We start from the raw sequence: 105,464 nt of genomic DNA, 5'->3' as shown, positions 1-105,464 counted from the left end.
ACAGTTGTTGCAGTGTCCTTCCTTGCCCTAGTCCCTGTGTAATAGGGAAAAACCTTTGTATTCTATACAAGTTAATCAGTAAAGGGATGTTGCCTATAAGCTTAAATTAAACACTCTGGCCCATCTCTGGGAACCCTGTCTCCCAGGTAGGTAACAAGCATTAAGCTAAAATACCCTTGTTTAGCTCACAGGAATCATCCTGACCAGGCCCACCTGTGAATGACTGCAGGGAGGAAGAAAGTAACACATCCCCACCGGAGGCTGACGGGAGGCGGGAAACATTTGACTCGACTCCCTCTCCTTTTAGTTGAAAGAAACCTGAGTTCCAACTCAGGCAAGATGTTTTTTGGGGACACAAGCCCACCCTCTTCTCGGTCTGTTGGCTTCCCTACCAAAGTCGCCATTCTTTGCCCCAGCAACTCGTCTCTCGATTTATTGGCTTGCCCTGCAGCAAGCAGTAGGAGCTTGGACTTGGAAACAAATGTTGGCCAGCCAGCCAGCCAGGAGCCTTGCTACTCGTGGCTTGCCGGCCCTGGTTGGAAATATTCAGATAAGGCCCTAACAGCTGCCGGGACCACTTGTCCTGAGCATCTACCCTTCAAAATTCCCCAAAGCAGCACCAGCAGCACCAGCTACCCCAGCGCTTGGCAGTTGGAGGAAGGAATCGACGTTTGGGAACTGATGGGCTCGATACAGTAGGGTAAGTCGCTCCCCTGTGTACAGCTGGGAATTTTATTTCCCTTCCGTTTGGGGCTCTTTCTCCGGAATAAGCCAACTTGTTTGAGGTACCCTGTTGGAGATAGTTGCATTTCCTCTCTGTTTGAGGCTTTTTCCCCAGAATAAGTCAGTTTGTTTGGGGTGCCCTGTTGGAGAGAGGAAAGAGTTGTTGGACTTTTCCCTGATTTGTGAACTGGTTTGTTTGTTTGTTTGTATGCTAGCATTTGTGTGTGCAGTTTGTGTTTTGTTTCTGTTGAACTTCTGTCTTTAAAAATGGGGAATGTTTCAACTATCCCTGAAGTGCTGTGAGGCACATTTTGGGTAAGTGATCTGATTACAGCCATGAACCCATGGGTGAGAGGAAGATGATATTTTATTGTAACCGTGTGTGGCCAGAGTACCTGTTAGGATCTGCACAAGGGGTTTAGGCAGGGTTACCTTGGGACCCTGTGCACCATGCGCTGCTACCCTTGCTGTGTTAATTCTGTCATTTGTGGCCTCCTGTGTCCTTGGTATATGTAAAACCCGAAGACCAAACCTGAGGGTTCATTTAGGATTTTCTGTTTGTCCTTTGGGTTTTTTCATTTCATTTTGCTTGGTACTGTTTCTCCATTTAGAGTTTTTTGATATTTAAAATTGATATCAAATCAGTTTTTTGATATTTAAAATTTTTACTGAAGTCAAATGGAGGAAAGGAACAAAACACCCTGTCTGTTCTTGGCTAAAAGTGGGACATTCCCAGGAAGAAGAGAAAGGTTCCACTTGGTTCCCCAAATCACCAAATGCTACAGATAGAAATAGAAGTGCCTTTTCCATAAATATTAGTAAAAAGGGTTGAGCCATCTAGACACGTGACCTTGATTTGTCCCATCTGCCAGAAACCCAATTTGAATCCAACCTCTTTTGTAACTGATGGATTTTATATTGTTGTACCTGATTCATGGCTGAAATTTTGGAATGGGAACTGAGAGGTCCCTGTGTTTGAGTTTGTACGTGAGTTGTAGATGTGCGACATTGCCACAATTGATTTGGGGTGGGGGTGGGGGCTCTGTTTGATTGGCTTGAAGGAAATTAAGTGCTTATATTCATGTTCAAATATGGAGGAGACCGACCAGAAAGACTTTTGGGTTCACGTGATCTAGGAAATATTCAGTATTGCATTAATATCTGGTATTAAAGTTAGCTTAAGCTTGTTGGTGTGATTAATACAGACATGTCTTTTGAGTAATCAACATTAAGTATAATACTTTTATTGTGCCTAGGTTTACTGGAAGTTAAATAAGACCTTATTCCTGTTACAAAGTTTGTCAGCAAGAAAAATAACAATATGACAAAGCTTTTAAATAAACAAAATAGAGGTAAATGAGGTAAGAGTTTTAGGTAAACTCTCTAGGAATACTTATGCTTTGGAAATGTCTATCTAAAATAGTCTCTCCAGATTTTCACAACTTGAAATTTTTAAACTAAGTTCAATGAAGAGAATTCATTGACTATCTGGGTCATTTCAAATAGGATAAAATATTCAAACATTAGTTGCTGGGCAGGGAGGAAGAGGAAAGCATAAGTTTGTCAATCAGGAGATACTGGTATGATAAACAGTTTACAATTACTTGCCTCTTGGTTTTCACTGAGAGTAAAATGATGAGGGAGACATTTCACTATGCAAAGAGGTAGGATGTGTGTTTTCAGCAAAGAAGGTATGAGGAATGAAAATGTATTTTGTTAAAGGGAAAAAGGTGGTTTTGTCCTCGAGCTGGTTGTTTCTTTTTTTTTTTTTTTTTTGTGGTACGCGGGCCTCTCACTGTTGTGGCCTCTCCCGTTGCGGAGCACAGGCTCCGGACGCGCAGGCTCAGCGGCCATGGCTCACGGGCCCAGCCGCTCCGCGGCACGTGGGACCCTCCCGGACCGGGGCACGAACCCACAACCACTGCGCCACCAGGGAAGCCCGAGCTAGTTGTTTCTGAATGGAAAAGAAAGTGAGGGACAGATTAGTATGGATACAGAAAATTGTGGAAGGTTTGCGGAGGAAGAACACTGAAAGGGTTTTATGCATGGTCAGGACTGGCTAAGATTAGATTGAATTTAATTAAGAAAATGAATGTCAAAGGTCAAATGGTACAGAACCTGAATCTGGTTCTCAAAGAGGACAAAGTTCTCTTAAAATGTTGAACCACTTTTGGTAATCGTTGAACCACTTTTGGTAATTGTGAATTTAAGTGATTTGTATTTGCCATTAAGATCTTTTATTACCACTGGTTTAAACTTTTTTATATTTTGACAAACTTCCCAAAAATCGAATTCCAAATGAAGTTCATTTGACCTCTAGCTAACTTTGAGGTTTTTCCAAAGGGTCCCTGGAACACCTCAAATTATTTATTTTCTCTCCATCCTCAAGAGAGAAATACTAATTAGGCGTTTAATATGTTAAATTATGTGATAAGCAGTGTCAAATAGGTGGTGATAACACTTTTTAGATCATACCATGTGGGTAAATGTTATTAATATACACATTCTAGAAATTATATGGAATTCCTAAGATGCTAGTATATCCTGGTAAATGATATCAGTCATAATTTTAGTAATTATCTTAAATTGTTGTACATCAGTGCAGTGACAAAGTTTCTTTTCAATTGCCTTGTCACCAGGTTGGTTGACGCCAAAGCAAAAAGGCATCCTTTTAATGGTTAGAGGTGATCAATTGCTATTTATGGTTTTACTGTGGCTTTTGAGTGACTCTCTAGCTATTTTGTGAGGAAGTGGGGGAGAATGATGAAATCCTTTATGTGCAAGCACTTGTGCTATTACATCAAGGAAAATAAGAAAAGGAAGGGAATGAAAGTGAGGATATGTTGCTTCAAACCTTCACTCCTCCAGGTGAGCTCGCTGTCCCAGCCACTCTGGCCGCTATGCCAATATATCCACCCCTTCCACCACCTTCCGTTCCTATCCAGCCCCAATTCCCGACATTGGGGCTCAGGACTGTCCCTCCTTATAAGGATCAATTAGAAAATCCTGTGTTATTTTCTGGAGTACGGGGACTTGGTCTGGTATCACCATCTAAGACCTGAAAGGGCACCCAGCTTGGTCCAGGAGCCACTCCCAGGGCAGGGCAGTTTTCATTGCTATTGCCTCATATAGGGGGCTAAATGCAAACGACCAGCCAGCTGAGTTTCTCAGACTTTTTAACTGGAAATATCACAACCCTCCTTGTAGGGAGGATCCTCTACACCTGAAGCCCAGTTGGCAGCACCCACAGCTGAACCAAATTGTGGCCCTAATGAGGGAGGTGCCCTTATTAGAGCATTAACATGTTATTGCCTCTTGGACGGGCTTTGAAAAGGGAACCAAATCAAGAATTTGAACAAAATTCAAGAGATTCAGCAAAACAAATGAATACCTCTCTGAATTTTTGGAAGGGATTTATCAGGCCTACAGATGTCATACTAATGCATATCCCGAGGCCCCAAATATATTAGAATGGTAAATTTGACCTTTTTGGGAGGGGAGCAAAGTGCCTGAAACATCAGAAGAAAGTTGCAAAGATTAGATAGTGCATTTGGAATGAACCCTTCTTGGTAGATGTTGCTTTTCAAGTGTTCAACAGGGAACAACAGAAGAAAGAAGACAGAAAATGGAATGCCAAATTTTTGGCTGTAAGTCACCATTGGGGAAGGAAAACAGATTGCCCTAGGCTAAAACATAAGAAAAACAATAAGACAAGAGCCTCTTATATGGTGGGGAGGAACACTCTAAAGAAGAGGCCCAGGGGCGCCCTTGGACTTGAGGCACCTAATTTCCCACAGGAGCCTTGGGTGAAATTGACAGTGGAGGAATGAGCTGATTAACTTTCTGATAGACTTCACCCGAAGTTTTTCACCAGAACAGCTTGACATCAGAGTCCCACCAGAACAGGCTTGAAGCCTACAGATGGCACTCATGAAAACCCCAGGAAAGGAGACAGAGCTCTTTCCCCCGACCCCCCGAGGTCTACAAAGAGGTAAGACCAGAACTGTGTGCTAACAGCATCCCAGGTAAGGCCAAAAGACATGGCCAGTATGAATCCCACTAGAAAGGGATGCTGGGACACCTCATCTAAAACAGCCTCCTCTGAGGCAAGAGGATCCCTTCTCCCATAGATTGACTTGTCAAAATACCAGCCAGTGTATTCCTTGTGTCTGCCCCTCCAGGACGTCTACACAGTTGGTGGTATTTGTACTGTCCCTGTGGGTCGAGTGGAGACTGGTGTTCTCAAACCTGGCATGGTGGTCACCTTTGCTCCAGTCAGTGTTACAGCTGAAGTAAAGTCTGTTGAAATGCACCATGAAGCTTTGAGTAAAGCCCTTCCTGGGGACAGCGTGGGCTTCAATATCAAGAACGTGTCAGTAAGAGCAGTACAAACTTGGGCTCGGTAACACGTGACGTTGACCCAAGAAGATAACCTTAGGGAATTTGGAAGAGGTCATCATACAGCATGTGCTGGATAGAGCTGCGGAAGTCCAGTTTCCCCATCTCCTCCTCTCCATGGGTCAGTGCTCTCCTTCAAGCCACCCCAGGGCTGACTCAGGGCCAGCCTTCTCTCAGGCTGATGCACTCAGCCCAGGGACTTCTGAAGACTGAAAATGAAGCTGGAGGAGGAATCAAGGTGAGGTCTTGGAAAATGGTCTTCACCTCTGACTTTGCATTCAGAGGTCAACTAAGGGGAAATTAATTTTACACTAATTCCCTCGCTGCAGTGCTCCTGAGCTTGCTTTTCTAAGAAAAAGAGCCCAGGATTTGTGCCCTAAAGAGAATAAAGTGTACCATTTCACCACTGCATACTTTGCTATCCCCCCTCCTCTAAAAAGTGAGTTCCTAAGAGAAAACTGAGCCTGTTACCAAATAAATCGGGTCCCGCAGCTCGCCGCTTACAAAATCAATTACATACTCATAAATGGTAGAGAAGAAAGGTGCCTTTAATCAGAATGCCAGCAATCTGGGGAGATGGTGGACTCAGTGTCCCCCAAAAACCACCTCCCAAGATTCTGCTCAGCCATGAAGCTTTTTTTTTAATACATCTTTCTTGGAGTATAATTGCTTTACAGTGTTGTGTTAATTTCTGCTGTACAACAAAGTGAATGAGCTATATGCATATATATATCCCCATATCTCCTCCCTCTTGCGTCTCCCTCCCACCCTCCCTATCCCACCCCTCTAGGTGGTCACAAAGCACTGAGCTGCTCTCCCTGCGCTATGCAGCTGCTTCCCACTAGCTAGCTATTTTACATTTGGTAGTGTATATATGCCAGTGCTACTTGCTCACTACGTCCCAGCCTCCCCTTCCCACCCTGTGTCCTCAAGTCCGTTCTCAACGTCTGCATCTTTATTCCTGCCCTACCACTAGGTTCATCAGTACCATTTTTCTAGATTCCATATATATGCATTAGCATAAGGTATTTGTTTTTCTCTTTCTGACTTACTTCACTCTGTATGACAGACTCTAGGTCCATCCACCTCACTACAAATAACTCAATTTCGTTCCTTTTTATGGCTGAGTAATATTCCATTGTATATATGTGCCACATCTTCTTTATCCATTTATCTGTTGATGGACATTTAGGTTGCTTCTGTGTCCTGGCTATTGTAAATAGAGCTGCAGTGAACACTGTGGTACATGACTCTTTGAATTATGGTTTTCTCAGGGTATATACCCAGTAGTGGGATTGGTGGGTCATATGGTAGTTCTATTTTTAGTTTTTTAAGGACTCTCCATACTGTTCTCCATAGTGGCTGTATCAATTTACATTCCCACCAACCGTGCAGGAGGGTTCCCTTTTCATGAAACTTTTTAAAGGAAAACAGGGAAGTAATCTCAGTTAATCATTGAGGTAGGGGGTCAGAGTCGTCACCATCCCCCCATTGTGTGTAGGCTTGTCGACTCCTCGTGATCTTCCTTTAGATGTTATCTCTTTTTTTCTCTTTTTTTCTCTTTTGGCCACACTTCGAGGCTTATGGGATCTTAGCTCCCTGACCAGGGATGGAACCCGGGCCCTTGGCAGTGAATGTGCTGATCACTGGACCGCCAGGGAATTCCCCCTCTAGATGTTTTAATTTTTTTTTAAAGCTCTTTTGTGTTTTTTAAAATTAATTAACTTATTTTTGGCTGCACTGGGTCTTGGTTGCTGCACACAGGCTTTCTCTAGTTGCAGCAAGTGGGGGGCTACTTTTCATTGCAATGGGCTGCCTTCTCATTGCGGTGGCTTCTCTTGTTGCAGAGCACGGGCTCTAGGCGTGCGGGCTTCAGTGGTTGTGGCACGTGGGCTCAGTAGTTGTGGCGCATGGGCTTAGTTGCTCCGTGGCATGTGGGATCTTCCCAAACCAGGGCTCGAACCCGTGTCCCCTGCATTGGCAGGCGGATTCTTAACCACTGCAACACCAGGGAAGTCCCTAGATGTTGTCTTATTCACACAGTTTGGGAGATTACTGAAAGGGAAGCTAGGGAAGAGATCTGGTCATCTATTAATTACAAGTTAGGCCAGGTATTGTGTGTGATTGAAAGATCTGAAAGGTATGCTTGGGCTGGAGATGAGTAGATCGTGGGGGTGCCTGGTTTAAAAGTTAGTTCCAATACAGCTTTGCTAAAGTGCCAGGAAAAGGGGCTTCCTACCGAGGGTAGTTTCCTGTAAAGAGCTGCTTATAAGCCCACTGCTTTCATCTAACACGGGCTCTTGCCAGCACTGGCTAAGGGTGAGTGCTCAAAAGGCCTTGCCAACTGCCCAGCCAGTTCTCACCCACAGGCTGCGTGCTTATGGCTGGAACACTGAAGACCAAGCCTGACCTCAGTGATTTGGAACAAAGGGATGATGTGAGCCTATGAAGGCCCTGAGATGTCCTAACCCCCCAAACCAAACTCCTGGGCAGGGTTTCCCCATGTCAGGCTGAGATCAGCTAGACTTGTCCACTTTTCCCAAAAGCTTTCCTGACAAAGGCCTTGCCAGAGGAGAGCTGTGCCTTTTACTGCTAAGAATGAGCCACCATGGAGGTAGGACAAGGCAGCTTCTTAAACCCACACTGTTAAAATAGACAAATGCATAAAAATAAGCAAGGAAGATAGAATCATGAAGGCCTGGTTGTGATGGTGGCCAGGACCAGGGACCACTTTAAATATCCCAAGGATGGCCCAAAGCTAGTTGCCTTAATCCTATCAGTCCCAGCCCTGTTTCTGGATGAAAGAAGAATTTGCTGCCTAATTCCTTTAGTGGTTACAAGTTTCTCTTTCCTTTGAATATTAAGTATCCCTCCAAAGTGACTTTGTCCTACTCTGTTTTTTTCTAGCAACGCCTTGAATTTAAGATTGCTTTGGTATTTGAAGGTTCTCCGCTCAGTAATATTTATGGGACCATCATCACAGACAGATGCCCTTCTTTTAAGTTTTATTAGACTATCTGAGCTCAGAGAAGGGGCCAAAAGAGAACTGGGGATGTGAAATGTGGACTCTTGAGACCATTGTTTGTGTTCCTTGAGAAGGAAGAGGAGAAAGGAAGGGAACAGTGACTGTACAGCCTCCACGTGCTGCCTGAGGTCAGTCCTTTGTCCTTGAACGATCTCAGGTACACATTCCCATCCTTGTACCTGTGAGGACAGGTGTATGAAATACAATTCTTTCTCTGTGTGAGATGATTGCCAGTGTGTACTAGTGGGGTTACAAGTGATTTTAGTTAAACTGCCTCAAACTAGTTCTTGTTCTTCAAATTAGAAGATCCACTGGATTCTACCCAGGTTTTTAGCTGTCCTGCTTGGGAGGGACAGCGGTTGACCAAAGGACCAAAGCCACACACACACACACACACACACAAAAAGGAAACTCACCTAGTGACTTTCTTCCTATAGGGGTCTATTCCCCTCCAGAACTTCTGCTTTTGTTTTTTCTTCGGTATCTTCCAGCAATAGTTTTTTTAAAAAACTTTTTTATTGAAGTATAGTTGATTTACAACATTGTTTTAGTTTCAGGTATACAGCACAGTCATTCAGTTATACATACAGATTCCTTTTCCTTTTCAGATTCTTTTCCCTTATAGGTTATTATAAAATATTGGGTATAGTTCCCTGTGCTATGCAGTAGGCCCTTGTTGGTTATCTGTTTTATATATAGTAGTGTGTATATGTTAATCCCAACCTCCTAATTTATCACTCTCTCCCACCCCCTTTTCCCCTTTGTTAACCATAAGTTTGTTTTCTATGTCTGTGTGTCTCTTTCTGTTTTGTCAATAAGTTCATGTGTATCATGTTTTTAGACTCCACATGTAAGCGATATCATATGATATTTGTCTTTGTCTGATTTACTTAGTATGATAGTCTCTAGGTCCATCCATGTTGCTGCAAATGGCATTATTTCATTCTTTTTTATGACTGAGTAATATTCCATTGTGTATTGTGTGCATGTGTGTGTATACCACATCTTCTTTATCCATTCATCTGTTGATGGACATTTAGGTTGCTTCCATGTCTTGACTACTGTAAATAGTGCTGCAGTGAACATGTATCTTTTTGAATTATGGTTTTCTCTGGATATATGCTCAGGAGTGGGATTGTTGGATCATATGGTAGCTCTTTTGTAGTTTTGTTTGTTTGTTTGTTTGTTGTTTTTTTTGCGATATGCGGGCCTCTCACTGTTCTGGCCTCTCCCGTTGCGGAGCACAGGCTCCGGACGCGCAGGCTCAGCGGCCATAGCTCACGGGCCTAGCTGCTCCGCGGCATGTGGAATCTTCCCAGACTGGGGCACAAACCCATGTCCCCTGCATCGGCAGGCAGACTCTCAACCACTGTGCCACCAGGGAAGCCCCTTCTGCCCATTCTTTGATTGAGTTGTTTGTTTTTTTGATACTGAGCTATATGAGCTGTTTGTATGTTTTGGAGATTAATCCCTTCTCGATTGCATCATTTGCAAATGTTTTCTCCCATTCTGTAGGTTTTCTTTTCATTTTGTTTATGGTTTCCTTTGCTGCACAAAAGCTTTTAAGTTGAATTAGGTCCCATTTTGTTTATTTTTGTTCTTGTTTCCATTACTCTAGGAGATGGATCCAGAAAGATATTGCTGAGATTTATGTCAAAGAGTGTCCTGCTTATGTTTTTCATTAGGAGTTTTATAGTATATGGTCTTACATTTAGGTCTTTAATCCATTTAAAAAATTTTTTTGAAATATAGTTTATTTACAATGTTGTGTTAGTTTCAGGTGTACAGCAAAGTGATTCAGTTATACATATATGTATATCTCCACTCTTTTTAAGATTCTCTTCCCATATAGGTCATTACAGAGTATTGAATAGAATTCCCTGTGCTATACAGTTGGTTCTTATTAGTTAGCTATTTTGTATATAATAGTGTGTATATGTCAATCCCAATCTCCCAATTTATCCCTCCCCCCCCTTTTACCCTTGGTAACGGTAAGTTTGCTTTTTACATCTGTGACTCTATTTCTGTTTTGTAAATAGGTTCATTTGTGCCATTTTTTTATATTCCACATATAAGCAATATCATATGATATTTGTCATTCTCTGTCTGACTTACTTCACTCAGTATGATAATGTCTAGGTCCGTCCATGTCACTGCAAATGACATTATTTTGTTCTTTTTTATGACTGAGTAATATTCCATTGTATATATATACCACATCTTCTTTATCCATTCCTCCAGTGATGGACATTTAGGTTGCTTCCATGTCATGGCTATTGTAAATAGTACTGAAGTGAACATTGGGGTACATGTATCTTTTCGAATTATGGTTTTCTCTGGATATATGCCCAGGAGTGGGATTGCTAGATCCTATGGTAGTTCTATTTTTAGTTTTTTAAAGAACCTATATACTGTTCTCCAGAGTGACTGTACCAATTTACATTCCCAACAACAGTGTAGGAGGGTTTCCTTTTCTCCACACCCTCTCCAGCATTTACTGTTTGTAGCTTTTTGATGATGGCCGTTCTGACCAGTGTGAGGTGATAACTCATTGCAGTTTTGATCTGCATTTCTCTAATAATTAGTGATGTTGAGCATCTTTTCATGTGCCTCTTGGCCATCTGTATGTCTTCTTTGAAGAAATGTCTATTTAAATCTTCCATTTTTTTGATTGGGTTATTTGGTTTTTTTTGATATTGAGCTGCATGAGCTGTTTGTATAGTTTTGAGATTAATCCCTTGTCGGTTGCTTCATATGGAAATATTTTCTCCCATTCTGTGGATTGTCTTTTCATTTTGTTTATGATTTCCTTTGCTGTGCAAAAGCTTTTAAGTTTAATTAGGTCCAGGCTTCCTGGGTGGCACAGTGGTTAAGAATCCGCCTGCCAATGCAGGGGACATGGGTTCGAGCCCTGGTCCAGAAAGATCCCACATGTTGCCGAGCAACTAAGCCTGTGTGCCACAACTACTGAGCCTGCATTCTAGAGCCGGTGAGCCACACTGAGCCCATGTGTCACAACTACTGAGCCTGTGCTCTAGCGTCCATGCTCTGCAACAAGAGAAGCCACCGCAATGAGAAGTCCGCACACCACAACTAAGAGTAGCCCCCACTCTCCACAACTAGAGAAAGCCCCCACACAGCAATGAAGACCCAATGCAGCCAAAAAATTTTTTTAAAAAGGTTTAATTAGGTCCCACTTGTTTATTTTTGTTTTTATTTTCATTACTCTAGGAGGTGGATCAAAAAAGATCTTGCGGGCCTCCCTGGTGGCGCAGTGGTTGAGAGTCCTCCTGCCGATGCAGGGAACACGGGTTCGTGCCCTAGTCCGGGAAGATCCCACATGCCACGGAGCGGCTGGGCCCATGAGCCATGGCTGCTGAGCCTGCGTGTCCAGAGCCTGTGCTCCGCAACGGGAGAGGCCAGAACAGTGAGAGGCCCGCGTACCGCAAACAAACAAACAAACAAAAAAACATCTTGCTGCAGTTTGTGTCAGACAGTTTTCTGCCTATGTTTTTCTTTAAGATTTTTATAGTATCTGGTCTTACATTTAGATCTTTACTCCATTTTGAGTTTACTTTTGTGTATGCTGTTAGAGAATGTTGTAATTTCATTCTTTTACATGTCGCTGTCCAGTTTTCCCAGCACCACTTATTGAAGAGAGTGTCTTTTCTCCATTGTATATTCTTGTCTCCTTTGTCATAGATTAGTTGACCGTATGTGCGTGGGTTTATCTCTGTATTTTCTATACTGTCCCATTGAGCTATATTTCTGTTGTTGGGCCAGTACCATACTGTTTTGATGACTGTAGCTTTGTAGTATAGTCTGAAGTCAGGAAGCCTGATTACTCCAGCTCCGTTTTTCTTTCTCAAGATTGCTGTGGCTGTTCAGGGTCTTTTGTGTTTCCATACATATTTTTAAATTTTTTGTTCTACTTCTGTGGAAAATGCCACTGATAATTTCATAGGGGTCACATTGAACCTGTAGGTTTCCTGGGGTAGTATGGTCATTTTGGCAATGTTTATTCTTCCAATCCAAGAACACAGTGTGTCTTTCCATTTCTTTGTGTCATCTTCTGTTTCTTTCATCAGCTTCTTATAGTTTTTGGAGTACAGGTCTTATACCTCCTTAGGTGGGTTTATTCATAGATATTTTATATTTTTGATGCAATGGTAAATCGGGTTGTTTCATTAATTTCTCTTTCTGATTTTTTGTTGTTAGTGTATGGAAACACAGCAGAGTTCTGTGTATTAATTTTGTATCCTGCAACTTTACTGAATTCACTGATGAGTTATAGTAGTTTTCTGGTAGTGTCTTTAGGATTTTCTATGTATAATATCATGTCATCTGCAAACAGTGACAGTTTTACTTCTTTTCCAATTTGGATCCCTTTCATTTCTTTTTCTTCTCTGATTGCTGTGGCTAGGACTTCCAAAACTGTGTTGAATAAAAGTGGTGACAGTGGATATCCTTGTCTTGTTCCTGATCGTAGAAGAAATGCTTTCAGCTTTACACCATTGAGTATGATGTTAGCTGTGGGTTTGTCATATATGGCTTTTATTATGTTGAGGTAAATTCCCTCTGTGCCCACTTTCTGGAGAGTTTTGATCATAAATGGATGTTGAATTTTATCAAAAGCTTTTTCTGCATTTATTGAGATAGTCATATGGTTTTTATTCTTCAATTTTTCAATGCAGTGTATCACACTGATTGATTTACGTATATTGAAAAATTCTTGCATCCCTGGGATAAATCCCACTTGATCAGGGTGTATGATAATTTTAATGTATTGTTGGATTTGGTTTGCTAGTATTTTGTTGAGGATTTTTGTTTCTATGTTCATTAGTGATATTGGCCTGTAATTTTCTCTTTTTTGTGGTGTCTTTGTCTGGTTTTGGTATCAGGGTGATGGTGGCCTCATTGAATGAGCTCAGAAGTGTTCCTTTCTCTGCAATTTTTGGAATAGCTTCAGAAGGATAGGTGTTAACTCTTCTCATATGTTTGATAGAATTTGCCTGTGAAGCCATCTTGTCCTGGGCTTTTGTTTTTGGGGAGTTTTTAAATCACAGATTCAATTTCAGTATTTATGATTTGTCTGATCATATTTTCTATTTCTTCCTCATTCAGTCTTGGGAGATTATACCTTTCTAAGAATTTGTCCATTTCTTCTAGGTTGTCCATTTTATTGGCATATAGTTGCTTGTAGTAGTCCCTTATGGTCCTTTGTGTTTCTGTGGTGTCAGTTGTATGTTCTCCTTTTTCATTTCTAATTTTATTGATTTGGGTGCTCTCCCTTTTTTTCTTCTTTTTTTTTTAGGAGTTCTTTCTTTAATTTTTTTTTATTTTTGGCTATGCTGGGTCTTCGTTTCTCTGCGAGGGCTTTCTCTAGTTGCGGCAAGCAGGGGCCACTCTTCATCGCAATGCACAGGCCTCTCACTATCGCGGCCTCTCCTGTTGCGGAGCACAGGCTCCAGATGTGCAGGCTCAGTAGTTGTGGCTCATGGGCCTAGTTGCTCTGTGGTATGTGGGATCCTCCCAGACCAGGGATTGAACCCGTTTCCCCTGCGTTGGCAGGCAGATTCTCAACCACTGCACCACCAGATAAACCCCCTGGCAGGAGTTCTTTAGACCCAACCAAGTTGTCAATTACTTGCCGCGCAGTCTTAATTTGGATGTTTGGTGGTTGTCTGGGTGGATCTTTTCAAGTCCAAAGAGATAGAGCAATAGGAGAATGAGAAAGACTGAAGGGGAAAAGCTTGGCCTCAGTGCGCTTCTTCACGGCCAGAGAACTGGTCCCTGCCAGATTCTGCAGGCGACGTCAGCTGCCACTTAAAGGGCTACTTGAATCTACATGGCTCAGGATAAGTCCCAGCCACGCTTCAGAGGGGAGCCATAGCCCAATAGGCGGATCGAGATTATGGCCTTTGAGGCCCCGCATTGGGTGCCAGAAAAGATGTTGCAGGAAAGAGAGTGGAGTGCGAGAGGATAGTCACATCCCAAGTCATGTCTGAGTCCCTGGGATGGCCGCCAAGTGTGGGTTCTTGGCTTTGTGCAGGCAAGAATTCAAGAGCAAGACATAGTACAGTGAAAGAAGGTTTATTCAGGGAGATACACACTCCATAGACAGAGCGTGGGTCATCTTGGAAGGCAAGAACTCCCTTTTTTTCTTGATGAGGCTGGCTAAAGGTTTATCAATTTTGTTTATCTTTTCAAAGAACCAGCTTTTAGTTTCATTTATCTTTGCTTTTGTTTTCTTAGTCTCTATTGCATTTATTTCTGCTCTGAACTTTGATTTCTGTCCTTCTACTAACTTTGGGTTTTGTTAGTTCTTCTTTCTCTAGTTGCTTTAGGTGTAAGGGTAGGTTCTTTAGTGTAAGGATAGGTCGTTTGAGATTTTTCTTGTTTCCTGAGGTAAGCTTGTATTACCATAAACTTCCCTCTTAGAACTACTTTTGCTGCATTCTGTAGGTTTTGGATCATCATGCTTTCATTTTCATTTGTTTCTAGGTATTTTTTGATTTCCTCTTTGATTTCTTTAGTGATCCGTTGGTTGCTTAGTAGCATATTGTTTAGCCTCCACATGTTTATGGTTTTTTGCAGTTTTTTCCCTGTAGTTGATTTCTAACCTCATAGCATTGTGGTTGGAAAAGATACTTGATATGATTTTAATTTTCTTAAATTTACTGAGGCTTGCTCTGTGCCCAGCATGTGACCTATCCTGGAGAATGTTCCCTGTGCACTTGAAAGGAATGTGTATTCTGCTGTTTTCGGATGGAATGCTCTTTAATATCAACTAAGTCCATCTGGTCTAATGTGCTGTTTAAGGCCTGTGTTTCCTTATTGATTTTCTGTCTGGATGATCTGTCCATTGATATAAGTGGGGTGTTAAAGTCCCCTGTTATTATTGTGTTACCATCAGTTCTCCCTTTTATTATGTCTGTTAACATTTGCCTTATATATTGAAGTGCTCTTGTGTTGGGTGCATATATATTTACAATTGTTACATCTTCTTCTTGGATTGATCCCTTGATCATTATGTAGTGTCCTTCTTTGTCTCTTGTGACAGCCTTTATTTTAAAGTCTGTTTTGTCTGATATGAGTATTGCTACTCCAGCTTTCTTTTGATTTCCATTTGCATGGAATACCTTCCTCCATACCCTCACTTTCAGTTTGTATGTGTCTCTATATCTGAAGTGGGTCTTTTGTAGACAATATATATACAGGTCTTGTTTCTGTATCCATTCAGCCAGTCTATGTCTTCTGGTTGGAGTGTTTAATCTGTTTACATTTAAGGTAATTCTTGATATGTGTGTTCATATTGCCATTTTGTTAATTGTTTTGAATTTGGTTTTTTAGGTCTTTTTTCTTCCTTTCCACTTTTGTTCTCTTGTGATTTGATGACTATCTTTAGTGTTGTTTGGATTCCTTTTTCTTTTTTGTGTGTATTACAGATTTTTCATTTGCAGTTACCATGAGGTTTTTAATTTTTTTTATTTTTTTGCCATACGCGGGCCTCTCACTGTTGTGGCCCCTCCCGTTGCGGAGCACAGGCCATGGACGCGCAGGCCCATCGGCCATGGCTCATGGGCCCAGCCGCTCCGCGGCATGTGGGATCCTCCCAGACTGGGGCACGAACCCTGTGTCCCCTGCATCGGCAGGCAGACTCCCAACCACTGCGCCACCAGGGAAGCCCGCACCATGAGGTTTTGATATAGCAGTCTATACATGATTGTTTTAAGTTGCTGATCTCTTAATGTCAAATGCATTTCAGATATCCTGCGTTTGTACTCTCCTCCTCTCACGATTAATGGTTTTGATATCATATTTGTGTGTGGAGATTTCTTACCTTTACTGTATGTTTGCCTTCACCAGTGAGCTTTCCTATTCATAATTTTATAATTTTTAGTTGTGGTCTTTTTTTTTTTTTTTTTGCTTAGAGAAATTCCTTTAGCATTTGTCATAAAGCTGGTTTAGTGGTGCTGAAATCTTTTAGCTTTTGCTTGTCTGTAAGGCTTTTGATTCCTCCATCACATCTGAACAAGAGCCTTGCTGGGTAGAATATTCTTGGTTGTAGGTTTTTCCCTTTCATCCCTTTATATATATCATGCCACTCCCTTCTGGCCTGCAGATTTCTGCTGAAAAATCAGCTATCTCTAATGGGCATTCCCTTGTACATAATTTGTTGCTTTTCTCTTGTTGCTTTTAATATTTTCTCTTTGTCTTTAATTTTTGTCAGTTGATTACTATGTGTCTTGGCATGTTCCTCCTTAGGTTTATCCTGTATGGGACTCTCTGCGCTTCCTGTACTTGGGTAACTGTTTCCTTTCCCATGTTAGGGAAGTTTTCAGCTATTATCTCTTCAAATATTTTCTCAGGCCCTTTCTCTTCCTCTTTTCCTTCTGGGACCCCTATGATAAGAATGTCGTTGCATTTGCCGTTGTCCAAGAGGTCTCTTAAACTGTCCTCATTTCTTTTCATTCTTTTTTCTTTATTCTGTCCTGTGGCAGTGATTTCTACCACTCTGTCTTCCAGCTCACTGATTTGTTCTTCTGCCTCATTTATTCAGCTATTGATTTCATCTAGTGTATTTTTCATTTCCCTTGTTGTATTTTTCAAGTCTGGTTGTTCTTTATATTTTCTAACTCTTTGCTAAAACCTTCCTGTAACTTCTCACACTGTGCATCCATTCTTTCCCCAAGCTCTTGGATCATCTTTACGATCATTACTCTGAACTCTTTTTCCAGTAGATTGGCTATCTCCACTTCACTTAGTTGTCTTCTAGGGTTTTATCTTTCTCCTTTGTCTGGCACACACTCCTTTGCCATCTCATTTTGTTTAAATTTCTATTTGTATTTTTATTTATGTAGTAACTTAGTTACATTTCTTGACTTTGGAGAAGTGGCCCTCTGTAGGAGATGTCCTATATGTTCCAGCAGTACACTTCCCTCTCATCACCCAAGAACCAGGGACCAGCTGGTCCCAGGGTAGTTTCTGACCAGTGTTTGCAGACTCAGTTCTGCAAGATCATAGTTTCCTTGCTTCTGGCGTCTGCCCCCTAGTGGGTGAGGCTGGTCTAGAGGTTTGTGCAGGCTTCTCGGTGGGGGTGTGCTGGTGCTTGTCCACTGGTGGGTAGAACAGGGTCCTGGCCCTCTGGTGAGCAGGGCCATGTCAAGGGACATGTCTAGAGGTGGCTGTGGGCAGCCTGTCTGCTGATGGGTGGGGCTGTGTTCCTGCCCTGTCGGTTGTTTGGTCTAAGGCTGGAGCTTACACACTGTTGGGTGGGGCCAGGTCTCAGTACCTAGGATCCAAAGTGTCTGCCTCCAGCCAGAGGTCTTGTAGGTCCCTGCTATGTCCGCCACCAGCTTTTATGGCCCCAGAGAGAGCTACAGCCACCCCTGCCTCCCCAGGAGACCCTCCAAGACCATCAGGTAGGTCTGGCCCAGACTCCTACGGAGTCACTGCTTTTGCTCTGGAACCCACTGTGCACAAGACCTTGTGTGTACTCTCCAAAAGTGGAGTCTCTGTTTCTCCCAGTTGCGTGGAGCTCCTGCAGTCAAGCCCTGCTGGTCTTCAAAGCCAAATGCTCTTGAGTCTCTTCCTCCCGATGCTGGACACCTAGGCTGGGGAGACTGGCATGGGTCTCAGAGATCTCAAACTCCTGCAATGTACTTATTCTGCAGCTTGTGGGACGCCCACCCAAGTGGTATGGGTTTTGATAATATACTGAGTGCGCTCCTCCTGCTGTCTCGTGGTTTCTTCTTTATGTCTTTGGATGTAGAATATCTTTTTTGTTTGGTAGATTCCAGTCTTTTTAAAAAATATTTATTTTACATTGGAGTGTAGTTGATTAACAATGTTGTGTTAGCTTCAGGTGCACAACAAAATGATTCACTTATACATGTATCTATTCTTTCTCAAATTCTTTTCCCATCTAGGTCATTACATAACATTGAGCAGAGTTCCCTGTGCTATACAGTAGGTCCTTGTTGGTTATTCATTTTAAACATAGTAGTGTGTACATGTTAATTCCAAACTCCCTAACTATCCCCACCCCACCCTTCCCCCCGGTAACCATAAGTTTGTTCTCTAAGTCTGTGAGCCTGTTTCTGTTTTGTAAATAAGTTCATCTGTATCATTTTTTTTTTAGATTCTGCATATAAGTGATATCATATGATATTTGGCTTTCTTTGTCTGACTTACTTCAATCAATATGACAATCTCTAGGTCCATCCATGTTGCTGCAAATGGCATTATTTCATTCTTTTTTATGAGTAATATTCCATTATGTATATATGTACATACGTATGGGCACCACATCTTTATCCATTCATCTGTTGATGGACATTTAGATTGCTTCCACGTCCTGGCTATTGTAGATAGCACTGCAATGAACATCGGGATGCATGTATCTTTTTGAATTATGGTTTTCTCCAGATATATGCCCAGGAGTAGGATTGCAGGATCATATGGTACCTCTATTTTTACTTTTTTAAAGAACCTCCATACTGTTCTCCATAGTGGTTGTACCAATTTACATTCCCACCAACAGTGTAGGAGGGTTCCTTTTTATCCACAGCCTCACCAGCATTTATTATTGGTAGACTTTTTGATGATGGCCATTCTGACCAGTGTGAGGTTCGTTGTAGTTTTGATTTGCATTTCTCTAATAATTAGTGATGTTGAGCATCTTTTTGTGTGCCTCTTGGCCATCTGTACGTCTTCTTTGGAGAAATGTCTATTTAGATCTGCCAAATGACTTTTGAAGTGTTCCTTCCTCTGCAATTTTTGGAACAGTTTCAGAAGGATAGGTGTTAGCCCTTCTCTAAGTGTTTGATAGAATTTGCCTGTGAAGCCATCTGGTCCTGATTCCAATCTTTTTTATCAATGGTTTTTCAGCAGTTAATTGTGATTTTGGTGTGCTCGTAAGAAGAGGTGAGCTGAAGGCCCTCCTGCTCCACCATCTTCTAAAATACTAGTTTCTCTTTTTCTTACATCTCTCCCAGGAATCAGGAATCATGTCGGAAAAAGCAAATAGCTTCTATGCAGAACTTTCAGGTAGTGAAGTGCTGCTGAAAGCTGTGATTCTCCAGTTTGAGATGCTCATTATAGTAAATGATTATGGAGGCTATGAAGTCCCACAGTCTGCAAGCTGGAGAACCAGGAGACACAGTGGTGTAATTCAGTTCTGGTCCAAAGGCCTGAGAATAGGGCCATGGGTGGGGGGCAGTGATATGAATCTCAGTCTGAGTCCGAAGGCCTGAAAGTCAGGATCACCTGTGTCCAAGAGCAGAAGAAGATGGATGTGTCAGCTCAAGCAAAGAGCTTCTGGCAATAGTTTAAAAAAATATTTTCCCTAGAGTTTTTAGTGGTTATCCAGGGTAGATTATATTTGATAGGAGCTGTTTGGCCATTACAAAAGCAGGTGCAGTCCTTTGACAGAGTTTCAGGAAATATGGGTAAAGTTTCATGACTAACCCTTAAACTCCAGACTAAACTTGCACAGGAATGGGGCCCTTTAGGTGGTCAAAATATGTTTAGGACCCATCACTGGAAATCTCCTTTGAAGCCAGCTTAGAAGTCCCATAACAACTTGGTCTCATTGCCTATAGAGTCAGTTTCCATTTTCCATCTCGAATAGGATGCAGTTTGACTGCCCTTTTATTCACATCATTGTTTCCAAACTTCTTTCAGTATGTATCAAAAATTCAGTTCACTCTCATAGTGATGTCCCACCTTAAAAAATATTTCAAAGCCCCTTGAGCTATGGACTTTGGGTGGGTAGGGGGGCACCCAAGAGTGGTAATAAGCCACGATCTCCCAGGTATGAAGTGGCCAAGCCACCGCCTGAAGAGATTCTTTCAAAGGCAAGAACAAGAACTCAAATAATTTGTCTGGGTTGTTTCACAAAAGCAGACTTTAATCTGGAAGGTGTATAAATACACCAGGTTTCTTGCTCAGAATAAAATTGGGTGTTCTTTACTTGTTGAAACTTTTAAGTCTTACATTTAAGGTTCTGGTTTTCTGAATAACAGTAGATGGCGTTTATACAGTAGCAAGTGTTTAGAGTCCGTGCTATGGTAAATAGTGTACTAGCTGGCATCTTCAAAAGTTAGAATAAAATGAGAGAGTCTAAGGCAAAAGACGAGAAAGAACAACAAAAAGCTTTTCCACACTAAAGTGTAGGGTCATTCAGGACCTGTTCAAACAACAGGAATTATGCTGGTGATGACAGTACATCCCTTCCAGCCTCAGAAAAGCGCTCTAAGAAAGACATTCATTCCCCATGGCCTTTCTCATCCCGTGCGCCCACCTGATCTGGAGAAAGCCCTCTGCAATATTGAGCCCCTCGGGCTGCCCATCACAGGCACGATGCAGGGGGCTCAAAGGAGTTCTTTGTGAACCTCATGTCACAAAAGGGGACACATTCTTCCCTGGCCTTTGACCTATCTTCCGGTGGAAACCTTGTGCAGGGTTAATAGGTGAGAAACCATGTTTTCAGCACCCTGGAGCATGTTCTGGTCCCTGAGCACCAGATCTCAGATGGTGGAGAAGGTACAGATCTTCACCAGGGTTTGGAAAAGTACTGGCGAGGAAGCTTTTCCTGTGAAGTCTGCCCTCCTGTGGTTAACAGAGTGATCGACAGTGACATGGCAAGGTCTCTGCTTAGGGTTCTAGATTTAGATGTAGTAAAGCCATAAATTCCTCTATTTTCCCATTTTCATTTAGATGGTAGTCTCTGTTATGGGCATAGCTAAGGTAAAATACTTAAATTATTTGAAATACAAAATGGAACGCTTTTCTCAAGTCTGTATCTTTTTAACTCATAAACCTACTGTTTTGATAGAAAAACAAAAGTAGCATAGGTATCTCTGCCCTTTGTTGCCTTCACATGATAGATGCCTGTTTTTTGTTTTTTTTTTGGACCGTGTGGCATGTGGGATCCTAGTTCCCCGACCAGGGATTGAACCCACGCCTCCTGCTCTGGAAGCGCAGAGTCTTAACCACTGGAGCACAAGGGAAGTCCCAGTAGACATCTTTCTATTTGTCTTCTCTCCAAATTACAGAGTAAATTCCTGGAGGGTAGGGAATGGTCCTAGTTCTCTGTCGGTTCCCATGTCCCAAGTTCTGTGCAGAGCACATAGTTTTTAGCAAATATCATTGAATAGTAAAATTACAAGATATCAGTTTGTTTTCTTCCTCTGTTTTTGCAACAAAAATGGAAGGCAGTGGCTTTTTTATTTGGTCATTTATGCATAGATTATTGCTGGCAGAGGGTACCTTAATGCCATCTAGACTAGCTTCCCAGTATGTGGAGAAATGCTTTTGGAACATCAAGCCTTGTAGCTTCTTTCTGGATGTTCAAATCAAAGCAGGTCAAGAACTGCTCTTTACGTAATTGAAATGCAAAGAAACAACACTGAAATGAAAATTTTCATTAATCAGATTAACAGAGATTAATAATTATTGTGGGGAGTTCCCTGGCGGTCCAGTGGTTAGGACTTTGTGCTTTCACTGCCAGGGTCCCGGGTTTGATCCCTGGTAGGGGTAATAAGCTCCCACAAGCCATGCAGCATGACCAGGATAATAATAATAATAATTATTTATTATTGTGGGTGACAATAAAATTGAGCCTGCAGTCCCTTTTGTTGCTACTAAAAATGTAATTCCAGAACACTTAATGATTTTATTTTAAATCCTTAAAATATTCCTGTTATTTGATCCAGTTAACCACAGGATGTTCATGATAGCTATGTTTATGAAACTAGAAATTTGGAAAATATTAAAAATAGGAAAAAGCATATACAAAGCATTTGGTAGCCACTTAATACTTTATTTTATAGTTAATATATACAATAGCTATATATATATATATATATACACACACATACAATATATATACAAAAGCTATAATATTGTGGAGAAATGCTTATGGTAAATTCTATGAAGAAATCAGGTGACTATAGATTGTGTATATAATTAGTTACTCTTGCTTCATCGCATTCCCTGATAAATTCATTGCTATGATATAAAGTAGTGGTAATAGTGGGCATTTATGTCTTGTTTCTGACTTTAGTGAAAATGTCTCTAGAATTTTCCCATTATATCAGCTATCTGTTACTGAGTAACAAGTTTTCTTAAAGCTAAGTGGCTTAAAACAACAATAATCATTTATTTTGCTCATGAATATGCAGTTGTTGACAGAGCTTGACAGGAGTGACTTTCATCTGCTCTACATCGCATCAACTGAGATGGTTCTAGTTGATACTGGACAGTCCACTTTCAGTACAGATCACTCCCGTGGCGGGCGAGTTAATGCTGGCTGTCAGCTGGCAGTTCTGCTGGTCTGGGGCCTGGGAGTGAGGGGCCTTGCTGCTGCTTCTCCAAGTGGGCTTCTAATCTGCTAGGGCTTCTTCATTGGATGACGGCTGAGTTCCCTGAACAAATGTCCCAAGAGATGTAGACAGAAGGGAGTGGCACTTTTATGCTCTATCCTTGGAAATCATGTAGCATCACTCACTGTACCTTATTAGTTGAGGGAGTCACGAAGTTCCACTCAGGTTAAAAGGGAGAGGACATAGGTTCCACCCATGGGATTGTGGGAAGGTCACGTCGTACAATGAGCGTGTGCATGAGAGACATTCTTATATTCTAACCTCTCTCAGATTACAGAGACACTGAAACACTTGAATTTATGCACGTCATTGCATGTAGCTGTGCTTCGTTCATTTTCACTGTTGCCTGGCACTCTTTGATATAAATATACCGCAATTTAGGAACTGTGTTCTGGATGGACCCTGGGCTATTTCCAGGTTTATTGATTAGCATTCCTGTCCACATATCCTAGTGCAAATGTGCATAGGTGTCTTTGGTGTATACCCCCAAGAGGGATGTTACAGATGCTTGTGTTCCTAAATAATGCCAAACTGTACCAATTTATACTCCCACCAGCCAGTATGAGAGTTCCTGTTCCAAAGGCTGGTTACCATAATCTGATTTTTCCAGACTTTTTTCTTCTTTATCGCAGGTTTCTAATGGAAAGCGCCTTTAATCCTACCTAATTTTTCTGTGTGCTAGCTTTCCAAGGAGCAAGAGTGTTCCCTTCTTCAGAGTCTGTCCCTTCAGATGCAAAGCTCATAACTGCTTGACTTGGTGCACAGAAACGTTTGGCTGAGTATATTGCAGGTCAGAGATAGAATGTGCCTGTATTAGCAGAACTGTGTCCTTCCATTTCTGCTTACAGGCTGCCTAGATTTAGCTGGAGTTGTTCCTTCACAGGACTTTACTCAAAGCAGTCAAAAAATTGGCAACATAATCCATCATTCTAAATCTTCCTGACCATGTCCCTAATGACACAGATTTGGTCAAATTATAGTCTACCCTCCAAAGTAATGCAGGCCTCCAAACCTGATTGAACATCTTATCACCGTGTAATGTGAGGCACCAGCTTCTCAGCCTATACCGTTAACAATCAGCACATCTGTTACTATGGAAGAAGGGAGGATGGACACTGGGCGACCACCAGCACTCTTGGCCACAGCTTCCTTCTGGCATCAGTTTTTCTTAGTAACTTTGTTTTCTGGAAAAGTATAGTGTCCTAACTCTTGGCTAACAGAGCTGGTTTGACCACTTCTTTTTCTCATTTTATTGTCTTCTGTCTCTGTTGATAGGGAACAGTCGGCTGTGTTGATAGGGAACAGTCGGGTGTCCTTTTTCTTTGGTTATTTTCAAGAACACTTTTGTGTTCGGCGTTTCCTTGATTCCTCAACAGTGTAAGGATAGGTTTTTAAAAATAAATTGATCCTACTTGGTAAACACTGGAATTCCTGAATTGGTGGATTCATGAGAAGTTCAGAAAATTCTGACTTCCCTCATTCTCTCTCTTCTCCCTCTGGAACTCCAACTAACTAGATGTTTGACTCTCATTTTGTCCTCTATGTTAATCTTCTCTTTTCTATGTTATATCCCTCTGTCATTTCTTCATATATTTTTCTAGTTCACCAAACTCCTCTCCGAGTGTCTTATTGTTTCATATGCCCATTGTTATAAATTGTAATTTTTTTCATTTCTAAATTGCAAAAGCAGTGTTATTAGACATTGTTTTAAGAAGCAATTTACAATTATTTCTATATGAAATGATAAATACAAAAAAAAAAAACCTCCAAAAAGGATTTTGAAACAAACGTCATGTTATGCCAGCCCAGTCATTCCTTGTCTTGAAATCTTGTAAGGCCCCTATGCAGTCTTGTATGGCCGTGATGGTCTGGAGAGCTACGTTCCCATGCTGAAAGCTGTAACTTTCTCTTGAAAATTTTAAGTGGAAGACACCCCTTGGGTTGGCACAGGGTATTGGATGGAAGGAAATGCAGAGATCAGTGGCTGAGGATGTGGCAGAGGGCCTTCCAGTGGGGAAATGATGGTGGACACTTCTGGCAACGCTGAGAGCTCTTTGCACCAGTGTAGACTGCGTGCATCACACGTGGCGGGGATTGGGGCTGCGGAGTGCTCCTTGGGCCATTGTCTCCCAGTGCGTGTACAGCAGGGAGCAGAACTGGAACAGATGTCTGTATGGTTAGATTTTTCTTGCCCCCCCCCCCTGCCGCCCCGGTCTCCAACTCATTTCCATACCTTTCACACAGCATGGGCTCCAAGAGACTCCATGGCCTCTGGTAAAGGGCCCCAAGTCCCAGAGGGAGGGCAGAACCACTCCCAGCTTGATGAGACCCCTCCTTCCAAAGGAGTTTCTTTGGGCTCTTTTGGTTCTCCCCCAGTGATCCTCTCCCATTTTTCTCTCCTATAGCCTGATGCCTGTGATTTAGGCAAACCTTCACATTTACATCCTCACTTCTGATCCTATTGACAATGGCATACTTAGCTTTATTACTGCCTCGCCCATCAAAATGTAACTGCCATAGGGTCACAAGCTTCATTCACTGCTCTACCCCCAAGTGCTTAGAATTATGTGTGGTCTAGAGTAAGCACGTATATGTTGATTATTGAATTATTTTACTTGAGATTCTTTGCAGAGGTAGAATTGGAAAATTCTCAGGTTATGTGTAAGTGAAACCCACTGAACTTTTAGCATGGATAGGAGTGCAGTAGGTTCTTCTCTACTAAATGAGTTCAATGTTTGGCACGTACGTTTGGAGCAGGTTTTTCACAGTTGGAGTTCAGTAATCTCATTCTTGCCTTGCACAAAAAGTGTGGATTGCTCAGGCAGGGTCAGAAGCACCGTGGCAGTAGTGACATTTAACATTGCATACCTGTTTTATTTAAATATGGATTCCAACAGGATCCCTAATTGTTGAAGAGTACGATTTAAAACACCTTGGGAATCTAGGAATATATTTACCAAAGATGTGCAAAACCTCTTTAGAAGAAATTCTAAAATTTTATTGAGGGACACAAAAATGAGAATCTGGGGCTTCCCAGGTGGTGCAGTGCTTGAGAGTCTGGCTGCCAATGCAGGGGACGCGGGTTCGTACCCCAGTATGGGAAGATCCCACATGCCGCGGAGCGGCTGGGCCCATAAGCCATGGCCGCTGAGCCTGTGTGTCTGGAGCCTGTGCTCCGCAACAGGAGAGGCCCGCGTGCAGCAAAAAAAAAAAAAAAAAAAAAGGATCTGGCAGGATGTAGATTGTTCATGGACTGAAAAACTCCATACAGTGAATCAGTCAATTATAGTCACTAAATTACCGTCAATGCAATCCCAACTGGCTTTATACTGGAGCTGCACTAGGTTAAAAAATTTATGTGACAATGCAAAAGGTTCAATAATAACCATAACATTTGGAAAAAAGGCAGGCGGACCATGCTACCTGTTGCTATAGTGGATTATAAAACTCCAGTCAACAGGAAAGACAGTGTGGCATTGGCCTGGGGACAGTCATAAGAACAGTGGGCAAAGAGATGAGCCAGGATCACACCCTGTATTTTTAAGGCAGCAGTTCTGAGCAGTGAATAAAGGACAGTGCTTTAGTACTAAGGGTTGTGGCTGTGTTTTCAGAGGATTTTATAGATGACTGTGAAATCTGACATTATCTGGTGAAGCTAGAGTTTGAAACCCAGAGTGAGGAAATTTCCGGACACCAGGATCTATCAAAAATGTTCAAAATAGCTCTGCTGCTAATGCCCAAAATATGGGAACAACTCAAATGGCCACTGCAGTTAGAGGTCATGGATGATTCTTTGGGAACATGGCAAGAGGGGTGAAAAGCACAAAATAACAAAGGGAAAAGAAGCAAGTCACACAAGATATGATTCCATTTATAGAAAGCTCAAAAACAAACTAAAGAATTCTTGATTTGATCATCTTACCCTTTCCAAAGGATCGAAGGAGAGAAGCTTGTGACTTCAGGAAGGAGCATGAAGATTTTCTCAGGTCTCGGCACCTTCCTACTTGGTAATCTGTGTAATGGCTTATTCTCCAAGAATACACAGGTATGTCTTTCATGATCATCTGCATGTATATTTTACTCTTTAAAATTATTTTTAAATTATATACTAACAAAGGACAATGTGATACATTGCTCTGCATCACAGCTCCAAGATTATCCCCTGCTAAGGACACTTGGGCCCAGAAACATCATCTCTTGCCCAGAGCCACACACTAGGAACGGGCTAAGCAAGGCTTTCATCCCAGGCCTGTCCCATGAACTGAAATAAATGGACACAATTTTTAGAAACTGTTTATTTTCCATCAACCTATTTCCATTTTAAGAGTTTGTGGAAGAACAGTTTAAGACCACTCAGTGGTTGTTCCTACCCACTCGGTGGCCTGAGCAGTGGGAGCTGCAGACCAGTCTTCAGTGGCAGGCTGAGCACTCCAATCTTCTGTTGAGAAAATACCAAAAAAAAAAAGAGAAAGCCATCAGCCCCATTCCCATAGTATTTTTGTCACCCCCACCACCAGCAACAATCTGCCTTGCATTCCAACAGATAACACATTTCAAAGGACAAAGACAAAAGACAGTATTAACAAAAAAAAGTATTAACATTTCAAAAGCACCTGAATTCAACCTGTCAGGTTATGAGCACAGCTATGGCACACCGAGACAAAACCCTTTAATGCTAGTATGTGTGTGTGTATATATATAGTGTATGTATATGTGTATATACGTATAATGTACACATACATACACTAAGTGCCCTACATACGAACCTTCAAGTTATGAACTCTCGAAGAGAAAGTGCATTCGCATGTCCAATCACATAAGTTAATTCACATGTCTGTGTACACTGTCATGTGCCTGCATCCTCTACAAGTGGTTTTACTTTTGTGTACTGTACTGTATACAGCACACACAGTTACAGTATCTTTACTTCAAGCCCAGGATGTCCGGAAGCAAGTGTAAAAGCAGTGGTGATGTAGCTGGTACATACAGTACTACCGAGACATCACTGACTCATTTTTTCAAGGAGACAGAACTGAATCCAGCAGGGAACCAGACCTGTGCCATCAAGGTCAGGCGTGAGTGAAATTACCCTCCACCTCCGATAGTTGATGACCTTTCAACTCTACCATCTCCCTCCCACCCCCTCGCCCTCCTCCAGTCAGTAACACTTCTTGCCTATTCACTCGATACCAATCCCTGTATGCCAGCTGTTGTACTGTACTATAAGATTAAAAATGTTTTTATTTTTTATGTGTTATGTTGTGTGAAGTGTTATAAACCTATTACAGTATAGTACTATATAGCCCATTGTTAGTTGGGTACCTAGGCTGTGTTGGACTTACGAATGTGCTCTCAGAATGGAACTCGTTTGTATGTACAGGATTTACTGTATACGTATATATAAAGAGTGCGTATATATATATATGCATGTGTGTGTGTGTATATATATATATAGTGTGTGTACACACACACACACACACACACACACGTATGTTACACTGGAAACACAGAAGTTCTAAACCACCAGCCTGATGCCCTTGGATCTTGATACGTACCAGTGGGGAACTGCTGAATAGGCACAGAGGGCACCTGCACACCTTCGGACCAGTCCGCCACCTCAGGCTGAGCAGCAGTGAACTCAGGAGCTGGAGCAGTCCATTCACCCTGAAATTCCTCCTTGGTCACAGCCTTCTCAGCTGCCGCCTGCTCTTCCTTTTCAATCTGGTTTAGAAAAAAATTTTTTCGTTTATAGGGACTGACAGACTTTACTGCCAAGCAGCACAGACTAAAGTGTCCAATTTGTTCATGTTACCACAAGCCTTTGTGGAGGAAGCTCACCTCTTCAGGATCTCTGTAGAAGTAGAGATCAGGCATGACCTCCCACGGGTGTTCACGGGAGATGGTGCCACGCATGCGCAGAACTTCCCGGGCAAGCATCCACCACATCAGACCCACTGAGTGCGCTCCCTGCAGGAGTGCCAGGTTATTATAAAGTGATACTCGGCGAACCCCAAACAGCAAGCACCTCCCATTCCACCTAACAGCTGGGTCCCTTGGTACCATGTGAACAGACATGTATTAGTTTAGAAGTGTCTATAGTATAGCAGAAACTAACACAACATTGTAAGGCAACTACACTCCAATAAAAATAAGACTTTACTTATTTAACAAGATTATTCCATAACTCTGGTTCTCAACCTTGACTGCCACATTCTGGAATGAATCATGGGGATTAATCAAGAGTCCACTCTAGACAACAAAATGAATTAACCTGGGGTCAGTGCCTGAACACTGGTAGTAGGGAAAAAAAAAAACCTTTGCCTGATTCTTTTGTGTAACCAGTGACAAACCAGACTAATTTGAACCATATGCAACCCACCTTTTTAGGATCTTACATCAGGATACATCAAGTTAGTCTGAAAACAGAAAGGCCAAGTAATGCCTGAGAGGTCCAGGAGTAAGAAATAATGGAGAAAAGCAGAAGAAAACACAGGCCATTTTTAAAATGTTTTTTCATCTCTCCTTAATGCTTTCATGTATTAAAATCATACATTTGTAGCAAGTATTACTATCGAACTCCACTCATTGGGCCAGAGACCCTTGTGACGTTAGCGAAAAACTTGCCCCTCATGTAGCACACTACCTACACTTGTGAGTTCATCGGCCAGTGGCCTCAACTCCAAGCTCTAACAATGTGCAGAGGAATGTCTGTCTCTAGAGCACTTATTCTCCAGCTCTAGTTTAGATCATAAAATTGTTACCTTGTTGTTGCATGGGATGGCAATGTCCACATACCGCAGAGGAGAGTCTGTGTTACACAGAGCAATGGTAGGCAGGTTAACGTAAGAGGCCTCTGTGAGAGGCTGGTGGTCAGCCCTGGGATCAGTAACCACCAGAAGTCTTGGCTCCCGGAAGGCTGCCTGGATCTGGTTAGTGAAGGTTCCAGGAGTGAAGCGGCCAGCAATAGGAGTGGCTCCAGTGGCAGCAGCAAACTTCAGCACAGCTCGCTAGAAGAATCAATATTAAGAGTTAACAGTGCTCCAGAGATGGTGCCATCTTGCAGAATTGCAGGAGTTCTGCAATTATAAATGGGTCAACACCAAGTTCTGTAATCACATGAAGCAGCCTATCTAGCCAGAACCTCCCGAAATCCCTTACTCAAAAATGAAACCATCAAATTAAACGTTCAAAACATCCAGTAATTCTTCTATATCCTTCACTTATTACATGAAAAATACTTACAAAATTAGAGCCAAAAAACATGCAAAGCACGGCCCACCCCTAGGCCCTCTGCTGGGGATGCTCTTCCCTCAGGTATCTGAGGCTCACTACTTCCTCACTTCTGCAGGTTCCAGAGCCAACCAGCCTGGTTCAAGTACCAAGCAGGTCACTTACGAGTAACTGGGGCAAGTTACTCACGTGTCTCCAAGTTCCTCATAGAATTGTAAAAATTACACCACGCAGAACAGTGCCCGGCATCCAGTAAGCACTTTTGTACCGGTCAGATTTTGTCACAGCCAACCTATACAGAGCAGGAGTTCACCCACCTTTCTTATCCTCTAACTCTACAGAAAGCTTATTTCCTTCACCCCTTCAAAAACAGACTGCTTTTCTGCTATATTCCAAGCACTCAGCAAGCACTGCCTGGACCAATCTAGATACTCAGTAAATTTTCGCTGAGGGAAGCACGGAGTGGTCACTAAGTTCATTCTACAGCAGTAATTAAAACTGTCAGCCATACATCAAACCACAGAGGTCATCATAAGCCAGCCTCTGGGGAATAACGCCGTTAACATACATCTACAGGGGGTTCCAATCAGGATAGTGGAGTAGAATGACATGGAACTCACCTCCTCCCACAACTACGTCAAAAATACATCTACAAATGGAACAACTGTCACAGAACACCTACTGAACACTAGCAGAAGACTTCAAACACCTGAAAGGGTAAGAAAGATCTCCACATAACTGGGCTGGACAAAAGGAAAAAAAAGAGGAAGCAGGATGGGACCTGTGCCCCGGGAGGGAGGTGAAGAAGAGGAAAGGCTCCCAACACCCTGGGAAGCCCCCTCAACGGTGGGGAGATCCGCTGGGACAGAAAGGGAGCTCCTAAGGCTCAGAGGAGAGCACAACAACTGGCTTGTGGTAGGCATAAGAGAGAGACCTGCACGCCCCAGCCTGAGATGCGTGTCCCTTAGTACAGGTGGGGGCTGGGTGCTGGTTTAGAGGACAGACCCAGAGAGATGACTGGTGTTGGCTGTACAGAGATAGCCTGAAGGGGCTGGAGAGTGGCACAGCCACAACCAGGAGTGTTTGTGGAAAAAGGCCGGGCCCACCACAGAAGGGAAGCGCCACTGTTAAGTGGCATGCGAAAAGAAGTGGGGTCACCAGTGCAGCCTCTTGCAACTGGGACGGGTCTTGCCTAAGCAGCTCTGGGCTTTGTGGGCACGGGCACACGGGGGCTGGGCCAGGGTCTGAGCTGCCTCCTACAGGGGATCCGGGTGTGCGACTACTGCTGTCCTGGCACCTGACTTCAGTGGATCTGCGTGGGTGGCCTTGTGAAAACAACACCTGAGGGACACCAGGGCTGACTACCAGCATTCCCCGGGTTATGATGGGGCCGAGGGCAGTGCCAACAGCACAATGGGTGACAGGTAGCACCACAGAGCACACTCGCCAGTGAACAGCTCCAGCAGAGAAAGACGCAGTGGCTCCTCTCCCAGTGGAAACGCTCCAATCCAGTCTACCTTACGCCGCAGCTCAGCTCTGGGGGCTTCTACTCTATAATAACAACTAGGGAGCACACCCTGCCTCTGACAGGGTAGTGACAACCACAGAGTAAACAACATCCAGTGCAGGCTCTACTCACCACACCAGTCACACCTCCTGTCAAGGGGATGATGGCCACCATACACTAAGAGGCAGCAGGCACCCACAGTAAAAACAGCCCACACCAAAAATGTTAAACCCAAAGAGGCTATACAGTGACATTCCCACATAAAAATAGCCCTCTAAGGGACCTCCCTGGTAGCACGGTGGTTAAGAATCCACCTTCCAATGCAGGGGACATGGGTTCAATCCCTGCTGAGGAAACTAGATCGATCCCACATGCATGCCATAACTAAAGAGTTTGCATGCCACAACCAAGACCAAGACCAACCAAAATAAAATAAGTTAAAAAAAAAAAAAAGCCCTCCAACACCACAGTAGATAACTTTGTCAACTCATAGAGCAAGAGAAATATAAGTAAAATGCAGAGACAGAGGAACCACTCCCAATTAAAAGATCAAGAGAATTCCCCTGAAAGAACAAACTACGAAAAAGACCTGAGTCTAACAGACATCGAGTTAAAAAAGGAAATAATGAAACTGAACAAATTGAGAAAGACTATCAACAGAAATGCAGATTACTGTGAAAAGGAACTAGAAATTATTAAGGAAGAACCAAGAAAAATCAGAAAATTCATTTGCAGGGACAAAAGCTGAACTAAAGGCAATGAATAGCAGAATGAATAATGCAGAAGAACATTATGTGTAAGACAGTGATCTATCTTCAGAAGAAAGTGATCTGGAAGATAGAATGGAAATCACCCAATCAGAACAGCAGACAGAAAGCCAAATGAAAAATGAAAGCAATATAAGGGACCTATAGGATAATATAAAGCATTCCAACCTACACATAACAGGGATCCTAGAAGGAGAAGAGAAAGGGGATTGAAAATCTATTTGAAGAAATTATGGCTGAACACTTCCCAAACCTAAAGAAGGAAACTGATATCCAGGTACAAGAAGCACAGAGCATCCCAAACAAGATAAACCAAAACAGACCTATACCCAGACATAATTAAAATGCCCCCCCCAAAGGATTCTAAAGACTGCAAGAGAAAAATAGTTAATTACAAGGGAACCCCCATAGGGCTTTCAGCTCATTGTAGGCCATAAGGGAGTGGCAACATATATTCGAAGTCCTGAAAGGGAAAAATCTGCAACTCTACCCAGCAAGATTATCATTTGGAATAGGAGAATTTCCTCAGACAAGCAAAAACTTAAAAGAATACAGCAATACTAAACCTACCCTAAAGTAAATACTGAGAGATCTTCTCTAAATAGAAAAGAAGAATCTATAGGAAAAGGGGGGAAAAAAAATCACAGTTGGAAAGTAAATCACTTAAATAAGCCAGTAAACAGATTTTAAAAAGAAATAAAAAAATTTCTCTTAAAGCGATGATAACCACTTAAAGCAAAAGGATAAACATGAAGATGTAAAAGAGGACATCAAAATCACAAAATGTGGGGGATGAAAGAAAATGTAATTTTTTCTTCTAGAAAGTGAGCCTGTATGACTACCAGTCTAAGTCAAGTTGATATGGGAAGAGGGGTTAACATATTTGAAAAACAGGGTAACCACAAATCAAAAACACAATAGATTCACAAAAACCAAGAAAACAAAAGCACAATACAAAAGGAAATCATCAAACCACAAAAGGAAAAACAAAAAGAGACAAATAAGAAATATAAAGTCAACAGGAAAACAATGTTTAAAATACCAATAAAATTACCTTAAATGTCAATGGACTAAATGTTCCATCAAAAGACAGAACAGCGGATTAAAAAAAAAAAGGGCCTACAATATGCTGTCTACAAGAGACACACTTTAGGGCAAATGATACACGTAGACTGCAAGTGAGGAGATGGAAAAAGATATTGCATGCAAACGGAAATGACAACAAAGTGCGGGTCGCAATACTCATCAGACAAAACAGACTAAAAAAAAAAGGCTACATAGAAAGATAAAGCAAATGACATATGGTAAAAGGATCAATAAAAGGAGAGGACACTATACTCATCAACAGGTACCCAAATACATAAAACAAATACAGACATAAAGGGAGAAACTGACAGGAATACACTAATAATAGGAGACTTTAACACCACACTCATATCAATGGACATATCTGGGAGAGAGAAAATCAATAAGGCAACAGAGATCCTAAATGATACAACAGACTTAAGACATTAGAGCCGAAAAAGCAGAATATACATTCTTTTCAAGTGCACACGGGACATCCTGAGATTGACCACATACTAGAGCACAAAATAAGCCTCAACAAATTTAAGAGCATAGACATTATTCCAAGCATCTTTTCTGACCACAACTGCATGAAACTAGAATCAACCATCAAAAAAGAAACAAGAAAACAACAACTGCATGGGAGACTAAACAACATGCTACTAAGAAACCAGTGGGTCAACAATGGAATCCAAGAAATTAAAAAATACCTTGAGACAGGGGCTTCCCTGGTGGCGCAGTGGTTGAGAGTCCGCCTGCTGATGCAGGGGACACGGGTTCGTGCCCCGGTCCGGGAAGATCCCACGGGAAGATCCCACATGCCGCAGAGCGGCTGGGCCCGTGAGCCATGGCCACTGAGCCTGCGCATCTGGAGCCTGTGCTCCGCAACGAGAGAGGCCACAACAGTGAGGCCCACAAAAAAAAAAAAAAAAAAAACCTTGAGGCAAATGACAATGAAAACACAAAATCTATGGGATACAGCAAAAGCACTTCTTAGAGATTAAATTCACAGCGATACAGGCCTTTAAGAAACCAGAAAAATCTCAAGTCAGCAGAAGTAAGTAGATAGATCAGAGAGGAGGGACTTTCTCTGCTGGTGCAGTGGTTAAGACACGCACTCCCAGTGCAGGGGGCCAGTTTGATCCCTGGTCAGGGAACTAGATCCTACATGCATGCCACAACTAAGGAGCCCGTGAGTCGCAATTAAGCTCATGTGCCACAAGTAAGGAGCTGGTGAGCCACAACTAAGACCCAGCATGACCAAATAAATAAATATTTAAAAAAAAAATCAGAGAGGAAATAAAATAGAGATTAAAATAAAACCAAGATCTGGTTCTTTAAAAGGGTAAACAAAATCGACAAACCTCTGGCCAGGATCACGAAGAAGAGAGAAGACCCAAATAAAATAAGAAATGAAAGAGGAGAAACCACAACTGATACCATTACAAACAATTATATGCCAACAAAAAAACATTATGAACAATTATATGCCAACAAACTCGACAAACTAGAAGAAACGGACATCTTTCTAGAAACATAAAGCCCACTGAAACTAAATCAAGAAACAGACAACTTGAACAGCCTGATTACTAGAGATGAAACAGAATCTGTAATTAAAAAGCTCCCTTCAAACGAAAGTCCAGGACCAGATGGCTTCATAGGCGAATTCTACCAAATATACAAAGAACTGGGAGAAAATATTTGCAAATGAGGTGACCAACAAGGGCTTAATTTCCAAAATATACCAAGAGCTCATACATTTCAATAACAAAAAAACGAACAACTGAACTGGGCAGAAGACCTAAACAGACATTTCTCCAAAGAACTACAGATGGCCAATAGGCACATGAAAAGATGCTCAACATTGCTAATTATTAGAGAAATTCAAATCACTACTACAATGAGGTAACACCTCACACTGGTCAGAATGGCCATCATGAAAGTCTACAAATAAAAAATGCTGGAGTGGATAAGGAGAAAAGAATACCCTCTAATCCTGTTAGTGGGAACGTAATCTGGTGCAGCCAGTATGGAAAACAGTATGGAGGTTCCTCAAAAAACTACTCAAAAAACTAGAGTTGCCGTATGACCCAGCAGTTCCACTCCTGTGCATATACCCAGACAAAACAGTAATTTGAACATTCAGGCACCCTAATGTTCACAGGAGCACTATTTACAATAGCCAAAACATGTAAACAACTGAAATGTCCATAGACAGATGAATGGATAAAGATATGGCGTGTATCAACAGCGGAATACTACTCAGCCATTAAAAAGAATGAAATAATGCCATTTGTAGCAACATGGATGGACCAAGAGATTATCACACTAAGTAAAATAGAAAGACAAATATCGTATGACTTCACTTATACGTGGAATTTAAAATACAACACAAATGAACATATCCATGAAAGAGAAAAATAGAACAGACTTGTAGTTGCCAAGGGGGATAAGGGATGGGGGAGGGAAGGACTGGGAGTCTGGGATTAGCAGATGCAAACTATGCTATATAGGATGGATAAACAAGGCCTTACTGTATAGCACAGGGAACTATAGTCAATATCCTGTGATAAACCATAATGGAAAAGAATATGAAAAAGAATATATGTATATGTAACTGAGTCACTTTGCTGTACAGCATAAATTAACACAACACTGTAAATCAAATACTATACAATAAAAATTTTTTTAAAATGAAATTAAAAAAAAGAGCATCTTACTATCAATACATTAATTTAAAAACTGTCAAAATCCAAGTCAAATTTTTTTAAATTAGAAACAGGGTGAATGAAATCCTTTTAAGAGCTTTAATGCTTTTATAAAGCATGTTTTTAAAAAACCCGTTTTCTCAGCAGAAAAAGGAAATAACTATCAAGATAGAAACGGGACAAAAAAGACTAAAGTTTTACCTTACTTGCCATTAAAAAATACTAAGCTATTTTTTATTCATTTAAGCTGGCAAAGATTACTCTTGCTTATGAGACAAAGACTGGGGGTACCCTACCCTCAGAAGACCTTCCTGAAATATTCTGAAGTTGACATTCAATTTTTTTTAACCCAGTATTTCATCATTTTAAATATAAAAAGCTCACTGCAGAAAAATGTGGTGAGCCACTTTAATAGGGTCATTCCTCGATATTTAGTGGCACAAGAAAACACACAATGACATGAAAACATGAACCGTGACATACTGTCAGATGCAAAGTGATAAATATACTGAAATGGTTGAATTTTGGCAATTCCTCTGACTCAGGGCAATTTCAAATGATTTCTGAACAGTGAAATTACGGGTTATTTTTTTCTTATGCTTTTCTATATATCCCCAAACATCTTTAGGTTTTATAACAAAAACCAAGCATATTGTTCCACAAACCTGGCCAGTATTCCTGGAGGATATGACACTGACATCAGCTGGGTTTTCAATGGCAACAATGGCACGAGCTGCCAACAGAAGCTTCTCCCAGGTTCTCTTCAGATTTATGATGTAGATGCCTAGACACAAGGTTTTGTTAACACCTAGCCAAGCTTTAAAAGTTAACATTCTTCTAAAAAGCTGAATGCATGTGGCAGCGAGTACTATCAAACTCCAGTCATAGAGGCAAGCTCTACTGGTGTTAGCGAAAATCCTGCCATTAATATAGCACACTTCCGACACTCAAAAGTTCATTGGCCAAGACTGGCCTCCACTCTGAGCTTTAATAGTGTGCAGCCTTGATTCAGTAGGCAAAGTGCACCTTCTCCCTACTCTTCCCCTGTACTAACCCGCCCTCAGGCCCCCCATGCAGAAACCAACAAGCTCTTACCTACTTCTGGCCTCTTACCACTCTTTTCCTCTTATCTTCTGCCTTGATGTCAGATTCATCCCCAACTCCTTTAAACCCTGCCACTCACACAAAATTCCTTCAGTGGTTCTAAGCTGAAGAACTTAATGCCTTCCATATTCTCATCACAACCTACATTCCCTTTTCTGATACATTCAAGCAAGCCAAATTCCCATCTGTGGCTTTTTCTCAGAATTCAGCTTTACAAACCTCTATCAGTAGCCACAAAATATAAGGCACCATGGGAGATAAGTTATCAGGAACTAAGCTGATGAACTTCCTCTTTATGTTTACATCATGCTTCTTCATGGCCCAACCCAGGTCACATAACCTAGCAATAGCCACTCTTCCACTGGAGTCCAGAAACCCTTCCTTCCAAAAACCACCAGAGCACTTTTACTCAGTTTTAAAGCTTCTTACCCATCTAAAGATCTAGTTTCATCTGTTACTTGGTGAGAGCCCGCCAAGGCTGATATTTTAGAAATCACTTCACTCAGCACTACCTATCAGAACAAAAGCATCAAAACTTGTCCTTACAGCTGGGATGACCAAGAAAAAGAACCCTAAAGCAATGACTGACCATCACTTTTCCTTTTGTAGATGTACTGTTCCATTTGGAAGTCAAGGTTGGTGCCACCTAAGTGGGTTCCTGCTGCAAGGAATTTGAGGACATCCTCCTCCTTCATTTGCAGGACATCAAGGGCTCCGGACATTGTTAATATTTCCCTTTAAGTTACGACGGGAATCTGAAAAACAATAGTTAACAAAAGTCCTTTACACTCCAGTGACAAATGGGATGAGGTAACGGGTGCATTCTAACTCCTCTTGAGAGTCAAATGACTCAATGTTTAAATCTAACCATCTTGACAGATGAACGGATAAAGATGTGGTACATATATACAATGGAATACTACTCAGCCATAAAAAAGAAAGAATGCCATGTGTAGCAACATGGATCGAACTAGAGATTATCATAGTAAGTAAATCAGAAAGACAAATACCATATATCACTTACATGTGGAATCTAAAATGACACAAATGAACCAATCTATGAAACAGAAACAGGACAGAACAGACTTGGTGGTTGTCACGGGGGAGGAGTGGAGTGGGAGGCTGGGATTAGCAGATATAAACTTTTATATACAGAATGAATAAACATGGTCCTCTTCTATAGCACAGACACCTATATTCAACACCCTATGGTAAACCATAATGGAAAAGAATGTTAAAGACGAATGTATACATATGTATAACCTAATTACTTTGCTGTATAGCAGAAATTAACACATTGTAAATCAACTATACTTCAATAAAAAATATCGATAAACTTGAAATAATCTAACCACAGACCACACCTCCTAGTGTCAGGCATTGGGCTTAGTCTAGTGGGATGAGACACATCAACACCTTGTAAATTATGCCACACCTTGTAAAACTGCTGGAAATCCTGCTAAAGAGTATTATGGAGATGGACAAAACACCCAGATAATGAAACTAAACGAAAACAGTGAACTGAGACTTAATACTTCTCAAGGTACGCAGGACTTAGACGTGGAACAGCAGCCATGTTCTAGACTATTCTAAAGCTGAGCAAAGGTGAAGTTTATTTTCAAGCCGACTGAAGCTGGGAGCTTTGGCATTACTTCTCCCTGCGAGTACAACTAGTTTTCCTCAAAATCAGGCAGGAAAGACAGGGCTGAACCCAAGAACAGCCTCCTCAAACAGACATTAGGCAAAAAGCAAAGCCACCTCCTTGTTTTACACTTAATGAGACCATGAAGCATGGAGGAATGGCGTCAACAAGAACGTAAATTAGACTTTTGATTAAACTCTGTGACACCTTAAAAGGGAACTCTGACCATAAAACCCAGAGAGCTTGGCCGAGCACACAGGCTGCAGGTGACTGCTGTACCACCTCACACGCCTGGCGCTCGTATAGCAAGGGAAAATGGCTCTTAGAGCGCAGGTGCGGTGGCTTCTGGAGGCGGACGGGGAAGAGCAAAAACTGATGTAACGAGGTGGAATAAAAATCCCACTCCGATTCTCCCAACAATGAGTATTCCGCCCCTAAACAAAGAAATATGCGCCCATTCAAGGAATTAAAGTGAAATAAAAGGCGTGGGAGGGTGGGGTCAGAAAAACCCCTCGGTGCGCTCCTCACTCGTGAGGACGCCCGCATTCTTCTCCGAGTGCGTACTTTCGCTTCTGCCCATTAATAAATTGCTTCTTTGTTTCTCTCTACACCTCAGTCTGTGTCTTTTTTTTTTAACAATTAAAAAAAAATTTTTTCCTTTAACACCGCGAGGCATGCGGGATCTTAAGTTCCCCGACCTGGTATCGAACCCGGGGCCCCTGCAGTGTAACGGCTGAGTCTTAACCACTGGACCGCCGGGGAAGTCCCTGTATGTACCTTTCTTTGCGTCCCCTGTCCGAAATCTTTCGCACAAGCAGAATAAGAACCTGGACCTTTAATTTAGCCTGTCCGGCACCAAAAAACCTCGCGAAGAACCTTAACTCTTGAACGGAATACCACGAACGGGGAAAACAGACCAACCCAACCAGCTGAAAAACACTGGAGCCTAGGTCTCTGGGTTTACCGCCGAGTGTCGGTACCCGAAGCGACCGTAGCGCGCTGCGTAGACCGGTCTCTCTGCACCCCTAGTCACCGGCACCCCAACTCGGGCCCTCAGCGGCTGGAGCGCGACCTCCGCCGGCTCCCAGGGCCTTGTGGGAACGCGCGGGCCCGAGCCCGGCCACGTGCAGGACGCCAAATCCGAGGGAGAGCGCGCCGAGCCGAAAACAGACGCGCTCCGCCTGCGGGGTTCCACCCTGGTGCTCGCACCACTCGTCGCGGCAGGAAGCTCGTCTTGGTGGCCCTGGGGTACGCCCGGACGCCACATGCTACTCACCAAGGACAAAGCCGCATGGACCCTTATCTGGCGCGGAAAGAACGCGCGGGCGGAAATGACGTCCTTATATAGTCCGCCTCCAGCCAATGACAACGAAAGGCGAGCGGAAGCGCTAACAAGGCGGGAGTTGTGGGGGCGGGTCTTCCTCCGGAAGGCGGGCTGCGGCGCTGGCGCGGACGCTTTCGAACGGCGGAAAGGGGCGGGCCGGTTGGAACACGCAGTTTGCGACCAGGGACGCGGGCCGGAAGTCAGCCAGGCAGTCAGCCAGCCCTCCCCCGTATGGATTCGACTTCTCGCCCAGCCTTTTGTACCTATGAACTTGAGCGCGTCCTTCACCTAAGGTGCAGTTTCCTTACATGGGAAGAGGTATTGAACACAAGCCTGTATTGGATAAATAAAAGCTGGAGAAATTATTTTGCATTTTTGGAGGACAAGTTAGAAGTGTGTAATTAAGATTTTCAAAAAGTTATCTTAGGGCTTCCCTGGTGGCGCAGTGGTTCAGAATCCGCCTGCCAATGCAGGGGGCACGGGTTCGAGCCCTGGTCTGGGAAGATCCCACATGCCGCGGAGCAACTAAGCCCATGCACCACAACTACTGAGCCTGTGCTCTAGAGCCCGTGAGTCACAACTACTGAGCCCGCGTGCCACAACTACTGAAGCCCACGTGCCTAGAGCCCGTGCTCTGCAACGAGAGAAGACACTGCAATGAGAAGCCCGGTCACTGCAACGAAGAGTAGCCCCCGCTCGCCGCAACTAGAGAAAGCTCATGCGCAGCAACGAAAAACCCAACACAGCCAAAAACAAAAATTATCTTACAGGAAGTTTCCCGGAAAAAAAAAATAAAATGAAGACTGCACAGGTGGTTTGCATGAGAATTTCTTTCTCATAGGAGAAAAATTGCAATATCCATTACTAGTTAATATTTATTCCGCCCAATACTATGCAGCCGTTAAAAAATAATTAAAATACAAAAAGGAGTTGCAGGATGAGGGCGATTATTTTTAAAAATTGAAGCCCTAGGCATTAAATGATTGTAAACAAATAACCAATAGCCAGATTATTAGTTATACAGTAGGTTTCAAGCCTGGCTGCGCTTAGAATCACTTGGAGAGCTTTTAAACATATGCCCAACTCCAAACCACAAGAATCTAGATAATTTTAATGTGCAGCCAGGGTGAGAACTACGGATATACAAGTAGAGAAACTGGGTAGGTTTTTGGCCTCATTTTTTTAGTGTTTCTTGAAATTTTCTATGAGGAACACAGGTTTTTAAACTGAAAACAAACCCCACTGCATTTAAATAAAGAGCTGACATACAAGGAAAGGAGTAAATTTAGTCATGGCTTTAAGCATCCTTAGAAACTGCTGAAAATATCTGTAGACATTTTGGCTCGCAAAAAAAAAAAAAAAAAAGGAAGACTTAAAAGGAATGGCTGGCTTTTAGGGACAGTGCTCTATCACTGCAGGACTTCTCTGGAGGGCATTCTGGGGGGCACTCCCAAACTATCTCAGCAGCTCCCTCCCCTGTGCACCATAGAATCTCCAGAATACTTCCATTATGACAACTAGGAAATGGTACTGTAATTAAATTTAGGGTTTCTCCACAAAATATTTTTTTTCCTGCAAAATAACTTTGTCCTTGAGACGTGATCTGCATGATGAAAATATTCGGCAAGGAAGTGAGTTAACTCCAAAGGTGAAAATGTACTGTAGTGATAATAAGCCATGGTGAGGCGCCCTTGGCCTAAGAGGCACTTGTCAAACGGCTGTAGCTCCCCAGCCACGTGTTCTTCTCCCCACCTCAGCCTCCTAGTCTTCTGCACAAGTTTCTCCACTACTTTTTATTCATACACATTTTTAATAAAAATCTCAGAGCCTTCCTTTTGCAAACTTTGGTTCCTGGGGTCTGTATTTAAAAAATAAATAAACTGGGCTTAAAATTTTTTTTCAAATATAAAATTGTGCCAGAGACTACTTTTTTGGGCTATATTTCACATGGCATTGGATGGCTAGGACAGTCTCTACTGATTTGAAGCTGAGAGAATATGGGGCAGTTAGCTAGCCCCAGGCATCAAGTTCATCTTGGGCCACCTACCTTTCTAACCAGAATTCTTCCTTGCTCCTCTTCATCTGTTTGTCTGGTGTGCAGTTGTCCTACAGTTTTCTCCGTGACCCTTACCTGTAGTGGTCTGAGCAGGGTTCCAAAATCACTTTTCCCTCCTTTGTCCCAAAGCCCTCATTCCATCAGTGAAGTGGTAATGGAATGGTCCCTTCTGTCCATCAAAAGCATTCTGTCTTAAAACTTTTCTCTATCACTTGGCACTTCATGTCTTGAATTAGTTCATGGTTTGGAATCCCAGCTTCACCACATGCTGTGACTCTGACCAAGTCACTCAACCTCTCCCAGGAAATAAAGAGTTGTTGATATTTCAGCTGCTGCTGTCCCACCGAAACGAGCCTCTGTGCCTAGAAATCCTCCAGAATCCAAGTGAAAGAGAAGGCTCACCTGATGTTCATATTTTATGAACCAGAGACATTTTAATGCTCTATACAAAAACAAAGCTATATATCAAATATCAGAACTCAAAGGCTTAAAAATTAAATCACATGTATTTATACTTAAGAAATCACATTAACTAAAATGGTCACAATTATCCCTGAAATGGAGACAGGCCTGGAGATTCTGGATTGCTTCAGTCAGTTTGGCTCTCAGTCTTCAGAGCATTCTCACCAAACACCTGCATCCTCGTACAGGCCCATCAGTCATGCTCAATCCACAGTTTGTTACTCTAAAAATACTAGTCTACATACAGCTTTGCTTTGTAGTGGGAGGGGACCCAAGTTGCACCCTAAAGAATACTCAGTATAGAGGAAGCACACAGTGAGAATGAAGGGCATTTCAGACAGAAAGGAGAGATTGAACTCTGATATGATAACATATCCAAGAGTGTTTATCCACAGTCATTAATCCACAAGCCCGATTCTGTGAGACAGGATTATTAAGGGGAGGGCGAATTACGAGGACAAACAGGCAATAAAAGAGTAGTGTAGATTAAGCCTGACGGAGAAAGACTTGCAATACTCTCCTACAGGATTTTGGGGTATATCCAGCAGGCAGTGGGGAGTCAAAGGATTATTAACAATGGGATGGGTTTTATAAAGAGATTTAGGGGAAACTCAGGTTAACGTCCAACTTGTTGAGTTAAAGTAGCCGTGAGACATCCACGTGTGTGGGGTTAAGTAGCAAGTGGCTAGATATGCACAGAGGTCTGGGGGATGGATAAAATAATTAAAAGACAGGGATCAGTCACTCACTCAATGCTCATTGCATGGCTTCTCTGTGTCCTAATGCACGGATGGAAGCTAGGATGCAGCCATGAATGAGACACACAGCCTCTGCCTCTCGGATCTTACAACTGAACTGGAGAGAGAGATTAAACAGCCACTAGACAGTCATTTCAATGCTACAGAAGAGAAGCAGAGGGTATCTGAGCACTTAGAAGAAGCTGACCTAGCATGAGGGGCTGTGGAAAGCTTCCCTGTGCAAGTGATGCTTGAACCAAACTCCAAAGGATGGAGAGGACTTATGTGGGGTGGAACACAGGGTTCCAGGTGGAGAAAACAGCAGTTCAAAGGTATGAGGCAGCAAGGAGGAAGCGGGGAAATGGATGGAACGTGGAACACATGAAGGCATCAAGGGCACAGAGACATCCAGGTAAGACTTGAGAATGGCTTACGGAGTCAAAGAGGAGATCAGACTGACTGCAGACAACAATCTGGGTAAATAAGGTGAAACAGAGGACAAGACCACACACAGGCAATTCTTGACTAAGTCAAGAAATTGAGGCTTAACACCAGCATCAAGCTGACAGTGGAGAAGGTAGGGTGTAATCACCAAGAGAAACACAGGATAAAAACAGTACACAAATGGAGCTGGACGTCCATGTTTTGGTAACGGTTCAGGAAAACGTTTTTTTCAGAAAACAGTGATCTTTAAAAAAAAAAAAAAGTCAAATTATTTACAAGTATCAAGTAAGCATAGTTAAATCTTAGAAAAATAATATATATGTATATATATATATATATATACACAAAACAAATTGGACAAATACAACCAATGACAAAAATAATGCAAAATGGTAACCATTAGTACAATGCTATAAATGCTCACAGCTCTTTTCAAACTCTACTGTAAAGCAGTCCTTGTTTTTTTAATCTTCCTGATGTCAAAAGTATACAAATTTAGTTAAAGTTGACTCCATTACAAGTGATACTTTTATTGGTTCATTACGAAGATTAAATTCACGGTGCACCACTCTGTTATTCACCTGTAAGATAAAAGCACAAACTGTCCAAAAGAATGTAAAGCCCTCAGCAAAAGCCTCTTAGTAAAGCCCACAGAAGGAGACGGCAGAATTCTCTGACTGCACCAGGAAAACAATGCAGACACCACCCACCAAGTGCTTGAAGGCATCGAGTGGCTGCGTGCACAGACCCGGGTTCAAGTCAACTTGTCCCTGGGTAACATCAGGCAAGATAGTAACCTCCTCTGAGCCTTGGTAACTCATGGCATATGAAAGCATTGGATTATGTTTTGTCCAAAGTATCCAATAGCTCTATTAATTCCAGTGCTGCTTGTAACCTTACTATCTGCTGCCTCACTAAGCTCTAAGTGCCTTTAATGCAAAGGTCGCATCATGCTCACTTTTGGACTTTCTTGCCAGTATCTACTTAGCAAGTGCTTTAAAAATGAACAGTGTTGGGACTTCCCTGGCGGTCCAGTGGTTAAGACTCCACGCTTCCACTGCAGGGGTGTGGGTTCCATCCCTGGTCGGTGAATTAAGATCCCACATTTCAAAAAAAAAAAAAAGAATGCTGTTCATACCATATGACCCAGCAATTTGACTCCTGAGTACATACCCAAAAAACACAAAAACACTAATTTGAAAAGATACATGCACCCCAATGTTCGTAGCAGCATTATTTACAATTGCCAAGGTATGGAAACAACCTAAGTGTCCATCAACAGATGAATGGTAAAGAAGATGTGATACACACACACACACACACACACACACACACACAATGGAATACTACTCAGCCATAAAAAAGAATGAAGTTCTGCCATTTGCAGCAACATGGATAGACTTGGAGGGTATTATGCTAAGTGAAATAAGTCAGAGAAAGACAAATACTATATGATATCACTTATATTTGGAATCTAAAAAAACACAACAAACAAGTGAATTAAAAAATAAGGAAGCAGACTCACAGATATAGCGAACAAACTAGTGGTTACCATGGGGAGAGGGAAGGGTGCAGGGGTAATGTAGGCGTGGGGGGAGAAGGGTTATTATGGGATTATATGAAAACATGTGTGAAACTTTTGAAAATTGTAAAGCACTATAGAATTTAAAGAATCTTTTATTCAGTTAAAAAATATCGGCTTTCAATTTTAAAACAATGAATGCTGTTCAATAGAGACTTAATGAACACCAGTCGGCAAAACAACTTTCACTTAGCATTAACTAAAATGGATTTCTACTTACGGTAGGTTAAATCTGTCTCTATTATTACATTTTATTGAGACGCTGACGAGAAACTATTTTCTTAAAGAGAGAAATTGAGCAATACAAGAGATTTGGAAATATGGTTAGAATGACTGTCAAAATTGTCTATACTCCTCCCATTTAACATTTTTTCCCCCAAGAGCTTACCTTAAAATGAGATGAACACCTCAACATAATAAAGGCCGTATATGACAAACCCACAGCCAACATCATTCTCAATGGTGAAAAACTGAAACCATTTCTTCTAAAATCAGGAAAAAGACAAGGTTGCCCACTCTCACCGCTATTATTCAACATAGTTTTGAAAGTTTGAGCCACAGCAATCAGAGAAGAAAAAGAAATAAAAGGAGTCCAAACTGGAAAAGAAGTAAAACTGTCACTGCTTGCAGATGACATCATACTATACATAGAGAATCCTAAACATGCTACCAGAAAACTACTAGGGCTAATCAGTGAATCTGGTAAAGGAGCAGGATACAAAATTAATGCACAGAAATCTCTGGCATTCCTATACACTAAGGATGAAAAATCTGAAAGAGAAATTAAGGAAACATTCCCATTTACCACTGCAACAAAAAGAATAAAATACCTAGGAATAAACCTACCTAAGGAGACAAAACACCTGTATGCAGAAAACTATAAGACACTGATGAAAGAAATTAAAGACAATACAAACAGATGGAGAGATATACCATGTTCGTAGATTGGAAGAATCAACATTGTGAAAATGACTATACTACCCAAAGCATCTACAGATTCAATGCAATCTCTATCAAACTACCAATGGCATTTTTCACAGAACTAGAACAAAAAATTTCACAATTTGTATGGAAACACAAAAGACTCCAAATAGCCAAAGCAATCTTGAGAAAGAAAAATGGAGTTGGAGGAATCAGGCTCCCTGACTTCAGACTATACTACAAAGCTACAGTAATCAAGACAGTATGGTACTGGCACAAAAATAGAAATATAGATCAATGGAACAGGATAGAAAGCCCAGAGGTAAATTCACGCACATATGGTCACCTTATCTTTGATAAAGGAGGCAAGAATATACAATGGAGAAAAGACAGCCTCTTCAATAAGTGGTGCTGGGAAAACTGGACAGCTACATTTAAAAGAATGAAATTAGAACACTTTCTAACACCATATACAAAAATAAACTCAAAATGGATTAAAGACCTAAAGGTAAGACCAGACACTATAAAACTCTTAGATGAAAACATAGGCAGAACACTCTATGACATAAGTCACAGCAAGGTCATTTCTCACCCACCTCCTAGAGAAATGGAAATAAAAACAAAAATAGGGCTTCCCTGGTGGCACAGTGGTTGAGAGTCCACCTGCCAATGCAGGAGACACGGGTTCGTGCCTGGGTTCAGGAAGATCCCACGTGCCGCGGAGCAGCTAGGCCCGTGAGCCATGGCCGCTGAGCCTGCACGTCTGGAGCCTGTGCTCCACAGCGGGAGAGGCCACAACAGTGATAGGCCTTCGTACCGCAACAACAACAACAACAAAAAATAAATAAATAAATAAATAAATGAGACCTAATGAAACTTAAAATCTTTGGCACAGCAAAGGAAACTGTAAACAAGATGAAAAGACAACCCTCAGATGGGAGAAAATATTTGTAAACGAAGCAACTGACAAAGAATTAATCTCCAAAGTATACAAGCAGCTCATGCAGCTCAATATCAAAAAAATAAACAACCCAATCCAAAAATGGGCAGAAGACCTAAATAGACATTTCTCTAAAGAAAACATACAGATTGCCAACAAACACATGAAAGGATGCTCAACATCACTGATCATTAGAGAAATGCAAATCGAAACTACAATGAGGTATCACCTCACAGCGGTCAGAATGGCCATCATCAAAAAGTCTACAAACAATACATGCTGGAGAGGGTGTGGAGAAAAGGGAACCCTCTTGCACTGTTGGTGGGAATGTAAATTGATACAGCCACTACGGAGAACAGCATGGAGGTTCCTTAACAAACTAAAAATAGAACTACCATATGACCCAGCAATCTCACTACAGGGCATATACCCTGAGAAAACCATAATTCAAAAAGGGACATGTACCACAATGTTCACTGAAGCACTATTTACATTAGCCAGGACACGGAAGCAACGTAAGTGTCCATCGACAGATGAATGGATAAAGAAGATGTGGCACATATATACAATGGAGTATTACTCAGCCATAAAAAGAAACGAAATTGAGTTATCTGTAGTAGGTGGATGGACTTAGAGTCTGTCATACAGAGTGAAGTAAGTCAGAAAGAGAAAAACAAATACTGTATGCTAACACATGTATATGGAATCGAAAAAAAAAAAGTTCTCATGAACCTAGGGGCAAGACAGGAATAAAGACGCAGATGAAGAGAATGGACTTGAGGACACGGGGAGGGGTAAGGGTAAGCTGGGACGAAGTGAGAGAGTGGCATGGACATATATACACTATTAAATGTAAACTAGATAGCTAGTGGGAAGCAGCTGCATAGCACAGGGAGATTAGCTCCGTGCTTTGTGACCACCTCGAGGGGTGGGATGGGGAGGGTGGAGGGGAAATGTAAGAGGGAGGGGATATGGGGATATATGTATACATATAGCTGATTCACTTTGTTATACAGCAGAAACTAACACAACATTGTAAAGCAATTATACACAAATAAAGATGTTAAAAAATAAAAATGAGGTGAAAGGAAGTTTTGAAAGCTGTTAAGCATCATATGTAAAGCATTAAACAATTTTTTAAGAGAAATAAAAATAGCCACCATAACTTGGGGAGATAAGGAGTAAGTAATCCTATATAACTGTGGTTAAGGCATGAGCTCTAGAAGTGCTCTGCCTGGGTTGGAAAGCCAAGGCTGCTTTCCATCTGTAATAGGAGATGGGAATCCCAGTACCTGCCTGAGAGCTGTTGGAAGACTCAATGTATTAATATCTGTGAAGCGCAGGGAACAGCAACTGGAGAGCAAGCAGAACTTCAAAGCTCACCTAAAATCCAACTCACTCACGTACCAAAGAATAAAGTGTCACTATCAGTTTCCCTTCGCACCTGGCTCGGCCATGACTTCTGCGACAGTCCTCTTAATGCACCATCAGCCTGCTGTTTCCAAACAACTTCTCACCATCTCTCACGCTTTCTCAGGCTTAAGTCAATCGTCTCGTGAAAATGTTCTCATCAAGTGCATTAGCTTTAGACAGAATGGAGCACGTGTTCACTTGGAATTTACTTACTTTGGTGAAGAAGTCAGCAATGTGCCACTTATTTCCATACTGTTTAAAGACTTCGGTCATTGCTTTGATCATCACAGAGCCGGTGCGGGGGTCCCGTAAAGCCACATGATCTACAAAGGAAAAAAGTCATTTCATCCACTTTCCTCCTCTAACTTACAGCAAACTTGTTCTCTGACCCATAGTTAAAACCTGGAAAATGGCTTTGAATCGAGAATATAGAAACACTTGCATTAAGATACAATCACAGAGAACTCATGTGACCAATAGCACATAACCTCTCAAGAGGACATTCTTTTTATATGCATTTTTAAAATACAACTTTTCAAATATACAAAAAAGTAGAAAGCAAAGTTTAACAACCCCCCATATAATCATCCCTCAGATCCAAGAGTTATCATTTTGTCGTATTTGCTTTATTTATTCCTTTTCTATTTTTTTTATTGCTGACTTTTGCTCTAGCATTTTAAGCTAAATCGCCCTAAATACAACCATATGGAATTTATTTGGTGGTATTCAAGAGTTTACTGAAATTATCTTTATTATTAGGCTGAAAAACATGAAATATGTCTATATAGTATGGAAATTCAATGGGAATATTAAGATTGCACACTCTCATAGTAAACCTGGGTTGGGACAGAAAAAACATGGAACATCTTTCAACCTCAGGGTAGACAAAAGTTTCTTACAACACAAAAATCATAAGCCACAGAAGAAAAAAAGATGATGAATTGGACTTAAAATCTAAAACTTTTGTTTTTTGGCAGGCGAGAATTCTACCACTGAACCATCAATGCTTATAAAAGTTTTGCTTTTTGAAAGACATCATTAAGAAAATGAAAAGCCAGTCACAGATTGGGAGAAAGCATTTGTAACTCGTACCAGAGAAAGGACTTGTATTCAGAATATATACAGCTTAATAAGAAAACAAACAACCCAATACAACATTGGGCAAAAGAAGATACATGATGGCCAATAGGCACATGAATAGATGGTCAAAAAAATTGAAAGGTGATGGTCATACAAATTGATAAAAAAATATTTTTTTCATTCTTTTTTTTTTTGGCTGCGCTGTGCGAGCGGCTCATGGGATCTTAGTTCCCCGACCAGGGATTGAACCCAGGCCCTCGGCAGTGAGAGCACAGAGTCTTAACCACTGGACCGCCAGGGAATTCCCTCATTCTTAAATAACCACAATTACTAATCAGATGTGTGCCCCTTTTGGACACTGCATGACTTCTCAACCTAGGATACCACCATGGTACTTGCTTTTTAGCTCAGCGAACCTCCAAAACCTAGATACCACCAAAATATGATATCAAAAAGAACACAGCACGATCTAATTTTTGGAACCATACCTCACCTGAGCTGGTGGTTCACAGAATTAAGTATAGCTGTGTGACTTCACTGTGGCCCCCTGATCTGGAGACCGCAGCACTAGGGTGTATACCCAGAAGTGAAATTGCTGGGTCGTGGAATAAACAAACTTTCTAGGTATCACACATTGCTCTCCAAAGAGGCATTATAACTTGCTCTCATCAATGGTATATGGAAGTACCCGTTGCCCCCCATTCCCCACACATATTTAGTACTGCCTCATCCAATCAGGTATGACCCAAGGGAATTCCCTGGTGGTTCAGTGGTTAGGACTCCGAGCTTCCACTTCAGGGGCCACAAGTTTGATCCCTGGTCGGGGAACTAAGATCCCACATGCCGCGTGGCATGGCCAAAATAAAAAATAAATCAATTGAAAATTTAAAAAAATATTTGCAGCCAATTAAGCTGACTGTACTCTTTTCCCCATGGGGGCCCGGTGCGCAATGGCTGCAAACAGCAGCCTCCTCAGTAGTGTATGCGGCCTGTTGCCTGTATGGGTTGCCCTAAGGCATCTTGGAGACAGCCCTTTCCAGTGGACATTAATGACTGGCATGCTGTCCCCAATCCAGGCTCCTGACGGGTACGCGCAGTGCCTTTAGAAAGCCCCAGGGTGCAGAGGCCAGGGTCCACATTGGCCAAGTCACAATGTCCATCCGCACCAAGCTGCAGAACAAGGAGCATGTGATCGAGACCCTCCGAAGGGCCAAGGTCAAGTTCCCTGGCTGCCAGAAGATCCACATCTCCAAGAAGTGGGGATTTACTAAGTTTAATGCAGACGAATTTGAAAACATGGTGGCAGAAAAGCGGCTCGTCCCGGATGGCTGTGGGGTCATATACATCCCTAACTGCGGCCCTCTGGACAAATGGCGGGCCCTGCACTCACGAGAGCCTTGGTGCTGTCCCCCCCTTACTCATGCCCACCATTAAATCCTACTTTCCTGTCAAAAAAAAAAAAAAATTAAAAGAACTGGGATCATGCAAAAAAAAAATGGGTGATCCAAAAGATTAATTTTATCACATATTCCAAGTTTTCCACTTTGGGCACTTTGGGTACTTTAAATATCCCTCCAGGTATAAATCTTAATTCTTGATTAAAGCGAAAGTTTAATACTATTTTCGGCTGATAGGAATGAATGGAAATCCCCAAGGCATGCCATTCCTCCAAACAAGGAAGCTGAAACTTGAGCTAGAAGCAGAAAGCAAAAGGGAAAACCAGAGTTGCGCTTGTGTCTAAGGGTAAATGTCAAGTCTGGAAGGTGTACCTGGGAGATAGGGAGATGAATTTAAGATCCTGCATTAACCATGTGACCCTGAGCAGAGCTACAGAGGTCCACTTGTGGGTGGTAATCCTCTCTAAAGGAAAGCATAACTGAATTATGCCCCCAGGAGTATCACAGATTAAGATTCAATAAATGAGCTAAGAGTTCAGACACACAGAAAAACAAACCCCCATGAGTGACAGGCAACAGAACGACCACAAGAGTGATCCCCAAAGACTTTAGATATTGAAAGTATAAGGTAAAAAATATAAAATAACTGTGCATGAAATGTTTAAAGAAATAAATGATGGAATCACAAGGAAGAACAAGCAAAGACACTGTTACATCATCGGCCAGATTTGGGTGTAAAGTGAACTTACCACCTATAAATCTTCCTTAAATGAATTTCTAAAGGATATAGTTCATGAAGAAAGAAAATGGTCTGAGATTCAGGACAGATAGAGAAGAAAATGGTAAACACATGCATAAATATAAACAAACATACACTGTATAAAATATTACAAAAGTGTTCTAACTTGTGGGGTTTTAAAAAAGGAATAGGCATTACCTAACATAGTGCTTGTCACCCTAGAACATGCCAACCTATCTGATGAAAATGTGTTGGGTTAATGTCCTAATTTAGAAGAAAATTAGGGTGGAAGGAGAAGGAGTGTAAGAATACATAAATAATTTCATATAAATAAAGATACAAAAAATAAAAGTTAGAAGTAAATGTTGAACAATAGCACTTAAGTGTGGAAGGTGATGAGAATTAGTGTTCTAAGGTTCTGTGTATCATCAGGGAGTAAAAATAAGCTTACTTACTTGTAACATTTCACAGGGAACCAGGAGAAGAAGAGATGCGAAACACATATCTTCCAAGTCAGTAGAGGGATAAAATGTAAGAATAACAAACTAAACTCACAATCAATCAAAAACAAGAACAATAAAACTACCATAATATTGTACACACCAACTATACTTCAATTTTTTAAAAAAAAGAGCAATAAAGGAGGGGAGAAAAGCAAATAAAAGTAAATAGCACAAAGTAAAATGGTAAAAATGTAAATATATCAATAGTCACAATAAAGATACATTGTCCTAACTCACCAGTAAGAAGATTGATATTAGACTGGATTAAAAAACAAAATCCAGTTATATTCTGTTTAAAGGACCACCTAAAACATAAGGCCCAGAAAGGTTAATAGAAAAAGGTCTGAAGGAGATATACCAGGCAAATATGGGCCAAAAGAATACTGGGGTATCTATATTAATATCAGAGAAAAACTAATACCAAAAAAAGCACTATTTGGGATAGTAGGTTCACTAAACAATGATTGAAATATTTATTTCACCACAAAGTGTAACAATTCTAAAATCATATGCCTCTACTAAAGTTGCCTCAAAATACATAAAGAAAAGAAAAATAGATAATAGAACTACAGAAGAAACTGACATATCCACCAGGATAACATGACATAGTAACACATTATCTCAGTTATTGGCAGGTCAAGCAGACAAATTACTAAATATGTCTGCTTGACCTTTAGTAGAGACTTGGAACAACACAACTGAGCTCAATTAATAGAAATATATAGAACCTTGTATTCAAGAAGTGAACACATATTCTTAAGCACATATAGAATATTCATGATAGATCAATAGCCATTAAAAAATGTACTACAGGGCTTCCCTGGTGGCGCAGTGGTTGAGAGTCCGCTTGCCAATGCAAGGGACATGGGTTCGTGCCCCAGTCCGGGAGGATCCCACATGCCGCGGAGCGGCTGGGCCCGTGAGCCATGGCCGCTGGGCCTGCGCGTCCAGAGCCTGTGCTCCTAAACGGGAGAGGCCACAACAGTGAGAGGCCCGCGTATCGCAAAAAAAAATTTACTACAGATCAAGACATAAATCAAGTCTCAACCGATTTCAGATTGGTATAGTTGATATTCTTTCTCAAGAATAAACTAGACATCAATAATAAAAGGATAAATAATAATAATAATAAAAGGATAAATTTTAAAATTTCAATACCAGAAAAATTTAGAGGCATATTTCTAAATAACTAATGGGTATCTTGGAACTGAAGGATAAAAATGTTACATATTAAAATATAAAAGATACAGTGAAAGCAGTAATTAGAGGGGAATTATAGGTTTAAAAATGCTTATTTTTTTTTAAAAGGTAGAAAATAATGACCCAAGTACCTAACTGAAAAAGCTGGGAAATTAAGAGTAGAATAAACCCTTAAAAAATGGAGAAAAATGGAAATATGAGGCAAATGAATGAAATCAAAAACAAACATAATAATAGAGGATTAACAAAACTAAAAATGGGTTCTTAACTAAATAAATAAACCACTGGCAAGACTGATCAAGAAAAACAAGAAAGCCAGAAATATTAGAGGTAAAGAAGGGAACATAACTACAGATAGAGAGCCCACGTGATTAAAGATACAAGAAACCCTACAACAAGAAATAAGAAAATAAACTTGGGCTTCCCTGGTGGCGCAGTGGTTGAGAATCTGCCTGCCAATGCAGAGGACACGGGTTCGAGCCCTGGTCTGGGAAAGTCCCACATGCCGTGGAACAGCTAGGCCTATGAGCCACACTACTGAGCCTGCGCGTCTGGAGCTTGTGCTCCGCAACAAGAGAGGTCGCGACAGTGAGAGGCCCACGCACCACGATGAGATGAAGAGTGGCCCCTGCTCTCCGCAACTAGAGAAAGCCCTCACACAGCAACGAAGGCCCAACACAGTCAAAAGTAAATAAATAAAATTAAAAAAAAAAAGAAAATAAACTTGCTTTTCTCCCGTTGAGAAGCCAGTTTTCCCATCACTTATTAAACGGTCCATCCTTTCACCATTGATTAGCAATGGCTTCTTTGTCATGTGTCTCATTTCCCTATATATTTGGGTCTACCTCTACATTCTTTATTCTATCCCAATGATCTGTTTGTCTATGTACCGGCTGATAGAGTTTTTGTTATTGCTTTCTACTAAGTATTCATATCTTAGATGACACATTTTCTCAAATATCTGCATAGCTCACACTCTCATGGCCTTCAATTCTACACAATAATCACCTTCTCAGTGGAAACATCTCTACACATCTCTTTTTAAAACCACAGTCCCGGGACTTCCCTGGTGGCGCAGTGGTTAAGAATCCACCTGCCAATGCAGGAGACATGGGTTAGATCCCTGGTCCAGGAAGATCCCACCTGCCTCAGAGCAACTAAGCCCGTGCGCGTGCACCACAACTACTGAGCCTGAGCTCCAGAGCCCGTGAGCCACAACTACTGGAGCCTGCACACCCTAGAGCCAGTGCTCCACAAGTGAAGCCACAGCAATAAGAAGCCCACGCACCGCAACAGAGTAGCCCCTGCTTGCCACAACTAGAGAAAGCCTGTGCTTAGCAACGAAGATCCAATGCAGCCAAAAAAAGAACAAACAAAAAAATTATAATCTCCACTTCTACCCCTCAATACTCTCTCTCCCCGGTTCCTGCATTACTTTTCTCCATAGCACTTATCACCATCTAACATTTTATTTGGTAAACTTTTCACTGAAGGGTAACCATCATACAGAAAAGTATGCAAAGCATATGGGTATATAATAGCTCAATAAATTTTCATAAAATGAACACACCCCCATACCTGGCACCCTCATCAAGAAACACGATGATACCAGTACTCCAGAAGTCCCCTCTTGCTGCTCTGGTCATAACCACTCCAAACACTGTGCACCCTGAGGACAAGCAGCACCCGGACTCCTACCATCCACCATAGATTAGTTTTGCCTGTTTTTGAACTTCATAGACATGGAATCATAAAGCAACCCAGGATCTGTTTTCTGTATGTGCTTACTGTCGTCTCCTCCCCTAGAACATAAGCTCCATGGAGGCAGAGATTTTTAGTTCTTGTGCTCAATACTGAATCTCTAGTGCTCAACAGAAATAGCCAGCATATAGTCATGAAATTCATTCATTCAGCAAAGTTGGAGCTCAAGATTCCTCGTCTTGACCCTTAACTGTTCCATAATAATTTTGTGATTAGTTTGTCAAATTCCATGAAAAAACACGTAGAATTCAATTTACAAACTCATTTGGGGAAAAAAAGGTCATCTCCATGGTATTGAAAATCTCAACCATGAGCATGGTATTTCCCACCATTGATTCAGGTCTTTCTTTATGCCTTTCCGGAATGTTCTCTCATTTTCTCTAATAAAGTTCTTGCTCATCTTTTGTTAGTCATTCCTAGACATCATTCACTAAAGCAAGAAAAAATAACATGGTATCTTTTTTCTTTTCTATTATATGTTTAAGTGATTACTGCTAGATATTCAAAACTATTGATTTCTACAATATTGATCCTTACATCTTTTCTTATCTTAATGAATTAGCTAGGACTACCCATGCCATGTCAAACAGTAGGAGTGAGAGTGGGCATGCTTGTCTTACATCTAACTTTTTAAAAAATTTACAGCTTTATTAAAGTATGATTGATCATTGACAAGCACCTGCATATATATTTTTTTTTGGCAGCACCACGCAGCATGTGGGATCTCAGTTCCCTGACCAGGGATTGAACCCATGACCCCTGCATTGGAAGCATGGATTCTTAACCACTGGACCACCAAGGAAGTCCTGCACATATTTTAAGCAAACAATTTAATACGTTTTGACATATCTATACTTCCGTGAAACCATCACAACCAAGATAATGAATCCAGTCAGCCCCCTCCAATGTCCTCATGCCGCTCTGTAATCCTTCCTTCCCTCTCCACTCCCATCTCCAAACACAACTGATTTGCTCTCTTATAGACTGGTTTGCATTTTCTAGAATTTTATATGCATGGAACCACACAGTATCTGCTTTATTCTGTCTCACTTCTGTCAGTCAGCAGGATTATTCTGAGCTTCATCTATGCTGTAGCATGCATCAGGAGCTCATTTCTTTTATTGCTGAGTAGTATTCCATGTATGATATACCACGATTTGTTTATTCTTTCACCTGTTGATCATTTGGGTTGTTTCCAGTCTTTGACTATTTCAAATAAACCTGCTTGCACTTGCTGTTACAAGTGTCTATCAGGACATATGCTTGCTTTCTTTTTTTTTTAATACTTATTTATTTATTATATATTTATTTATTTTTGGCTGTGCCAGGTCTCAGTTTTGGCACTCAGGATCTTTGTTGCAGCATGCAGGCTTCTTAGTTGCAGCATGCACGCAGGATCTCGTTCCCCGACTAGGGATCGAACCCGGGCCCCCTGCATTGGGAGCACGGAGTCTTAACTGCTGGACCACCAGGGAGGTCCCAGGACATATGCTTTCATCTCTCTTGGATGAATAAAGTTACATCTAACTTTAATGGGGATATTTTCATTTTATATTATTGTCCTTAGTTTCCTCTGCTTCCATTTCTTCCCTAACATTTTATCTTGAATTGCATATATATATATATATATACACACACACACACACACATACGTGTGTATATGTGTATATACACACACATAAGCTATTTTAATCCTTTTTGGAGAAAGTCAAGATAAAAACAGCTAAATAAATGCCCTTGACCATTTATTCCTATCTTCTCTACATTTTCCTATTTCCCTTTCACAACTGAATCAAGTTCACCCCTTCAGCACACAAGATTCTTTTGGATTTTAACCTATTAATATTAATAGTATAGTAATAATAAGGATAATAATGTAATCAGCATAATATATTAGTAATAATATTAATTTCTTTTTTACCTTATTATGACAGTTATTATGATAAGCACAATACCTGCACTACATAATTTAATTTATATAACATCCCAATGACACAAGTATATTTTATCATTCTTCTTTTGCATAAAGAAACTGACATATCTAGAGGCTAAGAAATATTGAAGGTCTCAAAGACAGCAAGTGGCAGAGCTGGCTTTGGACCAAGATCTTTTTCACATGAGAGCCGATGATCTTATTTACTATGTGATACTTTGCTAAAAGGATGGCATCTTCCTGGAAGAGATGAACAGTCAGATGCAAACTTGCCATCTCTGAAAGTGGAACAGTTGAAGATGGATAGGTTAATGAAAATTTCTCCTTATGTACATCAATCTGTAAAGCACAGATAATATTTTTAAAAAAGATTTTCAGTAATTCCCTGGCAGTATAGTGGTTAGGACTCAGCACTCTCACTGCCGAGGACCCAGGTTCAATCCCTAGTCGGGGAACTAAGATCCCATGAGCCACGTGGCACAGCTAAAAAAAAAATAAAAAGATTTTCAAAATCATTAGGAATAAGCTAAACCCTCTGGACGAATGTGTATCTCACTGTCATCAAGCCTCACTGTCTTACCTGCCTGGGTGGGATAGATGATGAAATAATCACTGAATGTAGGCAGCCTCTTCTTCTCTGATCCATCATCCGAGTCCATGGGTTCATCATCCGTTTCAACACCACTGTCTCTTCTCTCTATTTTTTGAGGAATGAAAATGCAAACTATGATAATACACCATTGACACCAGTAATCTTTTTTTTTTTTGACACCAGTCATCTTTAATAAAAGTCACAACAAGCTTGTATCTCCATAAGAGAGAGAAATATCCACCAAAGTTAACATAAATCAGATATTAGTCCCACAAGCCACCTGGAATCACATGAACGGTGGGACATCCCCTGGAAATTGCCCACCTCTCTCCCAGAATTTGAGTTTCCCCAACCCACCTCATGAATTTAAAGACTTAGACCCTTCCTCAGCCTAAATTAACTATCCTATCCCAGGAAAGCTTTCCCTTCATTCTTTCCTCCCAGCTCAAAGTCCCTACTATACTACGTAACTAAAGTTACATCAGCTAAGCGTCCGCTAATGTAAAATAATTTTTTAAAACTCAGTTTTCTTTCCTCAATCATCAATATGAGAATTTCCTAAAAACAGAACTATTACAAAGAGGTCTCCACTTACCTCCTCTGCAGGCCTGGATTATAAAGATTTTTGGTTTCTCTTGAAGTGCTGGACAATTTTTATTGTTAAACATTTCAAAAATGCCTTCCAGGCTGACTTTTTCACCATCTGTCATTTTGATAAAGCCTTCTTCTCCGTGGGACATAAGAGCAACAAGGCAACAGCCAATGTCATCTTTAATTTCATTTAGTCCATCTCGAAATGATGTTATCTTTCCAAGTAACTCCTGTAAAATAGGAAAACATATTAAAAAGAACTGCAAGTAGGAAAACCCAGAAATCCCAGAGATGGCTCCTTTACAAGGTGATCCAATGAGACGACAAATATGAAAATACCTGCATCTCTAACAGAGTCAGTATAACTTGTCAATTCCCTTTTGGTTGCTTTCGGAATTCATATGATTTCTTCTTGTACCACTGGTGGTTCTTGTTTGACAAAATTAGGGTATTTCTGATTCTCTACCACAAAATATAACAGAATTATAGCTCCCCAAAGGGTTAATGTATTTCAATGCTATATTATTAACTTACTTTAATATATAAAATTATCTTATAAAATTAATACCCTCAATAAGCTAGAAATGGAAGGGAATGGAGGAGTCTACCCAATCATATCTACTTGCCAGAATCTATCAGAAGACGTCATCAGAATCAATCCCACTAAAAAGAGAAGACAGGAATGGCTGTTCTCACTAGCCTCATACATGTTGTAACAAAGATCCTAGCCATTTCAATAAAGTAAAGTAAAAAATTAGATGAAGTTTAAACATTGGAAACAAACTCATTACTTACAGATAATATGACTATCTAGAAATATAATCAACTAAAAACTTCTAGAACTAGAGATCAGCAAGTTGACCAGATACAAAGTTAATTTACCAAGATCTATAGCTCCCCAATTACCCAGGAATAATAATTTAAACCGCATAATGGAAAAGGGATCCATTCATGGTCATAAAAAAAGTAAAACAATACGTAGGAATAAACCTAACAAGAAATGCACATTGCCTAAGTGAAGAAAATTATTTAAAAAAAAACTTTAGTGAAGAGGCAACATAAACTATGACATACCGATGTTTCTGAGATGACTCAATACTATTAATTTGCCAGTTAACTCTAAATTAATCTCAATTCAATGTCATGTCAATTAAAATCTCAAAGGATTTCTGTGAAACTTAACCAGATGGTTCTCAAGGTCACAGAGAACAGATGCTCAGGAACAGCAAAGTGCTCAAGAATAGCAAAGAACATTCAGAAGTTTAAAAAAAAAAAAAAGCAAGAAAACCATAAAAAACAATGAATCCCCATAGGATAGGTCCTATCAGACATCCAAAGGTACTATAAAATCATGGTGAACAAAACACTGATATACCAGCTTAAGAATAAACAAATGTATGAATAGAATATTTTAGAATATAGAAATGGATCCAAATATATATATATATAGGGATTTAGTTTATGATAAGAATGGAATTCAAATATGTCGGGAAAGGATGTATCATCAACAAAATGAGATGACTGGCTTGGAAATAAAGTTAGACCTCCCACCTCACTGTTCCCAAAAACATAATTCCAGTGAGTAGGCTAACCTTAAACTATAAAAATGTTACAGAAAAATAATTTTCAAAAATTTTATGTTGGGAAATCATGGGGTTTAATCAAGACATAAAAGCCAAGAAGGCAACAAACAGAAAGGCTGACAAGTTTACTCACAAAAACTAAGACTTCCAGGGGAGTTCCCTCGTGGTCTAGTGGTTAGGATTTGGCGCTTTCATTGCTGTGGCCTGGGTTCCATCCCTGGTCAGGGAACTGAGATCCCACAAGCCGCATGGTGCGGCCAAAATAAATAATTTAATAAATAAATAAAAAAGACTTGCAATGCCACGGAGCAACTAAGCCCACGCGCCGCAACTACTGAGCCCACGCGCCACAACTACTGAAGCCTACGTGCTCTAGGGCCTGTGCTTTGCAACAAGAGAAGCCACCGTGATGAGAAGCACGTGCACTGCAACGAAGAGTAGCCCCCGCTTGCCACAACTAGAGAAAGCCCATGCGCAGCAACGAAGACCTAACACAGCTAAAAATAAAAAAATAAAATAAATAAATTTTAAAAAAAATAAAAAAGACTTCCATTTGACTTAAGATAACAAAAAGTCAAAAGGCAAGTAACAAGGCAGGAGAAAAATATTTGCACTCTATTTTGTCTAAAATTCAGGAAAAAGAACTACAGAATAAGAAAAATAAAATCCAGTGTGGTCCAGTGGTTAGGACTCCATGCTCTCAATGCAGGGCCCGGGTTCGACTGCTGATCGGGGAACTAAGATCCTGCAAGCCACATGGCACAGACAAAACAAAAAGGAAAAAGAAAATCCAGTAAGAAAAAGGGCAAACAGGTAATTCAAATAATTCACAGAAGGAAAAAAATGGCCAGAAGATGTTCAACCAAACTAATAATCAGGAAAATGAAACAGTGAAATAATTTTACCAGTAAAGTTGCTAAATATTTACAAATAAATGTTGACAAGATGCAGAGAAAGAGGCCACTTCTGGACCTTTGGGAGAATAAACCAGAAGAACACTGGCAATTATCTGTAATCTGAATGGAAAGGACTGGATTAAAAAAATCACATAATATTGGAAGAGATTCTGGTACAATCCTTGGGAAACACGAAGGAGTCTGTTTTTAGCTTTGAAATAATAAAACCAAAATTTATTGAGCACTTACTATAAGCCAGCTACTATTCTGAGAACTTTTACATAACGCAGCTCATTTCATCCTCACCATAGCCCTACAAGATAAATTACTATCACCCCCCCCCACCATTTTAGAGATAAGAAAGTAGTCAATTAATTTAAGACAGAATTTCTAGAACTCTTGCACTATTATTTTGTGTCAGGTAATCTTTGCCTTGGGGGCCGTCCTGTGCACTGTAGGGTGTTCAGTAGCATCCTGGCTCTACCTCAGCAACTACACAAGATGCCAATAGCACCCTCCAGTTGTGACAACCAAAAATGTCTCCAGACATTGTCAAATGTCCTCTGGGGGGACAAAAATCACCCTCAGTTGAGAACCAGATTTAAGGTAACAACTAGTAAGAGACGAGATTCCACCGGTCAGTGTGTGCTGCTTTCCTAGCCCTTCTGCTATGCTGTTCCTTGATATTCACTAGCAGTGCCTCCTGGGGTCTATGAAGGACTTTCCTCTGTTATTATCCCCAAACATGAGCAGGGCTAGGCCAGGACTCAGCTGGGGTCAGAGAAGTCAAAATGCAGTTCCCACCCACCACCACCACCACTCTTCCACCTCATTTTCTTGTGTCCTCGAGTTAAATCACAATGCAATTCTGCCCAGGGCTCTCAGCAACTCCTCTCCCCACCCCTCCCATGGTTCTAAGCAAGTCCCACCAGGATCTTCCAAAGCCCCTGGGCTCCAATGCTGCTGGGATTCCTCTGGCCTGGCTGCTTGATGACCTCTCAAAGCTGTCCCCTTGGTCTTCCTGTTCCCAAATGCTCTGGACCTTGCCTACTCTGGACTCACAGCATGTCCTTGGGCCTCCTTGCCCAACTCACTTTTACACCTTCTTGGATTCCCTTCCCTCTTCAAATGCAGGGACCCAAGAGGTCCCTGCTTGACTAGAAGTGAAGCTGGAGTATCATCACACACTTAACATGACAAAAGCATCTGTATCCAACAGGTAAGCTGGGTAAGAATTTCATCAGGACATACACATCCATTGCTCAGCAGGCCCTGGTTCTAACCAGGTAATAAAACCCAATTTTTTTAAAAAGGAAGGAAAATTATAATATCCAAGCTACAATTTTTCTTCTTCTTTTCATTTTTTTTTTGGCTGTGCCGCAAGGCATGTGGGATCTTTGTTTCCCAACCAGAGATCAAACCTGCGCCCCTTCAGTGGAGGCACGGAGTCTTAATCACTGGACCGCCAGGGAAGTCCCGAGCCACAAATTTTCATTTTTGTTTTTAACTTGGTACCATTTTGTCGGGATCGATGCACAACGTATTTTCGAACTGGCACTGGCCAAGCCAGTCCTGCATCAGTAGGACATCCTGGTGAGCGCCCAGCCTGTCTCTCGTCACACACATGAGGAAGGCCTTCCGCCTGCCACTCAGGTCATAACGGTCCTGTTTTCAAGGAAAGCCAAGAAACAATATTTAAACCAAACCAAATCCAAATACACCTTATATGTGAAATGAGTTTCTTCTGGAGTTAATGATGACGTTTCCCAGCTCAGAGCAGGGGCACAACACTGATTTCCTCTCTCATCATGACTTCATTTATAATTTTTTCAAATACCTTTCTCAAACTAGGACGAATAGGCCAATCTCATTTTTAAATTCCTATACATAGCCAGAACTGCCCGTTTAAGGAAAATGGTAAATGACAACACAGGGCTGCAGTTATCAAAATCCAGAATGTGGGACATTCTACAGGACAAATAACCTGGTTTCGTCAACAAACAAGAGAAGAGGTCAAAGGGAGAGGTATCATAAATTAAGCCTCTTAAGAGACAAACCATCAAGTGTAACTGTGTAGACCTTGCGTGAGTCGGACCCTGACTCAATCCAACTGTAAAAGGCATAAGAGCCAGCCAAGGACATCTGAAGGCTGACTGCCAATGAGGAATTTGTTTCTAGGTAGAATAATGGTATCATGGCTATGTTTGGAAAAAGTCTTTCTCAGAAATATATACTCAAGTATTGTATGTATGAAAGTGATATGGTAGCTGGGGAATTTGCTTCAAAATAATGGAGGGGGGGCGGGGGGAGGAGCAGATGAAACAAGATTGGCCATGTTGCTAATTGTTGAATCAGGGCAAAGAGTTGGTTGGGCTGGAGTCTGGAGATGCATTTTTCTCTTCTCTCTACTTTAACTTATGTTTTAAATGTCCTTAATAAAACAAGCAAAAAAAAGCCGGAAGCCAGCAATTTATGTAGTTTCGAGAGGCCACACAGCCTGCAATGCCTTCGTCTGTAAAATGCAGATACTAACAGTGCTTACCTCATTTGGTTAATGCGTGCAAAGTGGTTTTATCTGGCTAATGTTTTGCTTTTCCTATTTATAACGGAAAGCAGGAAGATCTGACCGCTTGAGACAATGACACAGATACCCACCTCCAATCCAACAGAAGCAGCACAAAAAAATGTTCAAATGGTGACTAAATACTATCTTAAAGAGTCCAGATATTTACCAATTCACCTTCCACACAGTCATAGCTTCTCTTTGGAATCTTTCGTGGAATCACTGAATGAATTTTCATGAAAAGACAAAACAGAAAAGAACATATTTTTTCTTTTTCCTCTTCTTAATCATGATCTGCTGTCATTCCTGTTAACAGGAAGCACCTCCCAAGGAAATCAGTTGCCTCTTATGTTTTAAAACAGGTTTCTAGGATTCTGAAAACCCTCTCCCAAACTCATAAGGATGAAAACTTAACAGAACTCCCTTAGGCCCCAGTCAGCTTCAGGGGCAGGGAGAGCCAGGCCAGAAATGAAAAGGAGAAGCACCAATGAACATTAGTGTATATGCACCTGCAGAAAAGGAGACCAAGACATCAATAAAGAGAAAAATGAAGTTAAAGGAACTAGACCCTATTTAATTTTTTAATTAAACAAACTCTTAGCATTCAATTCAAATATTTTTGGAGTGCCTACAGTGTGTAGTCATGATACCGGGTAGTTTGGTTGATTCTGAAAAACAAAAAAGCCCAGTTTACCAACTGCAAGAGACTCACAGTTTAAAGGGGTGATAACAAAAGTGTGATACATTAACCACTAAGCCTGGAGAGACATTATGATAAGTGCTGTGCAGATGCAGTCAAGGGAGAATCAAAGGCTTCGTGGGGCCAGTATTCTGCCTACAGGCCATGTTTTGAGGTCGTTTACAGTTGTCACCCATTAGGAATCTAAAAGTCAGCAAAGCAACATATCTCAAAACTCAACCAGATCTTTATTGGCATATAATTGCTTTATAATGTTGTGTTCATTTCTGCTGTATAACAAAGTGAATCAGCTATATGTATACATATATCCCCTCCCTCTTGCGTCTCCCTCCCACCCTCCCTATCCCACCCCTCTAGGTGGTCACAAATCCCCAAGCTGATCTCCCTGTGCGATGCAGCTGCTTCCCACTAGCTATCTATTTTACGTTTGGTAGTGTATATGTGTCAATGCTACTCTCTCACTTCGTCCCAGCTTACCCTTCCCCTCCGCGTGATTTTTCTCAAATTTTTGGAGAGCTATTAGCCAGGAATTTGGTGTAATGACTCATTACGTTATTCCTTAAAAAATGTTAAATGTGTGTGTAGAGTTAAGTAGCGGTCGTACTTTTGATTTAATAAAAAGTTAAAAAAACCAAAAACTCAACCAGATCATAAGCATGCGATGGCAGAGGCCAGCAACAGTATATTTTAGTGTCTACCTCAGTGTGCCCAGTAGAAGTGCTTTCTCTTTCTTTCTCATTCTCTCTTTCTCTATGTACACAAACTCGCTCACATATTATACACACATACATTTATTAAACTTACGAGGGGAAACCCTAACCGCCCCCAACTTGTTACATTTCTTGATCTTAAGCCACATCTTCCCAGATTTATGGCAAATGTTCTAATGGTGGATTCCAACACGGGGTTTCTCACTGCATCATCTAAAAACCTCCTCCATCATAATCACTTGGAGGTAATTGTTAAAAATGCATCTCAGGCCTGCTGAGTCAATCTGATTTCTCAACCCACCCCAGAATGAACTGGTAGACCCTGATGGCTAGTCTTGGACTGGTCACTTCGATTCCGTGCCTGGGAACTGTCTCTCTCCTGCCTTCTTATCCCCCGGTTCCCACTTCCCGCCGCGCGTTCACTGGTCCCTCGACCCCCGCATCCTCCTTGCTCCACTTCCCCCACCCCACCCTACTGAAGCTCGGTCCACCGCCGCTCACCTGTGCCCCAGGCCTAACCCGGCGCTCACCTAGGACACCCCCCTCCCCGCCAGTCCCCCTTCCCTCCAGTCAGTAGTCCCTCCCCCTGCCCAGGAATCCCGGTCAGTCCTCCCTCCGCCAATCCGGGAATCCCCGGGCGGTAGGGCCAAACCCAGCGGTCACCAAGCACCCCCTCCGGTCCCCCCAACCCTGGGAATCTCCGCGCGCTCACCCGGGCCGTCAGCGGCGGCGCTCTGCCAGCGCGGCAGCAGGTCAGCGCGGGGCAGCTGCTCCAGCACCTGGACGAGGACGCGCTTGGCGGCGGCCGGTGGGTAGTACTGCTTGGCGAGGAGCCTGGCCAGCCCCGACGGGCTGCGGCCCTCCAGCTCCAGCTTCACCTGGCTCACGCGCGGCTCCACCTTCTTGAGGTGGTCGCGGAAGCTGCGCAGCTCCTGCGAGGACAGAAGGTCCAGGGTCTCCTGCAAGCGGCTCTGCAGCTCCTCCATGGCCGGCGGGATCTTCGGAGACCCCGAGCGCCCGCCGATTCCCGGGCTCCCCTCCATTGTCACCCAATGATGCTGAAGCGACCGGGCGGGAGGGACCAATCTGAGCCCGGCGCGCCTCACACGCCTCCCGCTTCTCCTCTTTGTTTTGAAAACTGGAGGCGTTTCCGCTCGTCCTCTTAAGCCCGGAGATCTCTGGACGCCGTCTGCCTGCAACGTCCCGCCTTCCGTCCTCTCGGGCCCGAGGTCCGCCCCCGCCCCGGAGCCACGCCCCGCACCCTGGAGGCCCCGCTCCGCCCACAAGAGCTCCTTCTTTAACCCTTGGAGCCTGGGTTAGCAGAGCCGAGTGGTGCCCGCCCTGCAGGTCTACTCCGAGGTGCTCTGCCTTGGCACGCGTTACGATCACCAGGAGGACTTTTGAAACTACTCATGCCGAGGTCACAACCTGAACTGATTACATTAGAACGTCTGGGCGGCCGACCAAGGCATCAGTGGTTTTTAAAGCTCCCTGATGATTCCAGTGTGCAGCCAAGTTTGAGAACCACTGACCTTAGAGTGTTTACCAGCTACCTAAGCCAGTAGTTCCCAAAGAGCAGGGAAGAACTTGGAAGGTGAAAGAACACCTACAGATTATGGCATTGAGCCAGTTTTTTTTAGAGAGGACATGGTGACAATAGCTGATATTTGAGAATTTGAAGGCAGCAAGGAGGTGGAAGTGCACACTGCTCAGCCTGGAGGCGTGAAAGGAGCACTGCTTTGGAGAGCAGATCTCAGCTTTGCAACCCCCCAGAGTCCTATTGCTAGGCTCCCTGACTTGATTGGGCCCTCAGGAAGTGATGACTCACTTTAACCGTGGTTTGCCTGAAAATTACTTACCCTTTCCAACAGCTGGTGAAAGAATCTTAGGACTTGTTTGAATCCTGATGCAAATAAACCAACTGTAAACAATAATTTTTGAGACAATCAGGGAAACATGAATATGGACTGGGTATTGGCTGATAAGCAAAAAAAAATGTTAACTTTTTTTCAAGTAGGATAATAACGTAGTTACCTAAGAAAAATGCCCATAATTTTTAGATATGCATATAGAAATGTGGAAGGGTGAAATGGTATGATGTGTGGGATCTGCTTTTAAAAGCTTCAGTTAAGGAAAGAAAAAAGGAGGTGGGGGAGAGGGGAAAGACAAGCAAAAGTGGCTAAATCCTGATAATTGTTCCATTTGAGTGATGTGAATGAAGGGGCAATGTACCATCTATTCTACTCTTGTGATTGAGATATTTCATAACATATTCTTGGAAATTGAGTATAGCAGCTTGAAAGCTTTGCTTCTGTCCTTTTTGCCTCCTGCCTTACTAGGCCTTATCTCTAGCGCCAGATGACTGTTTACTCCCACAAAGCTCCGCCCCTATATAATTTGCTTTAAGTCTAAGGCAGCCAAGAATGAATCAATTTAAAAAAAAAAAAAAGTGGGGGGAGGGCACTGGGCAGTGTTTCCAAAGCCCTCTGAAGCTCACTAGCCACTTCCTTTCTGAACTTTTAATACTTGTGGGAGACTACGGGAGAGGAAAAAAATTCTGGGGGCCTGGGATATGTAGACCCCAGGGCCACTTGCCTCTGGAATCAGAGTTCATAATGGCAAATTTCAGTTTTACTCCATATTTAGAGGAAATGAGACGATTTCTCCAAATTTTAAGATGATTTGCCCCCAACAGAACAAATGAAGAGCAGGGAGGGGCCTCTGGTGGCTGAAATTCACCAGCTGTGTATAAGGCGAGCAAATCTGCACTGGGATGAAGCCTGCACCTCTGGGGCTTATCTCTGCCCCTCCACTCCCAGCAGCCCCTGGCCGGGCCCCACTGGCATTAGGCTCCCAGAGCCCAAGATGAGGGTCAGGGAGACTGAAGAGGCCAAGAAACCTGAACATCCTGCCTCAGAGGCTAAGTCCTTAGGCGGCAGGCACTCCATCCATCATCTAGTGTTAAGCTGCCTGCCCTGCATTGCTGCCCCAAGCACACCATTTCCAGCCCTAGGTGCTCCCCTGCTTTCCCCAGCACACAGCCTCACACACATAGGTCACCAAGCACTGGTGGCTTGGGTACCACTAGGAGATTAGGATCCTAGTTTGTCTTCTCCCATACTCCTCTCCATATTATAATTTGGAATACGGCATTCTAACCTAAAACTTAAACTTATAAATCATTAAACTTAATATGTATGAATTGACTTGTGTCCCCCAAAAAGATATGTTGGAGTCCTAACCCCCAGTTCCTACGAACATGACCATATTTGGAAATACGGTCTTTGCAATGTAATCAAGATGTCATTCTGGAGTAGGGTGGGCCCTGATCCAATGACTGGTGCCCTTAAAAATAGATGCAAATTTGGACAGAGAGACACACGGGGGAAAAAGCATTGTGAAGACAGAGACAGAGATTGGATTGATGAACACCAAGAACTGCCAGCCACCATGGGATTAACTGGAAGAGACAAGGAACCGTCTTCCCCTAGGGCCTTCAGAGAGTATGGCCCTGCAGACATCTTGATTTCAGACTTGTAGGCTCCGAACTGAGAGAATAAATTTGTTAGAAGCCACCCGATTTGTGGTGGTTTGCTGTGGCAGCCCTAGGAAACTAATGTAATGCACCCGAAACATATGCTCAATTAACCCTTGCCACCACCCTGGGAGGTAGGAAATATTACTATCCCCATCCCCTGGGGACAACTTCAAATGTGTCTAAGTAGGTGGAGAGCCAGCCTTTTAACCTGAGCCGCCTGAATCACAGCCCATGTTCTTAACCAGGAGATCAAACTTCCCCCTTCTGCTGTTTGGATAAAACAACAGCCCCTTCCTAAGCTTAAAAGTTGATAGAACCCACTAGAATGGCTACAATAAATAAAACAGACAATAACAAGTGTTGAGGAGGGTGTGCGGAAATCAGAACCCTCATAAACTTCTGGTGGTGATGTTAAATGGTGCTGCCACTTTGGAAACAGTCTGGTAGTTTCTCAAATGGTTAAACACAGTTACCACATGATCCAGTAATTCCACTCCTAGGCATGTACACAAGGGAAATGAAAATGTATGTCCACACAAATGATTCATACGTGAATGTTCATAGTGACAATATTCGTAAGTGCCAAAAAGTGCTAACAATTCACACATTCATCAACTGGTGAATGGATAAATAGGCACACAATAGAATATTATTTGGCCATAAAAAAAGGATAAAGTGTTGAACATGCCACATCATGGATGAACCTCCAAAACGTTATGCTAAGTGAAAGAAGCCAGATACAACAGACTACATAGTGTATGACTATGTAGGAAGCGCACAGAAAAGGCAAATTTATAGACAGAAAGCAGTTCAGTGGCTGCCTGGGCTGTGCTGGGGCTGGGAACGAGGGTTAATTGTAAATAAGAGATCTTATTGGGGGCGGGGGGTGACTGTGTTCTGAAACTGATTTATGGTGATGGCTGCACCAGTCAGTAAAGTTACTAAAAAAATCACAGAATTGTCTACTTGGAATGGATGAATTGTATGATATATAAAATAAAGCTATTTTAAAAAATTTTAGGTTTGAGGACCTATACAGATCAAGAGTCTTCAGACATGAAGACTCTTCAGACCTATACAGATCAAGAGTCCCTTAGACTATTTTGTTATTTTAGAGCGGAGTCGTGGCACTTGAGGTTTTTCAATGATAAAGTGCTTCACTTTATTTATCCAACTTTAGCTGCAGAAAAAAGCCAGAGTAACCTGGAGTTGAAACAGTGCAGGAGCCAAGATCAAACAATATTATTTGGACACTTAGGGGCTAGGAAGCCACTGCTCCCCTTCTCCGGAGCCTCTGAGAAGTCAATGAGGAACCAATGAAGTCGTGACATCTGTTCTTCATCACCTCAGAGGCAGTCTTCAGCCTGGTGACGGTGACTCCTCTCTCAGCAGATCCAGCCTGGCTGCTGGAACTCCTCCGCCACTGCAGGCGGCCCACAGCATCCCTGGCGCTGCACTGCCCAAGAGCAGATCCAAAGAGGCACTGTGGTGTAGTGGGTGGCTGAGCAGAGACACCAGACAGAGCACTCTCTGGAAATGCCTTTTCAAGTAGCCTTGCAGGGTATGTAAACCCTTCTCCTAACTTCCCAATATGATGTCCATGTCAGTGACTCCTCTTCTGGGAGGTCTGGAAGGCTTGAGTCGGACCCACCTATTCTCTTCTTGAGCTGGGTAACTGGAGGTGACGTGTTTGCCTGCCTCTCCAGATAGGACTTCGTCCAACTCCAGGGTAGTGAGTTGAAGAGGTCCTTGGCAGAAAACAGGCAGGGCGACAGATCCCATCTCTGCCTGGTCCTGGCTCGGTCAGGACTGCAAGCCCATCTTGGCCATCATCTCTTCGTAGACTGTCCACGCCATGGCTGCCATCAGAGTTCTGCGGAGGGCCCGGGGGACACCGCCTTGGAAGAAGCCACGCAGCCCATAATCCTAGGAGGAAAATGGAGGCCAAAACTCTGGGACTAAAGCAGCAATACACTTATATACCTGGCACGAGAGTGAGGATCTCTCTCTGCATTACCCCATTGTTAAGTCTTACTTTTTAGGCTTTTATAAATAATGTTAAAACTATGAATACTGAGTCCAAGGAGGCAATAAACTAAAAAAAAAATTTTTTGGAGTAGTTGCTAAGCTTTATCTTTTTTTAGGCTTGCTCCATCCAGGGGAATTTATTTCTTAGCTGAAAATCTTACCATTTTCACATATACTGAAGACTCTATTTTCAAACTTCATGATTTTAGGTATAAAGAATAAGAAAGCAGGCAACCTAAGCAGTGTGATGAATATGATCCGATTCACAAATACTTGCTTGTATCTAGGATAAGGCAGATATTTGCTGCAGATGCTTACATGTTTCCTGTGCTACATACAAAAATTGAGTAGTACAGAAACATCTAAAGATCTAGGTGACAAATTTACTTTCAAAAAGAATATCTGATAACAGTACGTTTCCAAAGGGCTTACTCAGTGGCTTTTAAATAGCATTTTAGTGTACTTTACAATTACTGTACTTTTTATCTTCAATACCATCTGTCCATTTGCATTAGTGCAAACTCCTGGAAACAAAACAATGTGCTTGTGATTTTTTTCTGACTACATTTTCTCCTAGATCCTTGATTAGGTTAAGGAGTCCTCCCAGATCTCCTGACTAGGTAGGTCTGGGGTAGAGCCCAACAATATGCATATTTAACAAATATCACATGTTGCCCTAATGTCAGGCTCCCTCCCTAAACAAACAAAACCAAAACAACAACAAAAAATCCCACAACCATAGATTTTTAGCAGTGATTCTCAACCTTGGCAACACATTGGAATCACCAGGGAACTTGAAATACTGATGCCAGGGTTTCATCTCCCCCAGAGATTCTAATATGATAAGCCCAGGTTATGAGCTGGGAATCGGGATTGTTTTAAAAGCTTCCCAGGTGTTTCTGCCATGTAAAGGATAAGAGCTACTGCCTGAGAGAGAAAGCCTTAACCACAATATGAACCAATATTTATTCTAAAGCCTTACTTTGAAAATGAGTGTCACTGCCTGGCCAATCCACCGAAATTTCATTGGGGAGAGCTGCATGTGAGTTTTGATAACATCTGCAGGTTGAGTTACCAGTGAGGCCAGAATCCCAGCAAATATCCCACAACTGAAATTTACAACGGGAACAAGGACTGTATCCAATTGGTCTGAAACAGGACAAAGGCAACATTCAGTTATAAATAAATCCCACATTCATCAGATAAATATCCATGCCAAGTTGCCCACTAATTCTTCCTGAAAGCCAGAAGGGTCTGGATTCAAACAAGGCTAAGAATTCAAAATCTAAACTAATCAGTGTAAGTAGGATAATGGAAAAGTTCACCTTTTTACAACCATCAGCATAATTGACTAAGGCAAGAGTCATTCACTGATGCTAAAATATATGGATGAAAGGACAGGAAGTGTTATATAGATTTATATAGATTCAAAGTATCTCCCCACAGAGATACTTAGAAATTACAAAAGAACAAACAATTGAGTTTTCAGTGGAGACACTATTTTTATAGTGATAAAAAGTTAACATCACCCACAGTGCATCAAACGGATGTCATGAGCTTCCTGATATAAGGCACTGAAGACACAACCTCAGTTATGTGCTCCTCTAGCTAGAAAGATATAAATGAATCTAGTTGAAAGGAAACATCAGGGAAACCCACACTGAGGTTATATAACTGGCTTATACTCTTGAAAATAAAAAATAAAAATTGCTACAAAATACATTATTGGGAAAATTGGAGAAATCAAGACTATAGATGAAAGAACTATCGATGGTTATACAAGAATGCATTTGTTCTTAGGAAGTACACACTGATGTATTTAAGGGTAAAGAGGCATCATGTCTGCAACTTATTCTTAAATGGTTTGAGGAAAACAATTATACACACAGAAAGAGAATAATGAGCTATGGAGTTATAGGTACTATTCTTGTGGCTTTTTTGGTAAGCATAAAATGATTTCTAAATATCAAATTAAAAAAAATTTTTAGGATGGATGAAGAAGTTAAAAATGTATATCCAAGCCCCCTTATTGCCTTAACTTTCTCCTGTAAGGTAAGGCTGTGACCTGTAGTGTCACACCTCCTGGCGCCTGGGGAGAAGCAGCAAATCTCCCAAAGCACTCCAACTGACACCACTGCCATGGGGGTGGCATTCTGGCTTTCCCAATTAAACGACTTTGGTTGCAATTCCTTGCTCACATTATCCATAGACACCTTACTGAATGCAGGTTCACTTTATAGGATGTGTTTCGATCAGTGCCTGGCTCTGCTTGGGTGGATGTTTACTGCCTGTCGATTTTGCCCATGTCTTGACAACACGAGCTTACTGGAAGCGTGGGCCTGCCAAAATGCTAGGGGTTTGGCATCTTTCTCTCCATCCAAAAGGAGGGCTCAAAACAATGTTAGCCAAGAGCACAGCAAGGGACATGAAAATATTTTTCTTCTAGCTCCTAACCCATTGGATTTCCCAAACTTGTCTGATAAGAATCACAACAAGTGCTTCTTGAAAAATACAGTCTCTGAGGTCTTACCCCAAATCTTCTGATTTAGGATGCCTTGGGTAGGACCCAGATCAGGCAAATGTGGGAAGCATTGCTGCAAAACCTATGCAAAATGAGCTTTATCCTACCCCCTCCCCGACTCAAGAATTACATACTATCAGTAGTCTGCCTTAGGAAGCTATAAACTCAAAAGGGCAGGGACCATGTCTTCATGGCCGCCCTTGCATCCCAGCACCGGGTCCCATGCCTGACACAATGCAGATATGGCTCGGTTTCTAAAACTAGGATAAGAATCTGGAGCTGCTAAGAACAACGAATAGTCTCCTATCTCCGAGAAAGTGGTGAGGATGTGATCTCTCAAGGGATATCTCTTCCCACCACACCTTCCTTTACCCGTACCATGAAGCACAATGTTTTTGGTCTGGTTGTAAAACATCAAGTAGATTCCGGAAAAGGGGGCATCACGGAGGAGTGTTGCTGTCAGGCCACTGAAGAGACCCCGGTACCCCTCGCTGTGACAGATGCTCCTCAGGGCCGCGTAGATGCTCTCATAGCCGTACCGCCCGCTCTGCAAAGGAAGCACAGAACCAATGGCTGGCACAGTGGCCCTGGGTTTGCGCACTGAACGAAGCCATCCTCGGGGTGCATTACCGGAGCCCTGGCGGCTCTGGTTTGCATGTGCTTGGCCTGACTACACAGATGAGTTCTCCGACCACATCAACCCTGTGTTAGGTTATAAATCGGGAGGTGGCATCAGTGGCCACTTGACTCAAGAGCCCGGTGTCTCTGGTTGCCCACTCACCTCGTACCGTGTCTTGATCACAGTGATGGGTGACATGCAGACCCCCGCGACAGAGCGGGAGCCCACCCCCAGTATGACTGACTCCAGGGCGGTGGGGGGATGGCCTCGCAGGAAGTACTGCTTCAAAGAGTAGAGAGTGCCAAAGTAGATTCCAATGCCAGGGACGCACCTCACGATGGACTGCAGAACAAGTCGGAGGGAGGAACGGAATCAAACACCAACATGTAAGATCCTGTCTGAGCTGGATTTCCCCAAAGAAGACCCAGGATTCACATGCAAGGAGTCGATTTAAGGTGTGGAGGGAACACCAATGGGAGAGTAGGGAAATGAGATGGGAGAGAAGGCAGCCAACAAAGAGTGTGTCGTCTCATCAGTTATTGCCATGGGCAACGGAATCCCTCTGGGGAACTCTGGGAATCCGTGTCCTAGGTTACCCTGCCACCTGAGGAGGGAAGGGAAGTTTTAAACATCAGCTCTCGTCTTTCATTGGTTAAGGGCTGCTGCGGGGTTGGGGTGAGTGTGAATTCCCTGCCATTTCCAGCAAAGTGAGTTCCAAAGGCCAGAAAAAGCTGTCTAGGCAAAGAAATGCAGGTGTGGAGGCACTGGAGGGGTGAGGGAAAGGTCTGTTGACAGGTGGGGTGCCAGCTGCCTCTGCTCTAGGACTTCATGCTGCACTAAGAAGTCGGGCCCAGGACGCACAGGTGTGCTATTCCCAGGGCCCTCAAATGGAAGCCAGTGACAGTGAGAGGGACGGGCAGGAAGACCAGAAAGGCCCTCCCACCACCTCCAACCTCACGTACCCTTAAAAGAGAGGAGGTGTGAGGTGGATGAGAGACGGCTAGTTATTAAAGGAGGGGGTGCAAGACAAGACCCAAAAGGCAGCTTACGGGGGACATCCCTTTCCAGAGGCCAAAAAGACTCTCCGTGCGAACCACATTCAAGAGCAGAGCCAACATCCCAACACGTCTGGATCTGAAGGCAGACAAAACGGAGGCAAGGAAGGAGAAATCGCTTAGACCACATCCCTGTGAAAGAACTCCCCACTCACAGACTTCTCTGTGTGGACTCTTTTCTAGAACACTTAAGAATCTCTAAAAGGCACCCTGGAGTTACTCTCAGTTCCTATGTGTTCATGATGTGGCAGGTGCATGATTCTTTGTCCATTCACACTGCAAGCAATGGGATAACTTCTCATTTTACATACACTCTGTGCACTTCCCACAGGGCTGAGCCCAATAGGGGGCACATAAGATACACTCAATACCTATCTTATTTCCAGAAAACCACCCACTACTTGTGCCAGGCAGCACAGTTATGACATTACAGGCTGGCAGAGTAAAATGCAAACGTCACCAAGGCAGATCCCAGGAAGCTACTCAGGGAAGGACCCCACTTAATTAAGAGTATATATAAAACACATGAAAGCTCGGCCTGGCCTGTGTTTCTCTTTGCTCATCCAACAGAATGGAAGTTGACTGAACACAGTAAAGATGCGCCAGTATCTGAGAGAAGTTGCTGAAACCAGGTCTTCAGTGAAAAGGCGGGGAGGGAGCGGGGGAAGGGGGCAGCAGGCCTTACCCATGGGCTGAGGGCTGAAGGGTCTGCAGGCGCGTTTTGAGGAGATCCAGGGGTTGGAAAAGGAGGGTAGAGCAGGTCCCACTGATGGAGCCACACAGGAAAGCTTTGATCACGGGCTGCAACTGCAGGGCAAGAGAACAGTGTGCCAGCAGCTTTGTCCCAGCCTTCGTCACACCTGGACCAGTCAGTTCTCTGTAAGGATCTCTTAGAAACTCACCTGGTGGCACCCTGTATTAGCGTCAGACTTCACAGAAGGGAACAGCATAGCCAGGAACGAACAGTGTTGGAATGTTATTGAGAACACAGTATACTCCAAGAGGTAGCTCTCTGGTCTTACTGATAACAACTTTAGTAATTACTGATAATTAAAAACTTATGGATAACTTTGCTCCTACTGAGCAACACGGTGATTTCCATTTGTGAATTATGCCACTGACCACACCTCCCTACTTGTCTTGACAGTAAGTTATAGGCCAACTCCTTCTCGTCACAAAAGCAAAACTCAGTTGAACAGTGTTTTAACTCTGAACTGCTGGTTTCAGGTTCCCTAGGTTGTAGGGCCTGCAGGCTATTTACAGGAGTAAGACAAAGGAAGTGAAACCATAAGTGAGCAGGTACAATGTGAAATGTCTGTGCCACTTCCTGTAAAACCCATGCATTTCCGTAATGTAAAACTTTCCCCGTCATATACCCATTTGTCTCACCGGGACCTAAACAGATCGCAGGGGCACCACAAGGCCAGCAACCACTCCTGGGTTTGCTGGCTGTCCTCTAAGCCAGGAGAGTCACACACACTGTCTAATTGAGAGGTGGCATCCAGGAGGGCAGGACTGCCTCGCAGACTGACTGTGTTTCCCCCAAGCGCACTCCAGAGGCCCCACAGCGCGACGCAATCAAATGGTTGTGAAAACACACTTTTAAAAATCCAAGCAGGAAACAAATGTCCTCTTTTCCAAAGGAGACACTTGGCAAACTCCATCCAAAGATCGTCTCTCTTTTCATTAAATGGCATTTGCACTATTACTTTTTAATAAATGGCATACTATAGTCCTAAAATGCTATTAAGATGAAGTTGCCTGTTATACGTCAAAAAAACTACCTACCCGGAACCAAAATGTTTGTAATCTGTGGTATTTGTTTCACAGAGAAGAGAGATTATTCCACGTTTCACCAAAAGAGCAAGTCTCAATTTATAACTGGAATTCCTTAAAAGGACTTAATAAGTTCAGATAATAAATACTGGAGCTTATAAGCACGTTCAGATAGCCTTCCAAGCATCAAAGGTAAAACCACTAGTACAACCAAGCCAGATGGGAACAGCTTCATCAGATGTGTGTCCTGCTCCTTTTGCTAACCCATATTCCCATGAATTTTGTTTCTCAGCCTCATCTGAACCTTTGTGGCATCAGTGAGCCTCTCTTCCCTGAATACTCAGCCTCTTACTTCCACTGACATCTTCTCCTTTGTCTGGAACAAGCTCGAAAGCCCCCCATATTTCCAGCCTGATGCCACATCATCTCCACTCCCTCTTCACTAGTCACCCTTCAGGTTCCCCAGTCTGCCATCCAGGTAAAGCCCCTCCACTAAAGCTGCCTCACCAAGGACCTGCCATATCCCAGGACCCCTTTCCCATCTGTGGCCTTCTCTTACTTGGCCTCTCTGGTGCATTTGAAACAGCTGATCACCGCTCCTCTCTTTGTGGTTTCTGGCTGCCCTTCTAAGCCTCCTTTCCCCAGCCACAGATGTTGCTGTTCCTCTTATCTCCCCGTAGCTGCGGCCTCTCAGGGCACCCTCATCTCCACACCACACCATGCTCGATGCACACATGCCGGCAACGCCCACACCTCCAGCCCACTGCAGCCTCTCTCCCGAGTCCACTGTCCCCATGCTTCCCCCACGTCCCCTCGAATGGCCTGTAGGCATCTCAAACTCAACATCCCCTAATGGAAACTCTGTCCATGGTTCTCCACACGCTTGCCTCTCCTTCATGTCCCAGCAGGACATTTGGGAGACAAATAAGACTCCTTGGTCTACCTACTGTTTCATGACCAACTCCTACTGATGACCCCTCATTCCTCCCAGAGCCTGCCCCCCACTGATCCATCCTAGTGATCTCGTTGGGGGTCTCCAGCCTCAGCAGTGCCAACCCCCGCTACCAGAGCAGCCTGGGGTGAGGCATCCATATACAGCACCTCGAAATCTCACAATGCTCATAAGAGCTAGATGTTCAACCCCATTTTCCAGATGAAACTGGAGCTCACAGGGATGACAACGTATCCTAAGTCACAGGGTTTGAAGCCATTGGCTAAGACTCAAAGTTCATGCTTTTTTCACCATTCCTCCCAGTCTAAGTGACAGTCCAGGGCACTTCCCAGGCAGCTCAGCAGCGTTCTGCTGTTGGCTGTTGACCACCACCAGCTCCTTCTGGAAATGTGCTCTGCCTCCGGCTTCTGGGATTCACACCGTCCTGATCTTCCTCCCACTTCCCCAGCCTCTCCGCCTTCACATGCAGAGCCTCTTCTTTTCCACCCTTCTGTCCACACTTGCAAGCTGTCTTCTGCAGACTCCCATATCCACTTAATCCGATGTCCCACAGGCACCGCGGGTTGACATTTCTAAACCTGAACTCATCTTTCTTTCTCACCCCCCATGTGCCTCTCCTCCAGGGCACTCCATCCCAGTGAACACCCTGCCATTGATCTACCCTAACCCCACACTCGCGTTCAGTGCTCCTCTTCAGTGCTTCCACGGCGCCGGAGCCCACCTGCCTTATGACTGAGGGTCAAGGACAGAGGAGGTCTGGACTGTCCTGTTCATGGTGGTTCCTCCAGCACTGACCATGGAGCCTGGTCCACAGCAGGTGCTCAACAATCAAGAATGAATGAATCAGGGACTTCCCTGATGGCACAGTGGTTAAGAATCCGCCTGCGAATGCAGGTGACACGGGTTCGAGCCCTGGTCCGGGAAGATCCCACATGCCGCAGAGCAGCTAAGTCCGTGCGCCACAACTACTGAAGCCCGCAGGCGTAGAGGCCCTGCTCTGCAACAAGAGAAGCCACCGCAGTGAGAAGCCCACTCATTACAACGAAGAGTAGCCCCTGCTCGCCGCAATTAGAGAAAGCCCTAGCACAGCAACGAAGACCCAACGCAGCCAAAAGTAAATTAAAAAAAAAAAAAAAATGAACGAATCACTTCATCTAACAGGAAATCTGCACATGGCTCTCCCTTGAGCACAATTCCACAGGATAAAGCTTAGAGGGCCCTGCAGGCCACATCCCTGGACAGGGGACTCTCCCCTGGCTCCCCCCAGCCCTTTGCTCCAGTAAGGCTGTAGGAATGGCCGGCAGTTACAGCTTCTAAGCAGTTCTCTTTGGAGCTGCCTCTCTAAGGCTCTCACAGGTTGTGTATGGAACTACTGTATACTGCTCCCCAAAGCCCAACACACTGTCCTCCATTGCAGGAACTATTTTCTTAATGTTTTTATTTTTACAGCACATTGCTTGAACATTTTATTGGCTAAAAAAATATTTGTGGATACATGCATAGAGCCCATAACTTTTTTAACTTTGTAATTTTCCAGGTCCATTAGCATAGAACAGATGCAAAATATAAAACAGCAGTATAGGTTAACCTCTGATAGTTAAAAAACAAAACAAAACAAAACAGGTAACATAATTGTTTTAAAAAAATAGAATTTACACTTTTCATTTTTAAGATATTGTCAATGGTGGATGGTATACTCTTTAAGGCATGCTTGACTTTTTTTTCCTAAACAGCTCAAATTTATTCAAGGTAAATAAAATGAGTAATACAGCTGGCTTTTTTGTTTATTTGTTTGTTTTTTGAGGGGGGTAGGGCAAAAACAACCAAACAATGATACATAGATACATAAAGGCAATAAGCAACACTTGAATAGTTAGCAAACAGGTTCCACAAGCAACTCCTACTCCCCTTTAAAAAAACTATATCCTAAATCCAATTGAGATCTCCAGGCCAGAGCTGGAGGACCCAAAAAGAAATATGTAAGCACATGTTATAAGATGTAAACGGTCCCCGCCTCCACCTTTGTTAAAGATAAAAAACAAAACAAAACAAAAAACCCCACACCCCTGCCCTGCCCCCGTTGCAGGTGGGCCGTGTCCTTGACCTCAGGGAGAAAAGTAGCCGCGGCCAACTGTCCCGCCCGGCCTAAAGCGAAGCCCCATCCCCGCCTCCACCCACCGCTAGCAGCAACTCAGCCAGACCTTCCTCGCCGGCCCAGCCCAGCCTCCGCCTCCACCAATGGCAGCCCCGCGGCGCGAACATGGCAGCCAATCCAGGCGCGGGAGAGGCGTGGCCTCGTGGCGAGGGCAAACCGCACGGGTTCCCGGGAGGGTCCACCTGGTCCAGCCCGCGGGCGCTGTGCAGCCCTGACCCACCTCGCTCGAGCAACGATCACTCCTCAGGCTTAGCGTTATTGCCGGGCTTTGCAACGGTCCAAATATCTACCCAGGTGTCCTCCCACCTGTCATTCTAGGCATCCAACTCAAAGCAACGTCCCGTAGCGCTCGCACCTCGCTCTGGACCACGCGGGCACATTCCCCCCCGACACCGGCCAAGGCCCCGGCAATTCCGCCTACCTCTACCCAGATTACCAATACAGGAGCGAGACCTTTGCTTGCCTGTCCCAAGGACTGGACTGCAACTTCTCTCCTTCCTCCCCTCTTTTAATCCCTTAGTCAAACTCCATCTCTGCTGCCACGTCCCCAACCGGTTATGCGCGCATCCCGGAGGCTGAAAAGGTTCCCCGAGGGCCGCTGACCCTCGGCAACCTTCCGAATTTCCCTCCCCGAGCCGGCAATGCCGGAACCCCTGCCTTCCCTTCCCCGCAGGTTACCATAAGCGTTTCCACCCTGTCTCCGACATCTTGAGGCTGCAGCAGCGCCGGGCGTGACTTCTGAATCATTGGAAGGGAGGCCTGCGACTGCACTGGGCCCGGGGTGCCGTCGGTGGGAGCTCAGGCCCGGCCCTGACGATCCTAGAGAAGACGACGCGATGGCGGTAGCCGGGCGACGCGTTCTACCGTGGGGCTTCTCTGCGGTCTGCGCTGGTCGAGGGTCGGCACCTGCGCGCCCACCGCAAATGAGTGGCTCCAGGCGCCGCTCTTCACTAGCTCAGCCGACTGCGAGGCTCTGCTGCCCTGCCCATTCTGTCCCGTCGCCGTCTTCAGGACTTGAGAGTATTAGACAGGGTTCATCCGGGAGTGGAGAAAGCCGGAGGAACTAGATATAACGCCGGAATTTAGCTTCCGGGGTTGGACGCGGGTCGCGCTTGGCGAGGGTGTGCTCCTTAGTACCACCTCGTGGAGACCTCCGGAACTGCAGGATCGGGGCTTCCCTGCGCCCGGAGCTGCATCGGGCGTCTGCAGGGTGGTATGCTTCTCGGCGCCACGTCTGAAGGTAGTTACAGTCCAGACTCGCTCTGCCCAATGCGGTAGCCAGTAGCCAACGGTGGCTATCAAGCACGTGAAGTGTGGCTAGTGTGACTGAAGACCAGAATTTTAAACTTGATTTAATTGTAATTAATTTGTATTAAAACCCGAAGCAGTGTGGAATATTTTTCCATTAAACACAACTTTATTGTCTTGGCAGATCCACATTTCCCTTTAAACGCTGAAAATTTCGTGCCAGAAATGTGCTGTAAGTTATCCACACGCTGGATTTCTAAGACGTGACAATAAGATAAAATAATCTCATGAATAATTTTTACATTATTACATGTTGAAATGATATTTTGGGTGTATTGAATTAGGTGAAATAATTATTAAAATTAATTTTATCTCTTTGCTTTTTTCATATGACTACTAGAACACAAGATTACACTTGTTATCCTGTGATAAAGCATAATGGAAAAGAATATGAAAAAGAACATATGTATGTAAAACTGAGTCACTTTGCTGTACAGCAGAAATCAACACAACATTGTAAATCAACTATACTTCAATAAAATTTTTAAAAATTGCACCTGTGCCTCGAACTACTTTTCTACTGGACAACACTGGCCTCCCAGAGAGGTGAATGGGTGTGTTATGATGGCCTCTATCCTACAACTTATAGAAGCTCCTCTCCATGAGAGCATCCCTCCAACCCCAAACACGCAGCCTTAAGAGTCTCCCAGGGTAGGCAGTGCCCTCAGCAGTGTGGAAAGTCACCCTCTGTGCCCGGTCACAAGGATGGGCACAAACAGGAGGAAAAAAGAATTCTAATGGCCTTACCAGAAGCTTTGGCAAAGAAGACGGTCCTGTCACTGCTTTGGGCTTCACAAGACAGAAACACCTTTCTTCCTTCCATGCCAGTGACCTTTGCCTCCAGCCTCACCACTGAGCCGCGAGTGAGTCGTCTAGGAGAGAGCAATGGGGGAGAGCGGCTGGTGGGCTGGTCTCCTGAGAAAGGGAGGAATGACCCCATGGGAGGATGAGGCTGCCGGAGTGGAGGTCCTGGGGTTCTACTCCAAGGTATCAGGGGCCCTTGCATTTGTCACCTGCTAGCTGTGTATTCACCTCAGCTTCTTCATCTGTCAAGTTGGAGGTACCGACCTCCCAGGATTATAGTGAAGATTGAACAAAATAATGTGTGCGTGTTTTGCAAGAGACTAATCAAATACCAGGAATTATCATTTCAGTAGGGGCCCAATAATTATTTGTGGACTAAAGTAAATATTTACAGGCACGTGGGCTGGCTTTCTCTAAATCAAAGGCAGCCAAAAGTAGTTCATCATCATCCCATGTAGAATATCTTTATGTTGGAACACATAACCCATCTTCAAGCTTATCACCTTGTCCTTGGATGAAAAAGGAACATCTAACAAGTTTAGATTGGTCCATGAGAAAAGCAAAAGTAGAAACTCCTCTTTGCACTCAGGATTGCTACATGAGCCCTCATCTTCCATCGCAACACATGGAATAACCCCATGCCAGCTTACTCCTAACTTGAACCCAGGCAAGGAAACAGACCTCTTGAAGGTGATGGTCATGGTTCCTGTAAAGACTGCATTGGCACTGTTGTACAGCGTCATGAAAAACGTGTCTGTCATGGTCCCCAGTGCACCACCATGGATAACCCTGCAAGGGGCAGACGAGGGGAGAAAGGGAAAGAAAGAGTCACCCAGGACTCCACTCCGCACGGCGAGGTTCCAGTGAGGTGACATGCTGAAGGGTTCCCTGCAATCCAGAACAAGATTCTTGCATCTCTCAGGGTAGAGCAGAGACGTAAGAGCAAGGAGATGCAGGGAAGCAAACAAGGCTGTCTGAAGCAACTTACACCTGCTTAGAAGAGAATAAATTAAAGCAGAAGAAACTCCCCACCCCACCACCAGCTCCAACCACAAAGTCTGATGAATCTTGTGTTCCCTCTTGGGTTGGTCTCAGGGGGAACTAGAAAGGTGCAGTGAAAACAGCATGGGCTTTGCAGGCAGAGAGACCTAACTCTAAATCTCACATTTCTAGCCATGTGACCTCAGTCAGAGAACCACTTGGGGCATCTGTTTCTTCATCCATAAGATAGGAATATCTCCTAAGAATTTTTGTGGGCATTAAATTAAGACAGCCAAATCTCCATGTGCAGGGTCTGGCATATACTGGCCACTGAACAAGAATAGTTTTTCCCCCTTCTTATTTCCAATGTCCACTGCTTACTCCACTGCCATTTAGGAGGTTCAGGAAGTCCCTAACAGGGAGAGGCCACACCTCGGGTGGGTGACCGAGGGGCTGGCGGAGCCTCCCTACCCAGGGGGTCAGTAGAATAAAGCTGCAGTAAACAAGAACCTGCTGAAGGCAGCCATGGGCCCACCAACTGTCCTCTCACCCCCACCCCTCCCTGCTCTTTGACCAAGAAAAAGCCCATTTGAGCTACTGGCTGCGATGGCTCTCTGTGCCTCACTCAGGCAGCCCCTCCAGGAGGGGCTTAGGCTGGAGCAAGCAGATGCACTTCTTCTCCGAGGCACCGTGGAAGATGATGTACTCAAAGCCAACTTTCTTCATCTCTGTGATCCAGAAGAAGTGGCGGGTGTCTTCTACCATTTGGACTGGAGAGTAGAGTTGAGTCGGTGAGAAAGACGTTGGGCTGGAGTCTGACCCTTGGGACGGTACGGTCTCCAGGGCAGAAAGCATCCAACCGGAGGAGGTCCTCAGGAAACCCACTGCCCTCAGCTTCCCATCCGCACCCCCCGGGATGGACCCATAAACCTCTGAGGGAGACGAGCAGCTTCCAAGGAAGGGATGAGATCAGCAGTGTGAGGGACAGTGAGAGGTGAACTGCCTGTGAATTTGGGACACCAGTGCTCCTATCAACTGAATAATACATACTAATCTGAATGCATTGATTGTGGCAGATCAAGGAATAGGCAGGCAAAAGTCCTTTCTGTAAATTAAGTATATATGTCCCCTCTCACTGCCACAGGTCTGAGATTTCAGAGAAATTTGTCTATACAGTATGACTTGAATTGGGGATAATTTAGAGGACGTAATTAGAGGTAAAGCCTCCAATATATAAAATCCAAGACTTGTCAAACACCTGCATTTTTACCAAGAATCTCAAAGCAGAATTTCGAATGACAGCTTAGGTATATAAAATTAGAAGACTTCGGCTGGCTCCTGTCTCTGCAATGCGGGATCCGGTCTTTGTTTTCCATCTGATAGCCTTCACTGGTTCAAGAGCTCAACTCAAACTGACCACTAGAGGGAGCATGAGTCCAGTCCATAACAGGTTCTGGCTTCTGGCCTCAGGGGTCAGTAAGATACTGCCCCCTGGCTGCATCACTGAGCTTCCGACCCTGTGTGTACCAGGGTAAAGGCACTGGTCCTTAATCCCAGACACTGCCTCTTCCCAATTCCTCACTGAGACTGCACCTGTCTGGTCTACAAGAGAGGATGGGGCTGGCAGGTATAAGGAGATGCCGGGGTGACTGCAGACACGGGTGGAGAGAGCACTGCCCCAGGGGTCAGGAATTCCTGATTCTAGTCCAGGCTCTGCCAAAAACTCACTTCATCACCTATCTAGGCCTCAGTTTTCTCTCTTGTAAAATGAGCAGGTTGAAAACGGTGGCCTCCATGTTCCTTTTATGGCCTAATATTGTGTGAGTCTAGGATCACCATGCCCAGACTGCCTTGCACCTGACTCTCAGGCTAATGTAGCCCACACAGGAGGTGCTGGAACTGGGCTGGGGCACAGAGCTCCTCGAGGAAAATGCACACACATAAGCAAAGATTTGCCAACAGTCCTGCACTAACCAGAGCCCTGCTCCAGCCGAGGTTAAGTGCTCCTGATATAGGGATGTGAACTTACCAGGGATAGCTTTAGTGATCCTAGCTAAGTCTGCCTCTTTAAGGAACTGCAAAGAGTGCAAATAACCTGGAAGTCTCGTCCCCGTCCCATCCACCATCTTCTCCATGTGTTCATTGTACAGCCTCACCATGATGGGGCTCCAGCTGGCGTTGGGTAGGGAATAATCCTTTGTATTGGAATGGAGGTGGCTACTTGAGACCTGGAAAATCCAAAAGAGGTAGCTGACTACGCCTGATCCAATTCCAACTTGATTCATTCATTTATGCATGTATTTAATAGATGGGGCAGTTTTCACCAGGCAGAGCCTGTACAAATAAATGCCCAGAGATGAGAGAGAGCATGTTTCCAGAACTGTACAAGTGGAAAGGTCTAGTGGTAGGGAAGGGGGGCAAGGGAGGAGGTCAGAGAGAAAAACTAGGGCCCCAGCTGCCATGTTAAAGAATCTGGGCTTTATACAGAAGAGCTATAAGCAGGAGAATGAAATGGTCAGATTTCCTTGTTAGAAGGATTCCTACTTGCACATGGAAACCTGTAGTCTAGTCAAGCCTCAATGACATTGGGAGCCTGGTTGATAAACAATTCAAAGACACGGTCTTTTCCCGGCTGTTTCCCTCTCCTGCTCCCCCATGTCCTCCAGGCTCTTCTCCCAACACAGTTCACCTTGGTTGACTCTCTGGTTTATTAGGCCTCTTTACTGTCCCATTACAGCTGGGGGCTCCACCAGAGACTCCCTTTTCCGGCAGACAGAGGAGAGGAGGACCAGGTCTAGGTGGCCAACCCTCCTCCCAGGGTTTTGGAAAATCCATCATACGGCAACGTTTTCTTGTACCTTCCACCTGGCTACTGTTCATATCAGCAGTGCCAAGCAGTCCTTCTTGCTCTTGTACAGTTTCTACATTTTTTCTGGCTTAGTTACTGGCTTACTCACAGTTCCCTGTATACGCTCTTATTTACCTACACAGATGGAGAAAATACAGATTCTTATATTATTTATAGACAGACAGGCTTTTAAGGGGGGGAAAAGCCTAACAACACCTAGGAATGGTCCCCGATCCTTACTGCCCTCTTGCAGGGAGCTTTTTGCCAGCTAGTAGAGGGTAGAGTGGCATTTGAATTCTGTCTCCCTAACTTCTTCCCGTTAATACACTGCACTGAATGGTACTTGTCCTTTAACTGCTTTGAGCATCAGTTGTTAAATCTGTAAAATGAGAATAACACCACCTGCCCTGTATGTTGCTGTGAGGACTGCATGCCGTCATGATATTGGAATGTACCTGGCTCAGTACCTGGCCCAGAGCAAGCATTCTAAGATGTTAGTTTCATCTGAATTCAACAGGAAAAGTCTCTCCTTCTCAAGTTTGATTCCAAAGAATTCTTTCCTGGTACTGATCATATGAAACCAAACCTGAACTCAAAATATTTTGGAATGAGTTTACTCATCTTATGAAATGATGAAAGGGGTGACATCCAATCGATGCTACTTTCGAGCACTTAATTTGCACACAATTCATTTTTTTATTGGGGTGTAGCTGCTTTACAATGTTGTGTTACTTTCTGCTGTACAATGAAGTGAATCAGCTATATTTATACATATATCCCCTCCCTCTTGGAAATCCCTCCTACCACCACCCCATCCCACCCATCTAGGTCACCACAGAGACCGAGCTGAGCTCCCTGTGCTATACAGCAGGTTCCCACTAGCTATCTGTTTTACACATGGCAGTGCACATACATCAGTCCCAATCTCCCAATTCATCCCCCCTTCCCTGCCCCATGTCCACACGTCCGTTCTCTATGTCTGCGTCTCTATTCCTGCCCTGCAAATAGGTTCATCTGTACCATTTTTCTAGATTCCACATATATGCGTTAATATACGATATTTCTGTTTCTCTGTCTGAATTACTTCACTCTGTATGACAGACTCTAGGTCCATCTACGTCTCTACAAATGACCCAATTTCGTTCCTTTTTTGGGCTGAGTAATATTCCATTGTGTATAAGTACCACATCTTCTTTATCCATTCATCTATCAATGGACATTTAGGTTGCTTCCATGTCCTGGCTATCGTAAATAGTGCTACAATGAACATTGGGGTGCATGTGTCTTTTTGAATTATGGTTTACTCAGGGTATATGCCCAGGAATGGGACTGCTGGATCACATGGTACCTCTATTTTTAGTTTTTTAAGGAACCTCCATACTGTTCTCCATAGTGGCTGTATCAATTTACATTCTTAGAGAACAAACTTATGGCTACCAGGGGGGAAGAGTGAGAGGAAGGGATAGTTATGGAGTTTGGTATCGACATGTACACACTACCATATTTAAAATGGATAACCAACAAGGATCTACTGTATAGCACAGGGAACCCTGTACAATGTTATGGGCAGCCTGGATGGGAGGGGAGTTTGGGGGAGAATGGGTACATGTATATGTACGGCTGAGTTGCTTTGCTGTGCACCTGAAACTATCACAACTTTGTTAATTGGCTATACTCCAATATAAAATAAAAAGTTTATTCAGTGGCTTGAAAAAAAATAAATTAAAAAAAGTTTACATTCCCACCAACAGTCCAAGAGGGTTTCCTTTTCTCCACACGCACTCCAGCATTTACTGTTTGTAGCTTTTTGATGATGGCCATTCTGACCAGTGTGAGGTGATACCTCATTGCAGTTTTGATCTGCATTTCTCTAATAATTAGTGATGTTGAGCGTCTTTTTGTGTGCCTCTTGGCCATCTGTAGGTCTTCTTTGGAGAAATGTCTACTTAGGTCCTCTGCCCATTGTTTGATTGGGTTGTTTGTTTTTTTGATATTGAGCTGCATGAGCTGTTTGTATATTTTGGAGATTAATCCCTAGTCAGTTGCTTTGTTTGCAAATACTTTCTCCCATTCTGAGGGTTGTCTTTTCATCTCATTTATGGTTTTCTTTGCTGTGCAAAAGCTTTTAAGTTTCATTGGGTCCCATTTGTTTATTTTTGTTTTTATTTTCATTATGCTAGGAGGTGGGTCAAAAAAGAACTTACTGTGATTTATGTCAAAGAGTGTTTTTCCTATTTTTTCCTCTAAGAGTTTTGTAGTGTCCAGTCTTACATTTAGGTCTTTAATCCATTTTGAGTTTATTTTTGTGTATGGTGTTAAGGAGTGTTCTAATTTCATTCTTTTACATGTAGCTCTCCAGTTTTCCCAGCACCACTTACTGAAGAGACTGTCTTTTCTCCATTGTATATTCTTGGCTCCTCTGTCATAGATTAGGTGACCTTAGGTGTGTGGGTTCATCTCTGGGCTTTCTGTTCTGTTCCATTGATCTATATTTCTATTTTTCTGCCAGTACCATACTGTCTTGATTACTGTAGCTTTGTAGTATAGTCTCAACTCTCAGAGTCTGATTCCCCAAGCTCCGTTTTTCTTTCTCAAGGGTGCTTTAGCTGTTCAGGGTCTTTTGTGTTTCCATACAAATTGTAAAATTTTTTGTTCTAATTCTGTGAAAAATGCCACTGAAAATTTGATAGGGATTGCATTGTATCCGTAGATTGCTTTGGGTAGTATAGTCATTTTCACAATATTGATTCTTCCAATCCAAGAACATGGTATATCTCTCCATCTCTTTCTGTCATCTTTGATTTCTTTCATCAGTGTCTTATAGTTTTCTGAGTACAGGTCTTTTGCCTCCTTAGGTAGGTTTATTCCTAGGTATTTTATTCTTTATGTTGTAATGGTAGATGGGATTGTTTCCTTAATTGCCCTTTCTGATCTTTCATTGTTAGTGTATAGGAATGCAAGAGATTTCTGTGCATTAATTTTGTATCCTGCAACTTTACCAAATTCATTGATTAGCTCTAGTAGTTTTCTGGTGGCTACTTCAGAATTTTCCACATGTAGTATCATGTCATCTGCAAACAGTGACAATTTTACTTCTTCTTTTCCAATTTGGATTCATTTTATTTCTTTTTCTTCTCTGACTGCCGTGGCTAGGACTTCCAAAACTCTGTTGAATGAGAGTGGAGAGAGTGGACATCCTTGTCCTGTTCCTGACTTTAGAGGAAATGCTTTCAGTTTTTCACCATTGAGAATGATGTTTGCTGTGGGTTTGTCATATATGGCCTTTATTAAGTCAAGGTAGGTTCACTCTCTGCCCAATTTCTGGAGAGTTTTTTTTTTTATCATAATTGGGTGTCTAATTTTGTCAAAAGCTTTTTCTGCATCTATTGAGATGATCACATGGTTTTTATTCTTCAATTTGTTAATATGGTGTATCAGACTGATTGATTTGCGTATACTGAAGAATTCTTGCATCCCTGGGATAAATCCCAATTGATCATGATGTATGATCCTTTTAATGTGTTGTTGGATTCTGTTTGCTTGTATTTTGTTGAGGATTTTTGCATCTATGTTCATCAGTGATATTGGCCTGTAGTTTTCTTTCTTTGTGACATCTTTGTCTGGTTTAGGTATCAGGGTGATGGTGGCCTCGTAGAATGAGCTTGGGAGTGTTCCTTCCTATGCAATTTTTTGGAAGTTTGAGAAGGATGGGTGTTAGCTCTTCTCTAAATATTTGATAGAATTCACCTCTGAAGCCATCTGGTCCTGGACTTTTGTTTGTTGAAAGATTTTTAATTGCAGTTTCAATTTCATTATTTATGCTTGGTCTGTTTATATTTTCTATTTCTTCCCGGTTCAGTCTTGGAAAGTTGTATGTTTCTAAGAATTTGTCCATTTCTTCCATGTTGTCCATTTTATTGGCATAGAGTTGCTTGTAGTAGTCTCTTAGGATCCTTGGTATTTCTGTGGTGTCAGTTGTAATTTCTCCTTTTTCACTTCTAATTTTATTGATTTGAATCCTCTCCCTTTTTTTCTTGATGAGCCTGGCTAAAGGATTATCAATTTTGTTTATTTTCTTGAAGAACCAGCTTTTAGTTTTATTGATCTTTGCTATTGTTTTCTTTGTTTCTATTTCATTTATTTCTGCTCTGATCTTTATGATTTCTTTCCTTCTACTAACTTTGGGTTTTGTTTGTTCTTCTTTCTGTGGTTGCTTTAGGTGTAAGGTTAGGTTGTTTATTTGAGATTTTTCTTGTTTCTTGAGATAGGATTGAATTGTTATATACTTCCCTCATAGGACTGCTTTTGCTGCATCCCATAGGTTTTGGGTCTTTGTGTTTTCAGTGTCATTTGTTTCTATGTATTTTTTGATTTCCTCTTTTATCTTCTCAATGATCTCTTGGTTATTTAGTAGTGTATTGTTTAGCCTCCATGTGTTTGTGTTTTTTACAGTTTTTTTCCCTGTAATTGATTTCTAAACTCTTAGCACTGTTTTCAGAAAAGATGCTTGATAGAATTTCAATTTTCTTAAATTTAAGAAGGCTTGATTTGTGACCCAAGATGTGACCTATCCTGGAGAATGTTCTGCGTGCACTTGAGAAGAAAGTGCCTTCTGCTGCTTACAGATGGAATGTCCTTTAAATATCAATTAAATCTATCGTTCTGTGTGTCATTTAAAGCTTGTGTTTCCTTATTAATTTTCTGTCCTGATGATCTGTCCATTGGTGTAAGTGGGGTGGTAAAGCCCCCACCATTTTTCTGTTACTGTCGATTTCCCCTTTTATAGCTGTTAGCATTTGCCTTATGTATTGAGGTGTTCCTATGTTGGGTGCATAAATATTTATAATTGTTATATCTTCTTGGATTGATCCCTTGATCATTACATAGTGTCCTTCCTTGTCTCTTGTAACAGTCTTTATTTTAAAGTCTATTTTATCTGACATGAGTATTGCTACTACAGCTTTCTTTTGATTTCCATTTGTATGGAATATCTTTTTCCATCCCCTCACTTTCAGTCTGTATGTGTCGCTAGGTCTGAAGTGGGTCTCTTGTAGACAGTATATATATGGGTCTGTTTTTGTATCAATTCAGCCAGTCTGTGTCTTTTGGTTGAAGCATTTAATACATTTACATTTAAGGTAATTTTGATATGTATGTTCCCATTCCCATTTTCTTTATTGTTTTGGGTTTGTTTTTGTAGGTCTTTTTCTTCTTCTGCTCTTGTGTTTCCTGCCTAGAGAAGTTCCTTTAACATTTGTTGTAAAGCTAGTTTGGTGGTGCTGAATCCTCTTAGCTTTTGCTTGCTATAAAGCTTTTGATTTCTCTGTTGAATCTGAATGAGATCCTTGCTGGGTAGAGTAATCTTGGTTATAGTTTTTTCACTTTCATCACTTTAAATATGTCCTGCCACTCCCTTCTGGCCTGCAGAGTTTCTGCTGAAAAATCAGCTGATAAACTTATGGGGATTCCTTTTTATGTTATTTTTTGCTTTTCCCTTGCTCCTTTTAATATTTTTTCTTTGAATTTAGTTTTTGTTAGTTTGATTAATATGTGTCTCAGAGTGTTGCTCCTTGGTTTTATCCTGTATGGGAGTCTCTGTGCTTCCTGGACATGGGTGGCTATTTCCTTTCCCATGTTAGGGAAGTTTTCGACTATAATCTCTTCAAATATTTTCTCAGACCCTCTCTCTTTCTCTTCTTTTCTTGGGATCCCTATAATTCGAATGTTGGTGCATTTATTTTTTCCCAGAGGTCTCTGAGACTGTCCTCAATTCTTTTCATTCTTTTTTCTTTATTCTGCTCCTCAGCAGCTATTTCCACCATTCTATCTTCCAGCTCACTTATTCGTTTTTCTGTCTCAGTTATTGTGCTATTGATTCCTTCTAGAGTATTTTTCATTTCAGTTATTGTGTTGTTCATCTCTGTTTGTTTGTTCTTTAGTTCTACGTCTTTGTTAAACATTTCTTGTATTTTCTCGATCCATGCCTCCATTCTATTTCTGATATTCTGGATCATCTTTACTATCATTACTCTGCATTCTTTTTCATGTAGGTTGCCTATTTCCTCTTCATTTATTTGGTCTTGTAGGCTTTTACCTTGCTCCTTCATCTGTAACATATTTTTTTTGGCATCTCATTTTTTTTGATGGGTGAGGCTGTGTTCCTGTCTTGCTGATTGTTTGGCCTGAGGCGTCCAGCACTGGAGTTTGCAGGCAGCTGGGTGGAGCTGAGTCTTGGTGCCGAGATAAGGATCTCTGGGACACCTCACACTGATTAATATTCCCTGGGACCTTAAGTTCTCTGTTAGTCCAGCAGCTTGGACTCAGCACTCCCACCACAGGAGCACATGCCCAACCCCTGGCCTGGGATCCAAGACCCCACAAGCCATGTGGCACAGCAAAAACAAACAAAAACATAAAACAAACAGAAAAGAGCAGAACAGTAACAAAGAATAAAAAATTAAATAAAATCAGAAAAATAAAAAATATATTAGAAAAAAATATATATTAGAAAAAAAAATAAATAAAAAATATATTAGAAAAAAATAAAAATAAAAAGCCAGGGCTGGGAGAAGGGATACTGCCTGTCGGTGCCTCACCAGCCACCTGAGACCTCTCTGTAGCATGATGTCCAGCTGAGATGTGCCAACTGAACCTCCTTACAAAGGCAAGCCTTCCTCCTGGTAGATGAGCACTGGCCTGAGGCTCAGACTCAGCCAATCAGAGCCTGTGTTGGTCCCCTGAGGGGCAGAGAGAGGATGGCAGCCAGGGCATCCCAAGTCCCTCTCCCACTGCCAGGCAAAGCAGTGGGGAGCAGAACTAGAAGGGACATCGGTAATCACAGGTTAGTAAGTTACAAATGCATTTGATTTCAGGAGCTGCCAGATGAATTTTTGTTTGTGTGAACCACGTGCCTGGAACAACTGAATCAATCTCAGAATGTTTTGCAATCTAGGGTCACCAGGGTCACAAACAATGACCAGGAACCAGAGTGGATAACCTCAGTCTCTGTGTGTGAGGACAGATGGCCCTGATACCTCACCCCAGTTCTTAACTGTGTCTTGTTTCAGGAACCAGTTCATTTCTTCATCCAACAAATATTAATTAAGCACGTATTGTGTGCCAGAGACTGTTCCAGACTTTAGGGATGCAGCAGTGAATAAAACAGATAAAGTCGATGACCTCATGGGGCTTATATCCTAGTTGGTAATAACAAGTAACATTAATTGTTGTGCTTTCTGTACCCAGGCACTGTTCTGTTTCTCTGTTTTATCGCCTTTTTTTAAAAAAATTTTATTTATTTTATTTTTGGCTGCGTTGGATCTTTATTGCTGTGTATGGGCTTTCTCCAGTTGCGGAGAGCGGGGGCTACTCTTCATTGCAGTGTGCGGGCTTCTCATTGCGGTGGCTTCTCTTGTCGTGGAGCACGGGCTCTAGTCACTCAGGCTCAGTAGTTGTGGCACGGGCTTAGTTGCTCTGCAGCAGGTGGGATCTTCCCAGACCAGGGCTTGAACCCGTGTCCCCTGCATTGGGAGGCGGATTCTTAACCACTGCGCCACCAGGGAAGCCCTGTTTTATCGCTTTTAATACTTATGCTATCTCATAAATAGTCCAAATTAAAATTTCACCAATTGTTCCTAAACCATCCTTCAGAGCATTTTCCCCTCGATCCAGAATCCAATTTAAGATCATATATTTTTTTAATCTCGAACAGTTTTTCAGCCTTTCCTTGACAGACACATTCTTAACATACCAAGCACATATACCAGATACACACAGGAATGGTCTCCCATTCTTTCAATCTTGCTGTAGGAGACTCTTGTTACTGCCAGCTAGTGAACGGTAGGTGGCGTTAGACACAGCGCATAACCCCGTATAACCAACCGTCTCACAGAAATCAGAGGTATGCATTATTACTATCTGCATTTTACATGTAGGGAAACTGAAGCACAGAACAGTTAAAGTAAGGTGTCCAAAGTTGCACAGCTAGTAGAAGGCTATGTGCTGTGTATTTTTATTATAGTAATAATAATTAACCTTTTATGTGTACAAAGATGTTTACAGGTTACAGGTGGGACATCAGGCATTCCTACGGAGAAGGCAAGACAGAAAGCACCATCATCACCATCTTCAACCTCATCTTATACATGACTGTCTTGACACGCAGAGAGGTTACTTCAGGCTGGTTTGTAAGTGAGGAGCAGGGTCCAGAACAGGAATTCTGAGGCATCCCCTGCAATGTCCTATCAGGAAAGGCCAGCATGGTTCAAGATCCAGAGATACATCCCACTTCACAAGTGTTGGCTACTCCAAATGGTCTTTGCTGGGTTGGAGAGAGAAAAATCCTGGCAGGCAACAGTCCAGGAGCACGTAGGGGAGACCCCTCCCCAATTCACACCCCGACCATCGAGCTGGTCCAGTCTGGTGGTGCCCTAGGTGGAGGCCCCTCCGAGGGGCTGGCTGAACTCAGAGTCGTGGCCTGCAGAACTCAGCCTACTCCAGGCCAGGCAGCGGGGCAGCCCAGCTGAGGAGCACAGGGCACGTGTGAGAAGACAGTGCACTTGCAAGAGGTAGGGGGGAACTCCGTGGCTTTGGAGACATCATGCTCTGGGATTCTGATTTGGCAGCCTCTTAGGTTAACAATAATCATCCTGAAGGGCTCTTTGTAGATTAATGAGAAAATTCCAGTTAAGTGCTCAGCTCAGAGTAGGTGCCCAAAAATGTGAATGTCCCTCTGTTCCCTTCCCCATATCCCTCCTGACCTCATCATTTCATCTTTTTAATAGTAATCTCTAGATGAAACACATATGGATTATTCTTTGTTTGGTGAATTATTTCCAGCAAATGTTCCATTTCAGGTTGACTCCCCTGCCACTCAGGATGTATCAGGACAAGTCAGGATGAACTCAAGTAAACACTTTTAATATTTAATAAAACCATCTATTATCAGAAAGGTAATTTGCTATTGCTTTGAGAAAGTAAATTCCAATGCACTTCAGACCTAGGGTTTAACGGCATTTTGCTTTTGCCGTTTAAGATTATTTATATATGTTTCCTCCATTAGCAGAGCTACGTGAGGGCCAATTATAATGCCTTTTATAAAATTCAAAACATGTTCTTCATGTATTATAATTATTTTCTCCTATATCATCTCACCTGCAAGTATATCTGTCAAAATACTTAAAAATTGGTTCACGCTCTTAAATGAACTTGCTGTGGCTTGATCTTGGTATCTATTACGTGGACAGGATAGCTGCCATCATGCATGTGGCTTGAGCAGAGTCATCTAAATCTGACTCAACATAGCCCAGTGGTCAGCTGATTATTTGTTTCAAATATATAAATCCTTTTGCATACAGCTAATGGCAAAGAGTAGAGGCTTGCCTTAGCAAGGAACACACAAAGCCACCGGGCTGACTTTGGTGTCAGGAATTCCTTTTAAGAAACAGATGGGGCACTTTCCTGGTGGCACAGAGGTTAAGAATCCACCTGCCAATGCAGGAGACACGGGTTTGAGCCCTGGTCCGGGAAGATCCCACATGCCGTGGAGCAACTAAGCCCGTGCGCTACAACTACTGAGCCTGCACGCTAGAGCCCATGAGCCACAACTACTGAGCCCGCTTGCCTAGAGCCTGTGCTCTGCAACAAGAGAAGCCACCGCAATGAGAAGCCTGCGCACCGCAACAAAGAGTAGCCCCCACTCGCCGCAACTAGAGAAAGCCTGTGTGCAGCAACGAAGACCCAACACAGCCAAAAATAAATAAATAAATAAATAATTTTTTTAAAAAAAGAAAAAGAAACAGAGGGGAGTACAACTGAAACTAACACAACATTGTAAACCAACTATATTCCAATAAAATTTTTTTTAAAAAAAGGCTACACACAGCATGATTCTATCTGACCTCATCATTTCAACCCAGCAAGTATAAAGGCCATCACTGTGCCAGCATGAAAAATATAATAGTTGAAATAAGGAGCACATTATATACATATATATATACATATATATATCTACACACATATATATAATAGCTGAAATGAGAGCATAATAGATGGAATATAGCTAAAACATGAATTAGAAAATCGGAAGAGCAAATTAAAGAACTCTTTAAAAAACAGAAAATATAAAATAAAGCTACAAGATATGGATAAGAAAAGTATTAACACTCAGTTAACTAGAGCTCAGGGAGAAAAAGACACACACACAAATTGAGAGGAAGAACCATTTGAATAAATCGTGGAGATCAATCTCCCAGGATTGAAGGGAGGACAGAGTGGCTGGACCAGCACAAGTAAAGAGAAAAGGGAGACAATCTTTGCGGGGTATTACAGGCCCTGTTGAAGAGTTGTCGGGTTGGTTGGTTGGTTTTGTTGTGTGTGGGGGAGGGGGATTTGCATTTTTTTATTACGTTTTAATTGACGTATAATACAATCCACCCTTTGGTTTGGGGCCAAACCTGGCCAGGACATTATAAGAAAGAAAAATTACAAGACAAGATCTCTCATGAACACAGATATGAAAATCCCAAGAGAATCCAATTATTTATTAAAATGATCATAACAATGAGGTCATTTTTTCCAGGGAAAATACAGGTTGATTTAAAATAAGAAAATCAATCAATATAGTTCACCAAATTAACAGAATAATGGAGGAAAACTACATGATCACTTCAGTAGATAAGGAAAAAGCATTTGATAAAATTTAAGTTGGTATTTGATAAAGATACTCCAAAAACCAAGGGAAAAAAAATCCCTAGAGCTAACATTACAATTCATAGTGAAATAGACTCTTTTCAGAAAATAGTAGCAAAGTTTTTGAAAGTTGAGAAGATTAATTTGCAATAGTAGGAATTCCTTGAATATCATGAAATAAGTCTTGTGTCTGTAGCCAAATTTCTAAAGAGTCTCCCTTCACGTAGTCTCAGACGCCAGTGTGAATCATTTTTGTCTCCTGAAAGAAGACGGGTGATGGAGGCAGAGGGCTGCTCTAAGGCACTTGCCTCACAAAATGTAGTCTATACTGGGGGAATGGGAGGGGTGCTGATAGGAGGATGACCTTTCCCAGGTCTCCCTAGAGATTTGTCTCCCTATGTAGAGGAAGATGTGGCTGCAACTTTTCTGAAATATTTCTGAGAGGTGTTTCTTGAACTTCTCACCCATGAACGCATAGATAATAGGGTTCACACAGCAGTGGGTGAAGGAAATGGTTTCTGTGACATGGGTGGCATAGATCAACCGCTGGCTCATGACGCATCCATCCAAGATGTGCATGTTGTGCAGGGAAGTAAGGAAAAGTACTACATTGAACGGGACCCAGAAGAGTAAAGAGACAACCACCACAACGAGCACGAGCTTGATGGCCTTGGTCTTGTTGTGGCTCTGGCAACTCTTCAGCTGGTGCAGGATGCTAATGTAGCAGAACATAAGGATGGTGAATGGGATCAACAGGCCTAAGATATTCATTTCAAAGTGGATGAAGATCTTCCATTTCAGCGTCTCTTGATTGTAATACAAATAACACTGTAGAACCCCATCATCAGAGGCCTCTTGGTAAAATACTAGTAACGGGCTGGTGGCCACAAAGGCAATCAGCCACATTGCCAGACTCAGGGCTATGCCCATTCTGGTCGTCCTCACTTTCATGGCGTATACAGCACGGACAACTGCCAGGTACCTGTCCACACTCATGAGGGTGACAAAGAACATGCTGCTAAAGAAGCCAATGTAATAAAAGCCAGAGACCACCTTGCACATTACAGTCCCAAACACCCACTGGTCCAGCTGATAGTGGGTCTGAAAGGGGAAGGAGAAGACAAAAAGCAAGTCAGACAGGGCCAAGTTCAAGAGGTATATGTCTGTGATGCTCCTCAGCTTCTTGCAGGTGACAAGGACCAGGATGACCAGGCTGTTTCCCAGAAGACCAAATACAAACAGGAGGCAGTAAAAGATGGCAAGAAGCAACTTGCTATCTCTTTGGGTAAGTTCCCCATCACAGGGGCTTGAGATGATATCAGGATAGTAGTAGTCAGTTATTGTCACATTGGGCTCAAGTGTATAATCCATCAAGGCAGGAAGACTTGGCCACAGAGGCACCTAAGAGAGATTCATTTAACAATATTTTTATTTAAAAGTATGGATTGAATTGTGCCTCTCGCCCCTCCCAAGTTCATGTGTTGAAGCTCTAAAGCCCTGTTATGGTCTAACTGTGTCCTTCCAAAATTTGTATGTTGAAACCCTACCCCCATTGTGACTGTATTAGGAGGTGGAGCCTTTGCAAAGTGATTGGATTAGGTGAGGTCATAAGGGTGGAGCCCTCATGAATGGGATGAGTGCCCTTATAAGAATCACAGGAGAGCTTGCTTCCTCTCTCTGCTGTAGGGTTTGTGAGGATACAATGGGAATTTGGCAGTTTGCAATCTGGAAGAGGGCTCTCACCAGAACCTGACTGTTCTGGTACCTTGATCTTGGACTTCCCAGACTCTAGAACTGTGAGAAATAAATTTGTTGTTTGTCAGCCACCCAGTCTATGGTATTCTGTTATAGGAGCCCAAAGTGACCAAGACACTCCCAATGTCACTATATTTGGAGACAGGCCATTAAGGAGGTAATTTAGATTAAATGAGATCATCAGATGGGGCCCTAATCCAATGGGACTGGTGTCCTTGTAAGATGAGGACAAAGTGTGAAGGCAGCCCAAGAGGATCTCACCAGAAATCCAATTTGTTAGCACCTTGCTCTTGGACTTCTAGCCTCCAGAACTGTGAGAAAATAAATCCCTGTCATTTAAGCCACCCAGCCTGTGACATTTTGTGATGGCAGCTTAAACAGATTAATACAGGGGCTACATGGGACCTCTCTGCCTTTTCTACCCAAATTTGTAAATTTTCTGTAAACTTAAAACTTCTCTAAAAAGTACAGCCTATTAGCACTTTTTAAAAGCTGAAAACTGCCTGGGCTGACTAATACAGAGGGGTTGTGTGGGATAAGAAAAGCCAAAATTTGCAAAGAAAACTTAAATACCTATAGTTCTACCCCTCAGAATTAGCAACTGCTAGCATACTGCCATATTTGCTTTTGATTCTTTTCCTTTTCCTCCCTTCCTTCCTTCTGCAATGGAGATAAAGTGAAAGGAAGACTCAACATTTAAAACATGATCATTCTCTTATATTCAGGAAAGACACATATGCCCTTTTTGGCCAACTGCAGCAATGGAGAAGTTCAGCCGTTTTTCAAGTGCTTCAATGGCGACTCGAATCAACCTCTTGAAATCCCTTTCCTGCAATTCTGCCTTGTTTTCAAGCCCCTTTCGATGACTTTCCTCAAGACATTTTTCGATGACAGGTATCATTTACAACCCTGCAGGTGTGTGAATTGCAGTACCCCTGACCTCCATTTTTTAACTTGCTTTTGTAGGAACTGGTCCCAAAACAGCAGGATTGCTGCAAGTCCTAATCTGATTCCAGGGGCAAGCTGAGCCTTTGGTCAATTCGTCTTCCTGATTGGAAATTAGAGTGACATGTGCCTGTCCAAACACCTAGGGCTTGTTTCTCATTGGTTCCCCCCCTTCCCCTTCATCCTCTGGACAAATTCCAAGCTGTTCAAAACAGGATGTTGAAGGTGCGCATTCCCTAAGTGAGGAGATTGTTAGGAAAGAGGCCGGTGGGGAGAATGCGAGCAGCAGGAAATGAGGAGATGAGGCAACTTTTCCACACTCTTCCTGATCAGACGATGTACCATCCTCTGGGTTTCCCACACTTGCTTCAGCGGTAGGACGGTTCCCCTGCACCTGGAGTTTGGGGACCCATGGAATGGGGGGCAGGCAGTATTACTCTTAAGTGGCTGCATTTGTTGACCCATCCTCACCAATTCTCTCAGCCCCACCAGTGTCCAGCCTTAGGTCTCATCCAGCTGTGGTTTTAGTGTGGTCAATCCTGGTTGCATCACACCCCCTGAATGTATTTTGTAAGTATTTATGTCTCTCACTGTGTTTGATTTTTTTTTTAATTTTCTTTATAATGGGGTATAGCTGATTTTCAGTGCTCTGTTTCTTGCTGCTGTACATCCACTTGATTCACTTACAGAGAGACATTAATAAATTCGTTTTCAGAAAACAAACAAACAAACAAAAACATGATCATTCTCCTCAAACTGATATTTATATTCAAGGCAATTTCAACCTAGACTTACTATTTTTCCGAGGCATTTGATTATTGAACATTCAGACATCCCTATCCACTATGCCACATTTCTATAATTTGAAATGCCAAGCAAGTTAGCTATTTTAAAAATATTAATTTCACTATGTGCACAAAATAGATTTTAAAACAGTTTCTGAAGAACGGGGTGGGTCTTTTTTTTATGCGGCCAGCAACTTTCAAATCAACAGTCTCCCCTCCTACATCTTCCTCCCTACTTGTCTTTTACAGTTATTTTTAAAAACAATTTCCATTTCATGGTCCTTCTCTTCTGCTCTCCTAAGATCCTGGACTATGAGGAGGTCTTCAACTCATTTTCTTTCCCAGATCCTTCCTACTGACGCCCACTCCACACTTCCCCCGTGCTCTTTTATCATTAAAATCTGTGGAAAGTATTAGCAAGCTCTACCATTTATCACAGTGGACCAGGAATTTTAGATGCATCACCTCATTTATTCCTCTTGAATCCCTATGAAGCAGGCACTAATATCTCCTTTCTATTCCTGCAGTTACGATTATACCGAATCTCAGCTTCTGTCCAGTGCCTGAAGTTACACAGAGGGTGAGAGATTAGAGCCAGGACTCAAAAACCACATCTGTCTACTCCAATCCTTATTCTTTTCCATATTTCTCTATTTCGTGTGTTTAAAGAAAAAAAAAAAAGAGTAAAACGCTCTTACCTTTTAGAATCTAGACCACCTGACTTCCAAGTTCTAGATTAGTTTGTAGCAGAGTAAACTTGGACTTGTTTTTCAAACTGAGTTTCAGGTTCCCCTCTGTGGAAGGGGGCTAAGAACGCTTTTCAGGGGTTGGTGGGACGTGCCTGAGGTCATTGAAGTTAGCATCTAGTTAGGGATGAACGTTTGCTTGCCAGCTTTGTTCCTTGAGAATAATACCCACATGTCTTCCTGTTATCTCACAGATGCACTGTATGCAGCAAATGGACAGATTCCTCCCCAGATGCCTGGTGACAGGAGGGATCTTTTCTTATCCACCTTCCCACTCTTGGAGGGGCTTTGACACCCTCCTAGCATCCTGCAGAGAAAAATGGCATGGCTTTCTTTCCTCCACCAGAGCCATGGACAGCTATTAAGACATATGCAGGGTTTGTAAACTCTGGGGATATGCAAAGAAAAAAAAAGTCACCTCCTTTGCCAGATTTCTGAAGTCATGGTGTTCCCTTTGCCTGACCCCAGGGACATAAAACTGTCCCTGCTTCGTACATCCTTCTTCCCCAAGGATGCTTAGTAATACATACCTTAATTAGAGCCTTCTTTCCAGAGGTTTTCAGTGTTGCTAATTCCCTTTTCTCAGAGTCTGCGCTGTCATGTGTTCTGCTCAGACGAGAACAGCTCCTCTGCAGGTATCTTATCTGTGGTGAGTGGCAGAATAGGGGTGGGTCTACTATCGCACCCTGCAGTGATTTAAAAAGTTTAAAAAAATGATCTCATATAGAGAACAAACTAGCGGTTACCAATGGAGAGAGGCAATGTAGGGGTAGGGAATTAAGAGGTATGAACTATTAGGTATAAAATAAACTACAAGGATATCATGTACACATGGAGAATACAGCCAATATTTTATAATAACTATAAATGGAGTCTAACTTTTAAAAATTGTGAATTGGGCTTCCCTGGTGGCGCAGTGGTTGAGAGTCCGCCTGCCGATGCAGGGCACGTGGGTTCGTGCCCCGGTCCGGGAAGATCCCACATGCCGCGGAGCGGCTGGGCCCATGAGCCATGGCCGCTGAGCCTGCGCGTCCGGAGCCTGTGCTCCGCAACGGGAGAGGCCACAACAGTGAGAGGCCCGCGTACCGCAAAAAAAAATAAATAAATAAAAAAATAAAAAAATAAAAAAATAAAAAAATAAAAATTGTGAATCACTATAGTGTACACCTGTGATATGTAATATTGTACATCAACTATACTTCTTTTTTTAAAAAATGCTTAAAAATCATATATAGTGACAGCACACACAAAAAAACTAAAAATTAAAAAATAGATCTCACCAAAGAACACATACAGATGGCAAATTAGCATGTGATAAAACATTATTTCACTAGGGAATTGTAAATTAAAGCAACAGTGAGTTACTGCCACACACTTGTGATGTGGAAGAATGGCTAAAATCAAAACACCAAATGCTGGAGAGGGAGAAGATTAAGAGGAGCTTTCATTTATTGCTCATGGAAATGCAAACTGGTATAATCACTTTGGAAGACAGTTTGGTAATTTTTTATAAAGCTAGAATAGGCTTACCATATAATCCAGTAATCATGCTCCTGATTTTTACCCAAATGAGTTGAAAACATATCCACACAAAAACCTGAGCATGAATATTTATAGCATCTTTATTTATAATTGTCAAAAATTGGAATTGACCAAGATGCCCTTCAATAGATGAATGGATAAACAAACTGTGGTGATGTATATAATGGCATGTTATCCAGTGATTTTAGAAAACCAGCTATCAAGCCACAAATAGAAGTCTTAAGTGTATATTGTTAAGTGAAAGAAGCCTGTATGAAAAGGCTACATGCCATATGACTCCAACGATAGGACATTTTGGAAAAGGCAAAACGATTGAGACAGTAAATGATCAGTAGTTGTCTGGGGTTCAGGGGCAGGGGGATGATTCTTCCAATCCAAGAGCACGAGATATCGTTCCATTTCTTTGAATCATCTTCAATTTCCTTCATCAATGTTTTATAGTTTTCAGAGTATACGTCTTTCACCTTCTTGGTTAAAGTTTATTCCTAGGTGTTTGGGGTTTTTTTTGTGGTACGCGGGCCTCTCACTGCTGTGGCCTCTCCCGTTGCGGAGCACAGGCTCCAGACGTGCAGGCTCAGTGGCCATGGCTCACGGGCCCAGCCGCTCCGCGGCATGTGGGATCTTCCCGGACCAGGGCACGAACCCATGTCCCCTGCATTGGCAGGCGAACTCTCAACCACTGCGCCACCAGGAAAGCCCCTTTCCTAGGTGTTTTTTTAATGCAATTTTAAATGGTAATTTTTTAAACTTTCTCTTTCTGACATTTCATTTTTCGTGTGTAGAAACGCAACAGATTCTTCCTTACGGTGGCGAGAAGAGGTGTTTCAGGAACAAAATTGTGAAGTGATGAACACATGGTTTATTTCTGCTGGTTGAGACCAGGCCAGTGGGATAAGTTCGGTCATCTGCATGGAAGAGAGTCTCTTGCCTCAATATCGAGAGGCAAGAACCTAACTGGGCCTGACAAAACCAGACCAACTTGGTTAACTTACACAAAGGTCTACAGCCACAAACACCTTTACTGTGGGGTTCAGGCTGTCCCAGGAAGGCAACAGAGAAAGGGGGCCCATCTCTGGCTTTTGTGGTCCAACAGATAACAAGTGACAAACTCTCCCCACCTGCCAATCATAGGTGCTCATCACCCTCCAATGAGGAGCAGGAAGTGAGGAGAGAGGTGGAACCAGAGCTGTCCTTTCCAATACTGCTCCCCCTCCTGGAGGGATGTGGAAGTTCCTCGTGGAAACACAGGGCACGAGGTAAGGATTCTCACATGCGGATGACGCCCATCACTGTTACACTTCAACTTCTTTCTTTAGATGCAATTTAGAATGCTTATGTACTCCTGTATGCCTTGTTTCATGACCTCTACATCCAATCTCTTTTGTCTGCAATCTCATCTCATAGAAATATCTGCTGGTGCCTGAGTTCATATCTAGGTAACTCCCCTCACCCACATCATTTACATGCTGATGCAGTTTGGGGAAATCCTCAGATCTTTTATAAGAGTTTTGTATGTGATAAGCAAAGATCAATGGTTCACAGAAAGTGAGACTCAGGGCCCACAGATATTGCTGAGTCACATCACGAGGTCGGGAACTATGATACCTGTTTCACCTGAAGTTGTGGAAGGAGCCGTGGACCCTTCCCCAGCTCAGCCAAGCAGGCCTAAGGGACTTGGTGGAATTCTCCCAAAGCCGAATTCCAGGATGGGCATGGGACTTGGCGCAGATGTCCTTGCTTTATGTAGGGTAACTGAGTAGGGGCTGAGGGAAGTCAGGGGGAGTGGGCTGGCCTCCATCCTGCGTATTTCCTCAACTCCACAAAACTGGGCCACTTGGTAGAGGCCAAGTTTGACTGAGCGACTTGACTTGGGAAGAGGTGATTCTGGGGCTCATTTATACACCAAGGAGTCTTTACTATGAGATTGCATTTAGGGTCCACTTGGATAATTCAGGATAATCTCCCTATCTTAAGATCCTTGACCTAATGACATCTGCAAAGACCCTTTTTCCAAATAAGGTTACTTTTACAAATTCCAGAGATTAGGACTTGACATCTTTGGGTGGCCTTTATTCAAATTACTATACCCTGGCTCTAAAGACACAGACTGTGACAGAGTTAAAGAGAAGCCTTCGTTCCTCACCTTTGGGCACACAGCAGGGATCCTAGCATCCTAGAAGAAGGTACCAAACTACACAGACAAGGTCATGTAAGGCCCCCAGAATCAATGGTCTTTCCAAGTCCACCTTCTGTTGCACGGAAACATTCACCAGGTTCTGGAAGGAATACCCTCAGGGATGGACATGTTTTTAAAAAGAACGTTTGACAGAGGTAAGAGAAAGAATTTAAATTCTCTGGGACACAGAAATGCTAGATTGGATCTACCAGAGAAGTCCCATGTAAGTCCAACTCTGTCATGTCCCTCCAAGAGTCCAGAAGACTTCCCTTCACCTCAGAATGAAAAAGATTGATGAAGGAAACCCCGAAATTCTTATAAAGTGCTGTGCTGGGGACTGACTATAGTTGAAATGGGCTCACAGCACCACAGTCAGTGGGGACAGTAAGAGCCTGGGGTGTTGAGGCAGGACAGCTAACTACTGCCGTTGTTAGGACAGAGTGTGGGGTGGGCAAGCTAATCACAGATTGGGACAACACGTTGGGCCAATGTCTCTGGCTAAGTGGGTTAATCATGGGATTCATGGGAACAAACTAACAGGCAGTTACAGATATTTTGCTTGATTTGTGCATCCAAGGAAATTGATCTGGCAAAGAGATCTAGCCTGAGCTTTATGTGAGAGATGCAATCATGCAGTCCCCAGATGTGCGTCAGCAGAGTCAGAACTCCTTTAAAGACAGGAAAGATGGGAGGACATCTTCCGAAATGTGAGTTATCTTCCTAGATATCTGACAACCTTGGACAGCTGGTTCCCCTTGAGCCTCCTTTGCTATCAGAAGCAGCTCCACCTCCTCTGGCAGACTAGGCTAGCCTTCTCTCACTTTAAGATCTTATAATAACCTCCTCAGAGGCAGTTACCTTGCAATAGGATATCAATTCTCCACTTGACAAATAATAGATCACAGCATCTTCTATCTCCTTTCCTCCAAAATGAAAAGAAAGAAAAGACTGTGTTTAAGTCAACTCTCAGTGTAAATGCATAAATTAGTACTATCACATATACTTGCCATAGAGCATTGGGCAGAAAGTGACCTCAGGTCATCAAACCTAACTCTTTCTTTATAAATGGGAATATTAAGCCCAGAAAGGAAGTAACTCCCCACAAAAACATGCAGTAAGTTGGTGGTTGAGCCAGAGACAGAACTCAGGTCTTCTGAAGCACAGCCTAGGGTTCTTTTCACATGACACTGTATTTAAAAATTCTCATGTGATAGTATTACAGAGTTGTGGATAAAACTAGGGGGAATCTTTTTGGGTTTTCTACTTTTTCCAACTATAAGTCCACCCATGATTTTCAGGGTACAAAAGCATTTGCTTAACAAAAAGTGGTTGACAGAAACCTGAGTTTAATAAAAGCATATGTGTTATTGATAATAAAGCCAGTTTATCAGAAACTTTTTTGCCATCTATATAATTTAATTTTCCACATAGATTACCCCCCCCCAAAAAAAAGCTACAATAAATAGATTTTTTTTTCTTACTGCTAAATATTTATTTCCTGTATAAGAGTGGTCAGGAACATTGCCTGCATACAATCAAAGGTACAACTGCAATA

General features: G+C 42.7%; 4 protein-coding genes and 3 non-coding genes across 13 annotated transcripts; 1 reads left to right on the top strand and 6 right to left on the bottom strand.

Annotated features, from left to right (window-relative positions):
* Window positions 1-26,815: 26,815 nt before the first annotated feature.
* RPSA (ribosomal protein SA) lies at window positions 26,816-39,977 on the bottom strand. 2 transcript variants are annotated; one of them, XM_030846227.2, is made up of 7 exons: window positions 39,836-39,977; window positions 37,507-37,672; window positions 36,479-36,597; window positions 29,298-29,543; window positions 28,375-28,503; window positions 28,092-28,257; window positions 26,816-26,974 (listed from the first exon to the last, which is right to left on the bottom strand). In XM_030846227.2, exons 2-7 carry the CDS (start codon window positions 37,637-37,639, stop codon window positions 26,880-26,882), a joined length of 888 nt encoding a protein of 295 aa, XP_030702087.1. In that variant the 5' UTR covers window positions 37,640-37,672; window positions 39,836-39,977; the 3' UTR covers window positions 26,816-26,879. The 2 variants fall into 2 exon arrangements, with proteins under 2 accessions (XP_030702087.1, XP_060164734.1); XM_060308751.2 differs by lacking the exon at window positions 39,836-39,977 and adding an exon at window positions 39,337-39,744.
* Window positions 29,088-29,237, bottom strand: LOC115846929 (small nucleolar RNA SNORA62/SNORA6 family). The gene has a single exon (XR_004037114.1). It is a non-coding gene; the product is annotated as a small nucleolar RNA SNORA62/SNORA6 family (small nucleolar RNA).
* LOC115846930 (small nucleolar RNA SNORA62/SNORA6 family) lies at window positions 36,665-36,815 on the bottom strand. The gene has a single exon (XR_004037115.1). It is a non-coding gene; the product is annotated as a small nucleolar RNA SNORA62/SNORA6 family (small nucleolar RNA).
* A 109-nt stretch (window positions 39,978-40,086) lies between the features above and the next one.
* Window positions 40,087-65,904, bottom strand: CASP14 (caspase 14). 4 transcript variants are annotated; one of them, XR_009566011.1, is made up of 8 exons: window positions 65,399-65,904; window positions 63,446-63,498; window positions 62,229-62,378; window positions 58,239-58,464; window positions 57,632-57,748; window positions 48,652-48,761; window positions 41,931-44,163; window positions 40,087-40,216 (listed from the first exon to the last, which is right to left on the bottom strand). XR_009566011.1 is itself a non-coding variant. In XM_030846226.3 (7 exons), exons 1-7 carry the CDS (start codon window positions 65,727-65,729, stop codon window positions 44,062-44,064), a joined length of 1,089 nt encoding a protein of 362 aa, XP_030702086.1. In that variant the 5' UTR covers window positions 65,730-65,904; the 3' UTR covers window positions 40,186-44,061. The 4 variants fall into 4 exon arrangements, 1 of the variants encoding a protein (XP_030702086.1); XR_009566012.1 differs by having other exon boundaries at window positions 40,138-40,236; XR_009566013.2 differs by adding an exon at window positions 52,110-52,159 and having other exon boundaries at window positions 40,186-44,163.
* Window positions 50,416-50,550, top strand: LOC115846931 (small nucleolar RNA SNORA70). Its single transcript, XR_004037116.1, has one exon. It is a non-coding gene; the product is annotated as a small nucleolar RNA SNORA70 (small nucleolar RNA).
* Window positions 65,905-69,360: 3,456 nt separating the features above from the next.
* Window positions 69,361-80,408, bottom strand: SLC25A38 (solute carrier family 25 member 38). 2 transcript variants are annotated; one of them, XM_030846145.3, is made up of 7 exons: window positions 80,009-80,400; window positions 75,133-75,254; window positions 74,442-74,526; window positions 73,555-73,734; window positions 73,152-73,320; window positions 71,235-71,401; window positions 69,889-70,150 (listed from the first exon to the last, which is right to left on the bottom strand). In XM_030846145.3, the coding sequence occupies exons 1-7, from the start codon at window positions 80,075-80,077 to the stop codon at window positions 70,028-70,030; spliced, it is 915 nt and encodes a 304-aa protein (XP_030702005.1). In that variant the 5' UTR covers window positions 80,078-80,400; the 3' UTR covers window positions 69,889-70,027. The 2 variants fall into 2 exon arrangements, with proteins under 2 accessions (XP_030702006.1, XP_030702005.1); XM_030846146.3 differs by lacking the exon at window positions 71,235-71,401 and having other exon boundaries at window positions 69,361-70,150; window positions 80,009-80,408.
* Window positions 80,409-95,945: 15,537 nt separating this feature from the next.
* CCR8 (C-C motif chemokine receptor 8) lies at window positions 95,946-104,827 on the bottom strand. Of its 2 annotated transcripts, XM_060308409.1 has the most exons (3): window positions 104,768-104,827; window positions 100,722-100,877; window positions 95,946-97,361 (listed from the first exon to the last, which is right to left on the bottom strand). In XM_060308409.1, the coding sequence occupies exon 3, from the start codon at window positions 97,329-97,331 to the stop codon at window positions 96,270-96,272; it is 1,062 nt and encodes a 353-aa protein (XP_060164392.1). In that variant the 5' UTR covers window positions 97,332-97,361; window positions 100,722-100,877; window positions 104,768-104,827; the 3' UTR covers window positions 95,946-96,269. The 2 variants fall into 2 exon arrangements, with proteins under 2 accessions (XP_060164392.1, XP_030702064.1); XM_030846204.2 differs by lacking the exons at window positions 100,722-100,877; window positions 104,768-104,827 and adding an exon at window positions 99,911-99,953.
* Between the last annotated feature and the right edge of the window lie 637 nt (window positions 104,828-105,464).

The sequence above is a fragment of the Globicephala melas genome, chromosome 11 (genome assembly GCF_963455315.2).
Source record: "Globicephala melas chromosome 11, mGloMel1.2, whole genome shotgun sequence".
NCBI classification, from domain to species: domain Eukaryota; kingdom Metazoa; phylum Chordata; class Mammalia; order Artiodactyla; family Delphinidae; genus Globicephala; species Globicephala melas.
Note: the sequence above shows the minus strand (reverse complement) of the source record. Positions and strands in the feature narration are given on the sequence as shown.

Coding starts and splice junctions, on each gene's coding strand:
- RPSA (XM_030846227.2), bottom strand. CDS start 37,639: ATGTCCGGAGCCCTTGATGTCCTGCAAATGAAGGAGGAGGATGTCCTC. Junction 36,598..37,506: donor CTACAAAAGGAAAAGTGATG/GTCAGTCATTGC, acceptor CCTTGTGTCTAG/GCATCTACATCATAAATCTG. Junction 28,258..28,374: donor TCTACAGAGATCCTGAAGAG/GTGAGCTTCCTC, acceptor TTTCTAAACCAG/ATTGAAAAGGAAGAGCAGGC.
- SLC25A38 (XM_030846145.3), bottom strand. CDS start 80,077: ATGATTCAGAAGTCACGCCCGGCGCTGCTGCAGCCTCAAGATGTCGGA. Junction 73,735..74,441: donor TCTGGAAAGGGATGTCCCCC/GTAAGCTGCCTT, acceptor CTTGTTCTGCAG/TCCATCGTGAGGTGCGTCCC. Junction 70,151..71,234: donor CAGTGACACTCATTTTCAAA/GTAAGGCTTTAG, acceptor TTTTCCTCCTAG/GATTATGGGCTGCGTGGCTT.
- CASP14 (XM_030846226.3), bottom strand. CDS start 65,729: ATGGAGGGGAGCCCGGGAATCGGCGGGCGCTCGGGGTCTCCGAAGATC. Junction 63,499..65,398: donor CGCCGCCGCTGACGGCCCGG/GTGAGCGCGCGG, acceptor AAATTCATTCAG/TGATTCCACGAAAGATTCCA. Junction 48,762..57,631: donor CATCTATCCCACCCAGGCAG/GTAAGACAGTGA, acceptor TTTCCTTTGTAG/ATCATGTGGCTTTACGGGAC.
- CCR8 (XM_060308409.1), bottom strand. CDS start 97,331: ATGGATTATACACTTGAGCCCAATGTGACAATAACTGACTACTACTAT.